The sequence below is a fragment of the Oryza sativa genome, chromosome 10 (assembly GCF_034140825.1).
Source record: "Oryza sativa Japonica Group chromosome 10, ASM3414082v1".
In the NCBI taxonomy this organism is placed as follows: Eukaryota; Viridiplantae; Streptophyta; class Magnoliopsida; order Poales; family Poaceae; genus Oryza; species Oryza sativa.
The window spans coordinates 20,355,279-20,495,724 of NC_089044.1; the positions used below are offsets into that span (position 1 = coordinate 20,355,279).

The 140,446-nt window shown below is 42.1% G+C and overlaps 13 protein-coding genes, 2 long non-coding RNA genes and 1 other non-coding gene across 19 annotated transcripts in view; 10 read left to right on the forward strand and 6 right to left on the reverse strand.

Moving 5' to 3' along the window:
- Positions 1-7,218: 7,218 nt before the first annotated feature.
- On the forward strand, positions 7,219-9,343 carry LOC107278383 (cytochrome P450 89A2). The gene is made up of 3 exons (XM_066304575.1): positions 7,219-7,594; positions 7,672-8,330; positions 9,011-9,343. The coding sequence occupies exons 1-3, from the start codon at positions 7,219-7,221 to the stop codon at positions 9,341-9,343; spliced, it is 1,368 nt and encodes a 455-aa protein (XP_066160672.1).
- Positions 9,344-12,918: 3,575 nt separating this feature from the next.
- Positions 12,919-18,139, forward strand: LOC4349092 (probable serine protease EDA2). The gene is made up of 14 exons (XM_015759363.3): positions 12,919-13,223; positions 13,955-14,080; positions 14,244-14,399; positions 14,479-14,661; positions 14,760-14,876; positions 15,384-15,437; positions 15,517-15,588; positions 15,803-15,914; positions 16,044-16,140; positions 16,290-16,384; positions 16,949-17,023; positions 17,163-17,246; positions 17,458-17,556; positions 17,757-18,139. The coding sequence occupies exons 1-14, from the start codon at positions 13,023-13,025 to the stop codon at positions 17,807-17,809; spliced, it is 1,524 nt and encodes a 507-aa protein (XP_015614849.1). The 5' UTR covers positions 12,919-13,022; the 3' UTR covers positions 17,810-18,139.
- A 4,830-nt stretch (positions 18,140-22,969) lies between these two features.
- On the forward strand, positions 22,970-28,349 carry LOC4349093 (probable serine protease EDA2). Of its 2 annotated transcripts, XR_001540203.3 has the most exons (15): positions 22,970-23,214; positions 23,450-23,572; positions 23,647-23,802; positions 23,985-24,170; positions 24,323-24,439; positions 24,577-24,630; positions 24,710-24,781; positions 25,286-25,391; positions 25,514-25,610; positions 25,946-26,040; positions 26,335-26,409; positions 26,540-26,623; positions 27,174-27,276; positions 27,620-27,766; positions 27,948-28,349. XR_001540203.3 is itself a non-coding variant. In XM_015757280.3 (14 exons), exons 1-14 carry the CDS (start codon positions 23,020-23,022, stop codon positions 27,627-27,629), a joined length of 1,473 nt encoding a protein of 490 aa, XP_015612766.1. In that variant the 5' UTR covers positions 22,970-23,019; the 3' UTR covers positions 27,630-27,871. The 2 variants fall into 2 exon arrangements, 1 of the variants encoding a protein (XP_015612766.1); XM_015757280.3 differs by lacking the exon at positions 27,948-28,349 and having other exon boundaries at positions 27,620-27,871.
- Positions 28,350-35,582: 7,233 nt separating this feature from the next.
- LOC136353581 (uncharacterized) lies at positions 35,583-38,463 on the forward strand. The gene is made up of 2 exons (XR_010736885.1): positions 35,583-36,019; positions 36,112-38,463. It is a non-coding gene; the product is annotated as an uncharacterized lncRNA (long non-coding RNA).
- A 983-nt stretch (positions 38,464-39,446) lies between these two features.
- LOC4349095 (uncharacterized) lies at positions 39,447-49,276 on the forward strand. Of its 2 annotated transcripts, none has more exons than XM_015758900.3 (13): positions 39,447-40,080; positions 40,187-40,266; positions 40,904-41,091; positions 41,877-42,783; positions 42,871-42,998; positions 44,126-44,185; positions 44,278-44,328; positions 44,438-44,508; positions 45,319-45,473; positions 45,577-45,738; positions 45,820-47,589; positions 47,663-47,817; positions 47,934-49,276. In XM_015758900.3, the coding sequence occupies exons 1-13, from the start codon at positions 39,578-39,580 to the stop codon at positions 48,960-48,962; spliced, it is 5,259 nt and encodes a 1,752-aa protein (XP_015614386.1). In that variant the 5' UTR covers positions 39,447-39,577; the 3' UTR covers positions 48,963-49,276. The 2 variants fall into 2 exon arrangements, with proteins under 2 accessions (XP_015614386.1, XP_015614387.1); XM_015758901.3 differs by having other exon boundaries at positions 45,319-45,464.
- A 1,748-nt stretch (positions 49,277-51,024) lies between these two features.
- LOC9267123 (uncharacterized) lies at positions 51,025-54,459 on the forward strand. Its single transcript, XR_001540424.3, has 4 exons — positions 51,025-51,189; positions 51,548-51,704; positions 51,798-52,050; positions 54,102-54,459. It is a non-coding gene; the product is annotated as an uncharacterized lncRNA (long non-coding RNA).
- LOC9269754 (uncharacterized) lies at positions 51,397-55,955 on the reverse strand. Its single transcript, XM_015757944.3, has 15 exons — positions 55,596-55,955; positions 55,449-55,530; positions 54,969-55,367; positions 54,111-54,276; positions 53,869-54,021; positions 53,642-53,739; positions 53,417-53,508; positions 53,104-53,174; positions 52,864-52,999; positions 52,516-52,575; positions 52,357-52,439; positions 52,209-52,285; positions 51,929-51,999; positions 51,784-51,841; positions 51,397-51,702 (listed from the first exon to the last, which is right to left on the reverse strand). Exons 1-15 carry the CDS (start codon positions 55,817-55,819, stop codon positions 51,562-51,564), a joined length of 1,911 nt encoding a protein of 636 aa, XP_015613430.1. The 5' UTR covers positions 55,820-55,955; the 3' UTR covers positions 51,397-51,561.
- A 649-nt stretch (positions 55,956-56,604) lies between these two features.
- TRNAK-UUU (transfer RNA lysine (anticodon UUU)) lies at positions 56,605-56,680 on the forward strand. Its single transcript has one exon. It is a non-coding gene; the product is annotated as a tRNA-Lys (tRNA).
- Positions 56,681-64,044: 7,364 nt separating this feature from the next.
- On the reverse strand, positions 64,045-70,801 carry LOC4349097 (cytochrome P450 84A1). Its single transcript, XM_015759067.3, has 2 exons — positions 69,695-70,801; positions 64,045-65,038 (listed from the first exon to the last, which is right to left on the reverse strand). Exons 1-2 carry the CDS (start codon positions 70,649-70,651, stop codon positions 64,403-64,405), a joined length of 1,593 nt encoding a protein of 530 aa, XP_015614553.1. The 5' UTR covers positions 70,652-70,801; the 3' UTR covers positions 64,045-64,402.
- A 12,265-nt stretch (positions 70,802-83,066) lies between these two features.
- LOC4349098 (uncharacterized) lies at positions 83,067-85,391 on the reverse strand. The gene is made up of 2 exons (XM_015757576.3): positions 84,874-85,391; positions 83,067-83,489 (listed from the first exon to the last, which is right to left on the reverse strand). The coding sequence occupies exons 1-2, from the start codon at positions 85,321-85,323 to the stop codon at positions 83,181-83,183; spliced, it is 759 nt and encodes a 252-aa protein (XP_015613062.1). The 5' UTR covers positions 85,324-85,391; the 3' UTR covers positions 83,067-83,180.
- Positions 85,392-87,395: 2,004 nt separating this feature from the next.
- On the reverse strand, positions 87,396-90,905 carry LOC4349099 (SH3 domain-containing protein 2). The gene is made up of 10 exons (NM_001423084.1): positions 90,593-90,905; positions 90,335-90,451; positions 90,132-90,201; positions 89,879-90,030; positions 88,904-89,005; positions 88,490-88,690; positions 88,331-88,393; positions 88,051-88,206; positions 87,855-87,929; positions 87,396-87,741 (listed from the first exon to the last, which is right to left on the reverse strand). The coding sequence occupies exons 1-10, from the start codon at positions 90,650-90,652 to the stop codon at positions 87,625-87,627; spliced, it is 1,113 nt and encodes a 370-aa protein (NP_001410013.1). The 5' UTR covers positions 90,653-90,905; the 3' UTR covers positions 87,396-87,624.
- Positions 90,906-92,526: 1,621 nt separating this feature from the next.
- On the reverse strand, positions 92,527-103,819 carry LOC4349100 (kinesin-like protein KIN-7K, chloroplastic). The gene is made up of 25 exons (NM_001423083.1): positions 103,267-103,819; positions 103,071-103,168; positions 102,280-102,369; positions 101,857-101,909; positions 101,454-101,519; positions 100,481-100,534; positions 99,940-99,999; positions 99,218-99,296; positions 98,536-98,603; positions 98,326-98,382; positions 98,136-98,240; positions 97,698-97,802; positions 97,455-97,562; positions 97,233-97,364; positions 96,900-97,079; positions 96,620-96,784; positions 96,040-96,180; positions 94,934-95,053; positions 94,747-94,797; positions 94,595-94,642; positions 94,342-94,473; positions 93,556-94,236; positions 93,300-93,429; positions 92,949-93,051; positions 92,527-92,853 (listed from the first exon to the last, which is right to left on the reverse strand). Exons 1-24 carry the CDS (start codon positions 103,638-103,640, stop codon positions 92,969-92,971), a joined length of 3,180 nt encoding a protein of 1,059 aa, NP_001410012.1. The 5' UTR covers positions 103,641-103,819; the 3' UTR covers positions 92,527-92,853; positions 92,949-92,968.
- A 9,840-nt stretch (positions 103,820-113,659) lies between these two features.
- Positions 113,660-120,816, reverse strand: DTE1 (dwarf and tiller-enhanced1). Of its 2 annotated transcripts, NM_001404049.1 has the most exons (3): positions 119,814-120,816; positions 115,167-115,654; positions 113,660-114,516 (listed from the first exon to the last, which is right to left on the reverse strand). In NM_001404049.1, exons 1-3 carry the CDS (start codon positions 120,063-120,065, stop codon positions 114,321-114,323), a joined length of 936 nt encoding a protein of 311 aa, NP_001390978.1. In that variant the 5' UTR covers positions 120,066-120,816; the 3' UTR covers positions 113,660-114,320. The 2 variants fall into 2 exon arrangements, 1 of the variants encoding a protein (NP_001390978.1); NR_175800.1 differs by lacking the exons at positions 113,660-114,516; positions 115,167-115,654 and having other exon boundaries at positions 120,342-120,816.
- A 10,497-nt stretch (positions 120,817-131,313) lies between these two features.
- Positions 131,314-134,734, forward strand: LOC136353568 (uncharacterized). The gene is made up of 3 exons (XM_066304576.1): positions 131,314-131,740; positions 131,888-134,649; positions 134,723-134,734. The coding sequence occupies exons 1-3, from the start codon at positions 131,314-131,316 to the stop codon at positions 134,732-134,734; spliced, it is 3,201 nt and encodes a 1,066-aa protein (XP_066160673.1).
- A 2,048-nt stretch (positions 134,735-136,782) lies between these two features.
- On the forward strand, positions 136,783-139,531 carry LOC4349103 (UPF0496 protein 4-like). The gene is made up of 2 exons (NM_001423085.1): positions 136,783-137,083; positions 137,660-139,531. Exon 2 carries the CDS (start codon positions 137,670-137,672, stop codon positions 139,038-139,040), a length of 1,371 nt encoding a protein of 456 aa, NP_001410014.1. The 5' UTR covers positions 136,783-137,083; positions 137,660-137,669; the 3' UTR covers positions 139,041-139,531.
- A 529-nt stretch (positions 139,532-140,060) lies between these two features.
- The window catches only part of LOC9267354 (cytochrome P450 89A2), a 1,996-nt gene continuing 1,610 nt past the window's right edge, over positions 140,061-140,446 (forward strand). Inside the window, exon 1 of the mRNA XM_015758411.3 lies at positions 140,061-140,446. This exon is cut by the window's right edge and continues 1,610 nt beyond it. Coding sequence (XP_015613897.1) covers positions 140,246-140,446 — 201 coding nt within the window. The 5' untranslated portion in view covers positions 140,061-140,245.

The window sequence follows — 140,446 nt, forward strand, 5'->3', positions numbered from 1 at the left end:
ATATATCCATCGATCGATACGTGGTCAGGCAACGCCTTAAACTGTACTAGAAATGCTGTCATGCCCAGCTAGCTAGCGGTGCCTGGGACCCCTGATAGGGATTCGTTCAAGGAGAAGACCGGTACTGTTTCTGGTTTTTTTTTACTGTGCTACCATCACATTATTAGAGTTGATGTTTTTTTTTTCTTTTTTTTAAATTTAAAATATAAGGGATTACGAATAGATTTGACATATCATATTACTACAAATCTGAGCAGACTTCTGTCTAGATTTCTAGTCTAGGAGATATCATATCCTCTAAAATCCCTTCTATTATAGGACGGAAGGAGTAGTAGATTGGATGCTCTTCTCAAAGCAAGTACAACAGCAGACAACAAGTGGGTTATGAGCACGTGTAGTAGATAAGAGAGGAGAGAGAAGAAAAGCGGATTACATATTTGTAGTCATCCGCAGTACGAAAAATATTGTGTATATGAGATGTGGAACTATGTATTAATGATGTAGTATATATATTTATAGATGACTATTGTATAAATGATGTATTAGATTAACTACAGATGATTTGAAGCTAATAATTGGCTAAGCTATTAAACCTGCTCTAAGGTTGAGATCGTTTGTGGTGCTTTCCAACCTCCATTTCCTTGTTCATGCACACGCTTCTTAAATTACTAAATGATGTTTTTTTTAAAAAAAAATTATAGAAAAGTTGTTTTAAAAATCAGATTAATTTATTTTTAAGTTTTTTTAGCTGTTACTTAATTAATCATGCGCTAATATGCCTCATGTTTTTTTTTTGCATGGGGGTTTAGTTCCCAATCCACATAGGTTGTATTCTTCCCCTACTTTCCCAACTTTCACGTCCTCTTTTTCGCGTTCACGCTTCCTAAACTGCTAAATGAGGTGTTCTTTTATAAAATAAAATTTATTTGAAAGTTGTTTTAAAAAATCATATTAATCTATTTTAAAAGTTTTTTAGCTAATATTTTAATTAATCACGTGCTAATGAATCATCCCGTTTTATGGGTGGAGAAGAGAAGTTCTCAACTTCATAAAAAGAACGCAGCCTAAGTTCTAACCCTTGAATCTTCATGTACCAAACCAAAATCAAAGGCCGGGTTAGGCAACTGAACCCCTACCTGCCTATATACCCTTGACCAAAAACAAGCCGCCTCGTCATCGTCAGGCCTATGATACAGAAAAATATGTACCGTGCTGACTCGCATTGGTGTCACGCTCTGGTTGTCCAATGCCCCCGACCAAGCAAAAACCGCTCCGAATTCGGTTCGCAATGTCACCGATGAGAGTTAGGCGCGCAAAACCAGCAGCGCTGTTACGGCTCTACTTCTGGTCTCCCAAGCAAGCGAAGGCGACCGAGCTAACCGCGCGACAAACCACGCGAGGCCGCGAGAATGCTGCGGCGTACGTGCGTCTCGTGGTGGATTTGTTGCTGCGGGAAGGCGAGCGCGAGCGCGGCCGCGCGCTACCCACCAAGCCCACAGCCGAAACACCGGCAGCCTTGCTGCTGCTGCTGCCGTGCGTACGCGCCGCGCTGCGTGGATGCGTTGCCGCTAGCGTGGTGGCGCCGCGCGCGCCCGCGTCTCGTCTCGTCGGTTGGTTGGCGATCTTGTCCGTTGCGGTGCTCGCGCCTGCGCGCACGTACGCGGCTTGGCGGCACGTGCTGCGGGCCTGCGGCGGTGTGGATGGGGACTCGTCCTCGCTCGCCTCGCGGCTCGCGCCCTCCTTTTTGATTTGGCCGCACGCGTTTAGCACCGCACCGTGCGATCGATGTCTGTCTTCCCCCGGTTTGGATCTCACCTGGGTGTGGCTCTCTAAGGTGTTTATGGGCCAAAAAGTTCTGGCCCATCCTCACGAACATACCGAGATTCTAAGCCCAAGTATCCTACGTATTTACGTAGAGGAATAAGTTCACCGGAGTCCCCCCAACTTAACAGTGAGATTTTTTGAGATCTCTTAACCATAAAATCAGAAATCTTCACCCCTAAACCAGAAATCTAGATGGCTGGTTTTGATGACGTGGCATTCTAATCAGCAAAAATAATAAAATAAATATGTGGGGCCAACATGTCAGTGAGAGAAAATAATGTGGCCCCACATCACTTTTTTCTTCCCCTTTCTTCTCTTTTTGTCCTTTATTTTCTTCTCTTCTCTCTTCTTCGACAGGCCGAGACGGGCGGGGCAACAGCGGGTGAGCGCGGGGGCGGCGGCAGGCAAAGCAGGCAGGAGCGGCGGGGGTAGGTGAGCGCGGCGGCGGTGGCAGGTAGTTGTTTCCAACGCTGGTAAAGAAGCAGAATGAATTGGGGAAGAAGTTGAACCCACGGGAGTACTGGTTCTTGGCCGCGTACCTGCCCGAACGTCGGCGGTTGCATGACGGCGGCGCCATGCATTCCGGCGGCCCCGAACCCGTTGTACAGCGCCTGGTCACCTCCCTGCGAAGAAGAAAACCCAAAGAAACACCATAGCTCAAGAAAAGCGAAGCTTCAATTCATCCTTCAAGCTTTATAACCGTTGAGCTATATAGCAAACAGTAGAATCGTACAATGCCATTGGGGGTTGAACGCGGTGTCGATGTCGTCCCCCGACCGGTCAGCGACCAGCGACAGGGGAAGGAACCCGGCAGCGCCACCGCCGTCGCCTCCACCCCTCTCTCGGCCCTCCTTTGCCCCTTCCACGCCGGCGTGGCCGGCCGCCTCGCTCCCGTCGGCGGGGGCGGGCGAGCACGGTGCATGGCGAGCGGTCGATGGGCGTAGCAGACAGGCGGAGCAGCGATGGCCGATTAGTTGTTTCGTCTACCGTGGCGGCGTCGCTAGAAGCACACTTGGCTCCAGCTTCGCCACCCACTCCGCCGGCTCTCCGCCCGCCGCCCGCATCCCGCGCTCGCCCATCGCTGCCCGCTGCCGGTGAAGAGAGAAGAGAGAAAAGAGAAGAGAAGGAGAAGAAAAGAGGAGGAAAAAATGTGCGTTGACATGTGGGCCCCACGTAATTTTTTTAATTTTTTATTTCTAACTAGGATGACACGTCAGCAAAACCGGACAAAAATACTGCTATGGGACCTACTAGGGGTACACATTTCTGATTTTGTGGTTAAGGGACCTCGAAAAATCTCACTGTTAAGTTGAGGGACCTCCAGTGAACTTATTCCTTACGTGGACGGATGGAATTAATTAAGGCCCAGCTGGACAGGCTATCATTTTTTTTTCTGAGAACTATTAGATCGGCTATCGGAGAAATACAATGTGCAAGCAGGGTTTCCGATCTAGACATTCCGTGATTTCGAGCTGGTTCAAAAGTTGATCTCTCGGGGAATTTCAGTTTTCAAGAAATTTAAACTATAAACAAAAATTCGATGAATGAGTCTCTAGCCTCTGCTACCAACAAGCACACGATCAATGAGTCATGAAAAGATAAAAAACAGATACTCGAGATTATGGGTCCCTGCTAATGATATCCAGCTGAAATACTGAATAGAGAACACATATAATCTATAGGAATTCAATTCAAATTGCTCGTTAAAGGAAAAACAAGGTGCTTTTTAAATGAAAACAAAGACAAAAGCTTCGCCTTATTTAATTGGTATATAGTAGAAGATATATATGTGTACAAATTCGCTAACTCGTCGTCCATGTTTATTTGAAACGTCTTCCTTTTACATCCACTAGGATTGCAGACATTGCCAGTTGCCTACTGGAGTTCACCATGTGTCTGAGCTCCTTTATTTTTGGTGGGGGCACAATTGAAGTGTTGGGACGTATCATCAATCATTTAAAGCCGTAAGGCTACGATTTTTCTTCTTTTTCGGAATTTTTTTAGCTCCTCGGAGAATTTGACACGTGGTTAGCAACTTTGCGAAAAGCTCCTCGTGTTTGCACGGAAAATCGCATATGTTCTCGGACCGTTTGATACCTATCATGTTTCTTACCGAAAACCCCTCGTCTTTCATAGAAATACAACACAAAGAAGAGAAAATTCCGCTTCTAGGGGTAGCGCTGTAAACATAAAAAATGAAGGGGCTTTTTAGAAAAAATAACCACAAGAATAAAGAAAAGAGGGATCCGTCCAAATCCGCACTGACGCGGCCACGGACGTTAGCCGGTGACCGAAGAAGAGGACACGGCAGTGGATAGGGACGGAGCCACACTTGATCCGCAACTGTAGGGGAGGGAGCCGCCTCGATCCATGGCAGCGGTGGCCTGGGACGCGCGCTGCCGCCTGGCATCCGAAGAAGAAGAAATGACGACGGTTGGGGAGGGAGCCGACCTCGATCCGCGCTGATGGCTGTGGCCGGGGAGGGAGCCGCCTCGATCCCCACTGGCGGTGCCAACGAAGGTGCCGAGGACACGCGCCAGGGATCAAAGAATGAGAGAGGTGGTTGCCGGGGACGAAGCCGCCTCGATCCCGCCGCGACCGCTGTGCGCCGTGAGGAGGTCGCCCAGAGCCCGCGGCGTCCGAATCATACCGCCTCCGCACGCCGCCGCTGCTGCCGAGCCGCCACTGGGTCGGCGCCTCCCCTCACGCCAGATCTTACGGAGGGGAGGGTGCAGCCGTCGCCGCTGTCGTCGTCTTCACCAAAGGCTGCCGCAACCTTACATCCCACCGCTGCCATCGGGCCACCACTCCGAGCCGCTTCTGGGTCGCCGCCGGCATCCTAAGAAGAATAAATGTCGACGTGTGGGAGTCGACCTCGATCCGCGCCGTCGAGGGAGCTGCCTCGATCCACGCCAGGGACAATACAAACTAATGTTTTATTGTTAGACTTTGTAATGATTGATTATAACTTCTATAGAGCCAAAAAGATGGGAATCTTATCCCTTTTTTTTTAAAAAAAAAGATCTTACACACTAAATCATGACGCCACCAGTCCACCGCCTTCATCGTTTGTGACACAACAGATGCACGGAGCAAGTGTTGCATGGTCACAAAACCGATCGAAACCACTTTCCGTACGGTGTTGAACATAAGTTGTTGTTTTCACTACCAAAGAACTAATCTTTACTCGGATGGTAAAAATCATATTTATCCCGATTCAAATAGGAACCGACGCTAAAAATCATTTTTAACCACAGTTCATAGCTGTCAGGCCATGTCAGGCCCCCAACGATCTTTAGTGGACTAAAGATATTTAGTCCCGGTTGGTAACACCAACTCGGACTAAAAATTGATATTTAGTTTCAGTTGGTGGCACCAATCTAGACTAGAGATATTTTTAGTCCCGATTGGTGTTACCAACTCGGACTAAAAATGTCTTCAGAGTTAGTTTAAAAAGAAAGCATCTCTATCTAACTTATATGTTATATGTGTGTAATAGGTGGGATGGTAACGCGCGTAAGGTCTCAGGTGAGAGATCTTGAGTTCGAATCCCCATCTTTAGTCCCAGATTGTGCGTCCCAGTTGCTGAACTGGACTAAAAACAGTTGCGAACCGGGACTAGCTTTGTTTCTATCGGTTTTACTAGTTTTCATTAAGTCAGTGAGGAGCGGTTCCAACTCCATCCATGCCCACCACGAACCTCTCCGGTGAGAAATTTTCCGGCTCTACAATTTTCGGTTCTGTTTTCGGGGAAAATATTAAGTACAAAACGGTTAATATAGTTTTTCTACCGTTTTCATACGAGCCTTTGTTCAGGGAGGCTATCATAGGAGGGAGTTGAATCTCGAAAAAACAAGCAAAGTAAAAGTGCGAACTAATGTTTTATGCACAAAGGAGAGTATAGAATATCATTGCAATTATTTAATCGTCTTCCGAATAAATTTAGGTTAGATTTTTTCTGACAATTACAGATGCAAATGAATAAATATGTTAAAATATACACGAGGAGGATATATGATATTGTTTAGTATAAAAACTAAACCGAGAGCGCTCTCAATATAGAGATAACATGATACGTTTGCGTGCATTTTACTTTCCTTTTAAAGAGAGCGTGATATACCCAAGCTGTCAATGCATCGTCTGATTTTGGAAGCCACATGCATTTGATCATTGATCGGACTAATTAGATGGCAAAACGGGTAATGAAAGCAGATGACATCATGAGTTTGCAACCTATTTGTTAAACTCATGATGCGCTTCATGCTAAGGATAGAAGTCCATATCTTGTTAATTAATTACCCATAGAAACAACAAAGGGAGCTTGTGTTATGTGTAGTGCCCAGATGTAAAATAGTTATAGGCCCAGTTTGTTCGATTAGACCTACATGTTTTAATCCCATCTTCTTAATTATCTCGTTGTCTCGATTTCTCTATTGAATTTATCCCCGCGTTTATATGGGACTGAATAGGAGAGGATTGAGCTGTAGTTGCTGTATCTTTGATTCTTTTGTAAAACTCATTTTACAAACAAACTCATGAGAAAACTTATTCTAGATTATATCGGTATTAAAGCCTTCAACGTGACGATAACCCAACTTGTTCTAGTCATCTATCTATATGATTGAATATTAAATGGATTACGATAAATAATCAATTGTCCATTCCACTTGTCCAAATAAATGAACCTGTTGAGTGCATTAAACTAGGCCGGACCAACAAAATTTTCGCTATTGTGAAAGGAAAAGAAGAAGATAAACAACAAGTCAATTACTCTGTATTTTAGAGAAACGACAATAACTATAGGTGGCATGAGAACAGGGTTATTTTTCTATTGTACTGTTGCCTCTGTTTCATATTATAAAATATTTTAAATTTTTTTAGTCAAATTTTCTTAAGTTCGGTCATCCATATAGAGAAAAAAAGTAATAACATTCATCTACAGCATCAACAAAATTAGTTTTATTAAATCTAACATTGATATATTTTAATAATATATTTGTTTGGTGTTTAAAATGTTGTTACGCTTTTATCAAAGTTAAAGAAATTTGAAAAAAAAACTAGACATTTATAATATGAAAGTACAAGCTTTTGACAGGTTACTGGAAGAACAACCGACGAATGCAAGTTGTTGCAGTGACTAAATCTCAGAAGAAAAGAAGCCATATGCATGATTAACAATACAAAATACTCCCAAATCACAATTTATAGCTCATGCTGATAGGATAGATTTCAACGAATCTATGCAAGAGGGCGATGATTAAATTAGCTGGCGATTGACCGGGGCCAAGTAGCCTTAAAAGAAAGCAACGTCTCGGTCTTTTTTTTTCTTTTACTAATAAAGCTAATAATCACACACTGGATTGGATGCATGCAGAGCTGACGAGCACGACGACCATGGAGATGGGCAGCTTGCTACCTCACGCCGCCTCACTATTCGCTGTTTCCATGGCGAGCTTGATGATTGCAGCGGTGCTTTCCATCGTCAGGCGGCCGTGGCCGTGGAAGACGGCGGCGATCAGCCGGGAAGCCGTGCTCCGCCTCCTCGGCGTCCGCCTGGGCGACGTGCCGACGACCGTCGTCAGGGACGGCGCCGTCGCGGTCGACGCGCTCGTCCGCCGCGCCGACGCGTTCTCCGACCGCCCCGCCGGCGGCGGCGCCACCTCCATCGTCTCCGGCGGCCGCGCCCACAACATCAACACCGTGCCGCACGGCCCGCTCTGGGTCGCGCTCCGCCGCAACCTCACCTCGGAGGCGTTCCACCCGGTGCATGGCCTCGCGCGCGCCGCGCCCGGGCGCTCGTCGAGGACGTCTCGGCCTCCGCGGCGCGCTCCGCCGGCGGAGGGGCAGGCGTGGTGGTGCCCGTCCGCGACTGCCTGTACGCCGCGCTGTTCGCGCTCAATGTGGCCACGTGCTTCGGCGACGGCGTGGACGGCGAGCTCGTCGGCGCCATGCGCGCCGCGCAGCAGGAGTTCCTCCGCTTCCTCCCCCGCGCCCGCGTCTTCTCCACGTTCCAGAAGGCGGCGAGGCTGGTGTACCCGGACCGATGGAAGCAGCTGCTCCGCCATCGCCGGAGGCAAGAAGAGATGTATCTCCCACTGATCAGAGCAATCAACGAGCAGCGCCGCACCCGCGGCACGCCATCTCCGCCGCCGCCGACGACGTACGTGGACACTCTCCTGTACCTCGAGGTCCCGGCGGACGACGGGCGGCGTCGGCGGAAGCTCTCCGACGGCGAGATGGTGGGCCTCGTGTCGGAGTACCTGGGCGCGGCGACGGGGACGGTGGTCGCCCAGCTGGAGTGGGCGCTGGCGAACCTAGTGCGGCGGCCGGACATCCAGACGCGGCTGTGCGGCGAGGTCGAGGCGGCCGCCGGCGGCGAGCCGTGCGCGTACCTGAGGGCCGTGGTGATGGAGTGCCTGCGGCGGCATCCTCCGGTCTCGTCCGTGCAGCGGCACATGGTGCGCGACGTGATGCTCGGCGGCGCGCACGTCGCGCGGGGTAACGTGGTCAGCTTCGCCATAGAAGAAATCGGGAGAAGACAACATGGTATGCACGAGAAGCTTGGTGCGGCGCTGCCGCACAGAATTTTTTTTCCGTATGCACAGTAGCGTCATCAACGTGTCACATAATTATTTTTTTCCATCACACGGAAAACTCACAAACGCACAGTGATAAACTCAGGAAAAAAAAAACCTGAAATACTATACATATCAATTATCTAATTTTTTAACTTTTATATTAGCTAGAAAAAATACCCGTACATTGCAACGGGTGAAGGTTATTTCATTATTATTGTTATACGGTTTAGATAAGATGGAATTCACTGTAGAAATTCACTTGGATATATAATTTTTTTCATAAAATCATAAGTTACAATTAGGAGTTCGATCATCTCAAGTTAGCATGTAAGTTTTTCTAAATAGATTTTTTATACAACTTCTTCTGTATTTTCAAAAGAGAACATACTTAAAGCCCGACTCAAATATAGATATGTATTTCTAAAAACGAACTTAAAAACCGACTCATATACAGATGACGTATGTCACAGCTGAGAAAATGGACACGTGTCAAAAAGTTGATGGCCGGTGAATCCACTAATCAGCTGCAGCGTACAACAGCCATCTTTAGATATATAGATAGATACGTCTTATATACACTAACTAGTGTCTCTCAACTCCACTATCAGATATGGACATCGTCGGAAGAGTTCTCGCCAGAGAGGTTCATGGAGGGCGGGGAAGAAGGGGTGAGGTTGGCCATCGGCAGCAAGCAGGAGGCAACAACTAAGGTGAAAATGATGCCGTTCAGCGCCGGGCGAAGGACGTGCCCCGGGATGGGATATGCCATCCTGCACCTGGAGTACTTTCTCGCGAATCTGGTCACGGCCTTCGAGTGGCGCCGAGTCCCATGGGAGGAGGAGGTGGATCTCACGGCGGACTACGGGTTCATCACCACCATGCAGCACCCGCTCCGTGCATTGGTCGTGCCACTGAGTAATGACAGATCGACAGTGGTTTGATATATATCGTGATCATTGTGATAAGTAACAATTTTTTTTCTGTGAAAATTCTGTGAGAACAAGCTTACTTTGTAAATTTGAATAGAACAAACAGTGGAATAAACATGTTTCCAGCAAGGGAGTGTCTGGATTTCAGTTGACTGAAATTTATGAAAATTCCAGTCTCTTTTTCATTCCTTAGATAACAATCCAATGATTCTAGTTACCCTTCCTATTTTTCTCCTTATATGTAAAAGGTTGAGCATTATATTTGAACATACAGAATTACAATAAATAAACATGCTATTCATAAAAGTTATAAAATTACATGGAAAAAAAATCCAAACTTAGATAAAAACAAAGTAAAACTATATCTATACCTAATTAAAAAATAAGCAAGGTTCCGTCAAAAAAAATCCGTCCGTCTTTTTTTATTTTTCGCCCTTTTTTTCTTTTTTTTCCTGTCCGTTTTCCTTTTTTTTTCTCCGTCCGTTTCTTTTCCTTCTTTCTGTCCGATTCTTTTTTCTTTTTTTATCCGTATATTTTTTCTTTCTTTATGTCCTTTCCACTCTTTTTCTTTTTTTCACAATTTTTTCCGTCTGTCTTTTTTTTTCCATCTGCTTTTTTTCTCTTCGCCTTTTTTCACTTTTTTCCCATGCTGTTTTTTTACCTTTTTTTCAGGCCTTTTTACCGGGTTTTTTTTCATATGTTTGTTGCTGTTTTTTAGTTGTATTTTCTCGCACGCGATAAGGATTTGTTCTTTTATATGCCATGCCTTTTTATCGTCCGGCTGAACACTAGCGTCGCCGCTAGGTCGATCTGTCTTCCCATGCGTTTCGTCCACCAATTGATTGCCAAAAATTAATTCCCCACTGCTCCCTCATCATTTTCCTATGATTTTCTCTTTTAACTCTGTTTTAATTCACTGAATTTAATCTCTATTTTAAAATCACCATTTTTATCCCGAGTTTTATCGCTCCGATTTTAATAAAAACGGAAAGAGGAGATCGAGTGTATCAAAAACCCTCAAACCAATTTTGAAAGATCGAGAAAGATTCGACCGGATTTGATGGAAGGATCGGTTTTGGCATGTACGGACATGACATTAGCTTTCGGAGGTTGAAAAGGACAGTCAGCTATGCGAGCCGGACTTACAACTCCACTTGACAAGGAATGAAATGAGCTTTTTTGTCCAAAACCAAAGAGTAAAATATATAACGATCCAAAAATATTTTTACCCGTGGCAAAGCACGGGCATTTTTTCTAGTATACAACAAAATTGCAACTAAAAGAAGTAACATTGCACATCATATTTCACTACAATTTTAGAGGTAGTGGGGCTGAAATCTAGCGATACCACTACAACAATGGAAGTAACTGCACCGTGCCTTTATCACTGACATGTGGACCCGATGTGTCGTTGGGTCTATATATCAGTGACAAAGGCACGGTGCAGTCGACTGCTGAGAATCTCAATCCCAATGGAACATCCTCTCTTCTCTCTCTCTCTCAAAGAACAATGGACTCCCGGTCCATCCAGAAACCAAACGAGGCCCAGGGCCCAATAGGCAACCACACGGGCTCGCTCTACGGCCCCGTGGAATAAGTCCATTTTTCCTCCCTCATTCTTGCGCTTGCGTGAATAACATCCCTCAACCGGAAAACCGGGTATAACATCTCCTTCATCTCTGAAAACCAGAGCAAATCACCTCCCTCGGTGGTTTTGCTGGCGGTTTCGTCCGACGTGGCGTTGTTGACCCGTTGACAAGCTGACTCAGCATGGTGGGACCCACATGTCAATGTCAGTGTGGAGCGTGCGCTCTCTCTCTCTCTCCCTTATCTCTCTCTCTCTCCCTCGGCCTTTCTCTTCACTTTGGCGGGGTAGGGGCGCGGCCGGCGGTGGCCCTCGTTGGCGGCAGCTGCGCTCGCTAGCGACGAACGGGGAGTAGACTAGCGGAGAGGAGCTGGGCATCGGCGGCGGGGAGTGGTCGCGTCGTGGCCACCCTAGCAGCGAGCTTGCACCTGCATACCGGCGACGAACCCCGAGCCTGCGCACCCAGTGGCGACCTCGCGTCCGCATCTAGGCGGCGCCGTCGCTCCGCCACAACGCCCGGCCGGAGAGGACAAGAAACAAAGAAGAAAAGCAAAAGGAAAGAAAAGAAAAGAAAAGCGGCGGCATCGGCGCCATGGAAACTGGTCATGCATCCGCTCCACACGCTGATGCACCGCAGCACCGACTGCCCATGACGCTAGCCGCTCGGCCTGGATGCGCCGCCGCCACACGGTCGCGCCATGACGAGCGAATTGCCGGAGCAACAAGAAACAAAGAAGAGAAGAAATGATGAGCGAATTTCACCACTCATACTATGCAGTTTGTACCGGGCAGAGATGGTCATCAAATGCACTAAAAAAATGAAGCAAATTGAGCTCAAAATGAAGTGGTAGATCTCACCCTATCGATCAGCACCGGGAGACCAGCCGCCGAAACATACGGCTCGATGAGCTTCGCGGAGGAGAGCCGCACCCCGACGCTCTCGAGCAGCGGCACCACGCCGCGGCCGTGCCTACTCTTCGCCTTCCCCATGTAGTACACCTTCCTCCCGAACCCGAGCCCGGCCATCTCCACCTCGCGGCCCGCCCCAACCCCGGAGCTCCACGACTCCCAGAGCCCGAGCTCGTCGAGCTCGCGGACGCCGTCGGCGAGCATGGCGGCGTACCCCGGGGCGCGCGCGGCGATGGAAGCCGCATCAGCCGGGGAGGCCCCGTGCTCTCGGAGGAGCTCCGCGACGGCGCGCTCGGCCTCCAGCGCGTCACAGGAACGCGAGGTGGAGGCAGTCTCGGCATCGGCGGGGGATGCGCAGGCAGCGACGGGGTCGCGGCGGCGCGGGAGAGGACGCGGAGAGGACGTCGGTCGCCGGCCGCACTGGCGCCGATCCAGCCAACCGTCACGCCTCCCTGGCCGCATCGCCGTCCGCGCCGCGCCAGGTCGCCGCGCTGCCCCGTGCCCAGCCTCGCCAGCCGCCGCCATCCGCCGTGCCCGCGCAAGGTTGGCCCACTGCGCACGACCGCCCGTAGCCGACCACCGCGCCGCCCGCTGCCGTGCGCTCTCCCGCATCACCGCCGCCGCACGGCTACCTCTCTCCGTCGCAACGCGCTGCCCTGCCGCCTTGGCCCGACCCACGTCGATGAGCCACACCGGGGTGAAGGGAAAGGACGGGGGGGAGAGAGAGCGCTACACACTGACATGTGGGTCCCACCACGCTGAGTCAGCTTGTCAACCAGGTCAACAATGCCACGTCGGAAAAACCACCAAGGGAGGAGGTGATTTGCTCTGGTTTTAGAGATGAAGGAGGAGTTATACCCGTTTTTCCAGTTAAGGTATGCTATTCACACAAACGCAAGAGATGAGGGAGGCAAATTGGACTTATTCCACGGCCCCGTACCCCGTATTTCCTAGGCCGTATACCGTATCCTCCTCGTCACACCCTACCCTACGCCCGGATAAAATCTCGTACACATCCCGTAGCGGTAGCAATACACTTTGCACGTTACCTCTTCAGTTCTCAAAAAAAAAAAAAAAATCCTCTTCCACTTCTGACTTCTCGCCAAGGGAGGTTGCTTCGCTTTGCTTGCTCGCGTCGGAAACGCATCGTCTCCTCTCCGCCGCCGCAGCGGAAGCGGAAGCGCGCGCGAGAGAGAGATGGCGTCCAGCGCCGTCGGCGCCGCAGTCGCCGCCGTGGCGGTGCTCCTGCTGCTGGCTCCCGGGGCGGAGCCGATCGGGCTGTGGCTGCCGCCTCCCACCGGTGGCGGGGGGCGCCTCGGCGGCGCCGCCGCACCAGGCAGGTACCTGACGCAGGAGGAGCGGTGGATGGACCAGACCCTCGACCACTTCAACCCCACCGTTGAGTCCCGATCTCCCACCACCGCCTCCTCTTTCGGTTTCTCGGTTGAATTGGTTGATCCGCGCTCTTGTTCAGTTCCTCGTTTTTGCTCTTCGTGCGCAACGGGACAATGGGTTGGGGGAATTGGGGATATGGGGAAGTGGATTTGTGCTGTGCCGTCACTTTGCATCAGTTTGGTCTTTGGCTCTGTCGGAATCTAGTCAATCTATATCCTAGTATAGTCTCCAGTGTGAGAACTAAGCGAATTGGTACTGAATTAGCACGCCCACGTCCGCACTGGCACAATCGATTGATTTTGAAGCTGGGAGAATTTATGGAGTTTGAGGATGCTAAAGAAATTTCTGTTTTGTTTCATAGATTTCATGTGAGCTTCACTTTTGATAACGCCATTCCGATGTTCATGTCCCGTACACATAATGTTCATGAGACTTTCGGACCTCATAAAAAGGCAATCGGTACTTCAGCGGTATAATGTTGATGTTCCCCTTTGTATATATGTTGTGTATCTGAAAATTTACGAGCCTGCTAGACTTGCTACATAACAAACTAGCGCTTCACTGTTGTCCATAATCCCCTCTTGACTAGTGATTCAAGTTGTTTCAAATGTGATGTGATATGGAGTAATGTTGATGCATTCTACCATCGTTGTTAGATGTTCTCTTTCTTTCTTTCTTTCTTTCTTTCTTTTTTTTTTTGGCATTCATGGACCTTTATTTTATTTTCAATGCAGGACCATCGGCAATTCAAGCAGCGTTACTATGAATTCCTTGATTACTACCGAGCTCCAAAAGGGCCAATTTTCTTATATATCTGTGGAGAATCTTCGTGCAACGGGATTCCTAACAGCTACTTAGCTGTGAGTATGCTCAAGTATATAGTTGTACAGTTTCCAACTGGAGCAATTAGACATTATTTGTTACACATTCTAGGTGTGATCTATACTTTAAGCATATGGTTATATTTTACTTCACCTGTTTTGATAACATACACATGGGATGGTTTGTGTGTGATGTGTGTAGGTGATGGCAAAGAAGTTTGGTGCGGCAGTGGTCTCCCCTGAGCATCGGTACTACGGAAAGAGTTCCCCTTTTGAGAGTTTGACAACGGAAAATCTAAGGTTCTTGTCATCAAAACAGGCCTTGTTTGATCTGGCTGTTTTCCGCCAATATTATCAGGTGGGCATAGGACCGTTTGTACTGTCTATGTCCAAACGAGTGTACCTACTGATCTGAGTTTGGCTTCTCTTATTTGAAGGAAACTTTGAATGCTAAGTATAATCGCTCAGGAGCAGACAGTTCTTGGTTTGTTTTTGGAGGGTCGTACGCTGGAGCACTTAGTGCTTGGTTCAGATTGAAGTTCCCTCACTTGACATGTGGAAGTCTTGCGAGTTCAGGAGTTGTTCTTTCTGTTTACAACTATACTGACTTTGACAAACAGGTAACTACAGGTGCAGATCCTTAATCATGTTATAATGTTATCGCATTTTGGCATGCACCTAAAAGTTCTACCTTTCTGCATGATTCACATCTCTGAAGATTGGTGAGTCAGCTGGCCCTGAATGCAAAGCAGCACTACAAGAAACAACAAAACTTGTTGACGGACAACTTCAGTCTGGTCGCAATGCAGTTAAACAACTCTTTGGAGCATCAACGGTAATCCTCTATGTGATATGCAAGTATATTTCTTTTGCTTTGACAGCTTACTGATTTTTATATTACCTGCCTGGTTTCAGTATGACAAAACATGAAAGGAGAAAACTGTATAAAGAGGTCAAGCTAACTTTAAGGGTAAAGTAGTGGTGCTAAAAAATAGCTTCTCAAATATATTAAATATTTCCCTGACTTTGCATTCTGAAACTTGTTTGGAGATCATGTAATAATCTAGTGGGTTCCGTTCAGTTTTCAGACAACTGGCATTGTTATACCAAACTAAGAAACTGCTTATCAAAAATATATTATGGAGTATCCAAGTCTATGGACCTTCTATAATTTCATTAGAACTAAGTTTGAAGTGAACCGCCACGTCCTTAAACTGCCATTGTGCACTTGTGCCATCAACCTTATGACCACTTATGTTAGTTCCTTGCATGGTATAAAATATCATTTGAATGCTCTAATAGTGTATTTAATTATTTACCAACTTCTTTCGGATGCTTGCAGTTAGCAAATGATGGTGACTTCCTCTTTCTACTGGCGGATGCAGCAGCTATTGCGGTATGCTAAATGTACATTTATTTTGACTTTATAATCTGTCAGATGCAATTGTTGTATTAAAATCTTATACCATGTGCAGTTCCAATACGGTAATCCTGATGCTTTGTGCTCCCCAATAGTTGAAGCAAAGAAGAATGGCACAGATTTGGTGGTAAGTAATACCTCCCTTTGGTGATAGGAATTAAGAATGATCTGAGATAGGTTGAAAGGATAAAGTTGCCAGCAATTCCAGATACACACATACAAAAAAAAAACATGTTTGTAATCATTAGTAAGCATGTGATAAGTCCTTGTCAAACTTGACTCTTATTTAGTTGTTCCACCATGCCTTTTGGTGACCTTGCTTGCTCTATTCTGCTGTGCAGGAAACATTTGCTCGCTATGTGAAAGATTATTACATAGGAACATTTGGAGCATCAGTTGCATCATATGATCAAGAATATTTGAAGAACACAACTCCACCTCCTGCTGAATCTGGTAATTACGAACCCTGATATTCTATATTACCAAATGTCATGCTTTGAGAATTTGAAATGCAGCACTTAATGAATAGACAGTGGCCAATTGTTTATGTTGCCTATGCATTTAATTATTGATTTTATTTAGCATATAGGTTATGGTGGTACCAAGTTTGCAGTGAAGTTGCATATTTCCAAGTGGCTCCAAAAAATGATAGTGTCCGTTCTGCAAAGATTGACACAAGGTTACTAGATCTACTTTCCTCAAATAAATATTCCACTGGAAGCTATCTTACCTTATCGATTTAGATCTGCTATCTATAATCTTCTCTTTTTCAAGATGTGACTATGCTTCTAGATATTGTATTTATATAAGTTCCTCTTTTCTTTCTAGGTACCATTTGGACTTGTGCAGAAATGTTTTTGGGGAAGGAGTTTACCCTGATGTATTCATGACAAATTTATACTATGGAGGCACAAGAATTGCAGGTATATCATTTTTTTCTTTGAATAATTAGCTTCAATCATGTTACCTGTTTTGTTTCTTCAAGTATGGTCGTTTGGATCTCAATTAAGGTATGGTGCTAGTCTGCAGCAAGCTACAATATTATTTTTTACTTAACCTTGAAACTCTTCCCCTTCCCCTCTCTAAATGGAAAAACTAGACAAGAGATGAAGAGAGAAATAACAACCACAAGGTTCTAGATGTTCATATTACTGGATCATATTGTGTGCCTCAAGTGATTGAGCTGCACTAGTAATGCAAGTGTGTAAAGGTCATGCTCAGTGAGTGATGGTAAATAGAAGACTAGAGAGTTAAATGGCCTTATATGATTATATCTGCAGTGCTAATAGCCGCTTTTTATCACAAACAAGTTCCATATATTATAACGATATCATGAATTTTGAATGGATATTATGGATAACCAAGAATGTGCATAATGGTCTGTGGGAAGTACTGTGTATGCAGTATGACATCCAAAGCCTATAATCATTATTCTGCAGGCAATCAATTCTTGTATTTTTTTTAATCAATATACTGCATGCCTGCAGGTTCGAAAATTGTTTTTGCAAACGGCTCTCAAGATCCATGGCGCCATGCTTCTAAGCAGAAATCATCAAAAGAATGTGAGCATCTGTACAGTCCTGGCCATTTCTTTGTTTCAATAGCACTGTTTTTGTATCTCATATGAGCATGGTTAAATAGTGTGAATGCATTTTTTATGGCATTATGATATGCTTACAAATTATTTTTCAATGGGTACAGTGCCGTCATACTTAATTGAGTGCAGCAATTGCGGACATTGCAGTGATCTATCTGGATGCCCTCAAGCTCCTTCACATATTGAAGGTACATCCAACATTCCAGCCTTTGCTGAAGCCTCTCTTGAGGACAGTACTGCAGGGAAAATGTGACTTTCCTTTTTAGCTGTAGATTTTAACTTAAACTAGAGACTTGATAACTGTCTTTGCCTCGTCTAGTATTAAGATATATCAAGTCTCTAGTTTGAGTTGTGAGTTGTGACCAAGCCCATAATATGTTTGTATTTTGTGTTTACCAGGTGACTCGTCTAATTGTTCATCTCCAGAAGCTGTGAACAAAGTAAGAAAGCAGATCGTCGATCACATTGATTTATGGTTATCAGAATGTCAAGAGCAAGGTTGGTTTTGGCTGTCCAGCTATTATACTATTGAACTATAGTGATTGCAAAAAAAAAAAAGAAAGTTATAACTAATACATCCATATTAGTTGTTCTGAGCTTCTGCTTTTCTCGATCACTCTGACTTCGTGACAAACACATTTGCAGTTCACTTCAAATTCAATTTTGGTCAATGACATCTTTGCTCTACCTAATCTCAGGACACGACAATGAGCCATTGCTGGGCAGTAGATGGAGCATAGCTACTTACTGATTACCTGCTCGAGCTACCAACCATATGTTCAAAAGGCCATGAGTACAAGACAATGCAGCTGTCATTTAGACTAGTATGATTCACTCAAATAATACGGACAGTTGGTTGTTCCAAGCATTCTCATGGTACCAAGCATTATCCTCAGGACTGCGGTAACAATTGCTCAAACACTACTATGGTGACGACCTCTGTCATTTGTCAATAACCTTACAGGTTGCTCTCAGGCTCCCCCATTCTGCAGAAGATTACCATGATATGTAAAATGTTACTGAATTATGTACAAGATAAACTTTGTTTATTCATGAGACTAAGATATTAGATAACCGGGTACATCCTACTCCAACCATTTTTAACATGAGATATGACTACATCTTTTTTTCTTAGAAAAGCCTGACCATAAGGGATACATCTTATAGATATTATAGTTATATTTTAATAGAAAAGTAATGATCAAAGTTAAACCTAGGAGGCCAAAAATGTCAATGGTATAAAGCATTTGTGACTAGGGGGAGTACAGGCAACACATAAAATGCAATTTATGCACGGAACAGTATTAAAAGAAGTCATATAGGAAGGATTTAGGCCACACATTAAGGATCAAGCCACCAGTGGTACTGCATGGTTATTAGACAACCACACATTCAGGATCAAACCACCAGTACTACTTGATAATAAGATCAACCTTCTAGATAAACTAAAACACATTCAACCTTGTTCTCCACAGAAGCTATGAAAAATCATACCATAATATTAAGGCTTCATCACATCACTTGACAATGCATCGTAGATCATCAAATCTTCATCCTTTTTGCACTTACCTCCACTGCTTAGAAGCCCAATCTAGCAGAAACAGATATATTTGTCACACATACTTTGTTAAAATTGATCAGAGTGACTCTTTAGACTTTATCTACTTCCAAAAAAAAAAAGTCTGCCCTATCACAATGTTAAGTGCAGTGCAAAGTGGAGTTATGTATAACAACTTCTTCCTTTCAGGACTACAAATTCGAACAACTTTAGAATAAAAGAAAGCCAGAAGACAGCTAGCTGCAACAAGAACTGTGTACCAAAATTTGTTATTTCCATATCAAATTGTGGACCACTAGTTTCTAACAGTAAGGAACACCCACATACCATTCTAATGTATATTCCAAGGCATTCCATTTTAATAGCCTGCTCACATGTACATTTGTCAAGGGTGGTACTTGTACATGTCACAGCTTACTTCAGACCCCTGTTCTTGTTCACTTTTAGTTTGAAGTTATGCTTCCCGATTCGTCCAGTTTTGTGTTGACGTCGAATGATCATCCTGTAGATCGAGTGTCCATGTGGTGATGGTGATCTCGGCGGTCGACGGTGGTAGTACACTGTGGCCATCCATGAATCCGCCGCCGGTGGCGGCTGGCGCGATGACGGTCGCGCGGCCGGGGCTCGAGTGGGAGTCGGAGTAGGGGACGCCGGGGACCGTGGAGAGCGGCGGCGAACTCGATCGGGCGGCGGCGTCGTAGACGAGGTAGCACCCCATGGACGAGGAGGCGGGGCGGTACGGGCCGGCGTAGAGGGCGACGAGGTTGCCGCCGGCCGCCGCGACGACGCCGGAGTCGATCTGCCGCCCGAACTGCGGGACGAGGGGATCGTCATCCGACGACGGCGGCGGCCGCACCATGGCGAGGTAGGTGACCCGCGGGGGATTCTCTCCACCTGCGCGCGCGGCCTCATGGCACGCAGGTAGGCGGCGATCCCGTCTCTGAGGTCGTCCGGGTTCGCCGCCGGCGATCGACCTCGTCGCTTGCCGGTGCGGGGTCGTCGAGGAAGGTGACGTAGCGGTCGAGCAAGACGCAGTCAGGGGCCATGGCCGATTTTGGCCACCACTAGCTCGCAATGGGGAGGGGGGAATTCGATCGCTAGGGTTTTGATCAAGCAGGGCGGATCGGATTGGAGCGCGCGGCGCGAGGAAGAAGAAACGAACAAGCCCCTCTCCGAAGAAAAAAAAAGAAGAGAGAAATTCCTCAGAACAAAACCTCCTTTAAACCCTGGCCTCTCTCTCCCTCCTTCGGATTAGTACCTGATCCATCGCTCGTCTAATCATCCAGATCCTTCAACTGTACCCCCTTCATCCAAAAGAAAATCCAATCCTAACTACAAACGTGTCCAGATTCGTAGCTAAAATTTACTTTTTTTTAATGGAGTAGTAAGATCGATGTTTCTTACTGATGAGTGATGATGCAATATGGTAATCCATCGATATCTCTTAGTGAAGAACTGTCCATCTTCAGAAGCTGTGAAGTTTTTTTTTTTCAAGATTTGAAAGGAGATATGTCCCTCTGAATATTTTTCTAAGAATTATGAGTATGTTGAGGATTGGATACGGAATCTCAAGGTTAAAACCACATATCCTTTATCACTCGTTGTCAAGTGCATCTCGGAAGCTGTGAAGCAAAATATAGAGCAGATTGTCGATCGCATTGTTCATAAAAAATGCAAGACGGACCAAAGGTTAGTTTTGCTAGCTGTCCAGCACTCCAGCTATTGTACCATTTGAGCTATAGTGATCGTGAACATTTTTTCTAACCAATGGCTCCCGATATAATTTGCTCAGAGCCTCTGCATTTTGAGCCAAGCACATCTGTAATTCCCTTCAAATTCAATTCAGTTTTCGTCAATTTCATTGTTGATCTACCTAATATCTCAGGGCATATATAGAGTGGATGGAGCGTAGCTGCTTACTGATTATCTGCTCGAGCTACCAACAACCATTTGTTAGTTTGAAGGCCAGGACAATCACACTAAAAGACAGACAGTTGAGTGTTCCAATCATTCTCATGTTATCGATCAAACATTCTCAGGACGTACGGCCGTAATAATTGCTCAAACACTGCTGCTACTACTACAAGATATTCTTTTGGGCCAAATCTAAGAAGGCTGGCGAGTGGCGGGACGAAGGGGGCCTGGGCCAGCTCTCGCTCGGGGCGGAGTGGGGGGGGTGGATGGAGTGGCAAGTTTGGAAGTCGGTCGGTGGAGGGGGCGCCGATACGGTGTGGTGGAGGCCACGTGCTGCCAATGCCTGTGTGGTGGTTTCTGAGTTAGTGGGCGGCGAACTACAAGTAAGGTTGTAGGGGTTCCAGGCAAAAGCCTAACTTGGTAGTTCACTAGGCTGGTAATGGTTACGCCTTCGGGCGTTGTAACCCCTTGGGATATTGTCGAGGGTACCTCTTTCTTTTCTCGACGAGTTTCTCTGGGTGAAAATCACATCTTTCTTAAATGGACAATGGCAACATCCTTGATGTCGTGACCTCTGTGGTGGCATCATTTTCGAAGTCTTGTCTTTGTGGTGTTGTCATAGGCCTGGCGGCGATCAACCACACTTAGTGGGGGCCATTTTGGTGCTAGGCCCCACTCTTAGCGATTTGTGCTTGTGTGGTTAGCGTGTGGTGCTTGGGCGTACACTTTGGTACACCGTTCTTTATAACTATTCTCCTTTTTAATACGTTCGGATGAACTCGTTCAGTCTTCCGGTGAAAATATAAGATAAGTACCAGATAATCACTGTCGATTATAATTTGTCAATAACCTTACAGGTAACTCTCAGGCTTTTCTCTGCAGAAGAGTGCCAATGATATGTAAAATGTTACTACTGAGCTAAGTACAAGATAAATCACCTGCTATATCCTACACAAAAGAATGTTTAACGTGAGAGACGCCTGCATCGTTTTCAATCGCACAAGAAGCTAGCCTGGCCGATATGTCCATGGGTGGAGCTTTCTGAAGAAAGGCTAACAAGACAAGCTATCTTGAATAATTATCCTAATATATAACACAAGGTTTGGTTGGCTGATTGGGTGATTGGTACTAATTAAGAGTCCCAGGCTACCGGTACCAATAATCTCACAAGAATGGTGCCCCTTCTATCCTTAACATATAAAACCGATGTTTTTTTTCCTCTGAAATAACTATCGTAAGTTTGACAGTTTATAAAATTTTTAAGATATGAAATGAAAATCATTATATCCGTTATGAAATATATTTTCATTGTTTCGTTATTTGACATGGTAGATGTTAATCTCTTATTTTTAATTAACTGACAACTTTAACTTCGATCATGCATTACTCTTTGATGTTAGTTAGAAAAAAATTGCAAATATACTTATTTTTTTAATAATTTACGTTTATATACATGTATGGTTTATATACATGTACGGAAAGGTTTTGCAAAAGTATATCCGTCCTACAGGACAGAAATGTGGGACCATGACGGTCCCACAGATTCAAAACGCGGGACCGACGATCCCGCGGTACAGTCGTGCGGGACCATCACAGTCCCCTAGCTCCAAAACGCGGAACGACGACGGTCCCGCGGTTCCCAAACACGGAACCGCGGTGCCCAGCGATTTCAACCCTATGTAGCACTGTTCCGACACTTCAAGTACTGTCCGACAATGTTCATACATCAGTACCGTGTCCTCATTGTGTGGAACCGACCCACGAACAGTGTCAAAAGTACTAGAACAATGTCGAACACAGTGCCATGCAGTACAACAAAAAAGATGGCGCCGCGGTTCGGCACACTGGTGCTGCGAGAGCGAGCCGGTTCCAAGTTCACGACAAGCTCGGTCCCACAGCCCCATTCCGCGCGAGCGCCTCCGTCGTCCGCTCCACGCCGCGCTTTGGTAGCGCTCCCGCGGAACCGATCTGCAGAATAGGTATATTTTCACAAATTTTTCGCCCTAGTTTATATAAACGCAATTTTGTTTTAAAAAAAATGGATATTTTCAAAAAAAAATCGTTAAACTAAAGGGAACAAAAGTTTTATACTTACATTTAGGATGTAATACACTTCAAGAATGTGGCACCTTTTTAGGGTTTGTAAATACTTTGTAAACAAAGGGATGAATTAATATTCCTCTATAAACTAAACTTAATTAATTTTTGAATAATTTGACTTAGTATAAAACTAAAACTTTTTACATTTCGCAATGGAGCGGGTACAGTGTAACTGCTCAACTCTTAATTTGTCGTCAACAAGTTCAGATCCTGTGTTTAATTTTCATTTTTTCCCCCTCTTAGAAATCATCGTTTTGTTCCTTTTTCCTAATCCTAAGAATAATAAAAGTCCACTATAATAGTATAATAGCTGTAGTACTCCTCGAGAGTCGAGTCCTCGTCTCGGCCAAACAAAACACTCGAACAAGAGTCTCTCAGCCACGGAGTCGATGGGGTCTCGTCCTCGCGTCGCCTTCCTCCACCACCACCACCACCACCACCACCACCTCCTCGCCGTCGCCGTCGTCCTCCTCCTCCTCGCGCGCGGCGCCGAGCCGATCGCCGCCGGCGGTGGCGCCGCCGGCCGGCACCTGACGACGGAGGAGCGGTGGATGGACCAGCGCCTCGACCACTTCTCCCCCACCGTGAGTCGTCTTCTTCCTCGTCTTCCTCCTCGGAGGAATTAGTTTTGTTTTACTCTAAAACCCCCTGGATTAAAACTGTTTCTCAAAACGATCCCTGAGTGGCTCTGGCTTGTTCACTCGTCGAGGGCATGGATTGTATTAGTTTTAATATCAGGGGCTGATATGTAATGTCGCGAGAAACAAAAAAGTTCTTTGGGTTTAGCGCCCTCGCGCTGATGTCGCCGGCGGCGTGCAGGACCACCGCCAGTTCAAGCAGCGGTACTACGAGTTCGCCGACTACCACGCCGGCGGCGGCCCGGTGTTCCTGCGCATCTGCGGCGAGTCCTCCTGCAACGGCATCCCCAACGACTACCTGGCCGTGAGACATCGCAAACCCATCGACGGTTGCCGATGCCATTTCTGCTGATTTGTTGGGGTTCCTCCGCCGTGTAGGTCCTTTCCAAGAAGTTCGGCGCCGCCGTGGTGACGCCGGAGCACCGGTACTACGGCAAGAGCTCCCCGTTCGAGAGCCTCACCACGGAGAACCTGAGGTTCCTGTCGTCCAAGCAGGCACTGTTCGACCTGGTCGCCTTCCGCCAGCATTACCAGGTCAGGATTCAGATCGACGAAATGCATGAAAAATCTCCCTATTCCCGTGTAAATCGAACTGTTTATGGTCAAATTCATGTGAAATTCCCCTGCGTTTCAAATGGGGATAAACTATTTAGCACGTGATTTTCTGATCTCTCTCTCTCTCTCTCTCTCTCTGTGTGGTTTTGTTGCTTTTGTAGGAAATCTTGAATGCTAGGTACAATCGATCATCGGGGTTTGACAATCCTTGGTTCGTCTTCGGGGTATCGTACTCGGGTGCTCTTAGTGCATGGTTCAGGCTCAAGTTCCCTCACTTGACATGTGGAAGCCTTGCGAGCTCAGGGGTGGTGCTTGCTGTGTACAATTTCACTGACTTTGACAAGCAGGTTAGGAATTATGATTTAGGAGTACAGTTTCACCAGTGCTATGGACAAGGATCATGGTGAGTCATGAACTCATGATCCTTGTATCCATGCTGCTGTTCTGTGTAATCCACTTTGGATCTGATGAAATTTTTTGTATGGCTACCATTGTGTAGGTAGGGGATTCAGCTGGCCCTGAATGCAAAGCTGCCCTTCAGGAGGTAACTAGACTTGTCGATGAACAGCTTCGGTTGGACAGCCGCTCTGTGAAGGTTTTATTTGGAGCAGAGAAGGTAACCCCTTGTGATTGAGGACTTGGGATGTGCATTTTTTACTTTTGTAACATAAAAGTACCTCTAGTTCTACACGATGAATACAATCTCTCTGTTTCCAGGATTTTCGCATGCTTTAATCCACTTTTGATTTGCAGTTGAAAAATGATGGTGATTTCCTGTTCTTCCTGGCAGATGCGGCGGCCATAGGAGTATGCATGATGTGAATTATGATATCACTGTAACTTTAAGATATATTTTTGGTTGTTGAAAACCTATGCCATTTTGCAGTTCCAATATGGGAGTCCTGATGCTGTATGCTCCCCTCTAATCAATGCGAAGAAGACCGGGAGAAGTTTGGTGGTAATTCATCTGTTACTTTTGATAATAGCCAGAGTTTTGACTTTTTTTTAGAAAGTTAAAGTTTCATTTAGTTAAAAAAATACCCGGCTTCTGAATCTATCAAGGATGCAGTCGGACACATTACACAATCACACATACACTGATGCAACAATCAAAGTAAAATGTACGGGTCTGGTATACATCCAGGTTTATTTTCAACACTCAAGAAGCAAGCCTAAGATTACTACACCATATGAAGTGGGATAGTAGAGCCTTGGATACCCACCCCAATTGTGCCGTGCCAGTTTTTTTTAATGAAAATTGTGCCTGGGTTTTCAACTTAATCTTGACATATCAACAATCATGTCATAATTATGTTCTTTAAACATTGTACCTTTTCATTTAATTTGCATAGGCCACCTATTATTTTTTATTTATCCTCGTGTAACCATTGTATTCTGGCAGTACATTTGCAAAAGTACATTGATTCCAGCCTTCTTGAATTTTCATGTGCTGGTTTTACAGGAAACATATGCTCAGTATGTGCAAGATTTTTTCATTAGAAGATGGGGGACAACTGTATCTTCATATGATCAGGAATACTTGAAGAATACGACTCCTGATGATACTAGTAAATGATTTTCTATTTGTTCTCTTTTGCTAGCGAAACCAAACTGCAGTTACACCATGACATCGTTTTCTTGTTATTTGCCATGAATGTAATACCCATAGTGCATTGCCATTTATTTTTAGGTTCTAGACTTTGGTGGTTCCAAGTTTGCAGTGAGGTTGCCTATTTTCAAGTGGCACCCAAAAACGATAGCATTCGCTCTACAGAGATCAATACAGGGTAATGTCCTATGTTTTTTTTTCCATCTCTGTATGCTTATTCTTTTTCAGTCAAGCCTTGGGTTGGGTACCTGTTTAAGAAATTGTCATGTTTCGATTACTCTCGTTGTGATCACTCCGTGTTTGCACCACAATATGTTCTACTGAAGTCATTGCCAGCATACTATTTGACTGTATTTTCACCTTCGATAATCTCTTAATGCAGTGTATCTTAGATATCCTGGACTCTTTTGATTTCTATCTGTTGCTCACGTTTTTGCTCTTTGGTATATATAATCAAGTTCACTAGCTAATACTTTTACCATTACATATGCCTTTTGCTTTGCATATCTCCAGGTACCATTTGGACCTATGCAGAAATGTCTTTGGTGAAGGTGTTTATCCTGATGTGTTCATGACAAACTTGTATTACGGAGGCACAAGAATTGCTGGTTTGTCTCTCTAGCTAGCTTTTATTCTCTGTATATTAGCATTTTTTTTGTGGAATCATTGGCCTATCCATGCCTGCGAAATGGAATCAACAATTTCAGCAGTCCAGCTGCCACCTTGGTACGGTCTGTAAATTTCATTGTACACTAACCGTAAGCATACTGCATACTATGGTTGTGCTGCTTTCTAGATACCAGATTTTTATCGCTGCTGGATTTCAGATTTTCTCACTGTTGTCCTGAATGCTAAATTGATACTCACATTTTTTTCCCGATTTTGCATGAAAAATGGTGCAGCTTCTAAAATAGTGTTCACAAATGGCTCTCAAGATCCATGGCGCCATGCCTCGAAACAGAAATCGTCGAAATATAGTGAGCTTTCAAAGTTCTCATCTACTAATATGTTGGCTTGTTGCTATCTCCATGTTTAGGTGTAGCCTTGCTCTTTGTGTATCTACTCTACTTGCAGCATGCACTAACTGAGGCTCGCCAACATTTGTAGTGCCATCATACATAATCAAATGTAGAAATTGCGGACATGGCACTGATCTGAGAGGATGCCCCCAACTCCCTTTCAGGATTGAAGGTAGATTGGAAGTGTTTTCTAGAGTATCTTGGTATGATGAATACATATGTTACAAAATAACTACATAAGCAATACTACCTCTATATTTATATATATGACACTCCTGACATATTCAGATCTTGGTGTGTAAGACCACAATTTTTCTATTGAAATATAACGATAACATTCAACAAAATTGTAATATTGTGAAGTACATAACTATCAAGAAAATTCTAGCTATATGATTTTTATGTTTTCAAACTAAATGTTTTGAGAGTTATTGATGGTCAAAGTTTTAAAAGTTTGATCGGATAATTTCAACAGTGCCATGTATTTAAATATAGAGAGAGTATTATATTGTGATTAACTTTGGTGGTTCTCCTTTGAGGACCACGAATATACAAAGCTCTCTGCATGCTCTAGTAGCATTACTATGTCTATGGTACTAGTATGGTTCAATAGTGACTTACACAAGGTCGATATGCACTAAATTCAGAGGAAAAATCTTCCTTTTTCCCGAGGTATGTTTAGATAAAAAAAAATTCTGACATTTTTCACATTGCATTATCAGGTGACCCTTCAAATTGCTCATCCCCGGCAGCCGTGAGCACAGTGAGGAAGCAGATCGCCAGCCACATCAGCTTGTGGCTATCACAATGCCAAGAACCAACAAGGTCAGGGTCTTGATCTCTTCGATGCCCAATAACACACCAGTAATAACAACACGGAAAAGATAGGACTGTGCAGCGATTGTGGCCTGCCTTTCTTGCACATCTCTCTGCGCTGCAAGTGCAAGGTTCTCTGCTGATCTGCTCAGACATGCCGCAGTATGCAGTGACAATCTGGGCAAACGGCCGAGCCTTGCATAGCCGTTGTGTCGCGGCCGTCCACCGTCTGAATTTCTTTCTGAAAACATCAACAGCTTGAACATCTGATGCACTCCTGTTCGTAGCTCCCGTAGAACATCTGATGATAGTGCTCATGGAGATTTGACCCCTTGCTCCATCCTGAACGCAGGGCATGGTGATGATGACTCGGGAGTCGGGGCTACAATAAACACAGTTACACAGACCAATCTACGGTATCCATTGATCTACTCTAGTACAATTAAGGTGGTGTTTGAATGTCCTGAAGATGAAGGTTAAGTTTTTCACGCAAAACGAGGTGGTAATAACGTGTGATTAATTGAGTTTTAATTATTATAAACTTGAAAATTGGATTAATCTGATATTTTAGAACAACTTTCATATAGAAAGTTTTCGCACGAAACATACCGTTTTGCAGTTTGAAAAGCATGCCATGAGTATCCAAAAGTTAATTCAACTTTTGTTGGAGAAAATAACAGGGCCTAAATTAATAATGGATTTTAATGGATGAGAAGGATTAAGATGTGCAACACCGTCAAAGCTGTCGCCCGAGTGAACCAAAGCTTGCCGTCAGCGGCCTTGCAGTCTCGGGAGGTCGTTTCAGTTGCGTGGGCTTCTCTTTTGTCTGTATCTCTCGTGCAAGGGCGGGCATCTAGGAAATGCTGCTGCCTATTTTAACATAGCCATAATTTAGTTTATATAGGCTGTGTTTAGTTCAGCGTAAAGTTTAGATTTTGGTTGAAATTAGAGATGATGTGACTGAAAAATTGTGTGTGACAGGTTGATATGATGGAAAATGACTGAAGTTTGGATCCAAACTTTGGATCTAAACACAGCCATAATTAATTAACCATGGTAGTACACGGAATATTTCTCGAGCTCTTCCAGTCTTCCTTGAGCAAGAATCATCGGGAGTTGGTGTGGGTGGATGATGTGTTGATTTTTAGATTCTCTGTGGATATATTTTAAGGGGACATATGAGACTAACTGTAAAATATTTTAAGGGGATACATCCGGTGAAAACTTAAAAACCCGTAAAAACCCCGTGAATTCATGAGAAAGCTATTAGAAATAGGTGTAAGCATTAAATACATTCACATCAAATTTTAAGTTTAAACTCAACTTTATTATGGAGTAAAAAAAGACAAAGTTTAGATAAATAGTAACACAACACTATTCACCTAAAAATTGTTTTATTTTTAAAAGAAATTAAGTTTGGACTTAAGATTTGATATAAATGTATTTTATAGACCTTTCTCTAATATTTTTTTAACATGCATGAACAGTTGAGCCACGACTCACGAGACAGGAAACATTCGTATTACTACACCTCTACAAAGAGCACATCACACGATTGTAAGACGTTATTGCCTAAAATATCCTGAAATTTAAAAAAAAAAAATCAGAACGGTTCTGCTGAAAGTCCAAAAAATCCTAAACTTTGTTGAAATTCCACTTAGCATCCTGAAATTTGAATTTAAAAAGCCCATAACTATAATCCAGACTTGGAATTATTATAATCCAGATTATTGAGAGTAAGCTGAAAGAAACAGACAACTTATTGAAGTAGCTTATTATAATCTGATAAGCTCGTTTAGGTGAGCTTTTTTCAGATTATTGGGTGAAAAATTACCCACCATGCCACCCCACTCCCTCTTTAGATTTGCATACCTAATAATCTAGGCTCTAATAATCTAGAAAAGAAACAACTAACCGTTTATTCTACTACATATTATAATAATCTAACTTATAGTAATCTGACTCAATAATCTAGATTATAATAATCTTAAGCTGAAAGAAACCGGGCCTAACCCCACCATCTCAGGGTCTTGATCTCCAGTATGCCCAGTAACATTATTACTAAATGCAGCCATTGCGACCTGTCTTATCATCTTGCTGCGCTGCAAGATGCAAGTGCAAGGGCAGCCTGAGGCCTCTCTGCTCAGAGCCTCAGACATGCCCCAGCATGCTGTGACAAGCCTGGGCCACGGCCGAGCCCTGCATAGCGGTTTTTCTGTCGCGCTCGTCCACAATCTAAACGCCTTGTTGAAAAAAATATCAACAAAAGCCAAAATTTGAAATTTTAAACTTAATTTTAAAAAAAATTTAACATAATTTTTTTAGCGTTAGCTTTTAAATCGCTACGAACAAATATATAAAAGTTTTAACTATAAATTAAGTTTTATTTCCTAATAAACCGTTTTGATTTATTAGGTAACATGGGTTACCCTGAACTTTTGATATAGAGTACTCCTGTTTACTCCATCGTCAATGCAGACCAATCTTTGGGTATCCATTGATCTACTGTTGTTCAGCTGAATCAATAATTGTTATTGATGAGAAAGGATCAACAAGTGCAGCAACACTGTCAAAAGCTGTCGCCCGAGCGAACACGAACCAAGCTGGCCCTGCAGCAGCCTGGTTGAACAATCACATGCGGTGGGGTTTTGCAATTGTACTGCGACGCTGTGACACTGATGATCGATCGAGAGATGAGTATGGCGTGGCTCAGTTAAAGCTGGAGACATTTCAGACTCATTGCGCCGCTGTGGCAGGGACCGCAGAAGGCAAGTACGTACCCCTGCTTTTGGCGGCTTCTTCACAGCGGTTAAGAGCAGTTACAGTAGCAGAGTAGTATAACCAACCTATAAACATATTTCGAAAAAATAAAAAAGAATAGAGAAAAGTAGCGGACTATAAATTTATAAATTTATAGCTAGCTACAGCACAGACTCTAAAATATATGTGTATATGACAAGTGAGACCAGTATTAATTGTGTGGTGTATGTTTACAGGTAACTATTGCATGAATTGATTATAAAATTAACTATAGATGATTTGGAGTCAATAGTTGGCTATTCTATTAAATTTGCTCTAATAGTAGTAATTGTAACAAGAGACGTGTTATCCGGATGAACTGTACGATACTACCTCTATAGTAAAATATAATGTTTTTTACCTATTTATCTCGTCATTGAATTATGAAATGGAGAATAGAGATGTACTCACTCCATCCAAAATATAACAACTTTTAGGCTTTTGGATTTTTCATAAAATATAATAACTTTTTTATCAACATTATCTTTCCAACCAATCACAACCATTCTATCTTCACTTTTCATCCCATCACGATCTTCTTTTATTTGATTCTACCAACTTTCTTAATAAACGTGTTCAACCCTAAAAATTCTTATATTCTGGGATGGAGGTGGTAGTATTTATCCACTACATCCATTCCAGAATAAGTTAATCTAATACGAAATGTAACATATTATAATACTAAAAATTTGGACATGTGACATAACTTATTTTGAAATGGAGGGAGTATTGAATTACTCCTGCAATGTATATACGGTTAGACACTCCTTTTGAATTGTTCAGTTAACTACTTCCTTGTTAACTTCCTATGTTAAGTTGTTTTAATTTTTTAATTAAACTTATTCAAATTTAATATTTTTTAAAAAAATATTAATACTTTTGATATGAAACAAACATATTATATATATGTAAAGTTTGATTAGTGAAATATTAAAGTAAATTATACTCCCTCCGTATTTTAATGTATGACGCCGTTGACTTTTTAATCAACGTTTGACCATTCGTCTTATTCAAAATTTTTGTGTAAATATAAAAATATTTATATCATGCTTAAAGAACATTTGATAATAAATCAAGTCACGATAAAATAAATGATAATAACATAAATTTTAAATTTTTTGAATAAGACGAATGGTCAAACATTGATTAAAAAGTCAACGGCGTCGTACATTAAAATACGGAGGGAGTATAATATGAGATGAAGGCAGTGTTAATGTTTGGTTTGAAGCGGAGGGAGTAGCTTTTGGCCGTGTTAGTTGTTTTGGTAAAAACAATTAGCGTATACGGACACACATTTGAAGTATTAATAACAAAAAAAATTATAGATTCCGCTTGTAAACTACAAGACGAATCTATTAAGCCTAATTAATTCGTCACTAGCAAATATTTATTGTAGCACCATATTGTCAAATCATCGCGTAATTAGACTCTAAAGATTCGTCTCACAATTTACATGCAAACTATGCAATTTATTGTTTTCTGTCCACATTTAATGCTTCGTGCATATGTCCAAACATTTGATGTGGCGGAAAATTTGGAAGTTTGAAGGGAACTAAACATGGCCTCTATCTATCTACTGAACTTCTGCCGGTACTCTTATATACATGCCTGGTTTAGATGGCAAAATTTTTTGTTTCGGGTGTCACATCGGATATACGGACACATATTTAAAGTATTAAACGTTGTTTAATAACAAAACAAATTATAGATTCCACTAGGAAAGTGCGAACGAATTTATAAAGCCTAATTAATCTGTCATTAGCAAATGTTTACTGTAGAGGCATATTATCAAAGCATGACGCAATTAGGCTTAAAAGATTCGTCTCACAATTTACACGTAAACTGTGTAATTGGTTTTTTTTCATATTTAATACTTCATATATGTGAAAAGTTTTTTTTTAACTAAACAGGGCCAGTTAGACACTCTTTTTTCACTGTTCAGTTAACTAGTGCTAGTACCTTTTGGTTTGGTGCAGCCTCCTGTGTTCTGTCGTGCTGCGGATGGAGCTGGACTCCTGTCTCTCCAGTGCGGCTGGACCTGGAGCTGGACGGCTCCTCGTCTCATCGCTGTCCCATGGCGCGTCGGCGCCTTTTACCGGGGGCGTGACGCCGTGACGGGCAAGCGAGCGAGCTGCAGACACCACCACACGCGTACCAGCCCAGGCCACGCGTCACGGGCTCTCGTCACTGCGTGGCGGTGGGGCGTCAGCCTCACTCGCGGCGTCTTCGTCTTCCGTCCTTGTCAAGCAGTCCCAACTCATAACACTATACATGATTTCTATAAATTTTACTAGACACTACTCTTCTAATGCAAACACCACTATTCCATACTTTAATTTAATGCTACTTATCTCACATAATGTCTTGGATATTGTGTGAAAACCATGTCTACATAAGACATGGTTTCCTTCTCTTTCCTCATTTATTCACTTGCCACATCATTTTTTTTCCTAGGTGGTAACTTATTTAATGCCATGACACTATCTTAGTCGTTGGGTTGGGAATGTCCTTATATACTATTGTTTTAATTTATACGATGTAGAGTATAATTGTACTCTTTCATGGAGTAGTATGGACGTGTTTGGGAGAGATTAAAATTCAGAGACCTAGATGGTTGATAGCCAGCTTCTGAGAATCTGAAAAAGTTATGTTTATAGCTTCTGGCTTGTAATTTATTTTCTAGATTCTACAAGTACAGTTTCTCAGAATCTGTATCAAAAGTTGTACTGTTTAGGGAGCTTCTGATTCTGCGAAAAGCTGCAGCAGCTAGAAGGTCCCTCAAACAGGCCCTATATATATATAGTCTCATGTCTGTATCTCTCGTGTAAGTAAGGGCTTGTAGTTACTCCCTCCATTTTAGGTTATAAGACGTTTTGATTTTGGTCAAAGTCAAATTTTATCTATAAACTTAGTTAAGTTTGAAACAAAATGACTTATAATATGAAACGGGGGACTAATTCTTTTTTTCAAAATATAAGACCGAAACGCCGAAACTTTTATCATATGAAATCCGATCACTGTCATCAAGTAGTCACAATATTACTTGGGAGTATTGGAATCAAAATTGTTGTATTTAAAACACAATATTTCAAATAAGCTGTCATGGTCAGAGAAAGTGACTTTGCAAAAGAACATGATGAATGCCGAACAAAGAGCGTCAGTGAAAGTTTACTCGTTAACAGAGACACGGCAGGGCCCAATGCAAATCGCTTCATGCGGTTGGAGAATACGAACAACTCACTGTGTTGGTCGCACATGTTACACGTGCTGTGCTGCCCATTTTCTAGTCCTTATCACCAGCTCTTGAGTTCGCAGGGGCTGTTTGGTTCTTAACTAACATTGCCATAACTCATTTTAGGCAATGTTAGACAAGTGTGACTTGCCACACTTTTTGTGGGCTACAAATTGTAAGCCACATGTGTGGCAAAGTTAGGCAAAGGATTGAGTCTATGACATGTGGGGTAGAACGGTAAGAAAGTGTGGCTTGCCATAACTATGGCAATGAACCAAACACAAGGCTAAGGAGGTGTGGCAGCCTAAGGTGTGGTGTGGCAAGTTGAAGCATTGAACCAAACAGCCCCATAGACTCGCAGAACTTGTTTACTTTATTGTCAAAAATGACTTATCAAACTGAAATAATACCAAAGACGGTCATGCCATTTTAAAAGAGTGGAGAATATTAGAGAATGACATAATATCAAATAAATAGAATGGGTGAGGCTTCAAACTCAGGTCGTCTAACCCACCACCTTAGGGCAGTCTCAACCCTCCACCTAGGATGGTGTCTATGGCATTAACTATATTGCCATGTAGGACTTTTAGCTTATGTTGCACTATATTAATTAAGAGAGAGAGTGGAGAGAGGAAGAAACTTGGTCTCATGCAAGACACAGTTTCAACACGAGAACCTATGCACTAGACACTATGAAGTTTTGCATTGGGAGATAATAGTGTCTTCATAATAGATGAAGAATAAATATGATTGGTAGAGAAGAGAGATGATGTATTTATTAATGATCACTTTAAGAAAACATGGGTTGTAGAATGTAGTTTTTATTGTGATGTCTTATTGATATGGCACCATAGACACTGCTTATGGACACTATGGGTTGGGACTGTCCTTATAGAGCTAGCCGAAAGACCCATGGACGTTTCTCGGTCATGCCATTTTAAACAATTCAATTCTTTGCTAAAATTGATAAATATATGGTACCATTTATTTTGTTACCAAATATACAAGAAACATCATATTTAATATATCCTACCAAAACCGTGCATGCTAGTCTACAGGAATGCATACATATGGGTACACTGGATATGAGGGAAGAATGCATATATGTGGGTACACTAGGCATGAGGGAGCTCACCAGGAAGCAGCCCGAGGCAGAGAAGCTCCAAGCGTCTCCGGTGATGGTGAGTGGCATGCCGGCATCAGAGGTGACAATGACACCAAGGACATTCCAATCTGGTACATGCACACCAAAAACATCGAATGCAGGAGGTGGAATATCCCCTAAGGTTGTCACTGCTGCAGGTAATTGACATCCACCGATTGCGGAGGATTTGGCGCCGGTAGCATTTGACCGGAGTTAAAAAAAGGCGCTGCCGATCTCCTTGATCGGTCCACGGTTGAAGGAGTTTCATGAGACGTTTCCTTCCTAGATGCTAGGTGAATCTCCTGGCGAAGTGACTTGATCAGGGATAGTGTGAGGTCGTTGGAACGTTGGCACGATACCATAGCTACGCTCTACACCGTGCTAGCGTCACATGATCAGGGATAGTGTGAGGTTGTTGGAACGTTGGCACGATACCATAGCTACGCTCTACACCGCGCTAGCGACGAGGTCATGTTCCTGGGACTTGGCAAGAAAAAAAAGAGAGGGTTAGTGCAGCTAGGCAGGATAGACGGCACTGGTAACGGTATGATTTATATCCCGCCTAGCCTACTCGAGCTCACCGAACACTGCCATTGTCTTCCTAGGCGGCTGGATGCCTGAAATAGTGTGAGTGTGAGAATGACATGAGTGGAAGGAGCAACGACAATTTTACAATAGTAATGTAGCGAAATCCACTTTTTAAAGGTATTTTAACGAAACCTGTTTTTGAGGACGACATAATATCAATCTCCTCGTCACCGAGCCACCCGCAGAAAACTCAAGAAGGGCAGCGGATCCTCGGCCACCACCACGTACTCTCTTCATAAAAAAAAACTTAGCCTTACAATAGAACAAATCTGGATAAAAAAAGACCCTTTCTAGTATAATGAATTTGAACAATGTCCAGTTTCATTGTATAAAAATATCACCTCTAAATAGGTTAAGTTTTTTCTTTTTTTTACGGAGAGAGTATTCCACGACTAGAGGTGGCCAAATGGGCCGGGCCAAACGGGCGGCCCGGGGCACGGCCGAACCTGTAGCAGGCACGGCCCGGCACGGCCTGCTACAGTAACGGGCCGTGCCGGCACGGCACGAGTAGCCGTGCCGTGCTTGGGCCGCTGGCCGAGCCCGCGGGCCGGCACGGCACGGCACGGCTACTGTAGCGGGCCGGCACGGCACGGCCCGCGGCACGGCACGGCACGGCACGCCGGCGGCCCGTCAGGCGCGGACAGGGCGGGCGGCGGTCGAATGGGAAGGCGCCACGTGGCACTAACGGCTATTTGACCGTTCAAATTTGAAAATAACCGTTGGGAGGCTAAAAAATTCATAAAAATTTCGAAAAAATTCCAAAAAATCTCAAATTTCGCCCTATAAATAGGGCATGAACCCCAGCCATTTCTCCTCATCCCACACTCCTCATCTTGTGCTCTCAAGTGTTTTAAGTGCTCTCTTTGTTCTCAAGTGTGCATTTTTTTTGATTTTGACAAAATTTGCTCAAATTTTGTCAAAAATCAAAATTAGTTTCGTAGTTCAACAGTTTGATCGCAGAGGTTTGAAGAGCTCGCAGTTGGAAAGATGTAAGTAATATTCAAATTTGTGTATTATTTGTATTGTGTTTGTGAATTCAATAAATATTCGAAAATTTGTTTATGTCGGTTTAAATTTTCAGAATGGATCCGAACTTTCCATACCAGTCGCCGTCGTTCACCTTGGGTGATTTCGACCCCAACTACATGTCGGGGTTTGACGGTACCTCCGGATCGGCTCCAACTCCACCATCTGTGGAGGAGGTACCGGTTCATACGGCTGTCGTTGAGGAGGTACCGGTTCAGGCGGAGACAGCTTCGGAAGGATTTTCCGGAACCGCGAGCGGAAGTGTTTCGACACACACCGGCTCGAAGAGATCGAGAACCTCCGGTGTGTGGCAAAGCTTCGACGAGATAAAGGAAACATGCCCCGACGGAAGGGAGGTATCGAAAGCCCGTTGTAGAATATGTAGGCAAATTTTATCTGCTCGTTCTTCTGGTGGTACAGGTCACCTCAAGCGCCATGCGGAGTCGTGTGCCAAGAAGCAAGGAATACAACTCCGGCAGCAGCAACTTATGGTAAACCCAGACGGTACGGTACACAGTTGGGAGTACGATCCCATGGTTGCTCGGGAATCTCTTGTCCGGTTAATCGCCAGGCAAGATTTACCCCTGAACTTTGGGGAGTCCCCTGCTTTTGAACATTACATTCAGCAATCTCATAACCCTAGGTTTAAAGCTGTGAGTAGGCAAACATCAACTAGAGATTTAGAGAATGTTTATCACAAGGAAGCAACTGCACTTAAGGAACTGTTTAGTACATGTACTTTCTCTGTTAGTGTTACTTCAGATATATGGAGTAGTAGAGCTAGAGAGGATTATCTTAGCGTAGTTGTTCATTTTGTTGATGATGATTGGCAATTACAAAAGAGAGTTTTAGGGCTTAGGTTAATAGATGTCTCACATACAGGAGAAAACATAGCTGAAAGAATTAGGGAAGTAATTAATGAATTTAATCTTGCTGATAAAATATTTGCTGTCACCCTAGATAATGCATCTGCTAATTCTAGGGCTATTGAAATATTGCAACCTTTATTTTGTGTGTATGCTCAATCTTTTCTACTCCATCAGCGTTGTGCATGTCATATAATTAATTTGATTGTTAAGACTGGCATGAAGAGGGTAGGTGACCACATCAATGCTGTTCGTCAAGCAATCGCGTGGTTAACTGCTTCTAACCCGCGGATTGCTGCATGGAAGAGGTTTTGCAATGCGGCCGGTGTGAAAGCTCGTAAGTTTGCCACCGATGCAGAGCATCGGTGGAATGCAACGTATTTAATGTTAAAAGTTGTTTTACCTTATAGTAGTTTACTTTTTGATTTTGTTCAGTCACGTGGTGGCCCAAGAAACAGTGACGGGTCTTCAGTACTGAACGAGCATGTTTGGGCAATTGTCCAAAAATTTTACCAATTTCTAGAAACTTTTTATGATTGTACTCTAACTTTGTCACAAGTTTATTATCCAACTGCTAATATAATTTTGCACAACCTTCTTGAAATTGCTACTTTATTTAAAGAATACGAAAATGATGACGTTCTAACTGAACCTGTCTTTCACATGAAACAAAAATATTTGAAATATTGGAAAAATATACCTATGTTGTATGCTCTTGCTTTTGTTTTAGATCCTAGGTGTAAATTAAGGGGATTGTCTGCTATTTTATCACTTGTTGGAGATACTATAGGTGTAGATTATAGTTCTTTTTATACTGAGGTTAGACGTAAATTATATGAGGTTTTTGGAAGATATGAAGTAAAGTTTCAGGAAGTTCGCCAGCAGAGACCCCCTCCTATCCCCACTACAGGTAAGAAGAAGATACAGTGGGGTAGGATTTGGGGTGGATCGTCTTCAAGTTCAATCCAAGGTGGTGGCAGTTCGTCGGCTACAAGTGGAGACGCCTCTTCGCATGTTGTGGCCGAAGAGTTGTCCGGTTATTTGGACAGCGACGCCATCCACCACGAAGCACAAGATTTCAACGTCCTCGGGTGGTGGAATGACCACAAGATAACATATCCTGTGCTTTCAAAACTAGCACGGGATGTGTTGACGGTGCCCGTGTCGACGGTGTCCTCCGAATCGGCCTTCAGTCTATGCGGCCGAATCATCGAAGACCGGAGGACGACTCTGCGCAGCGACCACGTCGAAATGCTACTAAGCGTTAAAGACTGGGAGCTTGCTCGACAACATGCCCAATACACTGCGGACAACCAAGAATTGGCCGCCCAGTTCGAGCAACTCTACCTGGATCCAGACCAACCCCAGTAGAATTTTGTTAGAAGTAGTTCTGACCTTTGAGCTGTACTCTTTTCTTTGTCATGGTTTTCTCATTTTCCCCTATGAGTTTTTACATGACAAAGTTTTTAACGAGGCAGCATGTATCATTGTATCCTGTAATGATATAAACATCAATAAAGGTCATTACTATTTTTAACAAATTCTTTTGCAATATTTTCGCAAGTGTGGATTTATCTTTAAATTATTTCAAAAATAATGAATCACAATCTATATTTTTAAATTTTTCAACACAACAAAAAAATACCATTTTTTCTTTTTTTTAACATTAGCAAATCATTACTTTTTTAAAAAACTTTTATTTCCATTTTTTAAATACCATTTTTTCATTTTTTAACATTAGTAAATCATTACTTTTTTTTTAAACATTTTATTTCCATTTTTAATTTTTTTTCCTTATACATTTCCTTTGCTTTTTTTTATAAAAAAAACACTGTGCACTGCAGGCTGGCGGGCTGGCGGCCTGCCTTCACGGGCCGCCGTGCCCCGAACGGCCCGTGGGCCGCGGGCGTGCCGTGCCGGCACGGGCACGGCCCGGCCATCCACGGGCCGTGCTTGGGCCGGCGGCTCGGCACGTGGGCCGGCACGGCACGGCCCGTTTCATCAGCCGTGCCTAACGGGCCGTGCCGAAACGGGCCGTGCCGGAACCGTGCCCGTGCCGGGCCGGGCCGTGCCGCCCGTTTGGACACCTATATCCACGACCCGTCCATCGCGCCGTGAGCCCAATAACTGCATCCAGCCGAGCCAGCCAACCACGCCATCAAACCCCCCACCCCAATCGCCGAGCAGCGCGGGGAGCCGGGGAAAATTGAAGCACCAAAACAACCGAGACACACTCACACAAAAAGAAAAAAGAAAATAAAAAGAAAGAAAAAACCGGGGACCACGACCCCAAAAGCGCTGCCACCCACCACCGGCCGCGGCCACTCTTTCCCCTCCTCCGATCCGTCGCTTCGCCCGTTCGCCGGGGCCACGCGCGCGCACCGGAGGAGGAGGAGGCCGTGACTTGAGTGAGGTTTTCTCCTCTCTTTTTTTTACCGCGGCGAGTTGTTACTGTTTCACCGCGCCTCCCTCCCCTCCTCCCCCGCCTTTTCCATTTCGAGCTCGCCTCCCTCCCGTCCCCTCCGTGCTTGCTTCCTCCCCTCCCCCACCTCACCCACCTGCCCGTGGAGGCGGTGCGCGAGAGAGAGAGAGGGAGTTAGGGTTAGGGTTTTGGGTTGTCGAGTGGGTGGGTGGGGTGAGGGGAGTGGTCCATCCATGGACGGGGGGACGGGGCCGGGGGCGGAGCTGCTCTCGCCGGGGGAAGCCGAGTGGCCGCCCGAGCTCCGCCTCCCGCCTCCGCCGCCGCCGCATCCTCCTCCTCCTCCCCCGCTCGAGCCGGCTCCGCCATCCACTCCCCAGCTCCGCGGCGAGGCGTCCCCGCCCCCGCCTCCGCCTCCGCCCGTGGGACCACCCGGCGCGGCGGTGGTGGCCGCCGCCGCGAGGAAGGAGGCGTCCGCGTCCGCCGAGGGGTTTGATGACTCGCACTTCCTCGGATCGATCATGGGGGCGCCCGCGCACCAGCACCAGCACCAGCACCAGCAGCCGCCTGCCGTGGGGCCGCCGGTGGTGGTGAAGAGGAAGAGAGGGAGGCCGCCGAAGAACAGGGATGGAGCGGCGCCGCCTCCGCCGCCCAAGCCGGTGAAGAAGAGGGAGGACGACGAGGACGTGGTGTGCTTCATCTGCTTCGACGGGGGCAATCTCGTGGTCTGCGATAAAAAGTGCGTGTGCGCGGTTGGCGCTTGCATTTCTGCTTATAGTACCGTAGCTTCAATTTCGTCTGCTCGTAAAAAGCTGAACCAAATGTCTTCCATTTTGGGGCTGTAGGGGTTGCACAAAAGTCTATCATCCTGCTTGCATCAAGCGCGACGAATCATTCTTTCGATCTCGGGCGAAATGGACATGTGGTAAGCTCTCCTGTTGGACTTCTGCTTCTTTGTACTTAACATCTAGTGATTACTGCTGTGCACACCGAGGGCGCGTTCTAAAATGCGTTTTGAAACTGATGATTAACCGCACGCAAAATGACAAATGTGATTAGCATATGATTAATTGAGTACTGTTAATTATTAATAACTAGAAAAATGGGTTTATTTGATTTTTTAAAGCAACTTCTGTATAGAATCTTTACGCATGAAACACACCGTTTAACAGTTTGAAAAGCATACTAACGGAAATCGAGGAATTAATAAAACCGAAATGGAGTTTAGAATGTGCCGAGTAGGACTAGGATTAGTGTCATATCTTATTTGACGTACAATTATAGTTGACGTAATGGTGGCCATAACTGCTGTTAAAAAAGGCATCTTTTGTGGATACTAGATATATAAGTGCATTTGGTATGATTGCCTTCCCTTCTTTGCAATGCTATGAATTTTATGTACTTGAATTTAATGAGCAGATTAGGTCATTCTTTTTGCCATTTTACCATCTGGAAAGTACATCCGTGGTAAAATTTATTGGGTATTTGCATGTCCTGACTGGTCCGCTAACAAACCAATAGTTCAATACGACTTATCCTGTTCTTGATGTCATGTTTTTCAGGTTGGCACCTATGCAGCACCTGTGAAAAGGCAGTACAGTACATGTGCTATACTTGTACATACTCCCTCTGCAAAGGTTGCATCAAACAAAAGCCAGTCAAATTCTTTGGTGTCAGAGGGAATAAGGGCTTCTGTGATACCTGCTATAGCACTATACTGTTGATAGAATCCAAAGATGATCGTGCCAAGGTAACCTGCTGCTAATCCTTATATTCCCTCTGTGTTTCTTGAATTATATGACCATCTATATGCAAATATGTCTATAGAGTTGTGCAAATATCCATTTTCTCAGTCCTTTGGACAGCATAATGCTCATTTTTAACATTTGGTTCAACTAGGCACCTTCTTTTCAAGTTCATTTGATATTGAAAATCATGATTAATTAAGGTCATAGATATTTCTCTGAGTAGTTTGAGAAGTAATAACTGCAGAACCCAAAGTCATGGAATACATGAAATTTGCTATATCTCTATTTTGTTGATCCAATATATTGGCACAATGTTTTGTGAGTTGCAGGCTTGTAACTATCAGCTTTTGTAATGTAAAGTTGGTGGCTTTTGCTGGGTCAATTTATCCATTCCGTTGTCTATTGCCTTTAGGTTGTTGCGATGTGTGGCTTTGATTTGGTTTATGTTGCAGTGCAGAACTGTACTTTTAGCTCAAGTGCATCTGTAACTAGGAAATATTGGCGTAATCTTCATGACTTCATGTAATCTTACCAACATAGTTCTATCCTCACACATCTTGTATGAACTAGGCAACCTAAAACAAGTAGCAATACACTTTTACCTTGAAGTTCTAAATGATTTTAGGCTTATATTTACTTGGTAAAAATAAATAAAGAGGACTTGCTGAAACAAACATACAAGCTAAACTTCTCTTCTACTTTAGTTGCACAAATATTAGAAATCTCCATTTTGTTGATAAGATACTCAGACATTTTGTATGACTTGCTATTGATATGTGCCTTCTAGGCTAAGGTGGACTTCGATGATAAAAATAATTGGGAATATCTCTTCAAGTTGTATTGGTTGGATCTTAAAGGGAAACACTCTCTAACATTGGAAGAACTTGTCAATGCCAAAAGCTGTTGGACTGTTCGTAGCACTTCCGCTAGGAGAGAAAAGGAAGATTCATCCAATGACCTCTATGATGCAAATTTTGACCTTGATGCCAGTTCTGATGGCGCCTCAAGAAAACGAAGACGGAATAGTTTTTCAGGGAAAAGGGGACGGAAACGCCAAAACAATGGTGCTGAAAGCTTACCTAAGAGAGTGCAAAATGAAGGAATGACTTTTATAGGTGACACACAATGGGCATCATCAGAGCTCTTGGAATTCATTGGGCACATGAGAAATGGTGATATTTCTTATATTTCCCAATTTGATGTTCAGATTCTTCTGCTTGAGTATGTAAAGCAAAAAAATCTTCGTGATCCTCGCAGAAAAAGTCAAATTATTTGTGATGCGAGGCTTGCCAATTTGTTTAGGAAACCACATGTTGGCCACTTTGAGATGTTAAAGCTTTTGGAAATGCATTTTCATGCGAAGGAGACGGTAAATGGTGATGGCCAAAAAGGCATTGACTCAGATTCAGCTCAAATAGACAGTGGAGGATATAGTGATATGCCAAGTAAATTATGCTCTGATAAGAGGAGGAAGATTCATAAGAAGATTGAGAGAGAATCACCAGCTAATCTAGAGGATTATGCAGCGATTGACATGCACAATATCAATTTGATTTACTTGCGCCGCAGCTTGCTAGAGGATCTTATTGATGATAATGGCACGTTCTCTGACAAAATTACTGGTGCTTTCGTGAGGATAAGGACTCCTTGTGTTGGCCAAAAGCAAGATATTTACCGCCTGGTGAAAGTTCTTGGTGAGATTTTTTTTACTATACTGACGGGAGCTACTAATTTCCATGAAACCAGAGTTTGAAGTTCTTGGTGTTTGATTTTGTCTACAGGTACACATAAAGTAGCAGAACGGTACAGCGTCGGTAAGAAGACAACTGATCATGCGCTTGAGATATTAAATTTAGATAAAAAGGAGGTTATCACGATGGATACAATCTCAAATCAAGATTTCACAGAGGTAAATAATTCATATGTTTGGCACCTTCTGTATGCTACTCCCTCCATCCGAAAGTGTTTAGCATATTTCATTTCTTGGTTTTTCCAAATGAGATGGTCATATTTGTAGTCTTCATGTGCTAAATTAAATTGTTGACCGGAACCCAAGTAGACATCTTAATACTATTTGTTGCATGCATGCATATAGTTCCTTGGTTTTGTCACATGGGGGATGGGTTTATTCCTCCTTGGTCTTGGTGATAAAAAGAAATATGTCTTGCACTTTTGGATGGAGGGAGTAATTAAGACAGTATACTTTCAACCACAAATTAATACCGAGACAAATATACAATATGATCTTATGCATAGCTTTCACTCAATTGTCAATAGTTTTAAACTTTTAGGTTATGAATATGTGAATTAAATATTCACTTAGCTGGCTCAAGCATCACAAATGACTAGAGTTTGGTGTTGATTGTCAGTAGTAACTTTATTAAATTTGTTAAACATAGATGTGCAAAATCTGAATGTTATAAACACTTTGTAGTCATTGCCCGTGTCGTGTGGATATACATTGCTTTGCTTGGATCTAAAGTATACCAACAACATGCTGAATATCATTGAAGCACATATGGATATCGTGCAACCATGGCTTGGCTGGCTGTGGGTATTCATTTGCCGTGTGACTGTGTGAGGTGTCTGGTTTAGTTCCCATCATAATGTTCAAAGCAGAGTTAATTTTTACTGAACTTCTAGAACGGTTCAACTTATCTGTGGGAGGGTGATTTGGAGGAGGTGGTGATGGAAGACAGACCATCACTCAGAACTTTTGTTATATGAAGTTGTAAAGACAGGCAACTTGATCATATTCTTTACAATATAGTGCATTAGTGCTATTGCTCGGCCACTTAATATTTTTTTGACCTGGACTCGACCCCTCAATGTTTATTCTCGTTTACTGGACTTATGATGCAATATCGTGTTTTCGTTACCTGATAATTCAGAATCATCGAGATTTATGTCTAGTTTTTTTTTAAAAAAATATTTTACTAACCTCTAAAGTAATAAAGTGCAAATTTGCTGCGGTTCATTGTTCTATGGTACTACAATTCTTCCATTTATATGATCTGTCTGCATGTATTTCTGTAGGAGGAATGCAAACGCTTACGCCAGAGCATGAAGTGTGGTTTGATTACCCGACTAAAAGTGGTACTGTTGATCAAGATTCATTATACGGTGATTGATCTCATCACTACGTTCAAGTTACATAGATCTGACATATCTCCTTTGTCTTGATTCAGGGAGACATCCATGAGAAAGCCAAAATATTCCAACTGCTGCGAGTTAATGATGTACGTACTGTATTACTTGAGAAAAGCTCGCTAAGTGCTGACTTGCTTTATTTCAGAATATTGCTTTCGTAACTTATTTTCTATTTTTCTTTGTTAAATCCACCTACAGTGGTTAGAAAATGAAAAGCAGAGACTGAGCCATCTACGTGATCGTGCTAGTGAAACTGGGCGCAGAAAACAATATCCTTTTAACTTAGTATGTCGCGTCGCTGTTCCATTATTTATTTCTGCCATATGTTTTACAAATATTGTAGTTTGGTTCTCCAATGTTAGATCAAAGATTTGCATGCCTATGGTCATCATAGATTAATCTATGAAGCGTTCAATTCATACCATCATTGCGAAATTATTATTTGCATGAGGATACATTTCTTCATGCATACTTTACTAATGGAGTATGTGTGAGTAAAGATAGTGCAATTGCATGGCCTAAAACTATACATTTCTCTATTCAAGTTTAAGCAAAACCCTGTTGAGGAACATGTTTCATGGGTTTGCTAAGGTACCTTGATTTTGACTAAACTTTTGTAACATTTTTTTGTTTTGACTTTACTGCAATTTCATCGGTCTTGCACAATCATAATAGCCAAGTTAACTACAATTATTATGCATAGCTAGCAATCTTTTGTCATCCTCCTTAAATGCTGTGAAATTAACTCTCTGCTAGAAAAAAGATTTGGCATTTTAGAACTTAGAAGTTGGAAGGCAGCTTTCATGAGCTATCATCCATTGGTTTCCAGATGATGTGTCCATGCTGAGTTGCTGACATAAATCCAACTCTTTATGTTCTGGCTTTCTTTTCTCTTTAATTTATTTTCTCTGGAGAAATATTGTGATCAGTGGCCGTTCTTTGTTTCAAGTAAAACTTCTTCCATAACATTTAAAGTCTTAAGTGTATGGTTTTCTGTTCAAATAGTGATTGGCATCAAGTCATCACGATTCACCTGCTGTCATTTGTTGATCATTTTATGATCCTTGACTATACCCTACGCTTAGGGAGTGTGTAGAGAAGTTGCAACTTCTGGGCACTCCTGAAGAAAGAGCACGCATCATTAATGAAGATCCAGAAGTACATGTTGACCCATGTATGTCTCCTGATTATGAATCTGCTGAAGAATTGGATGTTAAGAAAGCTGGTATTTCATGTCTCTGAACTCTCTCTAACTCCCTATTCTGCTATTGTATACTGATGTGCTCTGCTTATAAACGTTGATCTTTTTGCAACTTTCTTGTTGACTTTGTACGCAGTTGATTCGACAAGTAGGAATGGATCAGACCTGTTATTTCTTGGAAGAAAAGGAATCGAAACAAACTCTCTGCAGAATCATAGACAAAATTGTTCTGCCACTAGTCATCACACGACTACAAGTCCACCTACTGAGGGTATGACTCATGGACAAGGAGAAGAAGGTAACATTAATTTGCTTTTAAGAAATGGATGCGATATTCTTGAACCTAGCATTGATTTGAACAATATTGCATGTGAAACAGCATCGTTTGCATCGTCAGAAATTGTATCAGGTGACATGGAACCAGAAAAAGTATGGCACTACAAGGATCCTTCAGGAAGTGTTCAGGGCCCATTCACACTTTTACAGCTGTCCAAGTGGGCAGCTTATTTCCCACGTGACCTGAGAATATGGCTAACATTTGAGAGTGAACAAAACTCACTGCTTTTGACTGAAGTTCTCTCGAAACAACAAAAAGATTTCATTCAGCCTTCTCCCAAAGTTGACAATAATAGGTCAACATGGGAAGGCGTTGGGCAAGATAGAGTTGACTCAAGTTTGACTGGAAATAACTCTTCCTCTCCTATTGGTTATAATGTGATCTACTCTTCTCGGTTGCCTAGCCCATCTGCTGACTATTGTGCATCAGCTAGAGAAGGCCCAAACCTTCCGAGTGGAACCTTGCCATTCATGACAAGCCAGAAAACACAAAAGGATCCTCAGATGTTGCATGGCCAGGCACAGCATCAGGGTGATTATTCATGTACCATCCCGTCATCTGTGGTTTCATATAGACCAGCTGGTTCTCATGATGAGTGGCCCCCTCGAGGCAACATTGGTGAATGGAACAATAGTCAGGATAGTGGTGGTATGTGGAGCCCAACCACACCTCACATGAGTCGGAGCAATTTGGAGCATCAGCCTGACAGGTGTATTACGAAGAAGCAATTGCAGAATGATTCCAAACGTAATACGCTAGCAGGATCTGCAGAAAATCTAAATTCCCAAATGGATTTTGGTTCACAGAAAGTACACATTCCTACTCCACAACAACCTGAGAGAGATCTTGCCACTTCTGTTGGTACTTCAAGGCAATTTGAGTTTAAAACTTGTCATCAGGAAGGCTCTCACTGGAGTTCAACAGCAGACTCCATTACTCATGATGGGCTTCAATTATCTCTTGCTTCAGCAAAGCCTGAGAGCTGCTCTGCAGTAAATCCTATTAGAGATGGAGATTCCAGTTCAGCTTCTCGTGTGCCTAATCAATCAGGAGCTCATGTCTATAGCCCACCACACCCAGCTACAACTAATTTAAGCAAGAGTGAGGAGACTATGAATCAGTGTAAATCGTGTGAGCCTGAAGCATCAAATAAATCACGCAAGCCTGATGCATCACATGCTCCAGTTAATCAACATCCTAAGCCTGAAAGTGATCCATTGTTACCTGATACTCAAGATTTTGAGCGCACGCATCCTAGCCCAAGTACTGAACATGACACAAAGGAGCCATTGAAGGATCAATCGAGGTCAACATCAGTAGCACCTGAAGGGTCGGGTACAATGGCACATGGACAGTCTTCCATAGCTTTTATATCAGAAGCATCTGGCCCACTTTCTAGTAAAATTGTTGGCTTGCAACCACCCAAGGATACATCATTTCTTGTCGAAAAAGATATAAAAGATGGAGGTTCCATTACACAAACAGAGCAACAAAAAGAAGAGAGTACAGCATTTAAGAAAGAGAACGTAGCTGTTGATCCTATCTCTGACAGTGAAGCAATAGTATCTGGTGTGTTGGAATCTTTGACAGAGACATATAATCTGCATGAAGAAACCGCTTTGGAAAATTTCACGCCAACATCTGCCGAGGAAGAACAACCGCAATGCTCTACCCCTATTGCATTATCTCCTTGGGATGAAACAAGTGACTATCAAGGTGAAGCTGTTGATTCTGCTCTATGGGGTGTCCAAGATGACCAAAACAATGAAATGTGGTCATTGTCTTCACCAACACCTACTCTCCAACCTTCAGGTTAATGGAAATACCTTTTTTTAATCACTTTATTTGTTTGCTTGATAATATTTAATCTTGAGATATTCTACAGGTATTGGAGCTGATACCAAAGGTGCTTCCTGTGCTATAGAAGAGGTGATAGTAGCCCAAGGAAATAGTGGTGTTGTTGAACCGTCACCAGCACTGGAGAAGAAAAGGATTGAAAAAGTACCAAGTGCTTCCATAGATCGTGGAGTACCAGAGCAGGTAATGCTAACTTAAATATTTAAATACTAGGCAAAATTCATCAGCATTATGCAAAGAGAATCCTAGCAACATGATGTACCCAAGTTTTAACAGCAGTTTTATTTTGACTTGTTTAGGTAAAACCAAAATCAGATGCTGCATTATCTCCAGAAGAGAGCAGAAAACCTTCAGGTTTGCAACTATCAAGCACATATCTACAAGGGAGCACAAAATCTTCAGGTTTGCCACCGTCAGGCACATCTCTAGATGGGGGCATAGAACCTTCAGGTTTGCTACCTTCAGGAACTTCTTTGGAGTGGGGTACAAAAATTTCAGGTGTGCAATCCTCGGCCTCATCTCTAGAGGGGAGCAAAAAGGCTTTTGTTAGGCAACCATCAGGCTCTTCACTAGAGGGAAACACAAAAGCGTCAGGTAGGCAGCCGTCAGGTTCATCTATAGAGGGGAGTAAGAAACCTTCTGATAGGCAGCCATCAGGTGCATCTCAAGAGGGGAATACAAAGCCTTCAGGCTGGCAACAATCTGTGTCGTCTCTTGAAGGTGGCACGAAACCTTCAGGCTGGAAACCTTCAATTTCTATAGACACGAATACAAAAGCTTCAGGTTGGCTGCGATCGAGCTCATCTCCTGATGTGGGCAGAAAAGCTTCAGCATGGCAATCATCAGGTTCTTCGCCTGTTGCAGGGAGCTCAAAAGCATCAGGTTGGCAGCCATCACCTCGCGAGAGCTCGAAATCTAAGCCTAATTCCACATGGGGTGCCGGCCAAAGCCGCAACTCGTCTTCGCACCAATCAACAACACCAACAGCTAAATACTCATCAGAAACCCCAAGGAGACAAGGAAACAACAACACAAATTCTGCTGGCTGGGGAGACTCTCTCGGAAACAAGAGCTGGCATTCACCCTCAGGCAATGCGAGCAGCCGAGGCAGCCATTCTAGCCACCACCATGACCGGCACAATCAGAGCAGCGAACCATGGCGTGGTGGCTCAAATCATTCCAGGAGATCAGATCATCGTCAAGAACATGGCAACGGTGGCTCGTCGAGATCATCGTCGTCGAGGGGGCAATCTCAAAGGGGGATCTGTAGATACTACGAGAATGGCTACTGCAGGAAGGGCACTTCCTGCCAGTTCCTCCACCGTTGAAAACGCCCTCACATTTTTGTACAGCCCTAAATGATTTCTCACTCACTCCGTAGTCAGCACAGAAGTGACCTTTATTTAACCTTCTCGGCACCACTCAGCTGTTAGTAAGTATATACATATCCATCAGCACAGGAGTATGATTAAGTTAGCATTTTATGCTTGGAAAAACAGCCACTGATGTACGGCCACGACTGTAGATCCTTCTCTTTAGGTGAATGATGCATTTTGATTGATCCTGTTAGGTTTAGTGGAATTATGAGTTCACCCGCTTTAAATCTCCCTTGATCGCGTATGCAAGAAGCAAAATTTTGATATGTTTGCACTGTGTTGTCTCGTCTCCAGAATTTGTAATTCAGGCAGCTTGTTTACCTGGGTTACTAGAAATCGGAAGCTGCCGGGCTAGCAGAGGATACCGCAGGTATTGCCCTCGCCGACGGCTCGCCGGAGCAATCCTGGCGTCGCCGACATGGGCAGCTCCAGGAACGAAACGATTGTGTTACTGTGGGTTGGAACTAATCCTCCACGCAATGCAACGTAAAGCGAAATAATGGATTGGTATATAATTAATTATATGTTAGTAAAAAAGCTTTTGTTTTAAAAAACATACTTCCTCCGTTCCGTTTTATATTTTATATTGTAAATCGTTTCTTTCTTTCTGCTCAAATTTCTTTAAGTTTAACTAAACTAGGTTTATATATATATATAAAAATACAGTAGTGCTTTCAACCCAAACAAACATATTATTAAAATATATTTAATTTTAGATTTAATGAAACTTATTTAACATTTTAGATGTTGAAATAAAAAACAGTTAGATTAAAAGAAAAAAAGAAAGTCAAACTGGCTTTTGGAAAAGCAGCCGTGGGTTTTGGCTTTTGCAAAAGTAGCTTTGGAAAAGCAGCTACGAGGAAGTCAAAAACCTGTTTGGTTGATCAGATGTGACTTTTGGAAAAACTTCTCACTTACGACTGGACCCTGCCTATCAGCCTCACTGCATTCATCCTCCTCCTCACACGGTTCGCGTGGGGGCTCGTTGTCGGGGTGCGCCGGCCTAGGCTCGTCGGCCAGCCATGAAGGCAGCGTGGGACGAGGGAACAGGCGGCGACGGGGAAGAGCAGACGCGCGTGGTTTGGAGGAGGCCGGCGACGGGAGTCAGGGGATGCGGTAGGGGAGGAGCTTGCCACCTCGCCGCAGGTCGCCGCCTCGCCGGGAGGAGAAGGGGTGGCGTCGGGCGGGGTCGGCATAGGATGAGGAGGAGAAGGTGCGGCGTCGGGCGGGGAGGAGCAGGGGCGGCGCCGGCCATAGATGCGCCTCTCCACCCCCACTGCTGCACGCTAGCGGTGCGGGAAGACGCAAGAGGAGTTTATCGAATCGTTTTTTTATAATGGTAGAGGTGGGAAATTTTTTCTCTCAAAAGCCAGTGAAAACAGGGGTAGAGGCTGCTTTTGGATTTGTACTACACTAAAAGCAGCTTTGGAGAAAAACACTTACTTCCTCCGTCCCAAAATGTAAGCATTTTTGAGGTTGGCACGGGTATTAAGAAAGTAGGTGAGAATGATTGAAGAAAGTATGTGATTGGTTGAAAAGAGAAAGTAGGTGAAAAAGAATGATTGTGATTGGTTGAGAGGAGAAGGTAAGTAGAAAAATAGTTTCATTTTGGGAAAAAATACTGTGCTAGAAATAACTACATTTTGGGACGAAGGTAGTATGATTTTTGGGTCATTTGGTTTGTTTTTGACTTTTGCAAAAGTAAAAGTAGGTTGAAAAACCCAACCAAACACGGACTGGGATTTGGTGACATTCTCCCATGACATTCTCGGTGACATTGAGTCACTGACATGTGACCTCACATGTCAGTGACTCAATGTCACCGAGAATATCACGGGGGAATATCACCGAATCCCAATCCACCAAACACACCTGAGTTACGTGAAACGGAGAAACGGAGGGAGTACAATTTACAATTGAGGAAAGGAGAGAAAAGAACGCAATCCTACCGTTGAATGGGCCGCACGGATGTTAGCCTGGCTGATTTTGTTGGCCGTAGTACAGCCCATGTTCTGGAGAAGCTGTAAAATGGGGTTTCGCCGCCGCCACGGCGGCCGGAAATCGCCCATGAGTAAATCGCCATGAGCTCTCCAGACCGGCGCCGGCGAGCGCCATCCTCTCCTCCGTCTGATTCGTCCCGACTCGATGGCACCGCTCCAATTTCCTCACCGCCGACGAGGTCAGTGCACCGAGTCTCCTCCCTTGCTCATGACCTCACACGGAAATAACGAAGCAGATGTTCATTCATTCATCTGTCGATTCCTTGCAAATCTGAGCGATTTGTAGTTGTGATTTGTGAATCAGAGTGATTACCTAGCTAATAGCTATTAAAGAGTTATAAACAGTATTTTTAAGAGTAAAATGCAGTACTATATATTGCAGGCACTTTTGATTCAAGAAAGCAGTTAGCTTTATTTACTGCAACCTGTCTGTCACTAAATTCAGCTGTTTGTTCCACAAGCTATCAGATATACACTTCTTTGCAAAGCACAGATCTGGCTTTTCCAGTCGTAAAACATATATATAATTTTCTGCAGCTCAATTACAGTGGTTACTTTGACTTCGGTGTGCCGCACTTTGGTGTGCTGGGATAGAAGACAGGATAGTAGGTGTTCAGCTCAAGCTGGTCCAGGATTTGATTGACAAGTGTCAAGTAGGAAGAATGTCCAACGATGAGCTCACTGGCATCAACCTGTGAGTTCAGAAATATTATCGAGTTTTTAGCTGTATAGAGGAAATTTTTTGGCCCAGTTGAATGCCGCAACACACTTACATTTTCAACTCCAGGTACATTAACTGCTTGGATGCCGGCCAAGCCTTGTGAAAGCAGGCTACATGAGAGATCATTTTCATGGAAAAAATGATGACTCCACATCCACAATCTGTGATAGTGATTCTGAAATATGAGTCAGATTTACCTTGCTCGAAAAGTGATACCGAGAATCCAATCATTTGTGGAGTAAACATTCACAAATCGTCCAGCAACCATCTGCGGAAATGCATGGCCATCCATACTAGTGAGAAGATGACATGGAGCAAGGTAAGATTTGCTAAAATTATAGGTGGTTTCTTCGAGCAATTAGCACTCATTTCATTTGTGACTTTACTTTCAGTACAGTAGTGTAAAATTCACATAAGAGTTAGTAATGTGCTCAAGGCTATAGTTTCAAGCAGTTGGAATCTATAGAACTACCATACCTTCCTGGTAGACTCCCACAGCTCCTCCTTATCTGAAACTGGTGCACCTATCATCACAGCTCTTTCAACGAGTCCCTCTATTCACAATGAAAGGTCAGCCAAACAAGCTATAAATAAAGTTTCATATATGCACATAGTTAAGAGGTACCATTATTTCCCAACAAAGCTAGTTCCTCCAAACACTTGAAGACAACACGTGCCCCTAGGGAAAACCCGATGAGAGTGACAGGCCTAGAAATCCCAGTAAAAAATTAGTTCCATTGAGAAATGAAGTCTACTGGATTGTACATTCTAGGCAGAGAATTACCTGCTTCCTTGCAATCCTCTGAGCAGCACTTCAGCAAGCATTTTCCCAGTCTTATCTGCCCTGGAAACATCTACTCAATTAATTTCTTGTGCGCTCATGTAATTTTGGAAAGGATAAAAAAAGATTAATGCATACATTACAGCTTTAAGTTTGTTGCATTTTTTCGTTTTTATCATTGCTCATTAGTTTCTTTTTCGCGAACGCATTGCTCATTAGTTTCAAGATAATTGTATTCTCTGTTCTGTTTTCAGCTTTTGTACAACTAATGAAAAAAAAGAGACCAGTTTTGTACAGAAAAGGGAAAAATGCATCAGCATTAGTTTATGTAATGAGAGTTCATTATGTCACCTGTCAATAGCAATGGACCATTTACTATCGATAAAATCTGCAGCAGATACCAAGTAAGCCGGCCATGCAAACGCAGAAACAATACCACTTAACACAGTTTGCATTGCACCTTCCCTCATCAACTCAATTGCAAATCCTACATCATTAACCAACAACCGGACAATTTTATGTTGAGTAATCAGTAAAGTATGAAAGAAAGAAATAAACGCAAACACTGTACACGTCGAACGCCAAAATTACTTGATGCCAGCCAATCGCGTATTGCTGTACTGACGCCAATTATATGCTTAGACTCCCATTGCAGAATGTACCTGCCAATTACAAGTTTCTTGTACTTAAGCAAGGCAAACATGTTCTAGAAAATGCAACGATATTGATAGGGACAACAGCTGCATGAATCTTACCTGTATTCATCTCATGTGAATATTTTGGTTTCTAAACAGAATGCAATAGGACTATCATGGCTATGTTAATACCAAAGTACTTGCAAACTACAAAGAGAACTTTTTTTTTGAAAAAGTATTTCGTGTGAATGTCTTTTGGGGGGTTGTACCTCTCTAAGTTTGTCTTCCATCCTTCCCATGGCTTCATATAATCTTCCTCGGTAAAGGCAAATCCAGTGACCAAGATGGCAACTGCTAGCCGCTGAAATGTCAATCCTATTAAGTGTCATCCACTCGAAAAAGTTTTATCGAAGACTAGGGATAACATCTTTGCTTTATGCTCTCTGAACCTTTCCAACATCGAATCAAAATAACACAAGAGAACAAAAACTCACACCCTGGTTATGGTTCTCGCCGATAGTGTTGAACTCAAATTCTCTCACACAACCAATTCTTTTGGCCATTTTGGTCCCAGTCAACCCAGCTCCAGCAGCTGATTTTCAAGTTAAGATGCTGGTTAGTTACAGATCCTGATAAAAGATTCCTGCTGGGTTCAGAAATAAACACCTCCAAATAAGGAATAGTATCACCAAATTAATATTCAAAAACCATCTACGCTCACCTCCGAATGATGCAGCAACCGCTACAGAGCCTGCAGTATGTCCAGCAGCAGTAGCTATAGCAGCAAACCCACTAGCTCCTATTAAAGGGATAAGTGTGTGCAATGTTGGAACCAGAGCAGTGAATCCTGCAGCAATTGCTGGAGCAGCTAAACCTGAAAGTTCAGACGAAATTATTCAGTTACAGAACTTATCTTGATCTGACATTTCATAAGTTCATCCAAATTTCTTTCAGGTCATATACCCCCGGAGATGGCCATCAGCGTTCCTCCCGTCAAGGCGGCTGCGCCGATGATTCCTCCACGCTTCCAGTTCTCCCATCTGCTTCTTGGTGACTCGCTTCCTTCTGACTGTTCTTCCTCTCTCGCTGCAGCCATAGCAGAGCAAGCAACCATTATCTCGATAGCTTCCTACAATGCCAAAACGTTCGATTACAAAAACATATAGTTTGTGTCCATGACAAAACTGGTAGAGAGATCACTGTTCTTAGCGTGTGCATTTACATGTACAACTAGGCTTTCTTTCTATCCTAATTTCACATGGACGAGAATGCTGTGCTGTTATCCAAAAAAAAAAGAGAATGCTGTGCTAAATGTACCCTGTCATGTGTTCTAGACTTCTAGCATTTTCATGAAAAAACTAATCTAGTGATCACAGATAATGAGACTACTGGACACTATGGTCATAAAACATTTGATGCTTAGGACAAGTTAGTCAAACTTCTTTTGAAACTTTGACCATGAATAATTCCTCGAAATTCCTAGTTAAAAAATGGTGTAAGCAAATTTCCCTTGAATAGTAATATCGTAACATTGAAACTTATTGTATTTTATAAACTCATTCTAACAAAAAAATTATATGGTCATAGTTTTACAAGTTTAGAATCTTGTCCTAAACATCAAATCAAATACTCCATCCGTCCTAAAATATAAATAATTTTGGCTGGTTGTGACACATTCTAGTAGTACGAATCTGGACATAGATGTGTCCTATCCTACTCCAATACCTTATATTTTGGGACGGATGGACTACCTATGATCAGAGGGAGTGTTAGTGATCTTATCTTGTAAGAAAAGCAATGGAATCTCTGGACAAATCTTACCATCTTGATCCACTTGACGTCGAGCCATGTCGCGAGCAGCCGGAGCGCGACGCGGTGGCGGGCGTCGTAGCCCCTCCTGATGCGAGGCGAGCCCATGCCTTCCTCCGCCATGTTCACGTCGGCGACGCACGCCGAGAGGAGCATGTACAGCACCGCCATCTTCCGGTAATCCTTGGTGCGGCTGCCGCCGGCCGACGACGCCGACGCCAGCCACGGCCACCCTTCGTCGCCGTCCCCCCCGGAGCCGGTGGCCTTGATCAGCTCGTCGGCCGCGACTACGTCGTTCTCCAGCCCCATCGCCATCGCCTCGACGGCCTTGGCGAGCGCGAGCTCCTGCTCCGACCTCTCCGCCGCCGCCGCCTCGCCGTCGTCCTCGTCCTCGAACACCTTCCGGAGAAACTGAGAAGGAAAAAAAAAGTATGTCACGATTGAATCGCCATGGAAATGGTTTTACATTGGAGATTGCATTGGGGCGCGTACGGCTCCGATGTGGTGCTTGGGCTCGGAGGTGGCGGCCGTCGTCTCCACGCCCGGCCATGCCTTGTGGTCGATCTCGAGAAACCTGAGAGAAATTCATCAATCAATGGCGATCCATCGATCGATTTGATGGGGTTTGGAGATGGATACCTGAGGACGGGGCGGAGGAGGCCGTGGGAGTCGTGGGTCCAGAGGTGGCGGGCGTCGACGGGGTCGGCGAGAGAGGGGACTGCGGCAGCGGCGGCCGGGGCGTCGTCGAGGCCGTGGGATCCGAGCAGGACGGACTGGTGGATCTGCGCCTGGCGGAGCGCGAGCGCCAGGAGCGCCCCCGCCGCGTACCGCTGCGTCTGGCTCAGCGTCGACGACGTCGCCATTGCCGCGATCGGATGGCTTGGCTGAGGCTCGCCGGTGGGCGTGGGCGCGGGCGCGAAGCCGATCGAGGAATCGGTGCCACTGGCTTAGCCGCGGCGCGCGCGCGGAGGCGAGGCGAGGGCGAGGCGCGTGCGCCGTGCGGGGCGTGTGGCGCGTGTGGCGCGGTGGGAATGGCTGCCTGGCTCGATCGGCGCCACCCCGTCGCGCGCGCGGCGCGGCATGTCGCTCGCGCATGGCGGGGCGCCTCGCGAGGTGCAAGTGGTGTTCGCGTCCTCGCGAGCGGATGGCCCAGAGACATTTGGATGGGCCTCAATCACGGCCCGTTTACGTGTAGCCATACACTTGGATGGGCCGAGATTGAGGCCTAGCTAACGAGGCCGTAATGTGAGATATTTGGAATAAGTTTACCTACCGTCTCTCAATTTTACATGAGTATGTAGGCCATCCCTATCCCAATATCAAAAATGTCTACCCTCAAATGGTCAAAGCCATGCAAATAGGTCTCATGGCAGTATATATGGGTGGCTAGTGGTTACAGCGAATGAGCATGTGTATATCCAAGGTAAAGGGCAAGAGACTCTGTCAATTCATCCAATGAGTAAGCAGGACAGTTAAGTTAGAAATCCTTTAAGTCCCTCTTGAATTTAAGTAAACTCCGAAGGACTCCCAGACTAGCTCCGCAGTACGAGCCCCATACGGAGCCGCGCCCTTGTGATATGATAAGAAGAAAAGGGGCCAGGCCGCCCTCTTTTCTTTTCCGCACCAAGCCTTCTCTTCTTGTAAAATCGGGTGTATAGCTCAGTTGGTAGAGCATTGGGCTTTTAACCTAATGGTCGCAGGTTCAAGTCCTGACGTGACATCCTAGTTAGCAAGGAGGGAATAAAAAAAATTTGTGGAAGCCCACATGACATACTTACTCCTCCCTCTACTCTATCCAACGTTTGCCTAGACCATGGTCTGGACCGTCTAGACCCCGTCTAGACGCAAGACCGTACATAGGTTTTTGTCTTGTTTAGGGCCTAAACACTATTTTCTTGTCTAGATGGTCAAAGACTGTCTAGTCCAAGTAATTAGACCATGCTGAGCCAAGTCTAGACCGAAACAATGATACCTAGACCATGGATGGACCCAAAACATTTGGTGGGTAGGAGTTCAAATTTTCTGGCCTACCAAGGCCAAGATGATTTAAATTTGAAGCTAATTGAAGATTCATTATTGCAAAACAAGGTAAACCTTAAATCTCATCTTTTCTTGCTCTCAAATGTTCTATTGAACTTTTGACTTGTTGAGTGAATTTACATATATAGCAACAAAATATGCTGGTAGCATAATATATGGTATACACTCTAGATTGAGAGTTACCGTCCATCTAGCATCTAGCGTCTAGGTGAACACTGACTCTATCTCCTCTCTCTCTCTCTCCCCCCCTCTCCAGTAGCGCAGGCGGGCGGTGTCGGGCAAAGCGACAGCGCACGAAACAGGCCAATGGGGCGGAGTTGATAATAATAATAATAATAATAATAATAATAATAATAATAATAATAATAATAATAATAAACACAAACCACACCACGTGCCAATAACATAAAAATCCACCGCAAAAAAGAAGCAAACACAGTAACGTAACATCGTATTCTGACTACACTTTGTCAATGCACTATCAAGTGTATCTTAAGATGGATCCGTTAAAACCACATACCTTTTGTCATTGCACTATCAAGTACATCTTAAGGTGGATCCGTTACGTAGGGCACTCACTGTACTCTTTTTTTTGAAGAAACACTCACTGCACTCTAGCATCAAATCAAATTAAAGTTCCAAACTATGATACAGTTCCATGCATGCATACCATGCCAAATCAAACTGGACACTTTGCGCATTCTTCTTCACATGCACATGAACACAACACAGCTATACGCTATTTGGCTGATAGCTGGTCTCTCACTCTGAAGAATATCAGAACACTACCACGAATTGTTCATGTCCTGGCTAGCTTTTTGCCGATGGCTTGGCGATCGCCATCAGGCTTATCATATCATGCTATGATACGTAGCTTCAATTTTCGCCCACCTTTCCGACGGTTTGACGCGGCCCGTGTGGATCGATCGCCAGCAGATCTCGCCGGCCGATCGGGCGCCGTCGTCACGCCTGAAAAAAAGGCGACGAGAAGATGGCAGAGAACGCATCGATCTCTGACGACTAAATCCCGAATATTTTCAAGCTCAAAAGCGACCTGTGTGATCCTGAATTCTTCCTGCGTTGCTCGCACGGTAGAATTATATTGTGCCGTGCAGCGACAGAGAAAACTTGAAAGAAAAATGATCGCAGGCGTTACATCAGTGCGTGTCACGTCGGGTTTGGTGCGATGCTGTTTGGTACAGTGGCGAATCTACGAAATTTTTATGAGTCGAGCCTAACAATAAATTATATAGTATACCCAATTTGGTATAGGTCAATAGATTATTTTGGGTTGAGTTGAGCATTTACTTTGTTGGTTTGTTTAATTAAGTATGTACACTATACCATTGCTTCTGCTAGTGACTAAATAATTAGGATGATTAACAATAGCAAAGTAATTAGAATTAATTTACTGAGGCATGGCTCTGCTTCTGCCGCTGGTTTGGTAGGGTCGATGATCAAACAGATCAACCGTATCGAAAACGTTGAGACGTTGCTACATACACACGATGAAAATCCGAGGCCCACGATCCATGAGAAAGTGACACTGCGAGAAAATCAATAATTTAATTAAGCCATGTTGCTGAATTTCTCTTAATTTTCTCAGGATTTTTCAGCGCCATCTGAAATTAGATGCAATTGATGATGAGGACAAGCGCACTTGAGCTGTAAAACTGACTTTTGATTCAAATCCGTACGCGTTAAATCCACGTCGTCGGAGAATGGCGAGAACGACAAAACACAACGCACCGAGGACGCCGACGCCGTCGCCGTCGCCGCCGCCGCCGCCGCCGCCTTTTACTGTCGATAATATCGTCTCGTCGGCGTGGAGGTGGAGCCGGGGCCGCGCGCTGGCCGGTGCAGGTGACGACCAAGCCTGCCGTCCATTTTGTGCTCATGCCTCACCTCACGCAGCCCAGCTAATATGGGTCTGTTTGGTTGCCTGTACCAGGCTTGGCTCGTACCAGACCATGCAGATTTGGTATGTTTGGTTTCCTGCACTGGCCCGTGATACAGGATGAGGCGATGCAAAGAGCCGAAGATTGCCTCCGAGCCGGGCCGAGCAGAAACGCAGGAATCGAGCTTCCCAACTTAGCCTGGCTTGACGGATGCAGTGGCGCTGCACCCACGCAATAGTGCATATTGCACCCGCGTGTGCAAGGGGGAGGGGGCTAGTCACCTCCCCCTCCTCATTTTGCCCGCGTAAAGCCACATGGATTGTATAACGGCAAATAACCCTGAATATTAATGTGTTATAAAGTAAAACAAAATCATCCTATTGATCATTTTAATTTTGATCTAACAAAGTTATGAGTTGTTTCATAGTCAGGTTTTTTTAACTGTTATATAATATATTTTATTATTTTGATGCGATACTAAGCTCATGATTAATGGTGTGGCTTAGAGTTCCTATACCTTCCGTGGGAAGGTTAGTACCACCTCACATTAGGGCGATAATTGTAATGTGTGAATTTTATCTCTGTAATTTGAAATCAAGATTTCCAAATCTTACGGTAAGATCGTGGTTACCACCGTTAGGTCGTGATAACTGTGCTGTGACCATGATCTTTGACTTGAAAAAAGAGAGAGAAGAAAACCACTATCATACATTGTGAACAATAGAAATACCATATATGATATCCACAACTATAATAATTAATTATAGTGTCCACAAGCATCAAACCTTTATTACGAAGCAAACTCTCCTTTTAGTCGTGCCAAAATATGGAGTTAGCTTTGCATTTTTTCACAAAATCAAATTTATCACTAGATATCATTATTACAAATGCTGTACTACTTCTAGGAAATTTTTAATTTTTCCCCCTTTTTCTCCAAAATCTAAATTCATACAAATTCTACCAAACATAATGCTGGTAACCTTACCATGCCCTAATGGTAAACACGGTTATCAGCGGTTTGAAAAATCATAGTATGTTTTTTTGAAACAATAGGAACGTAATATTCGGGGATATGAGCCATAATATTTATGAGCGTCACAATCACACCTGTTAGATGGTTGATATGGCTAAATTAGCTGCATGAGGCTATCTAGGTGTTCATCAAAGGTTGAGCTATTCATGTTTTGCTCTTGATGACGTTGGTCTTTTTGTTTTGTTCGGGTTGGTTTAATTCTTTGTCAGTAAGTTTCAAATGTGATCAAATTATTCATTACAATCAAATCTATAAAACATCTATAAAACAAGATTTGACATAAAATAGTTCATGTGGACCCACCCGATATATTCATGTGGACCCACGTATTATAGATATATGAGGACCCACATATCATAAAATGCAAGTAGTAAATCCTTAATTATCATATCTTAAAAGTGGTAAATAGTTAGGGAGTTAAATGCCCCTGGAAAAAAATGTTCTGTCCAACAAAAGTATTTTTTAAGATAAAAGAAGTTTTATTGATCGTACACAATTGCATAAAGATAACACAATTACTTTAAAATCACTCAAACCTAAGCATAATTAGAATGCATACAACCTATAACTATTTTTTTTAAAAAAGGACGACATGAGAATGAATGTCCGTCAAACTCAATCGGAGCAACACTTAATTGGGCTGTCCATCAAAATCTTTTGCACATATTTTTTCGATATGAAACTACAACCACAAGTGACGGTAGCTTCCTCATCTTTTTCTTATACTTACACTTAAATTTAAATTTTCAACATTAAATTTGTAGTTAATTTTAGTTTTTTTTTTATCAAAGTTTATTTTGCAGTATTTAATTTTAGATCGCTAAGAACATGTACATATCAAGAGTTTTATTCACAAATTATTTTTCGTTTATAAATATGCCGTTTAGCTTATTATTACCTGAATAAGCGAAATGTTGGGGCCGGCCATAGAGGTTCCCACATATTTTTCAGTCCGTCAAAATCTGAATTTAGGATGCCATGCGAAATCCGTATTCATTAATTAATTTTCATCAGTTGGTCCGCAGATTTATGGAGAGGGTTTGCATAGGCACATCGAAGACACTGAAGGACGTGGACACTGTTACGTCTACAGTATTATCGTGGACTCCTCACAGATAATAATGACCAGTAAGATCGTCAGTTACTCTCTTTTTTTTTAAGAAGAAAGTTCAGGATTGCCAGCTTAATTTATGTGACACTGTCAGTTAGTCACAAAGTGAAGTTATTGCTGACAAATTTTGGGCCAAACATTCAGTTAACCACCCTTGTTACTAAAGTTGCTGGAGAATTTAATGATGAGATGATCACTTCACCTTGCCTGAATAATACCAACGGGACAAAACATCCTTATCGTTATTAGTAGTTCTAACCCCACAAGTTGCTTCGATGGATCACCGGCCGCCTCATCACCAACTATATCCTGGAATCTTTGATGGCTATGTATACTTGGCTGAATTATATATGGCATTCTGAGCATTGCTTTTCGTCAGGATTGGATGATTGTTTCGACCCGTCTCTCTCCTTAATTTTTGCCCCGATCATGCTTTAATTCCATCATCTTTTTCATTTAGAGCAAGTTTAATAATATAGCCAACTACCAGATTCAAAAATTAACACGTCATCTATAGCTAACTTAATAGCCTACTGATACAATAGTTAATTATAAGTACATAATACACATTAATGCATTTCTCACATTTCTCTCACATGGTTTATTGGAGCTCGTGCTGCAGCTGGCTACAAATTTGTAGCCTGCTTTTTTCTCTCTCCTCCACATAAGCATAAATATAATGTGACATATATGATCCGCTTATATTATCTTATTATACTCGCTCTTATATGCAGCGTATAAGATTGTATCTTGACCATCTCATCAAGATAAAAGGAGACGGGGTGTACAGCTACGTATTATCACCACTACACGTCAAACTTTAATAGTGAGCAAATTATATTGGTGGTGCATTAACTTGCTCGGTGGATACAGGTTACGACGTGTTTAGTTTCAAATTTATTCTTCAAACTTCCAACTTTTCCATCACATCAAAACTTTCCTACACACAAACTTTCAACTTTTTCGTCACATCGTTCCAAGTTTAACCAAACTTTCAATTTTGGTATGGACTAAACACAGCCTTAGTGATGCGAAACATGGTCACCCATAATTGTAAATTAGCTCGGACGTTGCAAGTTATTACTATTATTGCACAATTGTAACCAACTTACAAATTTAGCTACTTTTAAATAAATAATACCAAGCTCAGACAAAAAAACTGACATTTGTGGAGTAGTGCCTTTTATCAACCTCCCTTTCCAGCAGAGATTTCTTGCTTGTTCCTTTTGCTTGAGATTCAGCAAAGGTTCGGCATTGGAGGGTGGCCACAAAGTGGACATGCCTTACCGCAGATAATTTGGAGAAAAGAGGGTGATTGTTTTTTTTTTAAAAAAATCATATTTATCACACTTTGATTTTCTTTCAAGGATTAAAAAAGTATCTGTAAATTAAACTTCTCAATCTTAATATAATTAGGTTAGCCTAATCCTTCGGCCGACCTAGAAAGAAGGTTCTGAATTAGCCAGCTTTCAAGTATTCGTCACTCCTTATTAAGCTAACAACCGGTCATTATGGTTGATAGCTTTGTCTTCCATTTTAAATTTGATGCACCAACAATATTATGTTCTCTCTTGACTGGAAGAAGAAATGCCGAAGACAACATGTTTTTTTTTGATTGTGACCAGATGGAGTAATCACTAGCAACCAACTCCATGCATGATGAATGTTAACTCTGAAGAGCTAAATGAAACTAGAGGGTCGGGTAGCTACCTCGATGCCTGAAGATTGTAATTAAGAAAGCTCCACTTCTGCTGTTCTGCAGGGTCGTTTTCTGATCTGGCCGACGTTGCTGAACAGTGAATTCGTTGAACGAATTCTGCTCCTGCTCCTGCGCCATCTAATTTTGAATTAATCTTACACAAGAAAAGGCCGTTTCACCAAACAAAAACAGATATATATATATATATATATATATATATATATATATATATATATATATATATATATATATATATATATATATATATATATATATATATATATATGTTCGTCATCAGTACTGTTGGTTACAAGTAACCTAATTATGGCTATTATAAACTACTCATTAATGCAACTGTGTGACTAGACTACAGGTGTACTAAGGGCACCCGCAATGATTATCTATAGGCTCCCTATGTCAGCATATTTTCCTACTTGAAAGAGATTAAATGAAAAGAGAGAGTAAAACTATCTACTAACTTAGAGATAGTCTATAGAGAAAAATGAGTCAATTGATTAGAGAGCTATAGATACCTATGTAGACATACTATTGAGGTGTTTTACTATTAATTTAGTCTATTGCTGAGATGTACATATTTTATAGATAGCACCTTACTTTACCATTGCGGGTGCTCTAACTACTAATGCTGGTAGGATGCCTAAGAAAATTACTCTCTCCGTTTCTACATATTTAACGCCGTTGACCTTTTAAATATGTTTGACCGTTCATCTTATTAAAAAATTTAAGTAATTATTAATTATTTTCATATCATTTGATTTATTGTTAAATATAAGTATATACTCATATGTATACATATAGTTTTACATATTTCACAAAAAATTTTTAAATAAGACGAACGGTTAAACATGTGCTAAAAAGTTAATGGTGTTAAATATTTAGAAACGGAGGGAGTATAATATTACTACATTGAGAAAAGTTGTATAGGTGGTCTTTCTGTACAGCCGCTGGGGAAATATTTGGCCCTGTACGATCTCTCCCCATTCACATCTCAGGCCACTACATCACAACTCATGCGGTCCTAAATTTTTAGTAGAAATGTAAATTCACAACAAACATTCGGAGTTTGCCTTTTTTTTCCCGTTTTAATAACATATAGCAACCCGATAGTTTGAGAGGAGAGGAAAAAAAAAGATACACAAAACGAGGTATGTCATTAGCGCGTATGATTAGGTGAGTATTAACTATTTTAAATTTTAAAAATGAATTAATATTATTTTTGAAGCAACTTTTCCATAGAATTTTTTTTTAAAAAAACACACCATTTAATAGTTTGGTAAGCGTACGCGTGGAAAGCGAGGTGTTTTCTTTCTCAATTTTCATGACAAAGTTTTACAAGAAAATTCAGAGGCTGTGCTTATGTGGACAGGCACACCGGACACCAAATTTACAACTTTGATCTTATAGTCTATATATCACACTGTCACCCTTAATTATACCCTACTAATCCACTTATTGTTCTGGAGACATGGATTAAATTACAAAGGAGAAAAAAAAAAGAAAATTAAACCAGCAAAAAAAAAAAGGCCCAGAGGAAGCTAAGCTAGCCACACCAAGCTCCTCCAATGGCGCCACACGCGTCTGAACTTTTAACACCATCACCTGCAAACCATTCTTGCCGTACGCCGCCGCGGTCGCCGGCCGCCGTCAGTACAAGGGGCAGGTGAGCCGGGGCGTGGCGACGGCGGAGAGGCGGGTGGCGCGCGGCGCGGTGAGGCCGAAGATGTCGGACATGTCGAGCTCGGACGGCTTCATCCCGTCGGGGAGCGACCAGTTGAAGCCGTGGGCGAGCCGCGCGACGGCGAGCTCGAGCGCGTAGAGCCCCAGCGCCATGCCCGGGCACGAGCGGCGGCCGGAGCCGAAGGGGAGGAACTCGAAGCAGCCGCCCCTGAAGTCGAGCCCCTCGGCGGCGGCGCCGGCGGCGAACCGCGAGGGGCGGAACGCGTCGGCGTCGGGGCCCCAGGCGGCGCGGTCGCGGGCGATGGCCCACACGTTGACCATGACGCGGGAGCCCCTGGGGACGGAGTAGCCGGCGACGAGGCAGTCGGCGGCGGTCTCGTGGAGGAGGATGGGGATGGGCGGGTGGAGGCGGAGCGTCTCCTTGATGACGCAGCGGAGGAAGGGGAGCTTGTCGAGGTCGGACTCGGCGACGTCCCGGCCGAGGCCCACCACGGCGGCGAGCTCCTCCTGCACGCGGCGGAGGTCGTCGGGGCTGTGCATCATCTCCGCCATCGCCCACTCGATCGCCGACGCCACCGTCTCCGTCCCCCCGAACATCACGTCCTGCATGCCACGTCATCACCTTTGCTTATTACTCACACTACTTGTTGTTTACTTATTATTCCCTCCATTTCTAATCAGTGGCAGAGACTAGAAAATTTACGATGCTCGGGTAAATCTAACTACAACAAGTATTTGCTATGAAAATTTTGTTTTCAATTCTATAATATATCAAATTTTACAGTGTGTTCGCTGCGATGATCCCAGGCGGTGGCTCCACCACTGTTTTTAATACTATTTTTGTTTTTAATAGATGACACTATTGAATTTTAGACACGTATTTGATCATCCGTTTTACTTTTAAAGTTTTGTGCAAATGCATAAGTTCCAAATCATGCTTAAAGTACTTTTACTGATAAAATAACTCATAACAAAATAAATGATAATTATTATATATATTATTTAATATAAGATGAATGGTCAAATGTGTGTCTGAAAGTCAACGGCATTACCTATTAAAAAACATAACTAGTATATGGTACTTTTGGAAATACATTTAACTATTTGATTGTTCAATTTATTCAAAAATTTGTGCAAATATAAAAAAGAATTAAATATTATGCTCAAGATACATTTAGTGATAAAATAAATCACAATATCACAAATAATAATTGACTAATTTTTTAAATAAGATAAATGTTCAAGCATGTATCCAACATTCATGACGTCGTACTAAAAAAACCGGAGGGATTAATAAAAGTATAATAATACAATTTTCCATACCAAATTTACTTGTGCCAATCTTACGTATACATAGGTAGGACCACATATTAGGTAGTGGTAGAAAGAAAATTTCACTTTTCCTATCAACAGATTTCATTTTAATATTATCCTTACATGACAAATGTACATCTAAGTTCCAACAGGGCAATATGTTGTCATTTTGTCCTATAAAAACAAGCTGTTGCTTGTGTACATTCAGACAAGAAGTCAGTGCCATGTTGCGTAATGCTTACCAGTAATGATGTTATAAAGTTTTCACTTTTTTAATGTGCAAAGATGAAGAGACAATAAAAACATCATTCATTTTGTTACCGTGAGATGGAAGGAAATGATTTGGTTGGTCTAAAGTATTGAGCGGCCGTTGGGGCCAGATAAATGAAGATTTTACTTTGGAGGGTGACATGCACCAATATGGCCAGAGCCTATCTATATGGACTTACTATCCAGGTTTCACATCATAAGCCATTTAGAGTTTATCTTAAGTCAAACTTTTTAACATTTAGTCAAGTTTATAAAAAAATTAGCAACATTTATAATACAAAATTTGTTTTCATTAAATCTATCATTTACTATATTTTTATATGTTTGCTTTGTTTTAAAAATGCTTTTACGTTTTATCCTATAAACTTAATTAGATTAGAATAATTTTGACTAGCCGAAAACAATTTATAATGTGAAACATAGGGAGTAGGTTAAAAGGGAGATGCGATGATGGTGACATACATAGAAGTTCAATAGGTTGGTTCATGTTTAATTTTTCAATTATTGGAGAAAGGGGTCTTAAAAGTTGAAAATGATGTTGCGTACGTTCCTAGGTGTTATTACGTGATGTATTTCGATCCCAAAAAAAAAACAATGGAGGTACTAAGTGCAAAATGCATTCATGTTAATATGTGCTCTCCAATCGTTAAAACATGGTAATAGACAGATGAATGAATTCACTATTTTCATGGTTTTATAAAATTATCTTAATGCCAAAAAAATCAATGAGAAATTTTAATTTTTTTAAAGAACTAAAATAATAAAAATCCAAATTAACTCTAGCCACAAAAATACACCACACACACCCAACAGTCCAACAAATTACGTATGTCTCCTAACTCATGGTTGCTTCCCTAACAAGTACACTAACATACATGATAGTAATAGTTAGGTAGAAAACCAAGAAAAATAAACAAGACATACTCACAGTTTGCTTCCCTAACAAGTCCGTTAACATACATGACAGTACGTAATAGGTTGACAAGGCAAAAAAAGAAGACGGACGCACACTATAACACACCAGCGAAAGATCAACACAGTAAATATATTGGAGATGAATTTTTATTCCTCGAGAGGATGTTCCATTATTTTTCTTAGGCCACTCAAACAGTTATAAAAAAATTCTTTTTCTATAAAATAAATTAATATGATATATATCACTTCGCACACGAATAATGCTAAGTTTAACTTCCACAAGTTATTAAAAAAACAAATTAAACTATAGCTAGTATACAGACATTCAAAATAATATTTATTATTTTTAATATATTTTAAAAGTTAAATTTAAACTTATATATTTTTAGATTGAAATATTACATAATATTCTTTATTGTCAATTTTTTTTAAAATAATAACAAGGAGATGTCCGTTTAAGTGAAAAAAAATCCCAGATATATTCAACCATATGCAAACCATGGGTGAGGCCGACGACAATAGTATCACAAAGATAACTTAGGATTTGTATGGTTTCAAACCCTAATAAAAATTGCTAGTAGGCATTTTTTTTATTTGGTAGTGCCTGTTTGACACCACTCTATTGATTTGGTATACTTTAGGTCTAATTCAAATAGTTAACATGTAAGTACAATTTATTACAAACGAATTAATTGATAAAGACAAGAATATATAGGTACCAAATCAAAATACCCCTTGAACACACCTACAGCCTACCGGGGTTGTTTTCTTGGCTTTTAAGACGTACGAGTTGTTCGTTCAGTCAAAGAGTCGTCAGATTTGCTAGCCAAGAGTGGTAAGAGACTCGTACACGAGAGAGACGGCTAGCTATAGCTCAGTAGCTTGACACATCATGCATACGCGGAGAATAAGCCTGGAAATGAAATCGATCACCGGCCGCCGGCGCCGGAGAAGACCCGCCGCCGGCCGGCGTTGGTCAGGCTCGTGCTCTGACTTTAATTTGAGCCTCAAGCTAGGTTGGCTGTTGCGCCAAGCGACTGTAAGATTATTCGTGTGTGCAAATATCCAGTCGTTCTACCAGCAAGTCAAAACACTTATTCAGTCTACCACTGAAAATTCCTATATAAGTTCGTTTAAAATATAGGTTTTTTTTTTGAAAAAGGAGATATATATTACACGCTGAAAACATCCACATCTAAAAGATGTGAAATAAAATTAGAGCTGTCATCCTACCAGAACGTGGTTAAAGATTAGCTTCTACCTTTATTCGCTAAAAAAGGCTAACACTATAGTTACTTCTAGCTGTATCCGATATACTACTATATCAAAAAAGAAAAAAAAGAAAAAGAGAGAGACAATTTCTAGCCACGTAACTAGACACGTATATATCCGGGTACTCCCTCTGTGCTTGTAAAGGAAGTCGTTTAGGACTGTTTTTAAGTCAAATCTTAGGAATATAAATCATGAATAACTCTTAAGTTGTTGAGTTTGAAAATGTAAAAATTATATGAATAGATTTGTCTTGAAAAATATTTTCATAAAAGTATACATATATTACTTTTTAATAGATATTTTTATAGAAACAAGAAATCAAAGTTGTATTTTGGAGACCGTATCGTTGTTCAAAACGACTTTACGGAGGAAGTACATGGTAAGGATTGGATATTTTATACAACGGAGGGATAAGTACAAAGCTATTTTTACTACTTCCTCCGAGTACGTGCTACTCCATAAAATTCTCGGAATATTTTACTACCCGTATATTGAAATATGGGTATAAATAATCATAGGTTAATGCCGTATCTGACGGTGTCGATCTCCTCGGGAACAGTCGACAATGCTTATGTAAGTGAGTTGACTGCCTGTAGAAGTGCAGATACATTGCGAGGGATGCATCAAGGAGGACCACTGTATTCTACACTAAAATTAATTACTCCTCAAATCTAGCATTTCATTGAGTGGCTTTAATTTGCAGGGCTTAATCTATGATCCATGATGCATACGTGGCGCCATCTAACGGTTGATCATATCGATTCACCTGCAAACGAGGCGAACACACACATGGACTGCACATGGTGTTCATGTCAACTATACCAGGAGAGATCTCTGCCCTGTCAAATAATCTACACGGATCAAGATAATTTGCCTGACTTAATCGCCTAAAATAAAATGATATATTACCTGACTAATAATCCGGCCCCGTACACTACTGTTGCTGATTTGTACGCGTATTTATAGCGTACAGTTGTGTTTGCGTCAGATGAATTTATCATGTTTAATTGTCAGAGTTTAAGATATATATTACTACTCCATACTGCTGTGCTGTGTAAGAGTAGTTACAATAGCAGGCTATAAGTAAGCCAACTATAAATATATTTTAAAAAGATAAAGCAAGAGAGAAAAGAGCAGCGGGCTACAAAATCTATAGCCAGCTGCAGCACGAACTCTAAGACGTAATGTGTGTATGACAGGTGGGACCAGATATTAATAGTATAGTAAGTAACTATTGTATAAATTAGCTATTATATTTGCTATAGATGATTTAGAGTTAATAGTTGGCTATACTATCAAACTTGCTCTAAATCGGTGAATCATTAATTCCAGTAATTTTACGGATTTGGTGTTGCCTAATTTCGATCGGGTTTTATCTTGATCGGCCGGGAGGAGTAAGTGGTAATTAATCATTACCGTGATAGAGAGATTAAGTTGGTGAAAAATTTGGCAGTAATTAATTACTAGTAGGTTGTCAACTGCACGTACCATGATGATGGCCTTGATGTTGTCGCGGGTGAGGCGGAGCGTGTTCTGCAGGTCGTCGGCCCCGTCGCCGGCGCCGGCGGCGGCGGCGGCGGCCTTGCCGGCGTGCGGCTTGGCCTCGGCGAGGAACGCGAGCATGTCGTCGACCATGTCGGCGTCGGCGTCGTCGGGGTTCTTGCCGCGCTCCATGTGCTCGTCGATGATCTTGTCGATGAACCTGTCGAGCGCGGTGCGCGCCGCGACGAGGCGGGCGTTGATGCCGTTGGTGTCCGCCCAGCTGAGCCAGGGGATGAAGTCGCCGATGTTGAACGCGCCGAACAGCTTGGAGAACTCCTGGAGGATGGCGATGAACTCGTCGTGCCCCTCGCCGTCGCGCGTGCCGAACGCGGCGCGGAAGATGACGTTCTTGGTGAGGTTGAAGATGAGCTCGCCGAGGTTGACGGCGGCCTCGCCGCGCGACGCCGCCACGGCGCGCACGAGCGCCGCGGACTCGTCGCGCACGGCGAGCCACGTCTCGGCGCGGCGCCGGCTGAAGAGCTTCACCACGCACAGCTTCCTCATCTGGCGCCAGAAGGGCCCGTAGTGCGCGAACGCCATGTCCGCGCGGTCGTAGGTGAGGTAGGCGATCGCCGTGGTCGCCGGCCTGTTCGAGAACGCGCCGTCCTGCGCCTGGAGCACCTCGCGCGCGTACTCCGGCGTCGACACGGCGAACGCGTGGAGCCGGCCGAGCCGGAGGTGCATCAGGCCGCCGTACTCCTTCGCCAGCGCTGCCAGGCCGCGGTGCGTCAGCTGGTCCATCATCGCCATGTTGCCGACGATCGGCAGCGGCTTCGGCCCCGGCGGGAACGGCGCCGCGCGCCGCCGCTGCATCCGCATGATTAGGACGGCCACCGTGACGACGATCGCCAGGCTCAGAGGATCCTGAAGCCACTCCATGGTGAACTTCACCATGTCCGCCATGGATGACACACCACACAAACTTAAATTCCTTTCAAAACAAAAATAATATTCTAGAATTTTGGCCCTATTTTGGGTTGTGTTTGAGATGTTTTTTATGTTTATAAGCGCTCTTGGTGTAGAGCTGAGGAGAAAGTTAGGATGATCCAGGGTTTATATAGAGTTGGGAGGAGTAGGTGAGGAATGATATTTTTATATCTGGTTTAAGACTAGTATAGGATCTCAAATTTCCATAGATACATGCATTTTCGTTTTTTTTTCCTCTATATTTTTAGGCAGTGGGTCCCAGTATATCACGAAAAGGTTCTCCTTCAATCATTTTTCATGACACCTATATATCCACATCTCAAAATATAGTAACTTCTGACTAGTATTTAGATAAATATATCCAAATACATCGTTAGAATTTAGTATATTTTTAGATATATGAAGTATCCTATATCATAACTCTTATTATATTTTCGTTACTATTAAAAGTAATATATTTTTATTGACACTTCCATATCTTGCAGCAAATTAGGTTTGCCAATAGCATGGAAATTACGTTAGCACAGCTGAGTAACACAACTGACTGAGCAAGTGGTGGCAATTGGCAAACTGGCAATTAGCCGGCCAAAGTAACAGGGTGAACTTGTCCAACACGAGGTCTGGAATTGTTCATATCAAATAGTAATCAATACTACAGTTGGGCTGAAGATCCATGAATGCTTAGTCTAATCCAAGATGTTGAACAGATACATTTCCTTTTTGTATATTTAGTGCACATGCTTAAACGACCGTACACGATTAGCATTTGGTATTCATCAGTCATCACCATATATTTTTCAGTTTTCTTAAGACTAGCTGTTTACATCACCATATACGGTTAAAGGATGGATCAAGAAAACAAATACAAATGTTCACTTTCAACTTATTTTCATTGTATCCGCCAAATCCATAACTATTCCATTTTGGAAAATTGCATTCAGTTGCTTTCTCAGCACCTTCCATACTAGCTACAATTTTTTTTTGAACTTTTATTTTTTAATTTTAAAAATTAACCTTGCCAAAACTTTTTTTCCAGAATCTGAAACTTTTAGCAACACCCGTCTGTCTTGCGTGGCAAAACAACACTGGCACGTCGCACATAATGGGCATGACAATTTTATTCTGCTACGTCATCGAGGGCGGAGTGGTCAAATAACATTGTCATACCAGCCAGACCGGCGTGACTAAATAATGCTGCCACGTCAGCCAAACCATCGTGACAATGTTGTTTTGCCAAGTCAGTTTGGCTAACGTGACGAAAATGTTCAGATCTTGAAAACAAGTTTTATAAGGGTTTATTTTTAAAATTTAAAAGTTCAAAAAATAAAAAAAAAAACTAGCTACAGAGTTTTTTCTCTTTCTTCTTTTTCTTTAAAGAAATGTATGGATGTGGGCCCGATCACAGCTGATAGATACATTTGTAACCTCCATTTTGGCTTTTAGCCTCTTCCAGAAGTAGAGAAGCTACAATTTCGTTTCGAGAACCTTAAGCTTTCGTTGGCTTTAAGTTGAAGACAAAAACTCAATAGGAAACAAACAAGGCCTAATTAAGGTTCGTTCTTTTTGGATTCTCGGATGAGCTTTATTACTCATTTCTCATAAAGTAAGTACACTTTTTAAAATTGTTAAATGGTACATTTCGTGTAAAAAATTTTATATAAAAATTTCTTAAAATTAAGTATATTTATTTTTAAGTTTATAATAGATAATACTAATTACAAACAATAATACTGCCAGACGGCTGAATCGAACACGACCTAAGCCACAATCACATATTCATGGACCCCATAGATAAACAATTTATTGATAATACAAAGATCATATCTGATTTTGATGGATGTATTCTCGTAAAGAAGAGTGAATATATTGCCATTATATTATTAGTGGCAAGTAGGCTAAGAAATTTGTACAACAAATACTCTATAGTTACGTAACTGCTCTAACTTGGTGATAACATTGTTCATCATTAGCAGAGCAAACTAGGAAAGATTAAGGTGCTGATGCAGGTAGTACCAACTCAACAAGGAATATGTGTTGCCAATATGACATTAGTACAAAAAACTAAAGGACTATACAATTGTAACAAGTTCTGCGACAACACACTAGTACTATATTTACAAATGGACTATCCAGTTGTAATATATAACTAGTTCACCCTAAAAGGAAGAAAATTGTTTAAATATGTGCTTGGATTTGAACTATATATTTTTGTACCCTCTACCAAAAAACTTTCAGGTTAAAACTACCCCCCAATGCTTTTCAGTTTCCAAAGCCATCATGGTGGTTCACCGATAAACTAAAGCAGTTTGCAGCATCTTCAAGTATATCCAAAACTGAAAAGTGCACCAAACCTGAAATTTACTAATCACTGGCCGGCTAACCATGAGGTTGAAACTTTGTTATGTGTTCAATCAGTTACGAGATGCCGACGCTGTTAGCCTCTTGCCAGAGAGATCTTCCTTAATTTAGAGAAACTTTGGTTCTTCACTCTCGAAGTATCTTCTATCTTGAAAGGAAATTCTGAAAATATATATCATTGTCCTCCAGAATATTTGAGAAAATGCTAATTGGGTTTTTTTCCTTTTCTTTATTTACATTTTTTGAATTATCCAGTCATCTTTAGTTACTTTGTTTATATACAATTACCAATGTCAAATTCAGCAGTTATCATTATAAATGGTATTTTCTCTGGCCATTGTTTTCTTCCGAAAACATCATTCATTCATATTGTTTTTCCTGTATAGGAGTAGTTAGGCTGTAGCTACGTAGATGCTGTACAATTTCTTTGCTGGCACTGTAGCTGTAGCTGTCGTGCAGCCACTAGTTATCATCGTGCCATTTTAGGTAATAAAAATATTTTACATCTCCAAAGTCCAAACTCTGCCGTAAGCATAGGAAACAAGTTTTTAATGTAACAAAAACACAATAGGTGGCAAGACAAACCCCAATTACCCTTCAAAAGGGAAATAAACTGATAAGCTAAAAAGAGAACAAGGATTCTAACAAGTTGGCCAATATGTACTGTGCCACCTATTGTGAAAAAAGAGATCTCGTTGGCTACCAATTCTAAAAATGTAACATTGCTGTGCATAGTATTTTACTCCTACTATGGTAACATCGCATATTAATATTTTATTTTGAGCTAGATTTTTTTATTTTGGTAACCCCAGATTGATTAGCATAATGCATTAGTATCAAATTAAATCAGTTTTTCATGTGTCTAGGTACTCCCTGAACCAATTAAAAAAAAATTTGGCGTCTTGGATAGGGGGATAGTGAAAGCAAGGAAAACATATAGCCAGGCAAAACGAGCGATACGATAATAAAAAAACAAATGTTGAATTGTCTCTTACTCGTTGCGAGAATATCATTGCATGTCCCTCCTCAATTCCTTTTAGCAAGATTATTTTTTATTAGGATCACTTTTATTTAAGAAAAAACACATGAAAACTTTGTTGAGTGGAACTTTTAACTCCTATAGGATTCTTTATAGTTCATTATCGCTGTGCACATAGGACATACAAAAAATAGTATACCGCTTCTATATAAGTAATATACAAAGTAATCATTTCCATTTTGTAGAGTAACTATAGGTAGTTGTTGGACTTAATAATTCCAATCAGATAATTTAATTAGGTCCCAAAATTCAGACGATATATATATACATATAAATTGAGAATGATTTAACTATAGCCTGTTTGGGGGAGCTTTTAGCAGCTGCAGCTTTTTTTATAATCTCCAGTTGCTAGAAGTTCTCCCAATCAGTTCAGCATTTTTTATGAACTAGAAGCCAGAAGCTGGGTTTCCAGCTTCTCCAGATTCTCACCAGCTAGCTTCTCAATAGCTGCTTCTTAGAATCTTAAAATCCCCCAAGCAGGCCCTAAGTCTCTCTGCAACTAAAATAACTCTATTTATTCTTCATGGAAGACTACTGTACACCATCTATCTATTATATACTAAAAGTCTATTAAACTTCCTACAAACGCTCTTAAGCCGCCATGTGCCATCCTACAAACGCTCATAAGCCACTATGTGGCGCTCTAATAAATTATGGAAACTATAAGAAAAAACAAAAATATCTGACCGTCGATTTTCATTTAAAACGGTGGACCCAGTGATTTTAACCATCAGATCAAAATAAAATCTCTCCTCACCCTTCTCTCCTGGGCCCACACGTGCACTTTCCCGACTTCTGTACGTACGCATCCTCCCCTCATTTTCTCTTTTTTTTTCTTTTTTCTAATTAAGGTAGTTATTATTACGAGATACACACCATAACGTATTATTGTAAATGGTTATATCTCTTCTTGCATGGAGCAACAAGCTGGCTGTGCAACTTGCAAGCAGTAATTTTTTTTATGGACGATATATACTTTTATGATATACGCTTGAATGGTTGTATTTTTTATTTAAATTAATCAACAAGCTAAGTCCTATATTCACTATATTTACTATGTTTTTATATAGAAATAGACATGTGATGGGTATCTAATGGATAAAAAAATTTTAGCCGTTTGAGATATAACTATGGGATATGAGTTCCTCTGTTACATGCATGGTTGGTGGCGGATCGTTACATAGTATAAATGATTGTATATAAACAATAGATAGCTAAATGATTATATTTTTTTAATATATTTATTTTTAGTTTGATCCATTTAGGCCTTTCTTGATATCTGATAAATATATTATTAGGCATAAACTCATATCCTTTCCGTGACAACTAAACAGCACTGAAAAGAAAAGTTGTATAAAAATTGATAACATATATCATATCATCATCTATTAGATGTCCATTACAACATCTCTATGTCTACACATTTCACATATAATAAATTACAAAAAAAAACTTAAAAATTTTGAGAAAAAAAAAGCATATGACCATGAGTTTTATTTAAATCGATGGACCCTTCCCTCTCCGAAAAGCTCATTGCTCTCCTCTCCTCTTCCCCTTCCTATTATCTAGCTAAAGTCTATTAAACTTCCTACAAACGCTTCTAAGTTGCCACATGACACTCTAACAAATTAGAGAAATCGAAGAAATTACAAGAAAAAAGCAAAACATCTAGCCCTCGATTTTCACTTAATACGGTGGACCCAATATTCTACATTATTAGAAAAATCCCAAAACCCATCTCCACCGCCCCCCTCCTCTTGGGCCACCTCTTCTCGCGGTACGTACATCCCTCCCTCTCTCTTTCCTTCCTTCCTTCTTTTAATCTTCTAGCTAACAAATTAATAAAAATCATAAAAATTCTAATTTTATAAAAGTTGATGGACCCATTAATTTTAACCATCCGATCTTCATTTGAAAAGAAAATCTGGTACCTGCACCCTCACCGCCACATCCATACGTGCGTTCGCACATAACCCTCCTAACTCTCCCCTCCTTTTCTATTTCTTAAGCTAACTTCTATTTTTTAGCTAAGACTCTTCAAAAATTAATAATTGGATTTCTAAATGATCGTAAATCTCAAGTTAATTTTTTTTCTCATTTTTTGAATTATTGTGCTATATATAATTAAATACATAATTCGAGATCCATATACATAGCTCAAACTTCTAATATAAATGTTTAAGAGCAAATTTTTAAACAACATATTAAACAAATATTAAATTTAGATCCTATAAACGCTTCTAAATCGCCACGCGGCAATCATACCAATGCTTCTAAATGACATGTAACCCTTTAATAAATTATAAAAAATCACAGGAATTATATTTAAAATAATCTAACCATTGATTTTTTTTCAATATTTACAATCATTAGATCTAATATTAATCTTAACCTACTTAAAAACTTCAAGATGATTCTATCCTCCATTGCTTGATGATGCCATCCATGAGTCAGCCGCATGTACTCCGCATATATGTTCCGTTCACGAGAGAGAGAGCGCGCGATTCTGACTCAAATTGAAAAATAAAAGAACCAAATCATTTGACTCAGCTCACTGAAAGAAAAAAGCAAATGAAAAAACATCTTACTTCTAATTTGAAATTAATTTGCCATACCTGTTTTTAACAAGCCAAAACATATGCTTCCTAGTTATTATTAATACTAAAATACGGATCGATGTTAAGCAATTACTAAGTATGAAGGCTTACCCATACTACCGATGACCCCCATACCCTTTGACTGATTGACCCATGCAGACATGCTTACCTACCAGTACTTATCAAGTTATCAGTAACTTCAGCTAGCTTCCGGTCAAAGTTGCACTACTGAAATGTTCAGAAGAGACAAGCAAATTCTTCCCTTGTCCAGATGTGAAGGCTGTATCTTTCGATAAGCTCGTGCAAGAGAATACTTCAGCCACAGTTGCAGACAAAAACAGATTAGTCGTTGATAGCCAAGTAAAGAATAAAAGTAAGGAATATTTCGTCACTAGCTACTTAGCTAGCAGTGGGTGAAAAAGAACAGGCTCACAGCAAAAGCCATTCTCTTCAGTGCCTTGTGTTCATATATGTTGGTTATTTTGTGAGATAAAATCACAGTTTTGACAATGACAAGCAGTTCAGTAGCTTAGTCAGCAGACCAAAATTCACGTTGTCGATAACTGTAACTTTTGTCAACATTAGAACATAAATAATTAATTATTCGCAAAAAAAATGATTTTTCCTCATGTGGAATGGTACTCTGGTTTGAAAGTACTGTAGTTTTCACCTAGGTCAGTGATAAGGATTCCGGAGTAAACTTTTACAATTTGAGTAACTCTTGGTCACCTACTCATGGTGGTTAGGCTAACATAAAACCTAGATATATTAATTAATCAACTAGTATCTGGATTATTTTCCCTATTGGGGAAGAATATTACTTCCTCTGTCTCACAATGTAAGTCATTTTAATATTTCCTATATTTATATTGATGCTAATAAATCTAAATAGATATATATGTCTAGATTCATTAGCATCAATATGAATATGAAAAATGCTAGAATGACTTATATTGTGAAACGGATGTAGTACTGTAGATTAGCTAGGTGGTCCTAACCCGGGCTGATCCATATTTCCATAGCTATCAGCCCATATTTCTCTGTCACCTTACAGAGTTTAGAATACACAGCTATCTATAGCAAACAGAGGATCCAATTTGCAATCATGCCCACTGTTCCAGTGATAATCATAATGTGTTTGTTGTCAAATGGTATATATTATTCTAAACAAATGTCAGTTAGTGATGACTGCTGTCAAGTAAAAAACTGCCAAGTGGTTAATGATGACATAATTATACCAGGAATAAATTGGTACACTGTACTCTCTCTTTTTTTTTTTGGTGCTAGGAGGAATAATTAGTACTCTGGAAGATCAAGTGATGGCAACCATGGTTATTTTAAACATATATGGTCAATCCCACCTAACCAGACCATCCCATTTTCAAAGTAAAATGACTTGAATTTTCCTTTGAGAAAAGTCACACACAATGCACATGCACCCTTTGTGGCAAACTTAGCATGAGTTTTGTAGGGATTTTTTTTTAAAAAAAAAAAAGATGCAAGCACATGTGTATATAGTACATATATAGGTGGTTCATTGATAATATATTTATTTTATTTGAGTGATTATCTTTTCTGCATTTTATATAGTACTATTGGTGTACCGTGACAGTTTTTTTTTTCCACTGAATGGGTCCCTAGAATGAATTAACAGAACGAAATTAGTGCGCCTTTTTGTCGGACGATTTAATCAGAACATACAGTGAATTGATAATGGCCTAGTCCTTTGATCATCGTATGCATGTCACTATCAGAGATAAAATCTCGAACTTGTTTTGGCCATAGTTGATGATTGCCTGCAATTAGGTCACTCTGTATTAAGCATGACGTGTGGCTGTGAACATCAAAACAATGCAAGACAATTCCAGCTAGGATCTAACGGGAGCTGTTCAATCTCAGTTGCATCCGACGATTCTTATTATTCCAATGACGTGACACAATCTGATGATGGGAAAGGTTAATCTTTTCACTACTTTAGATTAGATGCAAGACGAAGGATAAATAAGAAATGTGGTCGTCGGAAGCCTATGAAATCGTTTCCTCTGTAAACTTGATATTTTGTTGTTATCAAAGTTTAGAATTTTTTTCGAAGTCACCACAAATATACTTTGATGCCTATCATTAAATGAATAATTAGCTATAAATACAAGCATCTATGTTAAATTTCTACGGATAGTTAATTTCACAATAAGAAAACTAACCAGTTGAGAATTATGAACTTCCAAATGCTGAGGAATAAAAGAGGGCTCCTAATAATACACCTTGGCATTTAGGATGCTCATGATATGGTCTCCAGTGTTTACTTTTGACATTTCCTCTGTCCTATCCTATGTGTCCATCAAATCTTTTCAACGTACAACTATATAAAAAGCTGAAATATTTTATCATGACAATCTAATCTAATGATATCATTTTTACGTAACAAAATGTTCGAACTTTTCGTATATATTAGTCACCAAAGCTTGAAGGATTTAACAGCTAGTAGCATCTAAAACATCATCGCTTAGAATCTGAGTAGTACCTTAAATCAGCAACATTAATTCAATCCTTCACTGGCTGATTTATATTTTTTTTGTACTTTCTTTTCCAGAGATTTCAATGGCTGGCTGCTACTTTTCAAGGAAATCATGTCATGCTTAACTCATGCTCTAATTTAATCCGTGCATGTTTTTAGCCATGCGTACCTTTTCTCTAAAATAATCAGTTTCTGTTTGGCTACGTGTAAATTTTGAAATGCATCCTAGAGGAAGACCAACTTCTGTTTGGCCGGTTTGCTGATGGCACATCAGACATGAATAAGATGATATGTGAGGTCGATCAGTGACTAAAGGCAGAGTTTCTATAGTTTAAAGGCCTCCTTTGGAATACACTATAATTTTACATGACTTTTGATAAAAAAAATAAAATTCCTATAAAATTCCCGCAATTTGAAGGAGGGCTAAAACCATATGAATTCCATGGAATCTTCAATTCTCACAGTAGTTGGGAAGAATTCCATGTTCCAAAAAATGCCTTAACGTCAATAGATGACGATGAAAACTCATTTCACGTTAGAGAACGAAGAAACGAAAGGGCATATAGTCTAACGGTTATAGTGCTTAGGTAGCATCTCTAGACTATAGGTTTGACTCCCCATATGAGCGGATTTTAAGCCTGGTTAAAAAAGTAAGCCAGTAGTAAAAATATGTGTTAAGAATCCTCCTATGAAGGATGCCCCACGGACTAAGGATTGATCCGTAGAAAACGAGTCCATGTGATAGGGGGTAGGGTTCATGGTCTTTCTCAGCCAGTTTGGTCTTCTTAATGAAAAGTCATGGGGGGACTTTCCCCATAAATAATCGAGTTGTTATTTAAAATAAAATAGAAACAACAACAAGCTATATTCACGTGGTTTTACTTTTCTATGCCAAAAATCATATCCATCTTTATACAGAGAGCATAAATAAAGAGGTATAGTACTGTTCACCTCTGTTTTTTTTCTCTTTAATTTATCATTCACCATAGTGACAGTGGATCTAAATGGAAGGAGGAAGGCCACCATCTGACAGATGATCTGGTGTCTGGAAGCAGCTGGGTGGAGTAAGAGGGCTCTCAGCAGGGTGGCCGGGGCCTAATCTGATAGCATTATTTTGCTTCCCGTGGTAGCAACAAGAAATATTGGGAGGCCAAACCTGAAGAAGACCCCAACACACCAGCCGTCAGATGATCACCATCATTTCATTTGTTGTTCCTGTGTTAATTTCCTCCCAGAAATGAAATTATGCTTTTATGCTTTTGTAGGTAGAATTTCTGATACGTGTCACGCGAGGACCACGTCTGCTCAGGTGTTAGTTTTCACGGAAAGGACATGGCAGCTTGGAAAATTCAAGATGCAGCAAAAGGCAAGACAGAAGAGGTATTTCTTGTTCTTAAATAAAGTGAAAAAAATGGTAGGATTATGTTTGTTTTTTGTTGGAGAGAAGGTGGTCCTAGGTAAATGACACGTCATTTGTGGAGATCACACAAATGATACACATCAGAGGTTGATATGAGCATGGAAGGGGCTATTCAAATTGTAAACAAAATAAACCTTACCAAATTTTGGTAAGTTGGTAATATTACCAAAATTTTGGCATGATTTTTTATGTATTTACTAAAGTTTGCAAAAAAAAAACTAAATATATGCAAATTTTTGGTAATTTTACATAAAAAATGGTATGGTTTGAAATTGCATCAATCTGAATAGCCCCGAAGTATTCAATTACAACGCCAAGGAATTACTCTCAAACATTTCTTAAAAAATAACTCATAATATTAATGTATAATGCATTATTGTAAGCTTAATGGAGAAGATAATTTGATCCGCTATTGGAAAATGAAATGCCATTACCCTCGAAAAAAAGGGAAAATGAAATGCAAAGTGTGCTTGATAAGGCTTGAGCTTGAGACCAGTTGTATATGATGAACAGTACGTTCATGATAGGTGCGTGGACTTTGAATAGCAGTACTTATCATCATCACTAACTTCATTTAGAACTATTCATAAACGTCAGTACATTTTTGACTATCCCATTAATCACCATGCATGTGTCTCATGTGCCTTCATGTAACATTTACGTCCAAACACCACAAACTCGATCAGAAGCTTTCAACAACAAATGGGAACTGCAATTGGATTGTGAAGGACCAAATGTTGAAACTCTGTTATGCATCAGTGACCTTTTGGCTCCAATCAAATGACAAGTCAAAGATTGCAAGAACTCACCAACCATTACGATTGTGACAAACCCAAAAGGGGGTAGCATTTTGTGTAAACGACAGCGTTTTGTTGATTTACCCAGGCAACAAAACCTCAAATTTTCCTTCTGTGGTAGGTTCAATTAGAACGCAGAAAAAAAAATTGCAGTGCCTCTAGAAGGAGAGTCCACAGTCATGAATGAGCTTCATGAAATTGAGATGTTCAGAAACCACAAAGTTATACATGTACTTCAAAGTTGTAATGTGAAATTAAGACTGCTCTGGGTAGTCGCTTAATTCATCTCAACCCTAGGTGGAGCTGACGCATGGTCTTAACCCGGGTGATGATGCTATATATTATGCTAAAACGGTTGGTGACTTGGTGAAGATCCTGGTCAAATAAGACCTTTGCGATATTTTATTGCAGTAATAAGAATTTAGTAAGAAAAAGTTACTAGTATATATAGCTAGCCTTTTTCCTTTATGATATATTTATATATGCTCCCGTCGTTTGGGAATTATGGAATGAGCGAAATGCAAGATAGTCCTCATCAAAGAGGCTCATGCTTAAGTGCCGAGCAGGGGCAAAGAGCCTAGCTGACCTAAGCTGGAGGGTAAAACTACTTCTTTTTTTTTCCTTTTATTTCTTTGTTTTTCAACTGCTCTGTCCTTTTCCTCTCCTCTATTTAATAATATGTAAAATGAAATCCTCCTGCCTATTTATTTTTTAAAAAAAAATGGTTGGAGGCCTAGAACGTTGATAATTATTGATGATGAGGAACACAATTTAAAAAGGCCGGGTGGTTCTTAAGTCTTAACATAATTTTTTGAGTTGAATATGCCCATGGATCTTCGGTTGCTGCTGGCCCTGCTGCAGACAGCACCACAAAAAAGTACCCAACAAATATGCACTTGCAATCATTTCAAATAATTGTAGAGCACCACAGTACCCAACAAATATGTTCTGCTTTAGCGTGTGTTCTTCTTCTGATGGTTGTTTTGATCTTGCGAAATCATTTGCTAGTATTCCTAGCACTTTCTTCCCTCTTTTTTCATCTTGCTCGTGCTAGAAATTAAATGTACTCTATTACATTCTCTAGGCATATGGCTAACCTGAAAGTTGACAAAATTTATCGTCAACAGTTGTTTCAGTTCCAGGGCCAAAAGCCGCCGCAATTGGAGAGATCATAGACTGTTACTGCTTGTTCTGCATATCACTGCTTGTTCTGCATCAGTTTCCAGGGGAAACTCTCCCAATTCCCAGCTCTACCGCCTCGGGCTGTAAAGCTGTGAAAGGCTAAGGCCTGACATTTGCGGCCCAATAACGACCAACATAAATGAGAGCATGAGAGGAATGCATGTTCCTCTGTTGGGATTTGAAGGACCACAAGCATGAACTAATTTAACCGTGTTTACATCAGTCAGATTAGATATAGGCATGAACTAATTCAACCGTGTTTACATCAGTCAGATTTGATATATTTTACCAAACTTTGCTGGAAACCTTGAATAGGGCATATGAGTTGTTCATCAGTCAGATTTTCTCAGCTAGTCAGGTTTCCAGTGTGGAGCTTCAAATTCAGGTGCATCTTATTTTCTTATTGTGCATTACTTTAGAACTTCCTTTTGAATAAAGAGGAAATGATCCTACACAAATTTACAGCATATGGTTGGACCATAGTTTGATAAAAACTCAGCACTAATATCTATTATCAAATTAGATGGTCTAAAGTTTACATGATTTCCATAAGTCTAGACAATGAAAAAAAACAAGATGAAGGATTGAATGTGGCATCTATCTTCGCCCATACGACGATTCCTTAGATGCTAATGGTCTTCTCTTCTGTTGTGGCCTAAATGCTCCTCCAGATTTTATAAATCTCTTGCTTGTGCTGCTTCTAGGTTGTTCTTCTGATGGTTCTCTAGATCTTACAAATCTTGTTCTATTCCTAGCACTTTCTTCTCTCTTTTTCATCTTACTGGTGCTAGGACGATATAGAATGACAGATCGACCAATTTGGTCAACAGCAATGGATCCGGTTGACTCCTCAAGTTGTAGTATCACGTCAGGCAGCTCTCCAGGGCAGTTCAAATGAATTTTTAGCTGTCATAACATATGCCGAATGTTGAAGAACAACTTAACATCACAGAAAGGAAAGCCGAACAAAAGGGCTCACTAAAGCAAGAAAAGGCACAAGACACTAAATCCTACAGGCTTATTGGCTCTCTTACATACGAAATACGTAGAATGGAACACAGGCACACATGGAACACAGCCTTATTGGAAAATTTGTGTGCAAATTAAGTGTTGGACACAGGCACTTAGCTTCTCAATTCGAACAATTGTCTGTCACAACTTGGCTAGGCCAGAATAAAGATGTGGAGTTTATTCAGTATAAGTCAATTCCATATTTATGAAAAACTTGAGTATTTTGGTTTAATAACTATATGCATTCACAGAGGTTAGAAGTCAGATCGCTTGCTTGCACTATAACACAAATTTTGCTGCTTCTTGAAAGAGAGACTTTTGAATAAAAAAAGGCCTGTGGGTTGTAATGACTTCCGAATGAACAATGGTTTTGTGTTACCTATATGATTTGTGGCAGGGCTGACCATAGGTTAAAACCACCAAATGCAAACAGAAAAAAGCCCAACAATTATGCAACTCAGCCAAACCAAAAATACTAACACAAGACCAATCAGAACAAGTTTAACCTGAAATCCCTGTTACTCACTTAAGACCCTAGAAGTCAGAAAACTTCTCAATTTGAAGAGGCGTGCATATGACCTATAGTAACAAAAGAAGTTAAGGATATCTAATATATGCCATGGGGGTAAAGTTCAAAACAACAACCCAATTAAGAAGTTTAAAGACTGTATCCAGCGCAATTGTGTGGAAGGAATACAAACAGGAGGAAAATACATCTGTAACATGTACTGTGACTAGTATAACATATAAGGTACTGTAATAATGAGCTCATGCTGGTTTGTTTGTTTGGAAAAAAGCAATCACCATTTTTTTCACAGAATTAGCTAGCATGTAAACCACCCTTTGCATTACCTAACAAGAAATATGAGGGCCGTCAAAACGAGGTGGAAAGAGAACAAGCCAATAATAAGGAAAACTCAAGGTCAACCTAGTCATGGTTAAATTGAATATTGCATGTCTACCTAAACCAAAAGCATGCGGTTATCAGCAATTCAGCATCCTATCTACTCCTACAATCAGATTCGAACCATAAAAAGCATTAGTTAACTTTAATAACTATTGATGAATATACCCTACAGTGATCCTAATTCCCAGTTAAACAAAATCACATGACATCATTGTATATCAGTATTCAGCAGCATGATGAAGCATCCCATTTCCATTGGTATATCATACACTGAAATTGATGTATTTGTTCTCATTGTATTTGTAGGTAAACTATGTGTTGTATCATGTCACGAATTTATAATGCGAGAGGATGGGGAAACGGGAGAGGCACCTTGAGGAGCTCGTTGGACTCGAGGTTGTCGTTGAAGGCGGCGACGACGGACGGCGTGACGCCGCCCTTGCCGACCTGCTGCGACTTGAGCCGCTTGCCGAGGCCGTGCGCGTACGACGCGAGCTCCTTCCGCTCCTTCACGCTCAGCTTCGGCCGCGGCAGCCGCGGCAGCACGAAGGTGGTGGGGCGCGCCTCTGCCTCCTCCTCCTCGTCCTCCTCCTCCTCCACTTCGACCCCCTCACCATCCGGCGCAGCCACCGCCTCGGCCAGGGACGAGACGGCGGGGACGTGGCTGGGAGCTAGGAGGGAGGAGAGGAGGCGGTGGGAGGTGTAGACGCGGAGCCGAGGGGGCGGTATGGGACGGGGAGGGAGGGAGCGGAGGTGGGAGGAGAGTCGGGCGAGAGGGAGGCGGAGGAGGGTCACCGCCGCTGCCGCCGCCGCCGCCGTCATGGTGTTCGACGGAATGCGAACCCGGGAGGAGGAGGGGATAAGCAGGGGACAGCAGCGGCAAAGCCCACACAAACTGCGGAAGCAGAGAAGGGGATAAGAACTCGTGGGACCGTCTGACAGATGCTGACCCCACCCGGCAGTGTAAGATGTGATCAAAGCTTTGGTCCCACCTGACAGGGCCACGTCTCACGTATGACCTGTATAGTACTCCCTCCGTCCCTTAAGATGTGTTTGGTTTGGGGACCAAGTGGGATGGGTTAGACCTATCCCAGTTTTTTAGGATGGGATGGTTCGAGTTGTGTGTTTGGTTTATGGTATGGGATGGTTATAGTTTTTTTGTTTGGTAGAAAGGATTGAGATGGGATGGGATGGACAATGTTTCACGGACAGTTAAGTCCGTCTGCTCCCAGCGGCTAGGTTGGAGCGAGTGGTGAGAATGGGGACGGAGGAGCTCGTCAGCGCGAGCGGAGGAGAGGCGGAGGCGGGCGCGGACGAGCGACGGCGGTCGGCCGCGGAGGCGGTCGCGGACGAGGCGGCGACCGGTCGTGGAGGCGAGGCGAGGCGAGGCGCAGACGAGCGGCGGCCGGTCCCGGAGGCGACGAGGCGCGGACGAGCCACGGCGGCCGGTCGCAGAGGCGAACGCGGACGAGCGACGGCGGTCAGTCGCAGACGAGGCGGCGGCCGGTCGTGGAGGCGAGGCGAGGTGGAGGGAGCAGGCGGAGGAGGACGGAGCGGCGCCAGGGGAAGGAGCGGTGCCGGGGGAGGGACGGGCGGCCGTGGCGGTGCCGCGGCGGAGCTGAGCGGGAGGGTGTGGGAGCTGACAACGAGCGGCGGCGGTCGGTCGCGGAGGCGGTCGCGGACGAGGTGACGGCCGGTCGCGGAGGCGGAGGTCGACGCGGATGAGGCGGCGGCGCTGCGGCGGAGCCGAGCTTGAGGCTACGGGAGCTGACGCCGTGGGCTCCGTCGAAGTGGGATGGATTGGTCCGGCCGATTTTGGCGGACCGTTTCATCCCAGATCTGAGAGGAATATTCCTCTCCAGGGACCATCCCGTCCCACTCACCTCTCAACCAAACACCCCTAAAAGTGGGTTCATCCCATCCCATCCCATCCCATCCTTACAACCAAACACTACCTAAGAGATTAGGCCCTGTTTGGGTAAGCTTGTCTCAGCTGCAGCTTTTTTCAAAAACTGTTTCTGCTAGAAGCTGCCCCAAACAGTCCACGGCTTCTGAGATTCTGAAAAATGAACTAATAAGCCAGAAGCTGGAGAAGCTGGGTTTCAGAGCTTTTCCAGATTCTCTGAAGCTGCCTACCAAACAGCTGCTTCTCAGAATTTAAAACTCCTCCAAACAGGCCCTTTGAGGGCCTCATCGTTTTATTCGTTTGCCCTATGGCTTACAAGCCAAAACCAAAATTTGAATTTTAAAACTTGATTTTGAATTTGATTTTGATGCTTTTTCAACATAGTTTTTTTCTTAGCTTTGTCTTTTCAATCAGTACGAACATACATACAAAAGTTTTACTCGCATATCATTTTTTAATCGCTAATAAGCCATTATAGCTTATAACAAGTATTACCAACCGATGGGGACTTGATATTTTACTTGCACTGTTTGATCACTCGTCTTATTTAAAAAATTTGTGTAAATATAAAAAATGAAAAATTATGCTTAAAGTACTTTGGATAATAAAGTAAGTCAAAAAAAATAATAATTCTAAAATTTTTTGAATAAGATGAATGTTCAAACAGTACAAGCAAAATGTCAATATCAAAATCTTTTATATTAGGGTACGGAGGGAGTAGCTCAGAACATTTTCTTGTTTTTTTTTCAATTTAGTTCAGACTTTCAGAAGACATATACATACGCAAGACATATACAAACTGTAAAAATGAGATCGGCACATCACCATACAGCTGAAATGAGCTGAAACCAATGTTTAATCCCTCAATTTAAATTCTGTGATTCTTCAACAAAAGGTCTTTGCGACTTTGAAACATTGATTAATTTGTCCTTCGGATATATACCTAAAAGACTATCAAGGGTGTATTTTTTAGGGAGAATGAATGTATATGAACAGTGTCCTCTCCGCTGTATATTTTGAAATATTCAGAAAGCTAGCCATGCAACAAGATGTCATACAAAAGGCTGCACTGGTTTTGACAAAAGGGGTAGTGATAATGACAATAATAGAACAAAAGAATATTTGTGATTTCTCTGATCAGAGGGTCTTTGAAGATCACGAACGATCATAATACAGTGTACAACACCAGGGTTATGTATGTATGGCTCATTGAACGCCTAGAAGACCTGGGCGACTTTACTTGCAAGCACACGGTCCCTTTTCTCGATGTAGTCGTAAGGGAACCAGCCAGCTTTCCCTCTGCATTCACCTTCTGCCCATCCATTGTTTGACACCTGATTGAGCAGGTTAATGAACACAAGTTTAGTGTAGCCAACTTTGCCCACAAAAGTCCAGCAAAGATATGTTTATGGTTAGAAACATGTCCAATGGGAAGATAGGGCCGTACCTTCCGGACAACTATATAGTCACCAGCTGCCAGGTTGAGCTCAGTTTCACTCTCAGCACGATAAGACTGGATGGCCTGTCAAAAAGATGACCATGCATAGAAATCAGCAATAAAATCTCAACAGACAAAACTTATTAGAAGTACTGTAGTAGTAAGCTACAAACTTGTGCATTGTGGTGAAGTGATGATTGGGTACCTCAGCCAAGAAGAATTCCACAGTTTCCACCAATTCAGCGACTGTTGGATTCCTCATGAAAACACCGTTAATTTCTTCATATGAAGGTGGTGGTGGCATAGAACTCTCAACAGCTGGAGGAGGTGCTCCTTCAATTCTTTGGCGCTCAGATACCATCTGTAAAAGTAAAGAAACAAGAGACTGAATCAGGATAACCAAAACAAAGCAGTTCTTTTTCGATAGTTAACAAGTTCCTTTTCTGTATAAGTTTGATAAGGATGCTGTACAAAATCATCAGTACCTCTCTTTCAAGTTGATCAAGAATCTGCAGAACCCTCTGGTGATAACTTCTCTCAGATTCGACCTTCAGTAAGTCAGTAGTGTCATGTAAAGAAATTTTATTTCTCAAGGCAAACAAGGAACTAATCAATTGGCCAAACTAAACAAGCATAGAATATACCATTGCAATTAGTCGTTGCAAGGTCAGTCTTTGCTGTTGAGCTTCAACAGCAGTCATTGATGCAACGGCTTCCTTGCCTAGAACCCCCATGTTTGACTTTAACTCTTGCAACTTTGATTCAGCAGCCTCTAATCTTGAAATCATATCACCATTCCCAGATGTTTCTCTTAATTTCATTTGGCGCTTCGAGACTTCAATAGCCTGCAGAACTCACAGTACCTTACTAAGTTTCTTATATGATCAATGAAAATAAAATTGTGGCATAACATATCAGTGTGAAACTCAAATCTGCCACCATCACAATAGGCAGCCAACAGATAAAAAGGGTAAAGACAGTATGTTTAATAGAAATCACCATAACAATAGGCAACATATGAAGGGTAGTAAAGACAGTATGTTTCATAGTGAGATAACCTGTGCTTCGGCTTCCTGACGCATCCTGTCGTATCTTTGGGCAAGATGGCGAGCATCTTCCAAAGGAGCTCCCATCACCATAGCCCTCAACGGTTCTGCCACCTAATGATATTAATCCATATGTCAGAACAGTCTCATGCAGATTTGAGTAAAATATATGCACAAGATTACAATTTGCAAGGGCATTATGGCATTCATTGCAGAATAAGGTAGTTATTAGCCTGTGCATGGTAATGGATATTTTACAAATGATACATGTTTTTAACAGGTGCTAGGTTAATAACAAAATAAAAACTGTAAAGACATAACATCACAAAATGAAGTCATATGCCAATAGGTAGCCATCCGCTGCTAGCAACCAGCTACAGCCTACAGTTGAAATCTTAGACGCTACAAGTCATTTCTCCCACCCGTGAACAGTAGTACATGCAGTAAGTTTCCCCACTTTCTATCTTCTACTTTGTTTGTGTGTGTGTGTGTTGGGGGTGGGGGGGGGCATGTTTGAAATAGTTAAGAGCATAAAAGGAACTAGGACAAGGCTCTGAACCTGGCAAATCACTCACCTTCAATAACTAAATAGCAAATCTAGAGCCTAGATACATTAATGAGCACGGATGTATTACCACAAATAACCATAATATATATTGTTATCCTACGAGCACAGCACATTACGTTGAGTCATAGACAGGGTTAAAAAAACATATTACAAGATGGTGTTTTGTCTTGTTGTATGGTAACTGACATACGAATCAAGGAGACAATGCATGAATCGAATCTATGTGTCATTCTCTGGCTCTACTTGATCAAATGCAGAAAAATTCCAAGCATAGCAGATAACGCATCAGACCGGCTCTACTTAATTAAATGCAGAAGAATTTCAAGCATAACAGATAACACATCAGTCACTGATCTTACATAATAGTATGCCTATGTATATCATATGGAGATTATGAATATGAAACCATCAAACAGTACCTGAGTACCCAGTGCTTTCAGCAGGTTCCCTCTCTCCTTCTCCATCAGTGAGCGTGCTTTGGCGAAACACAACGCCGCCTTCGACAGCGTGCTTCCGCTGGTGCAAGTGTTCTCCGCTCCATACTTCTTGCCATCCTCGCATAACTTATTACCTGCAAACCACAAAAGCACATTGCGAACCCACATTCAAAAATGATAAACAGGATGCGGTACTCGCGAACAATTGAGAAACAACAGTCCAGCATTTCCTTACCGATTTCGACCTGCTTCGACCCTGTGACAATGTATCCCTCCACCCCGCGAACTATGTCCCTTTGGAAGTGCTGCAATGGCGGTGCAAAAGGGCAGCACATTTCTAAGCGAGGCAATGGAATGGAAGGCGAAATGGCAGCAAGAACATAGCTAAGGCAGGGCTGGTTACCATAAGTAAAACTGCAAGGGAACAAATCCAAGTACCTTAGCGGCGCGCGTGGAGATGTAGAGCTTCTCGAGCTTGGAGTGCTGCTGCGCCTCGGCCTCGTCGGCGAACGCGCCGTCCGCGCCGTACCCGCCCCCGAACTGCTTCATCACGGCCTGCGATGCGAAACTCCCGAGGTGTCAGCCATGGGAGAGCGCGCGCGAGCGGCAGCACGAGATCTCGACCGGAGGGAGACACGGCGAGCTGGGATCGAGGAATCCACGAGGAGGGGTAGGGAATCTCGAATCTGGGCTCACCTGCTGCTGCCGGGCGACCTGCTCCCGGAGCTTGGACGCCTGCTTCCGGATGGCCTCCATCGGCGACCGTGGCGGCGATCGAATCGCCGCCGAGACTGCCTGGATGAGGACGCCGACGACGACGAGGTCGGCGGAGATGGGGGCGGAGGCGGGGAGGAATGGAGCGGAATCGGGAGGGAATCCGATGGGCGTGGAATGGAAGGGGGGGAGGGAGATCTGAATCGGAGGCGAGGTGGTGGCGAATGGCGGTGGTGGGCGATGGCCGATGGGTTGAGAGGCTCTCGACTCCGGCTTGCTACTTTCTTCTTCTTCTTCTTTTTTTTTTTTTACTTTTTTTCTGTTTTATTGATTGATTATTTTGATTTTCTCTTCTCCGATTGGCTCGTTGCGACCGTCGGATGGTGAGATTGATTGAGAGAACCGTTGGTTGGGTTGATGGATAGGAGGATGCAGTAGTATATGACACGGTATGCTCCCTCCGTAAAAAAAAAAAAAAAAAAAAAAACTCAACTCCTACAATTTAAATTTTGTCCCACCAAAAAATAACTTCTACCATCCTACCTATACTCAACACGTAAAACGATAAGTTTTATCATTTTAATATCCTTTACCTACACATGACTTTTACTACTTTTTTTTCAATGATTAAGGTCATTTTAGTCATTCTCCATCTCCACTAACTCCACATCAGATGTTAGGAATGGCTTTTTTTAGACGGAGGGAGTACTCCCTTCGATTGTTGTTATATTACGAGACTGAGGGCCCCTTTGAATCGCATGATTGATAAAACGTAGGAACAGGAAAAACGTAGGATTTTAATAGGAATGTAAGTGTAAAACAGATGATAGCAAAACGCGGGAAAAAATAGAGAAATGACCGTTTGATTGAACCGCAGGAAAAACGCACGAACAGGATGAGAGAGATATACTCAAAGGAAAGTTACAAGAGGTTGAAGCTCTTACTAAATTTTCTCCAAAATCTCTATAGGATAGTCCATTCCATAGGAATTTCAAAGGTTTCAAAGGGCTTCATATAAAATTTTCCTACAGAATTGAAATCCTCCAAAATTCCTATATTTTTCCTGCAAATCAAAGGGGCCCCGAAGGAATACTATGTTAAATTCAATTATAGATTTTTTTTTAGACGGAGAGAGCACTCTCAGTTCAAGTGTTTGCAACTTCGATCATAGATATGTGATATCGGTACACAGTATAGTGGCACGCCGTACATTTGAAGAAGATGCATTCTTTGCTATAGATATTTTGTAATTCGCATATAAGCGTCAAATCTTTAAATTCGGTTTGGATGTAAGAGTTTTAAATAGATTCCATAGAATTTTAACAGGAGTTAACTAGATTTTCACATTTGGAAGATTCAAATTTAACACTAAACGTCCACTGGTTAAGGATCCAATTGGACACCCACCTGATAGTGATTCTGCAACTGCAAGTACTACCAGGGCATGAGTCCCGGTTATAACTTGGCAGGTTTTAGCCTGGGTCCAAGTGGAAAAAACGATTTGGCTGGTCTCACCATCCGTCGGTAGTGAGACTGAGACACCGATGGGCGGTCTTGTAATAGCGAGTCAATAACAACCAGATTGTACAAGTCACAAGTGCAAGCACTCTTTCAACTAGGAGCAGAAAAGGACGCACAAACCTCACCAGCTTCAACTGCAAGCCAGCAACACAGCTTATCACACACCTGCCTTTTAGTTCACAAGCTTCGTCACGACGTCCAGATCACAGGCTCACAGCAACGCACTAGACGAGCCCTTCAACAAAAATCACTAACCTGACTCAACAACGTACTTGGAGAAAGAAACGCAGGTGGAACAAATTATCAGTGCCAACTGCCAACAATCAAACGCGCCCGTGACGCCTGTACTGCTGTACAGGCCGCCTTGGCAGTAGACTGCTGCAAAGGACAACGGATAAAAGGCAAAGTGTACCAGTCTCTGTCTCTTGGATCTCATGTTCTTTGGTTGCTTTACTTCCCAAAAGCCAAAGGAGAAAAAAAAAAGCAAATGTATTATACTGTCGAGTCGCATATCTATACATATTTGCAGAGAAGTTATATCTTGTAACTTCTCGTACAACAAAGAACAGGTTGAACTGGGAAAGCTATAGAGCAAACCAAAAAAAAAAAGAATTGGGATACAAACACAGAAGGAACATAAAAAGGCACCTTCTTTGCTAGGGGAAAAAAGAATCATATACCACTGATGATTTTACAAGAAGAGATTGGGTGCTTCAAGTTACCTGACAGATACGCACAGCATTATTTGGTTAGAAATTTCAGAGGTTAGCGCACCAAGTAAAAAGCAAATAAGATGCCAGTGGAGAGATTTTGGTACCTTTTAAGATAACATGCACTTTAGGTGAAGGTAATTATCCTGTCTGCGATTCTTGTACGGCATAGAGGGCATTCTGAACAGGCAAGCGAGCAAGGCTTGCACACTGAAGAGAAGCATTTCAGCAGTTAGTAAACAAGAACGATCAGCTTACATACTACTCCCTCCATTTCACAATGTAAGACTTTCTAGCATTGCCCACATACATATATATGTTAATGAATCTAAACACATATATATGTCTAGATTCATTAACATCTAAATGAATGTGGGTAATGCTAGAAAGTCTTACATTGTGAAACGGAGGAAGTAGCATCTGAATAAAATTCATGGATAGATGGGACTGTTACTTACAGCAAAAATGCCGACAAGGAAGCAAAACTGCAGCAGTGGCAGATTCAAAACATACTTTGCAGACATGGGAATTTCCATCTTTGTCACCCAAGGAATCAGTTTCCTTCTCCTTCATCTCTTGAATTTTAGCCTGCATTTAGAAGAATTTGTTTTATTCAGTGGCACATATTAGCTACTCTACATAGCAGGATTACTCCTGAAGACAATAAACATCCAGTCATAACATAACATGCATATGCAGCATATTTAAACATACCTTGAGACGAACAAGAAGAGGTTCAAATTCTGGATTTCTGTATTCCTCTGCAGTCAATGACTTCACGGTATTATCTGAAAGTTGTTTCTCAACTACAGCTACATTTTTGTCAGCTTTGTTTTCCTTTGTACCGTTAGTAATGTCAGCTAGATTAATAGATCGATCATCAACATTCAAGTCAGATATGCCTAAAGCCCCTCTCTTCAGCTTAGCAACAAGTACCCACATTCCTGCTAAATCGTTTTCCAGAGATAGTTCCTTTTTCTTTGCCTCATCAAACTTTTTCTTGTACTCCTCTTCAAGATGCTCCTTCTCAGCCAAAGCAGCTTCTAGGGCAGCTTCCCTCTGTTTTCTAGCCTGTAGCTCCATCTTCATATCCTCTAAATCAAGACTCCAAGTTCCAACCTCGTCCCTGCCCCTGCCAGCTGAGCGGCCTTTTCTACCAGGAACCCTAGAGTGTGCCAACTCCTGAGCAATTAGTAACTCTTTTGCCTGCTTAGCATTTTGTACAGATAGCTTGGTAACTTCTTCAGCCAAATTCTTAAGTTCAACAGCAGCAGAAGATGCCAGTTCTTTTGCATAGGCAACTTCCTCACATAATGTGCTGTTCTGGTTGACCAATTCACGATTTTCCTCAGTGATTTTCATGTGCTCGTATTTAAGCTTTTCACTTTCTGCTTCCTGTCAAAGCATATTAAAAATATTGTGTATATCAATTCAAAAAATTGCACGGAAAGCATTAAAAATTTCAACAAACTGTGCGGAAATGAGGATCAGAAAAGGAACCTTCAACTGAAGTTTAGATTTCAAATCATGAAGCTCATGTTCTGTGCATTGTTCAGGGGATGCCTCAGTATTTGTTGTCAGCTGTTGCTCAAGGCGTAGAACTTTTTCTTGTAACTCATTGATTTCCACATTCTGCAAGTAGGGGTGATTTTTGTGTTAAACCAGTATTGAAATTGCACCATTCAGTCATTCACCATTCACAAACATTTTAAACTGAACAACGATAAGAAAGAAATAAAGAAAAGGAGAGCACCTTCTGTTGTAGCTGCTCCTGAAGGACGCGATTATCAGCTGATCTTAACTGTAGCATTAAAAAAAGGCACAATCGTGAGAAAAGTTAATACTTGGTATGGGATAAATTTTATTTTAGACAGCATACTGAAACATTTATTTTTAAAATATCACCTCTAATTCAAAAGCCTTCTCACTGCACTGAGCTGTCAGCTTGGTAATCGTCTGTTTTCACAAAAGTCAAAAAATGTTACTAAGAACATCACATGAACATCAAGAACGCCAGGGGCTCTGGAGCCTGGACAGAGAAAAATTGCATGAAAATTAAGAAACTTGGTACTATGAAGTCCGGATGCATCACCTGTTGCATATCCATCATGGAAGCATTAGCAACTGATGCCTCACCGCTTTCCATAAGTTTTTGCTCCAGGGCTCGCATATGCCTTCTCTTCTCCCGGATTTCACGCTCTAAATTATCTATCTGTGATATAAAAAAAATATATGTGCATCTGAGCATTAAGACAAAGAATAGGACACTGGAGCATCAAAATTAATGAGGATTTGAAGATAGTGATGACATAGAGAGTTAGAGACATAAATATAGCAAAATGGAGTGCTAAGGTGTGACATGAAGCATGGAGATATATTCGTAATGAAACAAAATCAAGAAGTTCAGCACTTTATACTGCAGTCAACAATTCCATACGTCTATCCTTCATAAATACAAAATAAGAAACTAGTATAAGTTCATTAATCCTTGAGAAGATAACTTTTAAACTTCAGGTAACAATTCTTATCAGTCATAGATCTGTTCTTACATAAGAAGTACTCCGTAAGATACAATAAATAACAAAAAAAAACTATGAGTGCCCAGCCATGTATAATATTATTTTACCTGCCATAGAAGTCAGCATAACAGGGGTCAGGGAACTATTCTTTTTCGAAATTTTGTTGAATAGAAATTGGTATGATTTGTTCATAAGATGTGTCATTTGTTCTGCTACCGATTTGTGTCTAGAAGTAAATTACATGATTGCTTCTTCTACAAATAGAAAAGATCGAAAACTGCCCAAAGGTAGTAACTACATATCTACTATTATAAAAATTGAAGACGTTTTTGCCGGAACTTTGGTACGTCATCCGTGTTTGAGTCGGTTTTTGAGTTCATTCGTTTTTGAAATTATATATTTGTATTTGAGTAGGTTTTTAAGTTCGTTCACTTTTGGAAATATAGAAGTCGTCGTATAAGAAATCTCTTTAGAAAAAAACTCGCATACTAACTCAAGACAATCAGACTCCTAATTGTAGCTTATGACCTTGTAAAAACAATATCCAAGCAAATTCCTACATTGAATTTCATCTTAGCTAAATCGTATAACAATAATAAGATTAAGATAGCCTTCAACCGTTGCAACGCATGGGCATTTTTTCTAGTGAAGTATTAAGAAAAAGGAGGAAAAATATTACTTGATTCTTCGTCCCTTCAGGGTCTTCAATAGATTGCTCAATCAGTCTTTTCAGCGAACTGGTACCAAAAGCAATTTCACCAGCAAGCATCTTCACTTGCTCAATCAGTAGATCCATTTGATCCGATGCGGTGATCCCTCCCTGAAATGCAAAATACAGGAAATCATAGGCAATTAAATTCACAAATTCAGCATGTTCACTACAAAATGAAAACTAATTGAATTAATATTGTACTGTCTAGTGAGCGCTTTGCATTCATAATTGTTCAAACTGTTCAGTAGGAAGGCAGGGCCAACTATCAATGGAATCCACTGGATATGGCTAATACGCCCATCCAGAATAGACCCATTGTGTTTTGGAAGTGAAAGAGGACAGTGATAAGGGGCGGAAATTCTCATACATTAACTGCCAAAAAAACAGACTAATTCGATTCTAAAAAAATAAATAGTATACATGGGTCTGTCATATTGATGTAAATCCAAGGAACTTATTTTATAAGGACACTTCCACACAATAATTGCGAACAATTTATTCACAAGGCACATGTCATTAGACAGTAACCAGCGTAAAGTCAAACTACCTGCATTTCATCGGGTCCAGAACCAGCAATCGAAGAATGGTCTCCACTAGCACATCTTAGTTGATTGATCTCATCCACAGCATCTGGCGAAGCAGATGATAGCGAATCTTTCGTGGCACTATCATTTTGGACAAGCATAGAACTATCTTGTGATGTGCTTACTTTCTGAAATGGAAAGGACCAGTACATTGTTGAAGTGAAATGGCCTGCCTGATGAATGCATATCATAAAGGAAAAATTGTATGTGCCAATGCACAATAGTGTAATAACGAGCACTTACATCTTCCTCATTGACCGAATTATGGCGCTGATGACTAGACGTATCTGTCAAGGCAGGAATATTGTTCTTTGTAGAAACAAGTATTAACTTGGTCAAGCGTTGTATTCTGCTCATCAGAGCAGCTTTTGCTTCCTCTTCCTCCTCCAGGCGAGATTGCATTTTTACCTGGCCCTCCTCCAACTAAACAAGATAAAAAAAAAGAGTAACTTATTAGGCATTTATTAACTTAACAGCATAAATCATAGGTATCCTAAAAGAAAATAGCCACAATTGCGAGCAGACACAACCACAGAACTCCAGTAATTTCTCTCGCAAATAGCAAAAGGAACAGACCTGTTGGCGTAAAATCATGATTTCTTCCTGACTAGCACCTCCAATCAATCCTCTCCTTAGCTGATCAAGCTCTTGCTTCAGAGAGGATATTTCTCTCTGATATTTCTTGATCAAAGACTTCTCATCGATCATCTGGGCAGCAGAAAATCATGAAGCATCCATTAGTTCTTACCTCCAAAACAGTTACACAAGAAGTCAGCTGCATACACCTAGAATACTTACCCGGTTACGAGCAGCATAAATTTCAACACGTTTTGCTCTGCTTGCAAATTTCAATGTATTATGGGTTTCCTCCATGTTACTCGATGCAGGGGTGATTGTGCAAATCAGCTGTAAAATATAAGTTAATCCATCACTTGATGATCAAATTTCAATTCATAGTGAAAGAATGGCCAACAGTGTAGCACCATGTAGTGAATTTTGAACAGAATAGCTGCAAAAGAAAGCAAACAGGTTGGTACTTACTGAAACATGGCCATGGCCACTCAATGATGACTGCAGCAGGCGAGTCAACTTAGAATCACGGTATGGTATATGTGTTGCTCTCCCTTCACTGAGTTTCCCAATAACCTGTGGGTTTGAAATTTTCAGAGTAAGTAGGACCAACAGTGATTAAGATTAAGATTACAACAAATGTTGTGAATTGGAAGTTTTTCCTCAGGCGCATCATTTCATTCTTTTAGGGGTTGCATGGGATTAGTTATTTTTATATATTCAACAGTTCCAACAATAAATTATTAGCAACATAAAAACAACATAAACCAGATGCTTCCCAAGTCCAACCTGAACTTGGTAGTTGCAATCATGTTCTAACTCCTAACACATCTCAAGAAAACAAATAATAATTGATTTCTAACTACAATTATGAGTTATGAATGGTGGTGGCTAGCACCAAGAACTTACAGTTCCCAGAGTTAAAAGACTCTTGTTAATGTATGATCCTTCCCTTCTTCTCAGTCCTGTAGTCTCTGTCTTAGAACTCTCTGACCCAGCTAGATCAATCAAATTCTACAAAATACAATAGCACAGAAATGTAAGACTAGAAAGCTGGAGCAATTGAAAATACAGAGAGTTGCTTATGAGAAAAACATACAAGTTGTGAGTACATGACTCCATCATACTCGTCACCATGAGCGCTGCTTTCAATCATCTGCAGAAGAGCACGCAAATATTATAGGCCCCAAACAAAGTAATATAGCATACCCAATATTGGATTCATCAGGCAGATTAATACAATAATTAGAAAACACTAGTTCCTTTTTTTTAACAAATGATTGAATGCTGAAAGAATTTATGAACTCACCAATGTGAAAATGGTATGACTTCGGCTGCTAAATAAGTTGAAGTTGTTTGAACCAACATGCCGATGCTCTGCCATGTTAAGTGGAATTAATTTTGGAATGGCAAGAGACATGTCACTTTCTGGTAAGAATAGCTTGAATAAACTAGCCTTCTAATATGCACAATGGCTGAAACATCAAATATATTTGTAACGGGAGGAATATTAAGAAAAAGCCATAATAGAAATCAAGGACCAATAATTTGTCGTACAAAGGAAGAAATCCATGCTATTCACTATTCACAGCCAGGAAAATGAATATTGAGAAAATAGACGCCTTGTTGCTGATAGCACATCTCTCATGCACAGATACAACAGATTTCCGATGCAATATGTACCAAATTGTGGTGAAAATGGTCTGCACAGAAATATAACAGAAATGCCCAAAGAAGTTTAGTTTTGAAACTGCTTGTAACTAAACAAAAAAAAAATGGTTTTGTGCATCGATGGATGCAACAGCCAGGATGATTAGTCCATGAACCAAAAACACAGAAGCAAGAAGTTACAGCAAACCCTGTACGGATAAAACCCAAAATTTCATGACCACCAATTATCTTCAGAAAACACAAGATTATCAAGCATGCCTCCAGCAAATTGTCTTGCTAATTGCATATTAGTAACAGGGAAAACAAATTCTGATAAATACCTTCACCGGCAGCAATAAAAGAAAGAGCATGCCCTGGAGATAAAACAACTTCTTCTTTTATGCCTTCTACATATGTTCCCTAGAGCAAAAAGGAAGCAATTCGTAAGCTCACAAATAAAAGAGCCACAGAAGTAGATATCCCGTAGAAAAAGCTATATGTGCATATAACTTAGCTAGAACACTATGTGAACAAGGAAAAGCCTAGCAAAGTTAGATATGAAAATATTATGACACGCACAATGAATATAAATTACAAAATGATTAAAAACTTTTCATGTTCATCAATGTCTGAACCAAATGGCACTCCACAAAAAACAGGCCACATTTTGACTTTAACGAATTCATTACAAAATGAGAATCGCACAAACTGTTTCCACGCATCAAAATAGGAGTGAATTTATATTTCAGTACACACTACACAACAATCAAATCCTCTGTTCTGATATCATAGAGATCTAAATATTCCGTTAGAAGTTTAGAACTTTTAAAAGAACCATTGTGCCATGATAAAACAAACAAGGTCTGAAGGAAGGTAGTTTGTCTGCTACAGCATTATCTATATCAACAGAAGAGAAGTTTACTTGCCTAAAAAGGACAATTAGATGTAACAGTTGAAAGCAAAAGAAGGGATCTCAAGGGGGGTATGCAAACAAATAAATTAGAGCACCGATATTATATAGAAGTACATGCCAACATGATAACCAATGCTGTAGAGGATTAACCTGTGCATCTTCCCTCACACGCAGATTTTGGCCAGTAGGATCAAGTAGATCATTTATCACCTGCAATGAGAGAGAAATTAAATCCATTGAGATGAATGTACATAACTACATATAGAATACAACTAAATCTAACAAACCTCAAAATTTGACAAGACCTCTTAAATAAATGTGGCACTGCCCATAGTCATAGGTATCACTTGGACAGTATTTACACTATAGGATTGGAAATATGAAGGCTAGGCAGTAACTAACTGCAAAGCTGGAAACAGAAGAATATAGCCAGCAGAAATGGTTGTGGATTACAAGGGCAATGGTGCAGCCAGTAAATTCTATATGTATATATGAGAACAATTTTATGCACAATCTGGGTAGGTCATCAACCAATCCTTTGGTGAAGGCATGAAGGGCAAGTTCAGAAATAACTGAAGAGACATAGCACTTGTGGAGTAATCATAAGTGGGGCTGGACAAAATGCAATGCCATGGGAGAAATATATCAAAATTACAAAATGATGCGTTTCCTGGACTGTGAGGTAGAATACCTCGTTATAGATTTCCAGATATGAGACACGAAGCAAAAATTCCCTCCCAGGAGTCTGTAAATTAAGATAAAACAGTGATAGCAATTGAGTGATATCCAGAATAAATGACAAAACAAAGTAGATTGGGTAGCAAACAGTGAAAAGTACACCCAATAGTACAAGAAAATGGAATGTGCAAAAATTATATGATTTAGGATTGCATTTGCATAACACAGAGCATTATGATCACTGATTGCAGCTTCTGGAAGTCGTTAAACCCTATAACTTTTAGTCAAACAAATGGATAAAAAATATTTTTCCTTTAGCTAAATGCCAGTAATTTGCTACAGATAAAAGAAAATGTCATAATATTACCTGAAATAAATAAACTATAATTTTGCATCATATATATTATCCATTTTTTTTATGTAGGGGGTGCTCAGCTTGATTATATAATGGGGTAACCCATTTTTATAGGATTTTTTTGTAATACTAATACTAAAATTTATCAGGGGACAATTTATAAAAACTGCAGTGGCAAGAGGTGGGGTGGCAGATTCACTGCTGCCACCACTAGTCAACTAGAGCCTTTTAAAATGAATATAGATGAAAGGTTGACAGGCAGCTAATCTTAAAGAAAGGGCCATCACAGTAGCACAAAGGTACATAGACTCCCTTTTAAAGCTGTGTCAGTTACAATTGAGATTATTATGGTCAGATGGGCTTGGACCATTACAAAAAATATGTGAGTCATGCTTTATAAAATAGTTCAAATTCGGTATTATCCACATGGACATTAACCATGTGCAGAAGCAGGAATGCAGGATCCCAAGAGGAGACAGCACTGCATATTTTGGAGATACTTTTTTTAACAAGAAACCAATGTAAATTGTTTCTCCATTTAAACAAATAAAAATATGCACTACAACAGTGTAAATATTTGGAAAAAAATAGACGGCTAAATATTATGTAAGTAAAGCATTTAATTCCGTACATCTTGAATTAAGCTGAATACATCCTTGATGGCTAATGGGATTATTCCAGGGCAATTCTGATCACCCTGCAAAAGATTACAGAAATAAATGGATAGATATAAGTATGGATCAAATGATCAAGTCTTCATAAATCACAATTGAGCTTTCCCTTTAGCAACAACATTCATGATTGAAAATGTACACGTCACAACCATAACTGTGATCACTTGCAATAGGAGGATCCCAGAATATCTTGAAAATATAAATTGCATTCAAAGGAATGATATAGAGGAAGTTTTCAGGACGGCTCAACAGAGAATTAGAGAACCTGGAATCACTAAATACAGGATCGTATCTCTTTCCTAGAAGAAGACATTATGACAACAGACCAAGGATTTTTCCCTGTAGGATTTAAGAACTTACATGCATTGTGTGGGTCTTCCCACTACTTGTGACACCATAAGCAAAAACCGTACCTACAAGTTGGCACAGATTTGTGCTCAGCAATGTGATTACATTGATAAACAAAAAAACTCAACATACAATGTAAAGCATAAAGTTAATATGTGAATGTCAGTACTGCAAGTCTGAAACATCTCAGAAGTTAAAACACTAAATGAAATGATATGGACAACAGCAACAAACATTGTACAAGGAAAGGTAATTTGTTCAATATGATATGGTAGAGAACAGTTTGGAATGAAGTGTGTGCCATCATGGTGATAATATATTACAATATGACCATAGAGTAACTCTCGAACAATAATTGTCCTCCATCAGATATAAATAAATGGAAAACTCATGAAACAATGTGTCGGACAATCTAAATAAGGATAGGTGACATACCATTTATACCCTCCATGGCACCTTTAACAACAGGCCGGGCAGCAACATCATATACAGCCTCAGTAGTTGTTTTAGGACCAAAAACTCTATCTGAAAAGAAACAGCAGTAAAAAAATGATTGGTTATTAAGTAGAAACCAGATGATACCATAGAGAACAGCATCACAAAATGTGATATTGTTCTTAATATGAACATTGAAGGTTTGCATTGATTTCAGTCAAGTTGATTGACCATGACCAGAAACATAATTACAGTCGCCAGAAAGCACAGAACAAATGCTTAATAACTGGTTGAGGGAGTAGGCCATGAAACTTCTTGAATGAAAACATTGATGTCAATTTCATTAATCTTATAGCATACCAAATAATTGCAATCGGGAACTAGCAGTCTTCTGAAAGACGACCACAGTACAAGCAGCATGAAAAGGCAACAAGGCAATGAAACCTCACGGGCAGTGTTTTAGATTTTAGCTGGCTATCAACTTCACAGTAAAAGCTGACTCTTAAAATGTCGCGAAAATGCAAAACGAAGAACTGCATTTTCAATTTTCAATTAATCATCAAGCCTTGTCCCAGCGCTGATGCATTTATGCCTATCCAAAATCCTAAGCCTCTCCTTAGTGATTTCAGCATTGTGCGACTTATCCCATAAATCTGCGGCTGTGAACATCCGACATTGGCTGAACCCATGAATTCAATCCCAAGCCCCAAAATTACAGAAAGCTCAAATGTACTATTCAAATCACCACATTGCCAAATTAACCGCACAAGCAACTGAAGCATAGTACTTACCGTAACCATAAGCCGTCGCCGGGTTGTACTCGCAGCGCACAAGCCGTTCCCCATCAGCATACCACGAGATCTCGTCGCCGCGCTGGATCTCCCGCTCGCTGCAGCCACGCCCAAATCCAGCTCAAATCAGTCGAAATACTCACAACCACGCCCCGCAAACAGATCCGCGCAGCTCACACTCCCAGATCCCCCTCACCTGAGCGGCCGGAAGCGGATGGTGACGGATATGCTGTCCCCGGATCGGGAGGTGTCCTCGATGACGAGCTCCTCCGCGCTGGGGAACGGCACGGGCGACGGCGGCGACGGAACCGGCCCCACCAAGGAGGAGGAGGAGCTCCCCCTCCGCCCCGGGGTGGTGGACCTCGAGCCTCCCCCGCTCCCACCCCCGCCGCCGAAGAAATGGGAGGATGAGGACACGGACGACGCCGTGGAGTACGACCGCGGCATGAGGCGGCCCGTGAGGTACGAGCCGGCGGAGGACGACGACGAGGTCGGAGGCCGCCTGCTCCCCGCCGAGAACGGCGAGCTGCTCCGCCTCGACGACGCCGACGACGACGGCCTCGACGACATCCCGCACGGAAACCGAAGCTTCCCTCCCCCCACCTCCCCCCCGCAAGGCGACGCTGCGCGGCGCGACGCGGCGCGGCGGGGGAGCTCGACGGCGAGAGCGCGCGGAGGCGGAGGCGAGACGCGGCGGAAGAGGGGAAGGTATCGGAAGGTCAGAGGCTTCACATGGCCTTGCTCCAAAAGAGGCGAGAGGCCACGGCGTTGCGAGTTTTTAAAGCGAGACGCCAACGCGACGCAGAGGGAGGTAGGAGGCGACTGTACTACACGTGTCAGCCTCCGCGGCGCTGACGCGCGGGGCCCACGGTGCACGGGCCCACCTACCAGTGACGGCGGTGGGGCTCGGTAATTTGAAATGCGTGGACAGGTTGCGGGTGGTGGGCGGGAATAACTGCGAGGAGGGGTGTTTATTTATTTTCGGGGAGGGGTAAAAAGTGAAAAGCGGAGAAGCGTAGGGGGCGAGGTGAAAAAAATACCCCAAAAAAGGGCAGGTGGTGTGCCGGTGCGGTGGCGCACCAGCTTTTGATTGGTTTATTGCACTTTTCCCAACCCGTTGGTTTGTTGTTTGTTGTTGTTTTCGATGTGATTTGAAATTAGAATTTGAAATTTTTCGTGATAATGACCGGCGCTCGGATGTGGTCTGGTCTCTGTTTTCAAATGGGAGGATGAGAAGTTGACAGGGGACGCTCTTAACAAGATGGAAAGTACAGTTTAAATCAAGCGTTTGTCTGTTTCTTATAACTTGTACTTCCTCCGTCGCATTTCAAGCATAACCATAATTTTTCGTATTTAACTTTGATTGTCCGTCTAATTTTAATTTTTTTTTATAATTAGTATTTATGTTGTTATTAGATGACAAAACATAAATAGTATTTTACGTGTGAAAAAAATAAATAAGACGAACGATTAAAATTTGACATGGAAATTCATGACTAAGTTTAAAATAGGAAAGAGGGAGTAACTGAACTTACATGAAAGAAGAATATGGTATGGTTTGCATGAACCGCAAGTTTTTCTAAATTGGCTTATAGAAAGCTCATTTTATGACCATATACCTTTTTTCGTAAATCTAAAAGTTACTTTTAATTCAAAACTTATAAACCGGACGCTATATACCATGACTTTTTAAATCGTCTACGTCACATCTATATCAACGGAAACAGGTTGGTTCCCGAAAAAAAAAACGGAAACAGGTTGGTTTCCTTTACATGACATGTTGATGTTGTGGCAATCGAATAAAAGAACTAGAAATGGTGAGTTTCACGTGCTCATTCATTACTCTCGGGTGAGTTCGGGAAGTCATGCCGCAGCACGTCATGACAGTGGAGCAAAGACCTTCGCTAGTTTCATAGTATTAAGGCATTTCCAATTGATAACACTAAATAAGTAAGTTGCTACCTAGAAAAAAAAATGATGTGGCAAGTGAATAAATGAGGAAAGAAAAAAAAATCATGTCTTGTATGAGACATGGTTTCTACACAACATCCAAGACATCATGTGAGAGAAGTAGCATTAAATTGAAGTATGGAATAGTGGTGTTTGCATTGGAAGAGTAGTGTCTAGTACTAGTTTCTTGATGATGTGGAGTTTATGGAAACCATGTCTATTGTTATGGGTTGGGACTGCCCTTACTAACGAGTAACAAAATACTCCCTCCATATTATTTTAATATATGACGCCGTTAACTTTTTAACCAACGTTTGACCATTCGTCTTATTCAATTTTTTTATGCAAATACAAAAATACTTATGTCATGCTTAAATAACATTCGATAATAAATCAAGTCACAATAAAATAAATTATAATTACATAATTTTTTTGAATAAGACGAAAGGTCAAACGTTTGTTAAAAAGTCAACGGCGTCATACATTAAAATACGGAGGGAGTACTTATTTGTTGGATCTCATAATATGGCAAGATGAGGGGAAGGTTTTAGATGAAGAAGATAATAACCCCCACATAACAAATGTACACAACCAAAGAATTAAATCATATCATATGAAGATTTCAAAGCGAGACAAAAACCCTTGAAGTGCCTATAAAAAGAGTTGGTTAAGCTCTAAATTTGATATAGGTGCTCGCATTTATACTAATTATTCATTCAGTGGTACTCGTAAATAGCAAATTGTCTGTGATGACTTCGTTAATCTCAAAATATGTTGGGCTAGTTTTTTAAATGTGCTTATAAGGGTAGGGTGTGTTCATAATGTGAGTAAACGCTCACGTTTGTACTGCATTTTTTTTTAAAAAAAAGAGTTGTAGCTTGTACAAGTCATAGCCTGATTTTCATAGGAATTTAACTAGTTCCTGTGAGATTCGCATTCCCATGGAGTCCTCAATTTTGAAGTTTATAACATAGTTTATACCCATACCTTAAGATTGTTTTTTTGTTTATTACGTGAATCTAGCGCATCATCCAAACTGTTTTTTTTTAAAAAAAAAAACTGTGAAGGGTCAGCTCCAAATGTTTGGCCTTCAGTTACCCTCTTGCCATATGTTGTGAAAATGCTTTTATGTTATTAGTTCATAAGCATCGGAGTGAAATAAACACTTGTCCACCATACTTTTAATTCCCTGACCTAAAGGTCATATTAATTCGCATGATATAGTGAGTACACAATTTATGTGCTTTTGTCTCCACAGGAAGAGCATGACCCTGCAGGGGTAGGTGACGTACCCAAAAAGAATGGCCCAACACATTGTACTAGTACTACACAGATCACTGTCATGAATGTTTTAAATTGGCCAGTCGAGAACTTAAACCAACTTTTCAGATTTAAAATCGATGTAAAAATGAAACAATTCTTCAGATCAAGATGTATCCGTGAATTCTACAGTAGCACAGTTTCAGGTGTCTGAACTCTGAATTGACCCCAAAACGGCACAAAACAACAGAACAAACCATGAACACATCATCTGAAAGATCCCCCAAATCACAATGATATTGCCAAAAACAAAAAGGGCAATGTATTTTCTACCAAACCATCTGTAACATTTTGGAGTGGATTCCAGTGCAAGCATACATGTGGGATGGAGATATCAGCAATCGGCATCAGGACAGTGCAGAGAACATGGTTGTTGGCGAGTCATCCCAACGCCAAGACTCCCCCAGCCTTTCTGTCCCTGGCCATAATGCCAAGAACACTACATTGCAATGCACATAGTGACAGTACCTGATTATATGTGGGCATGCAACACGCCATGATGCCAATTTGCCAATCAAGATTTGTCATATGTGCCTCTATTATCATCATCTCACATTCTGTGTGATTGTGTGCGTGTGAACTGTGAAGTGTTGCAGTGAATTGTTGCCATGGGGGGACAGAGTGAGCAAAAATGCACCATATAATGCATTGGATCCTATTGGGTTTCCACCCCACATGGAGAACTCTGAACTCTAGAACATCTGTACAGGAGTACAGGACAGCATGCAGACATGGAAAGCTGATCACTTTGTGTATGTGTCTTGATGTTAATTAGCAGAACAGAAAATACTGATGAATCATGTACACATGGGAGTACATGGTAGGGATCACTGGCTTGGTCAAGCTCTGCAAAATCATCCAAAAAATGTTGCAGTTTCACTAATCCACCTGATGGGGAGTTCCTTCTTTAACCAGCCATCTGCATCACCGCAATTTAAGTAGTCCCCAGTAGCACAATAAATTTACTACTAACTTGTTTGGTAACCAATTAGGCAGTATATTAAACTGTGAAGTAGACCAAGAGAAGACAACTACGCAGCACCAATCATATGGACCTTCTAAGCTCGCTGCCAACCTGGTCTTACTAGCATCCAAATTCTAAACTTACACCACCTAAACAATTGAGTAAACAAGTAATCAAACAATGACTCGATGAGCAAGATTAATGAAATTATTTAACCATGGAAGCATCAAGCATGCACATTTTTTTTCTTTTCTCTGCACATACACACACTGCAAATTCCATTCCATGGATTGAGGCATGTTTGTTTGTAGGGTAGTAGTATGTAGGCTTGCAAGCCGCATGTGCCCATCATGGCATAAAATATGCAGAGAATCAGTGACCCAAGTGTGTGTCACCCTCTGGAAAACTTGGAGATTAAACAAAGGTTAGCTCTGGCTAACAAAAGTCCATATCTTGTGACATGGACTGTAGTAAAAAGTTTACATTATCTTAGAGTAATTAACACTTCTCCATTTGTAATAAAATCCTTATTTTGTTCTTGTTTGCATAGTACTAGTAGGAGTACTGGACTAGCTGCAGTAGTAGCAGGCTACAATCGCTTTCACTGACGAGAAGAAAACAGGGGAAATTTAGAGTGCAGCGCACGGTACACGGTGGGCCCGAAGGTAACATGGAGTTAAGCCTCGAGCATGGGCCACTGGCCCAGTGGGACCACAGGGCTCGATGTACATTGTCGAGGCATACAATGCAATACTACTACCTTAATTACTGCCTTTCCAAGAAAAAAAAAATCATTCACTGCTTGCAAGTACTACAATGTTTATTGGTGATGAGTAAATTTGCTGTAACATTTCGGTCACCGGGTACTGCACATTTACTCTGCATATTTGTATTCCCTCCTTGTTCATTCATTCATTCACAATATGTAAATAGACAAATCTATAAACCAGAAAACACAAACTCTTTTTCCCATGCAACTCTGTGTTGCCTGTTGGACGTGTCAATGCTACGAAAGTGATTTTCACATGCTGCTAAATTCGGACCGTGTTTAGATTCAAAATTTTTTCTTCAAACTTTCAATTTTTCCGTCACATCAAATATTTGGACACATGCATAGTGCATTAGATGTGGAGAAAAAAAACCAATGGCACAGTTTACATGTAAATCGCGAGATGAATCTTTTAAACCTAATTACGCCATGATTTGATAATGTGCTGCTGCATTAAATATTTGCTAATGATGGATTAATTGGGCTTAATAGATTTGTCTCGCAGTTTACAGGCGGAATCTATAATTTGTTTTGTTATTAGTCTATGTTTAATAATTCAAATGTATATCCGTATACTTAAAAAATAAATTTGGCACACGAACTAAACACAACCTCGGTTTATATAAGCAGTTGAGCCACCACCTTATAACTTAGTAGTTGTCTGTGGAACATATCAAATACTCCCTTCGTCCAAAAAAAAATAATCAAGGGTTTGAACTTGGACACACACTGTAAATCAGATCAAACAACACACAAAAATTACATGTCTCTATCACAATGTTCCATAGCAACACACATTTCCACCACAAATTCACAGAAAATTATCTATTTAATAAAATTGGCAGCTTACCGGTTCGTTAAAAAAAACAAATTCACGGAAAAAGGTGAAGAAGATGGGTCAAAGACCAACAATAAAAGAGCTCGCCTGCATTAGCTCACAATCGTCAAGCTCATCATTGGTCCCGTCCTCTCCCACCTCGATCAACTTCTATCTTGGCGACTTAGCATGGTGCGGTGGTGGTAGGGCAAGCAACTCCCAAGATTCGTCGCTCCTGAGTTTGCGGAAGTCGTCACTACTTGTCGAGCCTCACCGATGGCAGATCCTTGGGGATCTGGGCCTCGACAAAGTGGCTGACGCGGCCCTTGGCCGTGACGGGGACGGTAACAACATCCTTGATGCCCCAAAACACTAGCGGGCAGAAACCAATACATATACCCATGTCCCGCGTGTATGGGTAACCCAGTGGGCTAAGTAACATATGAATAATATCTATATGGACAAATAATTAAAAGTCTTTAACACTGCTAGCAAAGTTCACAACAATTGTTAATAATAGCAGGTTTTAGAGATCTACGGGATCTTCCATTGTCATCACAAGTAGAGTTCTTTTATAGCCGTTAGTACCACCCCAAAAAAAAAAGAAACATACATATGGGAAATATCTTTTTTTTTTTAAGAAATACGTTCCGAGACATTTTGATGTTTTTAAGGAAACATTTGACAGCATCCATCAAACGGTTACACTTCACGTGCATAGTCTTTAAAAAAAAAGGGAAACTAGTACACAAAACAGAGGTCACAGTAAACCGTACAGTAAACCATATCGCATTTGTGATCCGTCCTGAAAGACGGGACAGCACCAAATGCCGGGCGGCCGGTGCAGATCGGAATCCCCAAGTTAGGAGGATGGTGACGATGTCAAGGCACAACGCGATGACAGCAACGAGTGGACGAAGAGGGATCAGGCCCAGCTGGGGCAGCTGGTGAGTCGATCGATCCGCCCCTTTCTACTGTTCGGGGCGCGCGCTGCACGAGAGCCACAATACACGAGATGGAGGAGGAGGAGGAGCACGTGGTCTCGGCCACCTGATCACGCTCGCGTCCACGGATCGTTCGGTGGCGAAGGCGATGGAACGGTAGTAGATGTAGAACTAGCCTGGACCGTGCGTGTATACTGCCCGCTTTTGGTCTTTGCGTGCAGCGCCCAACAATCGCGCTGTTGCGACTCGCGAATGAGGAATATATACGTCGCTCCCAAACTGGTTCTCGTGGTGAAAACGTTTTCTGAACGTTCACGGAACTGGATGAGACCTTTTTTTTTAATTGCTAAATCACATCTGACATACATTTTGAGCCAAAAAATTTACAGACTTTCAACTTCAAGATCTGTTTCACTATTAGTGCTCTGATGAGCCTACGTCCTCTCCTCCAGCGCTGATGACCCTTTTCCTTTAGCTTTGATGACCATGGCGATCGGTAGCGGAGTGGGAGGGTGCGGAGAGGAGGGTTGGCCAGTTGGTCATGGGAGGCGTTAGAACGGGCGGGCGGCGCCACCTTCGAAGCTGTGGGGTTGGTAACCGGCGGTGAGCTAATGATGTAACGGTAACAGTAGGGATTGCAATTGACTAGTTATAATATAAGGACGGTGGCTGTGTTTCTCCAACAATATGGGAAGATGGTGGGGTGGGACACTCGCCGCCTTTAGCTTGGGGAGGAGGAGGAGGGAAGAGGTTGATTGAGTGGGCCTCATTGGTGATGTCTTTTGATGCGGGCAAGGCCAGGCAGTGGAGGAGGCAACCAAGCGACCTTGCGCTCGCTCACATGCATATGGGAGAAGTGGAGTAAAATGATAGGTTGCTTCGTGCACGGTTCAAAAATTTTGAGAGTGGGGTTTTCTTATTACATATATAGGTGGTATTTTTCTCTTTTAAGGCTTCCAACCTCGTTTACAGCAGAGTTTTAGATGAGATCCTGATCGAAGCACACGTTTACAGCCTATGGCTGGTGAATTATGAAGGAGTGAAATGTACCCACCATCTAGGGAGTGAAATCTCTCACCCATGTACTTTGCTTCTAAATATTTATACGAATAAACGGGCCTTAAAAAAGAACTTCTGCTTGTAATACAACGTTTCCATAGCTAAAGTGGCCGTGAAACATTTTGTGCATGAACAATCTAATTTTCCAGAAACGCATAAAAAGTTTAGGTTTGTAGATCTGAAGAGCAAAACTGAAAACTTATTATTTATTCGAGTGGGAAAAGTCCATTTTACACCCTCGAACTCTTATGCTTGTTTAAAATACACCCCCGAACTACAAAACCGGGTATAATACACTCTTGAATTGTCAATATCGGACACTTAACCCCCCGGGCTGTTTTTACCGTGGTTTTTGCCACGTCAGCCCTCGCCACGTCAGGACACAAGGTAATATGGGCCAAGCCCATACTCTGTTCGTTCTTCTCTCCCTCCCTGTTCGTTCTTCTCTTCCTCACGACCACTGGCGGCAGCGGCACGGATCTGCGAGGCCGGCGATGGCTGCGGCGGCGGTGCGGAGCTGTTGCGAGGGCGGCGGTGCTGCGAAGGTTGAATATGAAAACATTTTATGTTTTTGTAAATGGAACCTGATAGATTGAAAAAAAAAAGAGAGTAGAAGAATGCATCACTTTAAGCATTTGATGTATTTCCTTTGTTCCTCGAAATTTGCAGAGAGGAATCGGCCACTAAACTATCCTGCTTAGCCACAAGAAGATCGGCCCTCTTATGGCACAGCACACACATGCAAACAACCATCATCAATCGTCTCAAACACAATCAATCTTACAAAGCACGATAAAAAATTCCTGTCCTTCCACAGATCAACAGCGGGCACCGCCTTTCCTCTCAGATCGAACACCTCCACCCCCTGCACCCCCTGCAGAGATTTCGCGAGCTCTTCCACCGGCGCCGCAGCTGCCTCCCCGGTCGTCCCTACAAATATCATCGCACATATCAACGGTTCAGCACCATGCACGCGAGGGGAAGGAGGAGCGGGGCCTGGAGGCTTACCGACGGCCTCGGGCTTTGCGGCTGCTACTGGCGCAATAGAGAAGCAAAGGCGGCGCGGGTGGAGGAGGGACCCGCACTGGCCCCTCGCGCGGAGGAGACTCAACACCGTAGCCGGTCGCGAGCTGGTAGTGGCCACGTGTGGAACGGGGAGCCGCCGCCGCAGCTCCGTCCTCACAGCCGTCACCGCCCTCGCAGCAGCTCCGCGCTGCTGCCGCTAGCGGACGTGAGGAAGAGGAACGAACAGGGGAGGGAGAGAAGAATGAACAGAGTATGGGCTTGGCCCATATTACCTTGTGTGTTGACATGGTGAGGGCTGACGTGGCAAAAACCACGGTAAAAACAGCCCGGGGGGGGGGTTAAGTGTCCGGTATTGACAGTTCGAGGGTGTATTATACCCGGTTTTGTAGTTCGGAGGTGTATTTTAGACACGCATAAGAGTTCAAGGGTGTAAAATAGACTTTTCCCTATTCGAGTAGATGTTGAATGGAATTTCATTAGCGACGAGTAAAGCATTTCATCAGTTCCATTGGATTTGTCACCATCCATTTGTCAGCAAGGACGGCCCACTACAACGCAAAACCAGTGCTGGAAAGCCCAGAATACACAGGCAGAGATGCCGGGTAGCCATTACGACCCATTTAAATGGATTTGGACTCCTAATTTGGGAGGTCGTTGAGTACTTTGAATTAGACTCCGAGCCCCTGTATTTTCACGAATTAAATTTGAAAATATATTCTTCGTTCTTTTTTCTCTCTGAAATATTCTTGATGCGGTTTTTTTGTCACAAATATATCTTCGATATCGCTGAAAGTGATGGTGGAGTGACGACGTGGGTGGTCTCGCACGGTGAGGACACGAGACCACGTGGTGTTGGTCTTGCGCGGAGAGGGTGCGAAACCGAGCAGTCTCGCATTATCAGCCTGCGAGAGTGTTGGAAATGAAATGATTAGTGATTAATTAATCATTGATTAGCGTCCAAGAACAGCATGCTGGCTGGTCTCGCTTGTTGGTCATGCAAGACTGACACCGAGCAGTCTCGCGCGGGACCGCAATACCAACTGTATATTTGTGTCGATAAAACTACATCAATATTTTTGAGAAAAGAAAAAACACAATATACTTTCAAAATTAATTCGTATTTTCACTTGCTTGGTTGATTAACCTTGGAAACACCGTATTGAAATCAAAGCCAAACACAACTTTATGTGGTTTTAAATAAACTAGAAGATTCATAAATTCATATTACTAATACAGCCCATCTAAATTGGACTTGGATTCGTTAATGTTGTTTGGGCCTTTTCTCAAAAAAAAAAAACATATACGAAAAAGTTTAGAAATTCAGATTACTAATACGACCCATCCAAATTGGATTACTAATTTGTTGGTGTTGTTGAGCAGGAGAGTTTGTGGGGTTTGGAGAATTGGACTCCGACCCCCATATTTTCACATGTTTGGCTGTTTCACTATGAAAACACTGCATTGAAATTCGAAACCAACACAAATTTATGTGGTTGTACATATATGAAAAAGTTCAGAAATTTAGATTACTAATACGACCCATCTAAATTGGATTACTAATTTGTCGATGTTGTTGGGCAGGGGAGTCAGGGGGCCGACCCCCATATTATCACCTGTTTTAGCTATTTCACTTACCGAAACGTAATGGAAAAATGTGAACAAAACCACTTGGGTATGGTAAATAAAGCGCCGTACTGAAATTCCAATCCAAGCATGACATCTAGAGGAATAATTAAAAAAAGAGAGAGGAGAAATCCCGAAAATTCAGATTACTAAGATCGTTTTGAGTGGTATATACTGGCACAAATCTTGCATGGATTTACAGCAGAGGGGACATATTTTCATCACACATAGTCTAAGCACAATTTTGCTCAGTATACATTGCAGAGATCCCATCATCATTTTGTTAACGTCTCACTGACAGTTGGCTACGCAGTTTTTGGGACAATTTTTCTCAATTATCAATGTCGGAACAGGGAAAATTACACAATTTGTCAAATAGGAAATTAAATAAAACCTTACACCATTCGCACAGCAAGATGCCCATCACCCCGGTGCATCGGCGTGCATTTTTATTCTGAGTTCTGACACATCACACACAACTCGAACTATTATACTCTGCCGTTCTGGACGAAGCAAAACGGGGTTTATTACACGCCCCCAAGGTCTCATTTGAAAAGGCCTCAAACCCGGCCCATCTACGTGAATGGACCGAAAATTTTCAACCAAAATCACGGCCCATATTCACGCGGATTTCTCTTGGTGTTCGGCCCATGTGGAACAAGGCCCAAGGATGACACGACTGATTTTTTTTTAATTGGAAGCCATATAATTTGTTCAGGTTAACTACGTCGTGTATAATAATTTGTTTTTATGGATATGGATTTGGATATGATTTGGATCAGCGGCGGAAGCTGCGCTGGGGGCGCGGGGTCTCGCCGTTCTCGTCGCGGAGCTTCACCGCCGTGTACACGCCGGCGCCGGCGACCGCGCCCAGCGTCGGCGCGATCAGGTATATCCACAGCTGCCGGTAGTTGCCCGCCGCCACCGCCGGCCCCAGCGTCCTCACCGGGTTCATCGACCCTCCTGTCGTCGGCCTGCACCGCACCCACGCCGCCGGTTAGCCGGAGATCAAATCCATCCATTTTTTTTTTGTTTGTTGGAACCATGACACCCTAATTTTGTAAAATTTAAAATATGCCACCCGTATCTCAATGACACGTAGGAACCACATAAGTTAATGTCATGTGGGTCAGGGTGTCATATCACAAATTTTACAAAATTTATAAAATTTGTGTGGCATGGTTCAAATTTTCTTTTTTTTTTGGAAATCCATCCATTTTTAGTGCTCATTGTTTCATATTATAGGTCGTTTTATTTTTTTTTCAAAATTTCCTTTTCCAAATTTATAGAAAATAGTTTTTAATAAAACTAACTTTTAATATGTTTATTTATGTTAGAAATGTTACTATATTCTTATATAAATTTAATAAACTTGCAATATAACACAGAGGCAGTAACGTGCTACGAGCAGGGTTCAAAAATTCTGAAATGAAATTTCCAAAATTTTGGTTATTTTGGATCCCCTATGTGATTATTTCGGCCAATTTTTTTTATTTTGGTAATAATTTGCTTAATTTGACTAAAATTTGATCCAAATTTCGGTATATCGACACGTTCCGATAGAAACATTCAAACTGAAAGATTAAAACCTGGCTACAAGGAGGAGGAAGAGGATTATACGTACCCGGCGATGAGGATGTTGAGGGTGACGGCGGCGCCGACGGCGATGCCGGCGAGCTCGCCGACGGCGCGGGTGTCGGTGGCGACGGCGGTGACGACGAAGAGGAGGTTGAAGGTGATGATGAACTCGGTGAAGAAGGCCTGGGCGGTGGAGATGGTGGGGTCGGGGACGGTGACGCCGCCGGAGAGGAAGGGGTGGAAGACGCCCTTGAGGGCGAAGCCGGCGCAGATGGAGCCGAGCACCTGGACGGCGACGTACGCCGGGACCTGCAGCCACGGGAAGTGGCGGAGCGCGGCGAAGGCGATGGTGAGCGACGGGTTGAGGTGGGCGCCGGAGATGTGCCCCGTCGACAGGATGATGGTCGTCACGGCGAGCCCCGCGCACGCCGCGTTCCCGAACGGCGAGATCGCGCCGCCGTACTTCTGGTTCACGATCGGCGCCGCCGTCGCGAAGAAGATGAGGATGAACGTCCCCACGAACTCCGCTCCAAGCTGCACCGCAGTTTAATTATTTGTTCAGCGTTAATCTCCCAGCTTAATTAACACACTCATACAGATTACTATAATTTACGAGTTCATGAATTCATAACGGAGCTCTCTTTTAAAAAAAAAGTGAATTCATAATAGAGTTAAAAACTTGTTTAGATCTAAAAAAATTTTGGCCAAAAACATCACATCAAATATTTAGACACATACATGGAGCATTAAATATGGGAAAAAAACCAATTGCATAGTTTGTATGTATTATGAGACGAATCTTTTAAACTTAATTACGCCATGATTTGACTATGTGATGCTACAGTAAACATTTGCTAATAATGAATTAATTAGGCTTAATAAATTCGTCTCGCAGTTTACAAGCGGAATATGTAATTAATCTAAGTTTAATACTTCAAATGTGTGTCCGTATACTTCAAAAATTTTACACCTAAAAACTAAACACACCATAACTGTAACTGTATATGAATCGTGTAAATTTGCAATCAATTTAAGACACTCTCTCTTTGATGATTAATTTACTGTTTGATTGATCAATCAAGCAAATTGAGCTGGACATTTCAGTTTCAGAAGTACTTTCAAAAGTCCATCCAAAAGTCTATGGATACTTTCAAGTGCGTCTGATTGATTATGTGGCAATGCTAAACTGCAAAAAGGTGTAATCAGACACAAAAGTTTGTGATTGCGTACTTCTGAATTTAGCGAGATTTTGGTCGTGACAAAAAGAACAGTAGGAATGTGGGATCATCAGGCACTAATCAAAAGCTGAAACGACATATATGTTTATAAAGTTTTGTTTCTGTGCATGATAACAAAATTACCCGCTTTTAGTCCAAAAGAATCACACAGCAATGTCCCGTTGAAATTTTACACTAAAACCATGCGCTTTTCGCAAATAATCATGAACCAATAATTCTGCGGCGATTATGTCAAATCATGAACTGATTACCCTCCCAGAAAAAGAAACGAAAACCAGGGACAGATTAGACATGACAGGCACATAGCAAAGCAACCACTCTCTCCTCACGGATGGATGGCTCGAAGCGATCGTTGAGTCAACTCTGAATTTTGGACACGGCCCTCTCATGTCACATCCAAAAAAAACCTTATCACCAAAAATCATTGTACTTTCTCGCTCGCACGTTTTTTTATTTTAAAAAATGCATTTTTGTCATCGACTTCAACAGTGCCATTGATAGGAGTAGTATTTAATTTTCTTTTTCCAAATGGTAAGTACTCCAAATGGAGTACAACATGACCAAATTTTTAATCGAATCATCAGTTCTGGATTTCTGAAATTGCGATGGGTTATGGGACACACAGGGATGGCGTGAACAGTAAACGCGGACTTGACAGACAAACCGCCGGATTACGCGCGCCGCCGCCGACTGACGCCGAGCAAGGCCAAGAAAATTCAGCATCTTTGCAGGTTTTATACTCACAAAATTAATCAAACATGATGTAGGCTAGCTAGGACCTAATCGCCTTAGGTAGTACTGTACTGTTTGATCCCATCAGTGATCATTGACAATATAAAATTCAGCTTCCAAAGATGAGCATTGCGTGTTTTCTTTGTAGACGGCAAGATAAATAGTATTAGTTAAATGGAGTACATGGACCTTCGATTAAGGACATCCACAATGTACTACAAAAAGTAGTCTATAGGAAATAAACTATTCCATTCAGCCATCTAGTAACATAAATAATATTATCTATCTCTACTTCTCTGTCTTCTCCTAATATTACATTGTATCTATATACATTGTGAGGATTGCTATAGTTAAAGTTTATTATATGGGTCCCATCTATATAGACCACTTTTGCCATATACATTGGTGATGTCCTAAGGGATTGTTTTGAAGATAAGAGTTCCACGGTAATTTGGTATGTATTTCATTGTAATTTGGTTTAACTTCGTTATAACATCATTATTGGTTTTCTTCACTTATGCTTATACTTATAAGCTAAAATTTAAATTCTAAAACTTAATTTTGAAATTCGTAATTCATTTTACAACACTAGCTTTTAAATACTAAGAACATGTTAAAATTTTTACTCCCAAATTTTTATTTGTTTGCTAATAAAAACTACGAATATGCATAAGCAAAAGCCAATTGATGACTCCGTAAGTTTGATGACGGCAATATCTTCACACACCACACATGAGTTTGATTTCAACGTTCGAACTGAATTTTGAAACTTTTAAAGGTTTGTTTGAAACACACTGAATACAATGCGGTTGCTTGAATCGTCAGAATATTTTAAAATTTCTCACGGAGGACCATTGCCAGAGTGGACCTGTGTAAAATTTTGAGTCTGCAGGTTCGGATCCAACAAAGCTCTGCTGACGGCACCCCTGATTCCAGTGTGTTAGCACTGTGTAAGTACAGATCTAACCACTGTCACTTCCTTAATTAATCACCTACTGAAACCGCGTCAGTGTGATGTTGCTCTTTTGTCTCCATACGTCACTGTTAACACATTTCATTTCAAAAAGTACATGTACCCCATGTAACATCCAAACTTTATACCACCGTTATATAACTTTTTTTAGCAATTTTACGGTCCTTAAAGAGGTACCATGAGTTATTATTTTTTCTATTGTAAATTTGGTACCTCTTGGTAACTAGGTACTATGAGGTACCATGAGTTATTAAATTTTACACTAAAATTTTGGTACCTCAAGGACCGTAGAATTGCTCTTTTTAAAAAATGATTTTGCATGATATATGGTTTTCTGAATGAGCACTTTGGCCAAATAGAAGAGCATGTTGGTACTCTATATATCAACCCTCCATTTTTATTTTTGATTTCTTTCTAAGAAGAGAAATATAAGGGGAGAAACTGTTCAATATTTAGGGGGAATATACGGAATTTTTTTCCTCTTAGAGACTAATTAATCGTCACTTATTTAGAAATGGCACCTAGTAATTTAAAACTAACCAAAAGGACATTGGATCATACCCAACTTGGCCGTATAATATACCGTGTATATTACGGAAAAAAATACTAGTACTATTCAGCAACTAGCAATAGGACGATCGATCAGTTCCTCTGACTTTTTTATTTCTGAAGCTTCGTGACAAACAAAAATCATGTGTTTCATTGTCTGTTGTGTATACTCTCTTTGTCTCGTAAAAAAAAAATCCAGATTTATTGCACTGAAAAAAAAAATTCCTGCTAGGAATAGGACGATCGATCAGTTCCTCTGACTTTTTATTTTTATTTTTCTGAAGCAGATGGATGCCAGAGAGTATTTTTGTACCGGATGCATGTTTGTACATCAGTACATGTCTCTGACATTATACCGTGCTGGTTGTGTACGTACGACTACGTCTACGACATCTCGCGCACAATTTCAGAAGCAGAGTAAAAGTACACCAAAAAGTACCAGCACGTTCAACTCCATAGTACAAAAACACCCCAAAAAACCATTTTAAAAACATACAAAAAAAGGTTAAAAGATGAAGGGTTAGTCATGTTATATCCAGCTTATTAATTTACCCAATTATTGATAGATTATTTGCTCGACGCTCAAAAAATACGATTTTTTTAGTCATGTTGAAAAACTTTTTTTCATTATATTGCTTATATCTCTTGTTTGGAGCTATTTATTAAATTTATTTTCAAAAATATTTTATTCATACCTACAAATCAAACCAATAGTCCTCAGCAATAATCCACTGAATAATCAAATCACATAGCTGAGTGGGAGAAGAGAGCTAGCTAAGAGTGTCCAAACATTTTCTTTAAAAAAGGTAAAAAAAAATGGATGGAACTCAAATAATTGCATGTATATCCCCTCCATAAAAAGAAAAAAAAATCAATCCTACCTGTAAACCTGATACTAGTTTTTTCTTTTTATTTTACAGAGTACTTCTTGCTTAAAGTTGATTTATTTTAAAACGAACCGAAGCAACAGAAGAAAGAAAGGTGCCTAAATTTATTTTGAGACGAAGACCGAGTTTAGCTCCAAAATTTTTCTTTAAACTTCTAACTTTTTCATCATATCAAAACATTTCTACACATATAAACTTTCAATGTTTCCATCACATTATTTTGACGTGAACTAAGAACACCCAAAGTGAGAGGAGGGAATTGAAAGAAGCGGTGGGTGTCCACGTGGGGGCGTCATGTGCATGGGGGCGCGTACCTTGCGGGTGAGCGAGACGTCCGGCGCCGGGATCTCCACGACGCAGCCGTGCGCCGACGGCGCCCACGCCTCCGCCACCGCCGCCGGCAGGCACTTGCACCGCGGCATCGACTTGCGCTCGTACGACAGCGAGTCCACCCGCGGCCCCGCGAACAGCGGCGCCGGCGTCCCCGGCGTCGCCGGCGCCGACGCCCCGTTCACCGGCGACGACATCCCCGCCGCGCCGCCCCCGTTCGGCGCCGCCATCTCCATTAATATATCAACTCTTTCTTGCTCTCCTCTTCTTGCAACTTCTTTTTTTTTTTGTTCTTGTTTTTTTCTCTTTTCAGGCGAATGATGAGGTAGAAATAGGATGGGTTTTTAGCTACTAATTACATGATTTGATGGCTTTTGCAGAGGTAAATGCTACAGCAATGGGAGGATTGTGTCCAGTATTACTACCGGACTGCGACTGAGATGATGGCTACTAGCTAACGATGCATGCTGGAATATGATTCTCTTGGCCTATATTTTTTTTGTTTTTTTTTCTTCAGCTGGGGGTGGAATGATTTCGCCGAAAATTACATGATCTAGTGGTTTTTGTAGATTTTTCGCTAAGGGATTAGTGGAGGAATATCCACCCTAATTAACCGAGATGCCTAGTTATGAAAGAACAATGCTTTTGGGACTTGGAACTGATGACCTTTTTTTTGGTGCTTTTTTGGGTTGGGTTTGGATGGAACAAACTGGTGTGTTCTTACATGCTTCACAGGCTTTTCTCAAGGTTTGGCTAAGGGATATTGATGAGAGAAATGGTGTCCAGCTCTCTCACAACTTCACTCTCAATCTAAGAACAATTAGATCAATAGAGAAGAAAGATCAATGCACATCAAGAACAAGAACACGAACAAGAACAACACTAACTAGCTAGATGGATGGATGCAAGAATGCAATGGAGGAGACGATGATTAATTTGATCAGGAGGAGGAGGAAGAAGATGCAGTGAGCTAGGTGTTTGGGGGGTTGGGTGGTGGAGGTAGCTGTGTGTGGTGCGACTGTATATAGGCGTAGTGTGCGCACATGAGGCGATGGATCGAGGTCAATGGCGTCCACTGCTAGCGAGGTATCTCCCAACTGCTCCGCCCGAATAATGCAACGCGAAGTACTAAAAAGGCTTGGGGATCGCATCAGCTTAATCAGAAGAAGCAGTAGCTGTAATTTTGTAAGTTTGTGAAGTAACTAGTACTAATAATTAAGTATTTTATATGAGTTAAAGAGGACAAACTGTCATGGAGAGGCTGCCCAATAGCTAGCTCAGGAGAGGAAAAAAGAAGAGGGGGAGAGAGAAACCATGCATGCACTCATTGGTGTGGTACATTTCTGACAAAGTGTGCTCTTCTTTATTTGGGTTTAAATCTTTCAATTTGGATGATATATATTGTGAAGATGATATTGTAAATGTATTTTTTTTTTGTAATTTTTGTATGACTTTGAGGGTGTATTTTTGGGTTTTGCAATGTGAGCACCAGTAGTACATGATGTTGTCCCTCAAATGCAGTAGTGGGGTTTGCACATTCAGTTTCAGCACAAAAATTCCTGAAAAAAAGAATCAATTTATGGGTCCAAATGCTGAACAGATTTTTAGCATGAATTTTATATCCAACCAAAATATCTCTTTGACTTTTGACTTCTGATTTGCCATGAAAAAACCATTAAATGATGTGATACCCACATTGTTTACCATATCTATGCAATGCTGCCAGCCGTTATTGACTTATCAATAATAATACTGTTTTTTTAAATGTAGTATCGATTTGTATGAAGCTAGGACAACATGAATCATTAGGCTTTGATTAATCGTCATTCTCCAAAAAATATTGGGATGCATGTGCGATCTGATCGAAACAATACAAGAGATGATCTCACGCAGAGTTCGATACACACACAGGACTCATGCACCAACAACCGAGTACATATGACTCCGGTAAATCCGAATATACCAAACATTAGAACTGGTATAAAAATTGCATGCTTGTCATGTGTGCCAGCAAATGGTCAGAGCTACCGAGTGGCAAAACATGCTACCATATACACAGCATGTTACACAGACCAAGTCTCCTTCGAAACACATGATTTTATACTTTTTACCGTAAAAAAAATCGGGCTATAACGTATAAGACTAACGAAAAATTATCGTAGAATTTCTGGGACCGAAAAGCGCGCGAATGAGAATAAGCACAAACAGGAGGGCAGCCAAAGTACTGAAGATTTTGAAAATCTGTTTTTTCAGAGTGAACTTTCAACTCCAACTCATGGCAAAAGAGGAATGGGGCTATCTAGCTCCAATATCTCTCTCCCACCACTACTACAGTGTGGATATCTGAGTAGTACCATTTTGGCTAGTGATGTTGTGTCCTACTCATATCATACTACTACCACCTGCCATGAGAGCTGATCAGTCTCCTCTCCACTTTGATCCTGCTATGATTGTCCCATCTTTATCAAGCTTGGCTTAGTTACAAGACTGCATGCATATATATGCACCAATCAATTCATGCTATACTAGCTCCTGCTTAACTGAACATGTGGCTTGATCAATTTGGTCAGGTCAAATCATCTCTATTGCATTCTTCCACACATGTTCAGGTCGGTGCTAATAACCTTGTTAAGTCTTACCTGATTTGTTGATGAGCAGCATTCCATACAAAATTATTGTGTAGGAGCATGACAACTAGTGGTATTAATGCTACCACGGTATCACAATGTCATGATCTAGTATGATATGTGGAACTCTGAACTCATCCAATCGATGTGATCACACACATTTACACCACTAGTGAAAGAAACTCTGTACTCTACTGATGTAGAAACAATTCAATGCATCGATTGTTGCTGAACAGTGAATTGCTAGTACTGGTAGGATTAGCTCATGGCCACGAAACGATCGCCAGAACATCGCGAGACGAATGGCTGAAACTGAGCTGAATCTCTGAAAGTCTGAGCAGAGAACAGCAGCTAGCAGAGGCAGCCGCATGCGTCCTTGTCTGCTCGAGTCAAACGAATTAAACCTCATTTTTTCGTACCATTAATCATTCAATGGCTGATTAATCGCAGATGCTATTGATAAGGTCGGATTACAGGAGAAGAATCATCCAAGTGCGTAAAGTGACGGCCAGATTTGTGCCTTTGGCAAGGCCTTTTGCCCTTGAGCCCAGTATAAGTGCATAACCTATTGGTTTAGCTGCTAATAACAGCACTATCAAAAAGAATATGCTCAGAATTTGGCCCAAAACAAATCGATCATCATTGCATAGTACTAGAAAATTACAACCGAAGAATTAAGCAAGCAGCTATAGCCTATAGCACTTAGCCCGGCTAAGGCTATGTTTGGAGAAATTTTTTATAATCCATAAAAAAATATCTTAAGATACCTAAATTTTACATTAAAATATTCAATACCTTAAAATACTTAATATCTAAAGGTATCAAATTTTAGATTAGAAAATATGTTATCTCTTGATACCTTCTAAGTATGGTAAAATTACCTCTATATTTGAGGGAATTTCTGGCGGCCATAGTTTCTTCAACTAGCTTCCAAAACAATTCATTTTTTCATTTAGGTTGTATCAGAAACTATAGAATCAAAAAAGTGAATTAGAAGTCAAAATCCTCATAGTACAAAAAAAATATCGAAATTACCAGATTTTTCCGAATCTCACCGGTAGAGTCTCCCTCTCACTTAAACAGAGCCTAGCACCAATTTTGTCCCACTAAGGCACTATAATCCGTGCTTTATGTACGCTTTTTTACATATGGCCTGCAAAATCATATGCTTTGGTGATCTAAAAGAAGAGAAAGAGAAGAATCAAAGATCATGTTGACACACGATTCGTTTCTTGGGCGAGCAGCCTGAAACCTGAACCTATGAACACTTTTGAGGTGATAGCCAATATGAGGAGGACAAATACCTCGAGTTACCGTGTGCCTGCCTGAGAATTCACGCGGGTCGCTGCCAAAAAAAAAAGAAAAAAGAAGAAGGGATCGATTCACCGTCATTGGCGCCGTGTGCAGCTTGTTTGCCGTTACGCCAATGAAGAAAGTATGTTTAGGGAGCTTCTGACTGCTACAGTTTCTCTTAGAATAAGAAGCTTATCTAAACAGTTTAGTTTTTGATCCATACTCTAAGAAACTATAGTTGTAGAATAAAAAAAATGAACTAGAAGTCAGTTTATAAACTGAAGAACCCACCTTTTTCAAATTCTTAAAACCGACTATCAATCAGCTGCTTCTCAGAATCTGCTTCTCAGAATCTTAAGTTTCTTAAACATGTTCGAAGCTGGTTGGGTAGCTAGATTAGCTTAATTTTAGCTCTTTTGTGGCATTCACTACACGAATCAGTGAGGGGTGGAGCACTTGTTCTCTCTTGGATGGAGAGGAAAATGCAGGTGCATGCATATGCCGGAAAGGGAAGATTATTGAGCTCAGATTGGCTTTTACAGTTTACTCCACTCGTCATTCACTCTTCCTGATTTGCCAAATCGATAGAGTAGCCGACAGCATCCATCCAACCCGCTGCAGTGAGAAATTGACAGTGCGTATTGTGCATGTCAGCAAGTGCGTTCTTGACCAAAAAATTGCCAAGTGGTTAATTTACTAGCTACAGCTTCCAAAAGAAAAAAAAGAGAGAGACAAACTTGGTAGAAATTCTCGTGCAGTCGTGCATGAACGGAATGTCTGGACTTTAATTTACGGGGAATGTTCTTTCCATTAGGATGGATGAATGAGACACGCTTTCTGAGCTTTTGGGCATGTTCAATGGTAGAGACGGGTATGGTCTTTTAAACAATACAAGATTATTTAGAGACCATGTCTTTACAATAGTTGAGACGACAAAGGCTCTAATCATTAACTGAAAAAATATTCCTTTTGTTAATATTCTTTCCATATGTTTATCCTCATGCAACCATTTTTCCATATTATAGTGACTAAGAGTCGTTGTTAAGCCGTTGTCATACATAACAACGATGTTTTGTCTCTCCTCTTTCTCTTTCCTCCATGTCAACAAGTATTCCTACTTAGCAACGCTAAGAGATCACTATTGACAACCATTGTACATGCCTGGCACGATTTCCATAAAAACTTTCTATATATGAATTTCTTTTTAAAAAAAACTGTTTTAAATTCATTTTTAACTTGATAATACTTAATTAATTTCACTATACCTTGGAATGGTGATCACAAAATCATTCAGCTATTATCCGCTCCGTACAACATAAATTTCTCTTTTTTTCCATGTAACTTGATGTTAGGAAATCGGATTTGCTACTTCAAATGACCATCCCCCTCCACCGATCGCAAGGGTCGGGGATTGAATGGGTAGGATTGAAAAACAATAACTAAACGTACCAGAGGGGGAAGGGGCAAATGATAGTAACACAAAAAACCTAAAACTCTTAACGGAATTAAAAGTTACCCTCAAGATTCGATGAAGATCCGTTTGACCGTTGCCTGATCATTGGTTTGATCACATAGATGTCGCCGGTCTGACCGAAGAAGATTAGCTGTTCCGACCACCCTTCATGTCATCGTCACTTGTCATTGCATCCGGTCCAACCATCGTGGTACCGCCGGTCTGACCACCGGTATGGTGGTATCCCGCTGATGTGACCATCGCACCCAAGAAAACACAAATCGAAAATATCTTGAAAGTAGATTGAACTTTACTACTTTTATTCGTGTTTACAAAGTGTAACAATAACACTCCTCTTACAAAATTCGACTAAACTCGAAATCCTAACTTTTCTCTAAACTTAACTCCCACAAAATTAATACCAAAAGGTCTCAACCCCTCTCTAAGTATACCCGAGGTAGGCAGCCTAGAGTCACGAATCTAACTTGTACAAGAAGTCCTAATCCATTGGAAAACTTCCCCTACAATAAACAAACTTATCTTATCACAATTCGAATTTCAATCTTCCCAAATTTGGACTCTTCCCTAATTTGACTCCGCTTTTCATACACACACAATCTTCAATCGTAGGCCGCATGGAATCTCCATCAACTACATGCATTGTTTTTCTAGCCTAAGCATCCCGTAGGATATTCCGATTGTTTGGGCGTCACCTTCTTTCAAGTTGATTCCCAATCCATCACCAGCAACACTCTCCCAAGGCATCAAGACACACCTACACATGAATCAAACAAGAAACCATATCCGAGCACAAGTTCTTTCTCAACTTGACTCAACATTAGCACAAAACAATATTACACACATGAAGAAATCATCTAGAACTCATTATCACGAGTATACTAATAAACAATCCGAAAACCGACCCTAATCAGGATCCAGCCGATCAAACCGTCGGTTTTGCCGGTTTGACCGCACATACGTACGACGCCAGTTGAACCGACCTAACCTATGTAGTCTGACCCGCTCCAAACGGAGATCACCACTTCACTAATAATCACTAAATATTAAAATCAATTATATATCATGTCAATTATTCATCGCAAATTAATAATAAAAAACTACACTTTGATTTCACAGACTGTTCACAAGGAGCTACTCCCTTCGTCTCATAGAAAACCAACATAGTACTGGATGTGACACATCCTAGTATAATGAATTTAGACATATATCTGTATAAATTCGTTGCACTAGAATATATCATATTCAGTTCTAGATTTACTTTTTTTTTTTTTGGATGGAGGGACTAATACTGCCTACTACTACCAGTAGTAGCCATGAAGAAAGGTAGAGAAGCGAGCCGCCATTAATGGCCTTTGCCTGGGAGTTTGGAAGCGATGAATGCATGGATGTTGGCATGTGAAAACGGCGGCGCCCACCACAACCACACCCACACCTGCATCATTCCCTCCATTGACCCCGGCCATGGCAGGTACAGTAAAAGCTCAAGCCCCCCCACCTTGCCCCCAGGTCCCCAGCTCCAGGTGAGGTTGGTGACCTGACCCCAAATCCGAGACGAGAACGTGCGGCGAGGATGCGGCCGACCGACCTCCTTCCTCGCCGCCGCAGCCGCTTCTTCTGGCGAACTCCGGCCATCATGCGCGCATGGAAGAAGCACAATCCTATCAACTCTGATGATCCAGAGAGAGAACCTGGGACACCGGGATGCGGGCCCACACTCCAGTGGCCCGTGCGGCAACGTGAGGCTCAGGTTTGGAGCTTTTACTTTGCTTCCTTTCCTGCGCTAGTGTTTGAAACTTTGCATGTTATGATGATGAAGATAAAGATTAAGTGTTTCACGTGAAATGAGATGGTAATAACGTGTAATTAATTGAGTTTTAATTATTACAAACTTGAAAAAATAGATTAATATGATATTTTAGAACAACTTTCACATAAAAAGTTTTTGTACGAAACACATCATTTAGCAGTTTGAAAAGCATGCCACGAGTATCCAAAAGTTTATCCAACTTTTGTTGGAGAAAAGAACAGGGCCCAAATCATGGAGGAAGAAATTAAATTCTCGAGGTCTCTCGTCCATGGCAATGGCCCCCCCATGGCGTCTGTCTGTCTAGGTTTAGCTTAGCTTGTCTTCTCCTGGCGATCATAGGCGACGACGACGATAATATGGATTAATGGTGATGTGACGACATGGCCCCCAGAGCAATCGGATACGTGTGACCTAATTGTTCAGTTTGTCTCCTTGATCAGCTCGCTTGCATGCATTGCATGCCTTGGCAGTACTCTAGTAGGCATCAAGAATTCAGAATTCAGAAAAGAACACTACACTGTACTGAATTTAATTCAGAAAGGCCGGTTTTGATTTCCTGCTGTTTTTTTTTCGTCAGATTCCATAGGTGACATTGGACAACGGCATCAATTATCGATCATTATTCTCCATTGCTCCATGCCAACCAATCCATCTATCCTTTGTACAGACTACAGTACATGATCCTTGTTTTGCTGGCAATGTGCAGAGTTTGGACCATACCTGGCTTCCTCTGCAAGCGAGAACATCTATCTGACAGCTTGTCTTCGTCCTCCTAAACCCCTAATATTTTTGTCTCCGCAAAACTAATAATTTCTCACCAACTCTCTAGTCAATTAACTATTCAGTAGATTATAATTTAATGGAGTGTTTCTAGCACTTGGTTGCGTATCATCACACTAAACAATACACAAAAGGTAAAGTATTATATCCTATTAAAAAAATGTATGATTGCCTAGTTCTTTAGGCATTGATCGATCAAAGATGAGTTACCTGGCATTCTTTGCATTACCCATCGATCCATCGAAAGGCGTTGTTAGAAATTTAGAATGCCACAATTACTAATTAAGAAAAGACCGATCGATCGAACTGTTGCTTTAGCATTTGTCAAATGTATGACAGTGACGAATCGATCGGCCCGATTAATCTAGAGCTGGCTCCGGCGTGCATGAGATGCTGATCACCAGCGACCACCGAAAAGTCGACGATAAAGTGGATGATGAGGGAAAAGTTTAGTGTCAATTGTCATCATCAATCTTCCTCGAGCCAATGATGCCCATGAGAGAGAGAGAGAGAGAGAGTCACAAAGTGTGTTTAAAAAAAGGCAAGAGAGAATTTGTGCTCATGGGAGGGGCCAATTATCTAGCTGATGATGATGCCAATGGCTAGCTGCTGCTGCAGCAGCAGCGGCCATGGTGTTGTGGTACTTGGAAGCACATGGAATTGTGTTGTGTCTGTGTTACGCACAAGCACGGCCATGACTAGGACACTACTGATGCTTTTCGTTTAGGATTTTTGATCGGATCATGGCTCAACTTGCAAAGAACGCATGCATGGCAGTAGTTGAGCAGCAGGGTAGGTAGAAGAACCTGAAACTTTGAGTATTTTTTTCTGAACCATCTGTTGTTTGTGCATCCATATGCCTTGTGATTTGCTGATGAGTAGAGACCCAATGAGAGAGCAGGGAAACCCTGAAGTCTGAATTTTTCATAGCTGCAATTCTGAGACCTGAAACTCTGAATTTTTCGAAGCCTGAATGTAGTAAAAGCTCAAGATGTGAGGCTATGGTCCATGGAAAGAAAGGATGTGACCCGTGTGGCAAAAACTGATCATTCTTTCGAGTCGAACATACTACAGAGAGCATTTGTTCTTGACAGGTTGGTTGGTCACATGCACAAGTACTGCACATGAACTGAACAAAAGCACACAAAAAGAATGTACATCCATGTGTACAACTTGAGGCCAGGAATCACTCAGTTTTGAGCTAAGCTAGGGCCAGCCTCGGAGTGTTGCTGGCCTCAAGATCTCCCTTTTGTTCTCCCCCCTCACCTCACGCCGAGATGAAATGATCGAGTGAGATCATGTCTCTGCAAAATTGCAATGACGATCGATCGATATCGAACGAATCACAAACACTTCGTACAGTGGTCGTCGTTGCCATATGCATCTTTTCTATCTTTTTCTCTCTGTGTATGTCATCAGTTAGTGGGAGACAGCACGAGGGAGGAGACTGGAGATGGTGAGAATTGGCTGGTGCTTGAACTGAGCAAGCAATGCATATCGTCCTCAGGTTCAAAGCGAGCAATCAAACACCAACAGAAAATGTGATTTTTACTGCTCATCCACAGCCAAACTGAACGAGCGGTTGCCGACGCTTATAATTTTACAGTGAGACATCACATCATCAGATACCTGAAAGTAATTACCACCACTGTGCAATCTTCCAAAAGCGATCACAGCTGCTGCTAATCGATGGATGGATGGATATCGAATAATGCAGAACACGGATCAGTACAAGAGAAGATGGCATTCTGATCTACAGAAACCCTACTGCTGTAGCTAGCTGATTAATCTGTCAGGATGCTCGTTCTTTGCTTCTATTGCACTCCGGTGATTGCGTTTTTTGTTGATGCCGATGACGACACGACGCGACAGGTGAGCTGAGAGGCTAGGGTTCGTAGTAGGAGCCGAAAGCCTTCGCGGCCGGGGCTTTTTTTACGTGAAGCTTCTCGTGCAAATCCTCATGATGGATCGGATCAATCGATCTGGAGGTTACGACTTGCGAGAGCGCCGGAGTAGATGGATCGGTTGTTGCAATGTTCAAACAGGAGAAGGTGAAATTAAGCGACAAATTAATCACGGTGAGGTGAGATTTTGGTTGCATTTACCGTGCGTGTTTGCGTACGCGATAGGCACCTCGGCGATGATGGTAGTAGTAGCCTTGTCGCCGCGCGCCGGCCGGTGGTTGGCCGGAGAAGAGGATGACATGTTGACAATTCTCGAGAATGAATCTCAAGCTGATCCAAAGATTGGTTCCTGGGATACAGGGGCCAGAATTTATGGGATTTCTCAGAGGATGTCGCACATGGGCCTTAATGCCTTTGAGAGAGAAGTTGGGCACGTCCAATTAGTGAAAGGACAATGTAAACTAGCCCGATTAGATGGCTCAGTTATACCCTTGAGCCCATATAGATAGATGGGCCTTTTTCCCTGTTTGAATGAACGAATAAGTCCACTTTAATTCTCTCAATTATAGGTCTAATCCAATTCGTATCACTCAATCGCAATACCAGATATCTCGACATTCTAACTATTAAAACTAGTATAATTTAACTCTTGAGAAGTATTGACAATGGTGGTTTATTAACGTGGCTTGTTGATCTGGTCCAACCAACTGAGTTAACATGTAGACTCACATGTTAGCCACATCTCTCTTTCGTCGCCATTCTGCATGCTCAAGATCAAGCCATCCCATCCGGACCCCCCCCCCCCGCGCGGAGGCGTCAAAGTCGGGTGTGGAAAGGGCTGGGTAGGCCGCGATGGTGATATTAGCGGTGACAGGGCACGAGGAAGGGGAGCTATCGCGAGTCAAGGGCGTGGCAGAGGAGGGGAAAGAGAAAGAGAGATGCCGCTGACATGTGTGCTCCGTATGATGAATTAGTGTCAGACCATCCCAACCAAGCGGCATAACTACATCGGGAAGGTCTGACAAGTCTGCAGTTGCACTGGGAGTTGACAAAGAAGATGACGAGCTACAGCAGGGAGGTGAATCAGGAAAGGACCTGGGGCGCGGCCTGCGTGCTAAACGACCCAGTGTTCGTGTTAATGGGCCGATGTGGGCCAAGTGAGTAATCCATCCTGTGCGATGGCGTGTGTGAGTTGCGTGTGCTGTGACAGCTGTCACGGGTTGTGGGAGATTGTATTAAACAGAGGAGAACGATGGCGAAAGGTATGAACTGAGAACACGGCGGAGGCGAAGGCGGCGGCGGCTTGATCCTGTCGGATCGAGAGGAAACCTATCTATCGTGTTCTCGTATCCACTCGTGTCCAACTGTTCTTGTGTCTTTGTTAGGAGTAGCTAACAAAATTGGTATCAGAGCCTAAAATTTCGCCCCCAATTCTCTTGGCTTGGCTGTGAAATTCCGGGGGAGGGATTGGGGCTGTTCTTCGGATCAGACCCCGCGAAAAGGCAACTTGCCTTCCCCAGGTTAGCTGAGCTCGGAGTGTGGCGAATTTGGGCGAGAACCCTGGAGAAGCCGGATTATTTGGAGAAGCCGAGGTACGTAATGAAGCAGGCGGCGCAGCTGATGGCACAGGAGGGCAAGCTTGACCTGCTATTGCGGACCATGGAGGAGAATGAGAAGAAGAGGGAGGAGGTTGATGGGCGCACGCGCACGGACTTCGCCGATCTCAAGAAATCTCTCGAAGTTCGTCTTCCAGCAGTGGAGAAAAAGGTAGAGATCCTCAGCTCTGATCTCGCCACTTTGAATCATAAAGTCCAGCAGTTGGAGAGTAGCATCCAGCGACAGCCGAGTGGGGATGAGTTTGCAGGAAAGGTGACTACAGCGGTTTTGCCCAAGGAAGAGCTGAACTACCATAGCACCCCGTTCATCAAGGGGCAACGCGATCCTGAGTTTGCATCCCCTGACCAACAGAATCAGGATGGGTTGACCTTCCAGTCTGGAAATAGTGGTCTGGGAGGAGGTATTGCAGGTAGCATTCCTCCCATGTCCTGTCCTCAGTTCAATGGCGACAATCCCCAACTGTGGAAATCTAACTGTGAAGTGTATTTTGATATCTATGGTATACATCCTCAAAATTGGGTCAAGATTGCTACCCTGAACTTTTGTGGGAATGCAGCTTTCTGGCTTCAGTCTGTTAGGTCTCAATTGGCTGGTGCTACTTGGTTCGAATTGTGTGACAGGGTTTGTGGTAGGTTTGCCCGAGACAGGAAGCAGGCTCTGATCAGGCAATGGATCCATATAACACAAACAAGCTCTGTGGCTGACTATGTGGATAGATTTGATTCTATTATGCATCAACTGATGGCATATGGAGGAAGTAATGATCCTGCTTATTTTGTGACAAAGTTCGTGGATGGACTCAAGGACCACATCAGGGTAGTAGTGATGGTGCAGCGCCCTCAGGATCTTGATTCAGCCTGTACAGTGGCACTGTTACAGGAGGAGGCATTGGAAGGAGTACAATCTGTTAGCAACAAGAAAAATGAGACAACAACTTTTCTGAAAACTAAGCCAAGTCACAATCTGACCTCACCAACTTTCCAAGCCAGGAGCATTCCTTTTACGAACATTGAAGATAAAAGAGGAGTAGAATTCAGCAAGGGAAGGGATGATAAGGTTTCTGCTCTAAGGTCTTACAGGAGATCAAAAGGCTTATGTTTTGTGTGTGGTGAGAAATGGGGAAGGGACCACAAATGTGCTACTACGGTTCAGCTTCATGTGGTGGAGGAGTTGATAAATGCTCTGAAGACAGATCCTGAAGAAAATTGCAATTCAGAAGGGGCTCCTGAATCTGAAGAGGATTCCTTAATGGCCATCTCTTTTCAAGCTTTGAATGGTACAGATTCTTCTAAGTCTATCAGGCTCCGGGGCTGGGTGCAAAATACAGAGCTGTTAATGTTGGTGGACTCCGGCAGTACTCATTCTTTTATCGATGCTAAACTTGGGGCACAATTGTGTGGATTGCAGAAGTTGAATCAAGCTATCAAGGTTCAGGTAGCTGATGGCAGCCAGTTGTTCTGTGACTCTTTCCTTCCCAATTGCAGCTGGTGGAGTCAGGGGCACAGCTTTACTAGTGATTTCAGGTTGTTGCCATTGGGCAGCTATGATGCTATATTGGGCATGGATTGGCTGGAGCAGTTCAGTCCAATGCAAGTGGATTGGGTTCATAAGTGGATTGCATTCCAACACCATGGGCAAGCAGTTCAATTGCAAGGCATTCATCCCCAACTCTCTACATGTTTTCCTATTTCTAATGACCAATTGCAAGGTATGTCCAAGAAGGGTGCTGTCATGTGTTTGGTGCATCTCAATGTTGCTGAAACTCTTACTGCAACCACAGTGCCTGAGATAGTTCAGCCCATATTAAATGAATTCCAGGAAATTTTTTCTGAGCCAACTGAATTACCTCCTAAGAGGAATTGTGACCATCACATTCCACTGGTGGAAGGGGCTAAGCCTGTCAATCTGAGACCTTATCGATACAAACCAGCCCTCAAGGATGAGATTGAGCGGCAAGTAGCAGAAATGCTCAGGTCGGGGGTGATACAACCAAGTAGTAGCCCATTTTCATCACCTGCACTATTGGTCAAAAAGAAAGATGGAACATGGCGTCTCTGTATTGATTACAGGCAACTGAACGATGTAACTGTCAAGAGTAAGTATCCTGTCCCAGTCATAGACGAATTGTTGGACGAGCTAGCAGGATCCAAATGGTTCTCAAAATTAGATCTCAGGGCTGGATACCACCAAATTCGTATGGCAGAAGGTGATGAATACAAAACTGCCTTCCAAACACACTCAGGACACTATGAGTACAAGGTCATGTCCTTTGGATTAACTGGGGCCCCTGCCACTTTCCTTAGTGCTATGAATGAAACCCTGTCTCCAGTATTGAGAAAATTTGCCTTAGTATTCTTTGATGACATTTTGATTTATAGTCCCACACTGGAACTGCACCTCCAACATGTCAGAACAGTGCTCCAGCTCTTATCTGCCCACCAGTGGAAGGTGAAATTGAGCAAGTGCTCCTTTGCTCAACAAGAGATCTCTTACTTGGGCCATGTAATTGGGGCCGCTGGAGTGGCTACTGATCCAGCAAAAATACAGGATGTGGTGAGTTGGCCACAACCTACCACAATCAAGAAGCTGAGAGGATTCTTGGGTTTGGCAGGATATTACAGGAAGTTTGTCAGACATTTTGGACTGATTAGCAAACCTCTGACACAGTTGTTAAAGAAAGGAATACCCTTCAAGTGGACTCCTGAAATTGAATCAGCTTTTCAGCAGCTAAAACAGGCTCTAGTGGCAGCACCTGTTTTAGCACTGCCAGATTTCTCCAAGCACTTCACTATTGAAACAGATGCAAGTGATGTGGGCATAGGGGCTGTTCTATCTCAAGAAAAACATCCTATAGCTTATCTCAGCAGAGCTTTGGGCCCAAAAACAAGAGGACTGTCTACTTATGAAAAAGAGTACATGGCTATTATCCTTGCAGTTGAACATTGGAGACCATACTTGCAACAAGGAGAGTTTATTATCCTCACTGATCACCACAGCTTAATGCACCTTACAGAGCAAAGATTACATACACCTTGGCAGCAGAAAGCTTTCACCAAGCTGCTAGGGCTGCAATACAAGATCTGCTATAGAAAGGGAGTTTCTAATGCTGCTGCTGATGCTCTATCTAGAAGGGAATCACCAATCAGTGAAGTTGCTGCTATATCTGAATGTATTCCATCGTGGATGCAAGAACTAATGCAAGGGTATCAGCTGGATGGTCAATCTAAACAGCTACTGGCTGAACTAGCTATCAGTCCCAACAGCCGGAAGGATTATCAACTGTGCCAGGGAATTCTGAAATACAAGGGCAAGATCTGGGTGGGCAACAATACAGCCCTGCAACACAAATTAGTGAATGAGCTGCATGCGACACCCCTTGGTGGCCACTCAGGTTTCCCAGTGACATACCGCAAGGTGAAAAGTTTGTTTGCATGGCCAGGCATGAAGAAGTTGATCAAAGAACAATTACAATCGTGTCAAGTCTGCTTGCAAGCCAAGCCTGACCGAGCTCGGTATCCAGGTCTCCTTCAGCCCTTGCCAGTTCCCGCAGGAGCGTGGCAGACAATATCACTGGATTTCATCGAAGGGTTACCTCGCTCCTCTCATTACAATTGCATTTTAGTTGTGGTCGATAAGTTTTCCAAATACAGCCATTTCATTCCTTTATCCCATCCTTTTAATGCTGGAGGGGTGGCTCAAGAGTTCATGAAAAATATTTATAAGTTACATGGGTTGCCTCGTGCCATTATTTCTGATCGCGACAAAATCTTTACCAGTCAATTTTGGGATCAACTCTTCTCTAAGTTTGGCACTGATTTGCACATGAGCTCTGCTTACCACCCCCAATCTGACGGGCAAACTGAAAGGGTGAACCAATGCTTGGAGATTTATCTCAGATGCTTTGTACATGCTGCTCCCCACAAGTGGTCTTCCTGGCTGTATCTTGCAGAATTCTGGTACAACACATCTTTCCATTCCACTTTGAACAAAACCCCTTTTGAAGTACTCTATGGCTATACACCATCCCATTTTGGCATTGGTTTGGATGACTGTCAGATTGCTGACTTACATGAGTGGCACACTGAGAGAAAATTTATGCAGCAGCTCTTGCAACAACACCTGAACCGTGCTCAGCAGCAAATGAAGCACCAGGCAGATAAAAAGCGCAGTTTCAGACAGTTTGCAGTAGGAGACTGGGTGTATTTGAAGTTACAACCTTATGTTCAAACGTTTGTGGCGCAACGTGCTTGTCACAAGTTGGCTTTCCGCTACTATGGCCCATTCCAGGTGATGAGCAGAGTTGGTACTGTTGCTTATCATATCCAGCTTCCTGCTACTAGCTCCATTCATCCAGTCTTCCATGTTTCGCAATTAAAAGCAGCTGTGGGGTTTTCTAAAAAGGTGCAAGATGAGCTACCAACTTCTTTGGGAGCTCTCCAAGTTCCATTCCAGTTCCTGGACAAACGCCTGGTAAAGAAAGGTAATCGTTCCGTTCTTCAGTTACTAACCCATTGGTATCATTCCTCGCCGTCAGAGTCTACTTGGGAGGACATGGAGGATCTGTTCGCGCGGTTTCCGCGTGCACTGGCTTGGGGACAAGCCAGTTTTCAAGACTGGGGGATTGTCAGACCATCCCAACCAAGCGGCATAACTACATCGGGAAGGTCTGACAAGTCTGCAGTTGCACTGGGAGTTGACAAAGAAGATGACGAGCTACAGCAGGGAGGTGAATCAGGAAAGGACCTGGGGCGCGGCCTGCGTGCTAAACGACCCAGTGTTCGTGTTAATGGGCCGATGTGGGCCAAGTGAGTAATCCATCCTGTGCGATGGCGTGTGTGAGTTGCGTGTGCTGTGACAGCTGTCACGGGTTGTGGGAGATTGTATTAAACAGAGGAGAACGATGGCGAAAGGTATGAACTGAGAACACGGCGGAGGCGAAGGCGGCGGCGGCTTGATCCTGTCGGATCGAGAGGAAACCTATCTATCGTGTTCTCGTATCCACTCGTGTCCAACTGTTCTTGTGTCTTTGTTAGGAGTAGCTAACAATTAGCTGGTTGTATTAGGTTAATAAGCCACGTCAGTGAAAAGCACCGTTAATAGCACTAAAAGAGTCAATTTATATTGGTTTTAATAATTGAAAGGACGTGATATCAGATATCACGATTGAGGGATACAAAGCAGGACCGTATTTTATATACTCCATATGGCTGGATGCATTGCAAAACAATTTAACGGAAACTATTCGGTACTCCACTTTTTCTTAATGATACAGTATCTTGCTTGAGGGAATTCCGGAATTAAGATAAGCATTCGCATCATCGCACCATACAGTTGGACACACACGAACAAATCCCGGAAAAAAAATATATAACGACATCGATCGAAACAAACAAAAATCGCATTAACTTAACCACGCCGACAAATGGCTATCAGCCTGCCAGCTGTTTGCCCGTTGGCTCCCACTCCCCCCCAAAAAAATCCAAACCGAGAAATAATAATCACAATAAAACTAAAAAGAAATCCGGGCCTAACGGGCCGCGCGGCCCAACCCCCAACCCCAACGTAATAACGTATCATTCCGCGTCTCGAACTTTCCACCTCTCCCAAATAATTTTCTTCTTTCCCCTTTTTTTCTCCTCTCCCCTTCGACTCAGTCTCGCACCGAAGAAGAAGAAGAGAGGAAGAAGACGCGACGATTGACGAGTAATCGAGCTCGATTTGAGCACCCCCGCGCGCGGATCCGCCGATCTAGGTGAGTGGATTCCTCTTCTCATCCCTGTGTGGTTGTTATTTGGGTTGAGAGTATTTTGGCGCAAGTTTTTTTTTTTTCTGGGTGGTTTGGTGGATCTGAGGTCAACTTGTGCGGACGTAGCTTAGTTGTGTGTTCTTATCGGTTCGTGGATTTGATGATTTGGAGGTATGGTGGTTTGTTGTTGGGAATTTGTGGCTGTGATTCCCCTGCTTGATTTTTTACTTGTCTAGCTCGATTTAGGGTTTGGTCGCCATGGATGATACAGATATGCTACTGCAAAAAATTTCATGTTGTGTTGCAAGAGTGTAATGTTAGTTCGGCGCAGTGAATTGAGGCGGAGCATCGCTAGGGTTTGTATGTTTAGTGGGAGCTTATCTGCCAGACGAATCGGGGAAAAGGGAGATTCTGTGAATTTTATGAATCGTGGACTATTATCACCATGAGGTTAGGTATCCCTTTTGCTTGATTTGATCCACAAAAGGTGTTGTATGTACGGCCGATTGGTTTGTTGCTTTATTCATCCATGTTTGTGTTGCGAAGTGCTAATTGGATGATTCGATTCCCCTTTGGTTGCAGTTCAGTGGAGATGAGTCGCGCACACGGTAGTCCCAGATCGTTCTTCCCTGTGGGGAATCCCTTTCGAGTTATGTTTCCAGGGGGAGCTCACCTATCTCGGAAGCTCCAAGAGTTGCTCGCTTCGTACGAGGATGCCCTGGCATTGAGCTTGAGGAAGCTCAAGCCGGAGGCCGCCTCGGATGTCCTCACCTTGTCATGGATGAGGCTTGCAGTGGATTGCTTGTCAGAGCTGCACACCAACATAGCTAACCTGATAACCGATCTCGAGCTGCCTGTCTCGGACTGGGATGACAAATGGGTGGACATTTATCTCAACAGCAGCGTGAAGCTGCTGGATATTTGCATCGCGCTGAGCTCGGAGCTCTCTCGTCTGGATCAAGGGCAATTGCTGTTGCAGTATGCCCTGCATGTGTTGGGCTCGGAGAGTGGCGTGCCGTCGCAGGAGCAACTCAAGAGAGCTGAGCCATCACTTAGGGAGTGGATGGAGCTGGTGGGCGTAAGATGTGCAAGGCTTGTTAGCTGCTCGGCGACCTTGCAGGAGCTTGCTGGGAACCTTTCTCTGATGAAGGTCAAGAACTCCGCGAAAGGGAAAGTGCTCATGAGAGCGTTATATGGAATCGAGTCTGTGACGGTGTTCGTATGCAGTATTTTTGTAGCTGTACTGTCTGGCAGCCCCAAGCCACTGGTGGAGTTGCATGTCCCTGAAAAATTTGGTTGGTCTCAGGCCTTCAATGACCTTCATACTGCAGTCAGTGAGGAACTCACAAGACAATTATCCGGTGGAAGTGTTGCAGCTGTAAAAGAGCTGGAAGAAGTTGAAGCATGTGCTAGAAGGCTGCATGTTTTGGCTAGCACTTCTCAGCTTGAAGAAGAAGCTGCCAACCTGGCAAATGCTGTTAGCCATACAGAGGAAGAGGTCATGTCAGACAGCATTGCGCAGGAAGGAGACCATCACTGTGGTCTTAAACTTGCTGATGACACTACCAGGGAGGGTGGAATAGTAATTTCAGAGAGTATTGCAGAAGGGGGAACACAAGAAGCTGAAATGAAGAAGGATATCAGCTATGAAAAGGAAGTGGCAATGGTTGAGAGAATCAGTTACAAAGAGCACCAAGATAGTAACGTAAAGCAGGCGAATGGCAGCAGCGATGAGAGCGCCCTGGTTGTTCCTGAGAGAACCAGTGTCCAGGAAAGCAAGGAGGAACTATTAAACTGCATATCCAGCATGTCGAAAAGCGCGGAGGGGCTCCGGCATGGGTTGGACTCCCTATCGAAGCGCGTAGGCGACTTCTTTCAGATCGTGCTTACGGGACGTGATGCATTGCTCTGCAACCTCAGGATCTCAGATGCAGCAAGCAAGGTCGCCGAGGTCAGCTCTTGATATTTTATGTAAGGTTTCTTGCCGTATAATGTTTGTGTGGCTAAGTGTGCGCCCAGCTTGGTAGCACAGCTTTGAACATTGTGCTTCTGACCTGTGGCCCCTGCTCAGCCCCACAGAAACTAAGCTGGGGCCACATCTCAGAAGCATTGTGCATAGTCCTGTGCTGCTAGTTGTGCTTGTGCCGTGCAAATCTTCTAAGTCCATCGGCATCAGGCTCTGTGACTGTAAACTCAGCCTTGTCAAGTCCTATACAGTCATTTTGTTTACTTTTTGGTAAGAGTTAGTGCTCTACTCGTTGTAGCGCAGGTCATATGCGAGTGTATAGAGGCGTGAGTGTAGTAACTGTATGTAAGCTGGAGTGTGTTAGCAATATACGAGTAGATTAATGTGTTCTGCAAAGAGCAGATCATTGTGTGCTATTGCTGAACTAGCAAATGATATGGCCAACTTGTATTCATCGTGTGATTCTGATTGCTTGGCTGCTTGCCCCCAACAAGTGAGGCGCTAAATGGCTACCAATTTCTGCAAAATCGGAATCAGTACGGGCAAGTCGGCAAACCAAGCACGTTTATGTTCGAACATCAAGTTCAAGATGACCGATTTTTCTTCTGAATTTTGTCGTGATAAATAATTGATCCAGCGTACACGTGCTGATCGATCGATATGCTACGGAATCAGACAAGCCTTGTACGATACGGAGGGACTAGAGATTATACAATCACAAAAATAAGTATTTAAGTCAAATATTTGTACATCATTTTTATCGTTATAAACTAAAGTATGATAGTCATCGTTAGCTAAAGTTTTAAGAATTAGACCAAATCCAGAGCTAAACGTTTATGTCTGAGTAGCCATCCGTATTTTCAACACAAAACAAACATATTATCAAAGTATAATCATTATTAGATTTAATAAAACTAATTTGATATTTTATATGTTGTTAAATTTTCTGTAAACTTAATTAAACTTAACAAAGTTTGATTAGGAAAAAATCAAACAACTTATAATATGAATCTGAGTGAATATTTAACTGGCCATGCTGATCGATCGATATTGTCCGGAATGCCATGGAAACCCATCCATCAACTACAGGCCTAGAGGCTAGAGCCACAAGGCAGGGAAGCTAAACCATCTTTAACAACAACTGACGAAGCGGAGCTGATAATTAACTTGCGGAACGCAAGGGACGACACGACGCCATCGCCATGGCCATCGATGCAACACAATGGCTCCTGCTCCTCGTCGTCTTCCTCGTCGCGTTCCTCTTCACCCTCCTCGCGAAGCATGGCGCCGTTAAGCGGAAGCACGGCGTCCGCGTCCCGCCTGGCCCGCTCGCCGTGCCCGTGCTCGGAAGCCTCGTGTGGCTGACGCACTCCTCCTCGGCGAACCTGGAGCCGCTCCTGCGG

Excerpts from the sequence above, each read along its gene's own strand:
- LOC107278383 (XM_066304575.1), top strand. The coding sequence starts at position 7,219 with ATGGAGATGGGCAGCTTGCTACCTCACGCCGCCTCACTATTCGCTGTT. Across the intron at positions 7,595-7,671 it reads GGCGTTCCACCCGGTGCATG|GCGTGGTGGTGCCCGTCCGC; the intron begins GCCTCGCGCGCG and ends GCGGAGGGGCAG. Across the intron at positions 8,331-9,010 it reads ACGTCGCGCGGGGTAACGTG|ATATGGACATCGTCGGAAGA; the intron begins GTCAGCTTCGCC and ends CTCCACTATCAG.
- LOC4349092 (XM_015759363.3), top strand. The coding sequence starts at position 13,023 with ATGGCGTCCAGCGCCGTCGGCGCCGCAGTCGCCGCCGTGGCGGTGCTC. Across the intron at positions 14,400-14,478 it reads TTTTCCGCCAATATTATCAG|GAAACTTTGAATGCTAAGTA; the intron begins GTGGGCATAGGA and ends TCTTATTTGAAG. Across the intron at positions 15,589-15,802 it reads AGAATGGCACAGATTTGGTG|GAAACATTTGCTCGCTATGT; the intron begins GTAAGTAATACC and ends TCTGCTGTGCAG.
- LOC4349093 (XM_015757280.3), top strand. The coding sequence starts at position 23,020 with ATGGGGTCTCGTCCTCGCGTCGCCTTCCTCCACCACCACCACCACCAC. Across the intron at positions 23,215-23,449 it reads TCGACCACTTCTCCCCCACC|GACCACCGCCAGTTCAAGCA; the intron begins GTGAGTCGTCTT and ends GGCGGCGTGCAG. Across the intron at positions 26,041-26,334 it reads CGGAGGCACAAGAATTGCTG|CTTCTAAAATAGTGTTCACA; the intron begins GTTTGTCTCTCT and ends AAAATGGTGCAG.
- LOC4349095 (XM_015758900.3), top strand. The coding sequence starts at position 39,578 with ATGGACGGGGGGACGGGGCCGGGGGCGGAGCTGCTCTCGCCGGGGGAA. Across the intron at positions 40,081-40,186 it reads CTCGTGGTCTGCGATAAAAA|GGGTTGCACAAAAGTCTATC; the intron begins GTGCGTGTGCGC and ends TTGGGGCTGTAG. Across the intron at positions 44,509-45,318 it reads GAAACTGGGCGCAGAAAACA|GCTTAGGGAGTGTGTAGAGA; the intron begins ATATCCTTTTAA and ends ACTATACCCTAC.
- LOC9269754 (XM_015757944.3), bottom strand. The coding sequence starts at position 55,819 with ATGGCGACGTCGTCGACGCTGAGCCAGACGCAGCGGTACGCGGCGGGG. Across the intron at positions 52,576-52,863 it reads TGGTCCATTGCTATTGACAG|GGCAGATAAGACTGGGAAAA; the intron begins GTGACATAATGA and ends AGATGTTTCCAG. Across the intron at positions 52,000-52,208 it reads TGTGGGAGTCTACCAGGAAG|ATGGTTGCTGGACGATTTGT; the intron begins GTATGGTAGTTC and ends GCATTTCCGCAG.
- LOC4349097 (XM_015759067.3), bottom strand. The coding sequence starts at position 70,651 with ATGGCGGACATGGTGAAGTTCACCATGGAGTGGCTTCAGGATCCTCTG. Across the intron at positions 65,039-69,694 it reads ACATCAAGGCCATCATCATG|GACGTGATGTTCGGGGGGAC; the intron begins GTACGTGCAGTT and ends CGTGGCATGCAG.
- LOC4349098 (XM_015757576.3), bottom strand. The coding sequence starts at position 85,323 with ATGACGGCGGCGGCGGCGGCAGCGGCGGTGACCCTCCTCCGCCTCCCT. Across the intron at positions 83,490-84,873 it reads AGTCCAACGAGCTCCTCAAG|CTAAAAATTCATTTGAACTG; the intron begins GTGCCTCTCCCG and ends ATGTTATGACAG.
- LOC4349099 (NM_001423084.1), bottom strand. The coding sequence starts at position 90,652 with ATGGAGGCCATCCGGAAGCAGGCGTCCAAGCTCCGGGAGCAGGTCGCC. Across the intron at positions 89,006-89,878 it reads TGAAAGCACTGGGTACTCAG|GTGGCAGAACCGTTGAGGGC; the intron begins GTACTGTTTGAT and ends TAATATCATTAG. Across the intron at positions 88,691-88,903 it reads GTCAGGAAGCCGAAGCACAG|GCTATTGAAGTCTCGAAGCG; the intron begins GTTATCTCACTA and ends TGAGTTCTGCAG.
- LOC4349100 (NM_001423083.1), bottom strand. The coding sequence starts at position 103,640 with ATGTCGTCGAGGCCGTCGTCGTCGGCGTCGTCGAGGCGGAGCAGCTCG. Across the intron at positions 94,643-94,746 it reads AGAAGGCTTTTGAATTAGAG|TTAAGATCAGCTGATAATCG; the intron begins GTGATATTTTAA and ends TTAATGCTACAG. Across the intron at positions 93,052-93,299 it reads TCCTTGTCGGCATTTTTGCT|TGTGCAAGCCTTGCTCGCTT; the intron begins GTAAGTAACAGT and ends GCTTCTCTTCAG.
- DTE1 (NM_001404049.1), bottom strand. The coding sequence starts at position 120,065 with ATGGAGATGGCGGCGCCGAACGGGGGCGGCGCGGCGGGGATGTCGTCG. Across the intron at positions 115,655-119,813 it reads ACGTCTCGCTCACCCGCAAG|CTTGGAGCGGAGTTCGTGGG; the intron begins GTACGCGCCCCC and ends ACTGCGGTGCAG. Across the intron at positions 114,517-115,166 it reads CTCAACATCCTCATCGCCGG|GCCGACGACAGGAGGGTCGA; the intron begins GTACGTATAATC and ends GGTGCGGTGCAG.
- LOC136353568 (XM_066304576.1), top strand. The coding sequence starts at position 131,314 with ATGAAGCAGGCGGCGCAGCTGATGGCACAGGAGGGCAAGCTTGACCTG. Across the intron at positions 131,741-131,887 it reads TCTGGGAGGAGGTATTGCAG|CTTTCTGGCTTCAGTCTGTT; the intron begins GTAGCATTCCTC and ends GTGGGAATGCAG.
- LOC4349103 (NM_001423085.1), top strand. The coding sequence starts at position 137,670 with ATGAGTCGCGCACACGGTAGTCCCAGATCGTTCTTCCCTGTGGGGAAT.